This window comes from Plectropomus leopardus, chromosome 20 (assembly GCF_008729295.1).
Source record: "Plectropomus leopardus isolate mb chromosome 20, YSFRI_Pleo_2.0, whole genome shotgun sequence".
Taxonomy (NCBI): domain Eukaryota; kingdom Metazoa; phylum Chordata; class Actinopteri; order Perciformes; family Serranidae; genus Plectropomus; species Plectropomus leopardus.
In genome coordinates this window covers 8,557,629-8,679,524 of record NC_056482.1, presented here as the reverse complement: position 1 = coordinate 8,679,524, position 121,896 = coordinate 8,557,629, and the positions used below count along the sequence as shown (strand labels likewise).

The following is a 121,896-nucleotide window of genomic DNA, read 5'->3' as shown; positions in this document are numbered from 1 at the left end:
AAAGAAGGCCCTCACATACATCTCTGCAGTACAAAGATGCAAAAAAACTTTTGAAATGGGTGACACATGACCAGAAAAAAAATTGAGAGGGTGTTTTTTTGTGTTTTTCCTACTATGCAGGAAGCAGTGAGGCACCCACTTCCTGTTCACAAACTGCCATTACAGCGAATGGGGCATTGAAATACATTTATGAAAACATTTTAGGAAAGAAATAGGCAGTGCACTAAGTACAGCCTGTAGTACAGCCCCAAGAGCCAGCAAAACTCCACCAAATTACATAACTTTAAATCAAGGGGGGGGGTATCTAGGCACTGGCTATATGGAGGAAAGTCTACCACAGTTTATGTACACATACTACCCACATTGTTTTGATACAAAGCTGGTTAAATATCAGCTAAATATCCCTTTATTACAAAAGTACTTGAACAGTTTTAAAATAAAGTTCTGCAGTTATGGATGTTGTTTGAACAAACCCACCAGTGAATCAAACAGGTGGAAAGCTGCACTGAGCATTGCAAAAGAGTTTAATGTTTTATAAAACCTTAATTATAACAAAACTGAACAGACCATCCCTGATATATGAAACTTAAAAAGAATGGCACATATAGTTTCCTGACCTAAGTAGATATTGTCACAGTATTTCATTGCAGGCTATATTCCCAGGTAGTGTTAAATATCACACAATAATATAATAATAAAAAAACTGTGAATGTAAAAATCTGTCTCGCTTCCTGAGATACAAAACTTACCAGAGCAGAATCTCTTTGGTCATTATTTTAAACACGAGGGAAGATCTCTCTGCAATAAGAGTTTGTATAAATAAACAGTTTATCTAGTATTTCGGGTAAAGGACCCTGGCGATCTGCCCATCAGCCCTCTTAGTGTCCAGCCACTTCCCACAGAGGAAGATGGTGGTGACACCGTTGGCTGTGTTAGTGACTTCCACACGATCCAGCAGCCAGCCGGGGCTCAGACCGGAGTTGTCGTGCTCCACCCGAACTTTCTGCAGCTCTCCCATGTCCAGCATTTCCAGCAGGAAACGGTCCGTCTGCTCGCGTTCGAAAAGGTTCCGAAACTTCTGCCGCAGCTGCCGGCGGCCTGAATCTCCATTGGAGCCGTAGATAGTGATGAAAACATTGGCATCTGTGCCTGCTCCCTTCTCATCGCCCGTGATGACGATGATTTCGTACTTGACGGGCACCAGGCTTCGAGCTTTACTGGCGAAGCTCTCAATGGATTTCGCACACTCGAAGGTCATGAAATCATCCCTCTTTGGAGAGAGCGGGACGTGGGCATTGCAGCTAAATACATACCTGAGAAGAAGGATAAATATGATTTGTTACCAAAAAATGGCGTCCACATGAACGTAGATGTGGGTCACTGAGCAGTAATTTATGTCTTACTTGTTTCCTAGTTCCCTTTCTGTGATGACGACCTCCTCCACATGCCACAAAACCTCCCCCTTTACTTTCTTTCCATCCTTGGGTGTGTGGCCGAGGCAGATACCAGCGATGTCTCCCAAGTTCTTTGATGAAAAGTCAAACCTGTCAACATTTCCCCTAAAAAAGAGAGAAAAATTAAGCATGTTAGTGTCAGTAGCTGTTCCCTTAAATTGGCCCACATACTTTAAATTCATGTCAGTGCTAATTTGTTCTGGATGGTGTAATGTCATCATGGTGGAATTGCAGCACTGGTCGTAGCTCAAGTGCTTGGTGCTGGTGGGATTATCATAATAAGAGTAAAAGTAGAATTAGAGGGAGAGAAAGCACATTTCTTTGAGCTTTTTCATGTAAACAAGTTGCAGCTCATTAAGTTAATCTTGCGCCAAGTACCTACCGCAAGAACCTCTTCTTCTTTGAGGAGTTCTCCATTACGAATTCTTTTGATCGGCCCTTCTTCCCCTCAAGAACTATCCAGGCATTTTCTTTGGTTTCAGTGTCTCCAGTTGTAATACAAATTTCGTATTCTTTTGGAGAGAAAACAGACAGTTAAAGAAAATGGTCTCAGTTGTTCACAAACAGACATGTGCACCAACAGAACATATAACCTACATAAAGATGCCTTAGCATAGAAATATATGCAGTAATTTAAAGTTATAATCTCTAAGATTTCCATGAAATCAGTCCCCATTTTTCATACTATTTATGGTCTTTACAGTCTTTTGTTAAAATTATTTATCAGGAACATTAAGTAATTATCTTTCTATATAGTACTAATCATTGTGTGGCTGCACTGTAAACTGAAACACACACTGTATTACTGACAAAGTAGCTCCTAAATGAGTATTCGCTGGACTCCAAAATTCTGGGACCTATAGTATCACACTACAATCCACCGTGATCAGAACTTGGAAAAAAAAAGTAAAAGTGCAATGGAACAGATTTCAAGTTGGAGCTGCTGCACAGAAACCTTTGGCAAATTCCATATAGTCCAAATTTGCAGAGATAAACACACCTGACGTCACATCAACACGGCAGCGCATACAGTAAACTGAGCAGAATTGATTATTTTACGTTATGTGGTGTTTCGTGCTTTAACAACATTGTAGCTGCCATTTCTATTTCCATTCAGATGATCTGTGCTTGATAGAAGTATTTGCCAGCATGCTCATCTCCGTCTCCATCCACACACACACACAAAAAGAGGTCACAGCAACTTCATGCTTTTGGCTGTGGTGATTCACACTAATATGCTCGGCACTCGCTTACACATTTTTGAGCTGCTGTATGTTATTTTAATGAGCAAAGACGAGCCAAACTGTTGACTTTTTTAGACTCCCTTTCTCAGTGCTAAAGGTGCTGGGATCATTGAACTGGGACACATTTAGATCGGAAATAGGGAATATTGACTCGGAACAATCTACTTAAATTAAACTGCACTTGCTGTTACCATGGTGACCACAGGTGTCGCCAAGTAATACAGAACTGAAATCTAAAGGATTACAACTTTGGACACAAGATATGTCTTATGTGACGGCCTTACTCGTCTTCTCGTTGAGGTCCAAGTAGTCGTTGTTAGCGCACGCCAGTTCTCTCATTATCTGTCCATCATCGTCATTCTTGGCAAGCCAGCGATCGCAGGGGAAACGAAATGTTTTGTCCATGATCTCATCCTTCACATCAATGTACTCCAAGTGCCATCCTGGAGCAGGACCTGAGTGGAATGGGATCGGGAAACAAAAAAAAATTAGATACATAATAAATGTTGTCAAGAATAATGTGACAAGATGGATGCAGGAATCTTTTAAACCAATAAGTAAAAAGCTGCGTCACTGCTTCAGGCTTCCTATGAGCCAGACAGCAATGTGTCAGTTGTTAATCTTTGACAGCAGATCCATTTAGTCATCAACTGTTTCATCAAAATAGAAGTGGGGACTCAGATATCTTCCGTTATGTCAGACTAATGTATCTGTGGCCAGATTTATTTTGGGTTGAATGGCTGTAACTTAATTTGTTACTTAAAATTCATTCATAAATTCATTTACAAAGCACATTTCACAATGCCAGTTACAAAGCCCCCTATGCAGGGTGACTGTTCATCCGAGGGCTGACCTGAGTTGTCGTGCCAGACTCGCACTTTGGAGAGTTCTCCCATGCTGAGGATATCCGAGAAGCGAAATGTGTCCACCTGCTTGCGCTCAAACTTGTTGGACTTGTTGCACTCTTTCAATGCCAGCGTGCCCGTGTCTCCGTTCTCTCCGAAAATGATGATCCACACGTTGGCATCAGTGCCTGCCCCTGAGAAGGACAGGAGAGAGTTAGAAAAAAACAATATGAATTTCGACTTCCCTTGAACGCCTGTCCGGTTAAACAAAGAGCAATGCAACAATTGTTAGCTGGGCAATATACTGTATACATTATGTTTAGATTTATCTCTAAAATCAGAATTCTTAATTTTTACAGTAAAGCCCAAAAGTCTTTTTAGCAAAGTTGTGATGAGGATATTTCTCATTCCCTTCATTAAGATACAAGCAAAGAACACATAGAAAATGTACAATGCATAAAAACATCAACAAGACAGAACAAAATGGACTCTTCAGACTGAATTCAATATTTAGCTTGAAACATGGAATTGTACAACCAAGCTTTAGACATGTCTTTAATGCAACCTGGTGTATACACCATAACATTAGTATTGTAAATCTCATATTGTCTGCCCAAGAGAGTTCAAGGTACTTTGCTGAAGTTGTTTTATTTTGAAAAAATTGCATTTAATAGTGTATAAATATCTCCTGTATATTCTGGTTGTATTTTAGTAAGGAGACTTCTGAAAAATAAATATGAATGATCATTATAACCTTGCTAAAATAACAAAGTTTAAAGAGGCCTAACACTTTTGCACAGTAATGTATATTATTCTGACTAGACTGCATGAAACTCATAAAATTGTTAACTACAAAAAAAATGCACTTGACCTCATTTGTGCCGATTATAAATTCAAAAGTGCTTGCACTTTGTTGTAGCTCTTTTAAACTGCAATGCAGCTTAACTAGTGCAGGGATTTCCTGAATTGCCAATAAATACCAAGTTTTCAAAGCCCCGAGGAAAGTGATCAGCTAACAAGCGGACACACTATGCATGGAGGAAAATGAGCAGCAGAGAGAGCTGCACTCTGTGACTCAGACAGCACATCTGTAATCCCTCTGTGTTTTATTATTTCATTACAGTGTGTCAGACACTTAGTGAATGTGTATTAGGTGATGGTGAGCACAAACCTTGCGCAGTCTGCAGCATGTCTTCAATGATGTGTGTACACTAAATTAGAAATCTGATGTTATAATCAACAGCCCTGTCATTTAAATGAAATTAAGAGTTGCACTTTATGTTGCTGTTAAATGATGACTGTATTGTTATGTGCCTCCCTGTATGTACGTGCTTAACATTCAATGCCTCGTCACATTGTACATGCAGATCATCTCATAATGATCCTAAAGGAGAGCATCACTTCATGTGCAGCACGTTATTGGCTACATGCGTGTGTGTGTGTGTGTGTGTGTGTGTGTGTGTGTGTGTGTGTGTGTGTGTGTGTGTGTGTCTATCAGCCTGGCTCATTATTCCTCCCGTAGCCTCAGTGGTGGCGCAGGGCTACATCTTAGCTCCCAGTAACAGCCAAGGGCAGAGAGCGGTCCTTTGAAGTCGGCTCAGACTTCTCGCCATGCTATCGTATTGATCAGCAGCCCTACTGAGCTACAGAAAATACCGCATGAAGAAAAGAGGGAGCAGAGCCATGTGGAGGGTTTCTGAAGAGGATTTCTTTCACTACCACATTTGAGTTAGACATGAATTATTCTAGCTTTGCTCCTCCTGGAAAACATAAACGTCGGCACAAGGACAGGTCAAATGATCCACTTTTAAAAACATTTTTTTCCTCCACTGCAATGAGAAAACTTCTCTTTAATCCCAACAGATGAACTGCACTTAACACTTTGTGTGAATCTCGTAGATATTATTTGTGAACTTCCTCTTGTTGTAACGTGCATAATGTTTGTTGAAGTAGTCGTGTTTCTAATGTGATGTTAGCATCTGTCTATGCTTGATGTTGCTGACTTGCCCACCTGCTGTACATGAAGCAAGTTTCGCCAACCTTGGCCGTACAGTCATCAATAAATGATTGATGACTGATGAGGAGCTGTGTAACATAGCCATGAACTCCACCTTAAGCTTTGGATAGTGGTTGGAAGAATGTGATTACAGACATAAATCACCTCTACAAGGTCATAGCGCTAATTTGGTACAATAGGGGAGCTCACTCATCTGAGAAATATCAAGCCACCATCTAGTTTGAACTCATTTAAGCACCTGTAGGTTGCCCTCAAGTGCCTTATCTTGAAAGAGTTCAGGAAACAATCAACAGAGACGTGATTGCAAGGTGGACCCAGGACACACTTGACAGATGAAATGTCTCATCTGACATTTGAGTCCTTCAGGATCCCCCAGGGAGAGCTGGAGGATGTTACTGATGAGAGAGGACGTCTAAGCTGCTCTGCTCACGATGAGCATCATTGGATTTGACCTGACGCTGACCCTGAGATGAAAGGATGGATGGATGATGTCAGTATTCCGAATAGATGGACTTGAAATGGCCTCATCTGTTGAATGTGTTCGAACCTGGGCAAAAATTATAATATATGTTGTGGGGACACTCCCCCTAATATTCAAAAATTCTCAAAACATTCTCCATAATGTATTTATAGAAAATATCAAGAGTATGAATTTGTTATGCTATGACAGAAAACCATGCCCCAGTGTCTGAAATAATTATTAATGTAATAATTAATGTATTTAATGTAATCATAATCAATAAAAAGATTACTAAACTGCCATTACTATTACCACTAGTTCTAGTATTACAGGGTATTGCAGTTTTATGTGTGGTATGTCCATGAAGCTGCTCCACGACTGCTGTGGGTACAATCAATGTCAGAAAAGTCATTTTTTTGTTAGTCTCTTAATGCTTTGGGTGTTTTTTTGGAAATAAATCACAGTTGCTGTTTATGGACTTCGTGTGATTGTCTTTTTCCTTTACCCTTCAATTATTTGTCACTACCCTCATCCTCTGAGCCTAGTCAGGGAACATAACACTCTGTTTTATTACTTATTTAAATGTATTAAAAAGCAGAAAAACAGGCTAAATATTAGTGTTACATAAGCAATATCAATGACGACTGTTATAGTTTTTGTAAAATTTTTGTTATTCAAAGTACAATTCATCATAAAAAAGACATTTAAAATGTATAGTAATGTCATAAAAAGTAAAAACATGTCGATTGAAAATGGTCTCCTATCCCAGTGTTAAATGTTGATTATATTTACATTCAAATAAAACTACATGAAAACACTACCAAAAAACACAGTCAACCTGTGACAATGAGTCAGAAATATAAAAAGCTTTGTTTTAAGCTAAAGAGGCTTAGAACTACTGCTTTACAGTATGGCTGATAATGTAAGTACAGAAAAATACACGAAGCATATCTAAATTTTCACATAAATGTTTGCAATGACCGGCATGTACTAATTTTCACAGGGAAAGAAAAAGAAAAGGTCCTTCTCTGACTGTAACAGGTAGCTACACATTCACTGTTATTTGTTGGGATTACCTGATGAACTTAATGAAACATTTTTTAAGAGTCAGCTGACAGCCAGCATGTGTTGAGGACTTACCTGCACTATCACTGGTCTTGACTTGGACTATATAGGTGGTGAGCTCCACCATCACCTCCTCGTCCACGACAGCAGCCATCTCACAGATCATCGTTCTCTTGGGTCCACGTGTCTTGGACAGCCACTCCTCATAGGTGAACACAGACACCTCCTCTGTTGTCAGGTTACGCATGATCACCTGGATACATGGAGATAGCTCTTTAAACGTTATATCGCACTTAACTCTTAATGTCATTCAAAGTCCTGACATTGATTATTTTTATGATCCACTGTCACAGTGAAAGAAAAAAAAAATCACTGGAGAACTAATGCTGCTTTTTGACAATCATGAGCCGGCTTAAGTTTGCCCTGTCAGCCTATCTCTGCAGGGATTTGCATTTCCATTACAACAGGGCTACCCGCTTGAAGGTGTGTCTTTATAACTGATGAGGGCTTATCTTAAAAGCAGCGAGCGTAGTCCCCTGTGTGTGTTTTTTTTATGTGTGTATGTTTTTCCAGCAGGCAGGTAAAAGAAGTTTACCTGTTTGAGGTGAGCTGTTTGCAGAGGTGCAGTAAGAGCCTGGTGTCTGCAGCCCGTAAACATCTCACTGTGGCTGTTTCTGCTTTCACTCTCCTCCCTACTTGCTTTTGAAAATACTGAAGTATTCAAAATACTACTAAAATACAAAAAAATCTCAACGCAAGTACTTTTAACAGTGCACGACAACTTTCTGGACAAATCCATTAATAGTACTTTGTCCAAACATAGCACAAAAATTGCAACTATTACAAGTGCAGACAATTTTGTTTAAAATACTCAAATGGAATTAAGCAAATGTTCCCATACCTCGACATGCTGTGAGGCAGTTTGTGTGTAGTAAAGCAAACATTTAAAACTATAGGAATCATTCCTCATTTTAAAAACTTCAAACATGAACCTGAGATATGGTCATGGGTGTTCTGGTGGGGAATCTTCATCTGCATCTGCTGCAGTAGCCATAACTCACAGTGCATAACCAAAACAGGAACACTGGAAAATCTGCACCAGACTGCATGGCAGTCTAATAGGTGTCAACCTCATGAATGCATGGGATCACCAAAATTAGGGTTTATCCTTTTGGCACCATGAATGTTCAAAAATTTAATGTCAATCCATCAAACAGTTATTTCAGTCTGGACCAAGGTGGTAAATAAATAATAAATAAATAAAGGTTCTGTCCCACATTGTCATATTATGGACACTTATGTGTATGAAGACAAACCCTGCCTCTGATCATTCGTCCTGGGAAACATTTTGTTGCTAGACAAAGACTGAGCTCAGGCAGCCACACTTGTATTACCTCTCCACTCTGCATATTTATTTGGCCCGATTACTATGCTGGCAGTCCGCCCGGTGCACTGTTGTGTCCATTTCAATACATAGACCCAGCAATCCATAAAGGCAGCACATCTGCTTGTGATGCTGAACACACAAGGCTCTGTGCAGGGTCAAGTCAAGGAGATGTTCGCAGTCGCTGAGTCCCAGGCACGGACGGACAGGGCTCGGTATTGTTCCTGACTGCTCTGCTGCTCTGCAGGCATGGTGCCTTTACCAGAGAGGACATTTGCATAGGAAATGTGTTCTGTTTCATTTGGCCTCAAACATCAGACTGAATTTGGAGGTGAGCAGTGATGCTGTCCTCACAGGGTCAGCCAGAGAGCGAAAATACTGAACCATTTGGGGACACTATGTTTATTAATGCAGTCCATTATATTGCTGGACTATGTATTAAAAATTGTGACATTTAAACTACCATAAACCAAGTTACACTAAAAGGAAATTTGGGATGATTTTTTTTTCTATCTTTCTCTACTGAGTACACAAACACACACTGCTCATTACTGCGTGTGTGTGTGTGTGCCAGAAACAACAGCATGGTGAATAAAATGGGTCAATATGCTCACTCCAGGAACTCTGGGCCCTGGTGTGTGTGTATGAGTCTGTGTCTTTGTGGGTGGGTGAATCATTGACCATTCTCCTGCAGGCAGGGATAGATGTGTGTGTGTATTTGTCTGTGTGCTGTGTGATATAATAGATTGAATGATCCTGTGACCTACAGCACACAGAGCCAGCATAAAAACACAAACCTGTGACTGCTTTGTACTATTGATTTTTGGAGAAGCTAACAGTTACGGTTCTGTGTTTTTTATGCCCCTGGTTTTATGGACAAGAGCTGCAATTTCTTCTTCATAACCAAATACTATTAATATCATTGTAAATATCCTGAACAGACATCTCCTGATATATACAGGTTAGACAACAATATTACAATTGATGCAGCAGAACCAGAGATGTTATACATGTTATTTCATGTATTGTTCTCCCCAGTTAATACCTGTTGTCTACATTATCCTCACTGCAATTTAACAGTTCAGTAAAGTATACTAGTAATGATTAATGCAGCCTCGAGCTGCTAGCCTCAAGCAGAGATGAGGAGCAGGTCTAGTTTACTGCTTTCTTATGCTGCACCTCCATATTTGTTTTATGAGCCACAAACGGCTTTATAACATATTTTCCATATGTGCAGTAATAGCCCTCAAGACCTCTAAACATACATTGACGTGTAATATCAGCTGAGTTCTCCTTAAAAGTGAGCTGACCTGATCCAGGAACCAGTCAGGCCGACTGCCCGTGCCATCAATACGAAGCCTCATTTTCCTCAGTGGAGCGATGTCATCAATTTCCATGTTAAAAGTGTCCTCCTGACCGCGCTCAAACCTGTAATTCACCACACAAACAAAACAGAATTTACATTCTACAGCATAATGAAATTCTGTCTTTATTTTACGTTGTTTTCCGCTGGCCATATTTGGCTACCTGTCTTCATTCTTCTGCAGCAGCATCTCCTCTGTGCTGCCATTGGCTCCAAAAACAGACATGTAGATCAGGGTGTCTGTTCCCGCGTTCTGCACGTCTCCTGTTACCACGGTCACCTCGTAAATAATCTGATGTGAAAATAGAATATAAGATAAGATATTTTACTTGATAGATTTTTTTTTTTTATTTATATACTCACATAAGTACTACACTGGTAGTATCTCTAAAACTCCACTAGTCGAGGATTTGAATTTATCCTCCATCCATTACATCCATTAGTCAATATCAAATGATAAACAGACATCTTGTTTTTACAATAATACAGTTCAAACAGCGGCAAGTCATGGAGGGGTATGATTAAAAATAAGTTGTAAAATTGTGAGATTGTAATGTAGAAACATTTTCTATTTCTAATGCTAAAAGAAACTCTGACAATCATTGATGATAAAAGTTATTTTAAGGAGGCTACTCATCATTTCTAATCTTATTTGTAATGTGACTGTGCATAACTTTAACTCACATTATTGAAGGGCCAAAAATTTTAAAAGGGCTCATAAACATAGTGGTGTCAAAGACATTCCCCAAATCAGCCAAGATAAGCCCTCATAAATATCACAAACCTTTTAGACACATCTAATACCAATAAATCTACCTTCAATAAAACCTTTTTTTTATATCAATAGTGTAGTGAATCATATTTTTAATTCTGAGATTTGAGTGTCATAGCACAACAATATCCAGCATCTCCAGTAAACTGTATACATACAGGAGAAACGTCACATGTTCTCTGAGGCATTTGGGAAATTTTGGAAACCTGAACTGTTCATAGCTACCCTGTAGTGACTAGCTCCTTATCCTCTGCTAGTAAATACCCCAAAATGGCTGTTTTGTTTGGAATGGTGGTTGCAAAGAAGTTAATTTTACGAGTGTTGAAGATAGATTCTGTTCCTGCATGTGATTTATGGTTAAATGAAATGGCAAAACACATAACATCTGGAGAGTCTGAAATTCACAACACATTGTACTAATGAAGCAGCCTTTGCCCACTTGTTACATATGATATGCAATGCCTATTGGCTTTCTGTTTTTCTTTGTTTTTTATGCTGTAAAAAACATAAAAAACAATGTTCGGCATTTTTTCAACAAATCAAATGTTTATGTCTTGTGGTAAAAGACAAGGGGTAAGAAATGTCCCCTCTCAAATGTATCTGCATATTTGTAACAGGCTGGATGGTGATCTTTCAGATACTCTTGTCTTGAAGTTAATTTAAAATCCCAAATAAAACAAGAGATTTACCACATTTAAATGTATTTATTTAAAATGACAGTTCTGATGTAGACTTTCCACACAGTTCCATTGGTTTCATTAGTGACAGTCTGAAACTGACTCGTTATCATTATATTGTTAATTTGATTTAGCTGTGATGTTTGCGCTCTGATCACTTTGCTGTCACCAATGTTCTCCCATTTACATACCTGCTGGGAGATGGAAATGGCCTCTGCATCCAGCACGTTGAATACTCTAGCAGTCAAACCATCTCCTCGATCTTTGGCCAGCCAGCACTTGCAGGCAAAGACATATTTGACCCCTTTGGTTGGCACAGCAACAGACAGCTCATCAACCAGCCAGCAGCTTTCAGGAGTGGCCCCATCGTGACCGAGCTGCAGAGAGGGCGAGAAACAATCACTTCAGGCAATGTGGGCGTATTTTTCTGCATTTTCATGTGTGTGTGGATGCGCTAGAGTACACAGTCATCACTGAAACTCTAAAAGCTCAACCCCCTCCCTCACCTCGACCTTTTTGATCTCCCCCACGTCTGAACCGTGGGACTGAAAGCTCTCCAGAGAGCCGGCCTCATAGCCCTTCTTCCCATCCGGCAGGTCCAGCCATAACCTCTCTGTCTGGCTGTGATTGGCCCCGACGATGATCACGTAAGCCCTGCTGGTGGTGCTTGCATCCCGCTCCAGTCCAGTACAGATGGTGATGTGGTATGGTATGACTGCACAGGAAGGGCACAACACTTATTCATTCATGAGAGCAAGGGATTATGTAAAGATGTCTGTGTTAGAATATTAATGACCAGCATTCACAGAGGAAAGATTTTTCTTACTCGGGAGCTTGATTTCTTCTTCGTTCTTCTTTTTACTCTTTTTGTTCATGTTACTGTCAACACTCTTCACTGTCAAGGCTGAGTTCTTCTTTTTGCTATTTAGACTCTCTCTTACTCCTTCATAACCCTGAAAGAACACAATGCCTGTAGTGTAAAGCACTTTGAGTGGTCGCTAAGACTAGAGATACGCATCAAAAAAGCACTCCATTTATCCATTTGCAGTCCATTTACCTTAACATAGAAGACTCTCTCAATACGTCGGTCTTCCCTTTTCCTGGAGAGCCAGCGTTCACATAAGAAGAGAAACACCTCTTCAGTATCTACGTCAACCACCTCTACCTGGTCCAAGTACCAGTCGGCACTCATCATACTGTTATCATGGCGGATTTTTATCTTGAAAACCTGTCCGAGGTCAATTGCTTCTATAGTGAACTTATCCACCTGCGGATATAAAAATGTGACAATAGGTGAAATAAAAACACTTGTATAATTATATAGTTTGTACTTTTTTTATGTGATATATTTCCTGTCATTCTGTTTTTTATTATAAAGCTGCTCATTGGAATATTTGTCTATCCTTACTTCAGTGGATAATACACAAAATACTTTCTTACAGATCCTCGCTCAAACTTGTTGCTGTTTGTCTCCGACTTGCTGAGCTTCCTCTCCCCAGTGTCCCCCAGGTCCCCGTAAATCGTGAGGAAGACATTGGCATCGGTGCCGCCTCCGTACACATCACCTGTCATCACTGATACTGTGTATGTGTGAGCTGTAGTGGGGATGATGATCACAGACAAGCACACGGGGGAATCGGTTAGAGGCAATTGGCGGAAAACGGAGTGAAAAGAAAGCAATTTTCCATCGCTGCTTGATGCCACTGTCACAACAGAGACTCACTCAGGGATTAAAAAGGACCTTAAGGGAAAAGTGTCTAGTTTCCAAACTAATGCTCAGAAAGGTGGGGAGAAGACAGTACCGCAGCAGTGAGACAACATATTTCTGTATGTGTGTGTGTATAAACACTGGTGAATGTGATGCTTGTCTGTGTATGTTAACATACTCTCCAGGGCATCTTCCACCTCCACTTCTGTGATTTTCAGGCTTCCGTCTCGTGAAAGTTTCTCAGTGATGATGTCAGAGGGCACCAGCTCTCTCACGCATTCTCCATCATCCTCAGACTTGGCAAGCCAGCGTTCACACGGGAAGATGACAGTCTCTGAACCCTTAAGACGCAGAAAGAGAGAAGGAGAGAAAAACAGAGAAAAAGAGGGAGAAAGAGAGAGAGAGAGAGAGAGAGAAAAGCAAAAGAAAAGAAAACAAACAAAGCTACAATTTCATTTGTGCGTTTGAGAGGAGAATGGACACAGTGTTGGCCTTTGAGCATCAGTTCAGTATGAGAAATATAAAATATAAATGAAATTACAGCAGTGGACTACCCTCATCTGTCTGTGAGGAGAACACCTCCACCTACTGACCAAACATAGTGCTTGTGTGTGAGCAGAAGCTGCAGTGGTGGATGAGGTATCTGAAAGCCATACTTGAGTAAAAGTACAGATATCTTACCAGAAAATGACTTTGATAGAGGTGACAGTCACCTGTTAGAATATTACTTGAGTGAATATCTTAAAGTATTTAATGTTTACTGTACTTAAGTATCAAAAGTAACTTTAGAATATCAAATGTACTTAAGTATTGAAAGTACAAGTACAAGTAAATGCTGGTAAGGATTATGAAGCTGATGTCTTTGTAAAATACATCACCATAAAAAATGAGGCCTACATTACAGTTGAGGAAAACCAAGATCTTTTTCTTTTTACAACTTAGAGGATTTATAAAACAAATTTCAGTTTTTCCTTCTCTCTCATTCCTTAATTCGTCTATCTGGCCCTTCCTCTCTTCCCTCCCTATTTTGTGTTAAGTATCTAAAATGCATAGGGAAAATGTAGTAGAGAAAAAGTATTTTACTCCACAGCAGGGAGTACCTTTCCCTTCCTGAGCAGTCGTCTGATCTCCACTCTGTCCAGATGCCAGCCTGGGTTGATCCCACGGTTGTCATGGCCGATCCGGATCTTTTCAATCACATCCCCCACATCTTCTAGCTGCACGGAAAGCAGAACATATCACCAATTTAACCCTTTGAAACCTGAGCAGATTGGATTTATTTCTTTCAAAAATATGGGAAAAAGTTACAAGGTAAGAGTTACGACAAAAAATTACCTGGTATTTAGCAAAAAAAAATTAACAATAAAACAGTTAACAAACAAAAACTACTACTACTATCCCTACTTTTTAAATTATTATCAATTTCTAATAATGTCTCCCTCTCTTTCTCCTTTTAGAAACTATTTTCAGATCATTTTCATGTCTCCTAATTTCTTGTAATTTGTGGGACATCTCTTGCCAAATTGCTCAGTGCATTTTCAGCTGTGTTTTGAAAAGAAATCAAACCAGTTTGCTCGGTATCAATTATTTACATGCATGTGAAAGGCGTATGAACGCAGCATGAGAAAATTGATTTTTTAAAGGGTTAACACTGGATTCAGTGCTGGATTCACTGCAGTAAATACATTGATGGCCTTGCTATTCTTCACTGGCCTGGTCAGCCGAGTTTGATGAACGCACCAGTTCTACCTATTTATCTTTCATGACTAATACACTGTCACTGTACCTCAACAATAAACATGTCCTCGGCTCCTCTCTCAAAGTACATCCTCCTCTCCCTCTTGTTCACACACAGAGACTTCTGCTGGGTGCACACTGCATCTCGTCCATAGAGGACAATGAAGACATCTGCATCCGTGCCGGCTCCAAACACATCACTCGTGAAGATTTTAATTTCATAAGGAACAACTACAAAATGAAACAAAAAATATTACAGATGATTTGCATCAAATGACAAATATACATTCATTTTGATGTAAACTGTCATGCGGTGATCATTTACATGGTGTGTAAAGCTCTGTCTGAAGAGAATTAGGGAAAAGGTCCCTGACGATGGCCCCGTCATCCTCCCCTTTATCCAACCAACGACCGCAGGGGAAACGCAGTTTCTGTCCAAGAGACGGGGCATCAATCTCCACCCAGTCAAGAAACCAGCCTGCTGATCCTCCTCCTTAAATATTAACACACATTGTTGTGATAACATATGCAGACCTATCTTGCATTATTTACTGCACAGGCAGGAAGTCTGTCCTACTGTACCACAGTTGTCATGTCCGACACGCAGCTTCTTCAGCAGTGCAATATCCACAGCTTCCACAATGAACTCATCAATCATCCCCCGCTCAAACTTATTCCTATGAGTCTTTGAGGCCTTCAGGTTAATTATCCCTGTAGATGCACACATCACATAACAATTTCATCATTTAAATACAAATGCACACAGATAAAAATAGAGTGTGATCGTCTGGAGCTTCACCTGTGTCATCTTTGGTGCCGTACAGGATCATAAACACATTAGCATCGGTTCCTGCATACTTTTTGTCACCGGTTTTTATCCTTACTGTGTAGGTTGTTGACATGGCTGTGATAACAGGAAACCAGAATAAATTACACATGGTAATCCTGTGATTATCATTCCAATTTATTAATTTAAAAATGATTCTTCAGCACCTCGCTTCTCTTTTAAGGCAGCCATAATGTTGCTCTCACCTTTCTGTTCCAGGCCGAGTGTGGCTTCGGAGTCCTCCTCATCATCATCATCCCCTTTCTTCATAAAGGCCTCATCCACAGGAACGAGCTCCCTGGCAAGCTGTCCATCATCCTCATCAACAGCCAGCCAGCGTTTACAAGGAAAAAAGTACCTTAAGACAACGGATAACAAAAATATGTTATGTGCAGTTTGCAGTCGGCATAGTTACAATATCAAGATCTCTGTTTAGTTTCTACTGTTCGATGTTGAGTACCATTTTTCACCACACAGTGGAGCTCTACAGATATTTTATGTGCAAAGGCTCTGTCTGCTATCTAGGATGATGTTGTTCTGTGAAACCTGTTGCAGTGAGTTGGTGTCTAGAATGACACAGTAAGGGGTTTATAATTTCTTATCTATGAAATAAATGATTAAATTTTCATTAACTGGTTTCTAAAGGGCTTTGTGAGAAGCACAGTTACACGTCTGAAATTAAAGTGCTGATGGATCTCTGCTCTCTAATAGGGCTTCAACAACTTATCATTATATTATTTTCTCAAATAACTGATGACCTGTTTGGTCTATAAAATGTCAGAAAAAGGTGAAAAATGTCAATCAGTGTTTTCCAAAAGATTCATTCCCAAGAAATGTGTTTTGTTGTTCACAACCCAAAGATATTCAGTTTATGGTCATAGAGGAGTAAAGAATCCAGAAAAAATATTCACATTTAAGAAACAGGAATCAGAGAATTTAGGCTTTTTTTCTTAAAAGGAATTACACAAAACTATTAATCAATTAACCCAATAAGTTGCTGATTAATTTTAAAGCTGATAACTAATTAATGAATTGTTGCTATTCTGTTTTCTAATGTCATCATGACTTACGTGGTGTCATCTTTGTTGTCTACAATTTCCACTCTGTCCAAAAACCAGCCAGCACTGGCCTGACTGTTGTCATGTCGGATCCTCAGCTTCTTTAGGACCCCCAAGTCAACAGCTGTGATGTTGAAAATATCCTCCTGGGTCACATGTGAACAAAACAGTCACAAAAGGTTAAGAAATGTCAAAGGTCTTAGTTTATCAGTCCAGGAGAGCCTCATTACTTGTATATTTGATCTGTATTTTACCTACAAGGAGCCTTAGATCATTATTTTGTTAATAGAGGGGATTATAGTATCAGTGATGACAATCATGACCATGTAGAACAAATACAAATAATCAGGTGAAAAAGATAAATCTACAATACATTCTAAACAGTGGAAGAATAAAGTGTCTGTTTTCACCCTGATCTCTTTATGCTAAATTAAACTAAACTAAGCTGAGCTAAGCATCTCCTGGCTCTAACCTCATAATTAGCCACTAACTCTCTGCAAGAAATTGACTAAGCATATTTCCCAAAATGTTAGTCTATTCCTTTCATACATAAAGTTTATATTAACACTTAGATTATCACATTAAATGAGCACATCTAGAAATGACAGAAACAAAGTTTACCTTGCCTTTCTCAAATTTGTTCAGGTTGTTTCCCTTTCTGAGCTGCCGCTCCCCCGTGTCGCCAATCTCTCCATAGATGTTGACGTAAACATTGGCATCCGTCCCAGCTCCCCACATAGTCCCAGTAAATACATGAACCTCATAAGAGTTCACTGAGAGAGAAAACACAGTTAGACACAGTTAGAAAGTGCACATCATTGCACCTGATGTACCTAATTTGCTATTAATTATTAATTTCACACGCAGAGCAATACTTAACCCACAAGATGACCATCTCTAAATCAATAAGTCATACCTTGTTTGCCTGGATTCATAAAGATTTTTTTTCTCTCAGGCCTCCACAGAAAACAGCAAACATATGAATTTATGAATTGATCGGGATCTTTTTTCAAACTCGTGGGATAAGTCTCATTTATCCTGCTGTCTGTTCAATACCTCCCAAAAACATGCATTTTTGCTAAAACCTTAGGCTTACTATTTAAACTGAAACTGAAAGTGAAACTTATCCATACTCTCCTCAAAGCCAAATCCCAATACTAAAGTTGTGTTTTTTCAACGCAAAAATGTTTGGAAGGTACTGAGCATACAACTGGATAAATTAGCCTTGGATTACACTACACAAGTTGGTTTTCTGCCCCTCCCTGCACTGTACATTATTTGTTATTTGTGTATTTTAAAAAAGGGGGTAACACATCATTACTAACCGATTTACAAATGGTCATTTTGTGGGTAAAATATTCCTTTAAGGCCTCTTCTGTAATAACACAGGCATTTTTGTAAACAGAATTTCCCATCCTTTATTGCCTCACACACTGTGGCATTTGTAAAATGATGGTTTTGTTCTGAATGTCTAATTGGTTGTTTTTGTTGTGACACCATCAGCAGAAATGCCTACTGTTATAACTACTGTATTTCCTCGATTAAAAGCACATACTGCACTCATTTATGAAGCCATGCAAGCTACTGCATTGTCAACAACATGGTCCTGCAAATGCTTCACAGTGAAATGCCTTGTGTCAATGACTGAAGGGATACTGTCGACAGAAACAATATCAGAGGGCGTTTTCAAAGTCGTAGGGGCGCAGGGGGGTTGTTAGTGCTGCACACTGATACCGTCATACACTGTATAAACCGGTGATATTCCAAAATGGTATGAAGGTATAAAGATACCGCTAGCGAGGTTAGAGCCAAAAACATGTCTGTCATTACATGAAATGTCACCTCATTGGTGACACCTCATAAAGAAAATGTGATGCACACTCTCAAACCAAAAAGTTAAGTTTCCCTTTTACAACAGAGTTTCTGAAAATCTTCACCCTGGACAAATATTTTGCAAAAGATCCATTTTTAGTGACGTCAAACAGTTTGCCTCTGGACAAAAGGCCAATAGAAAAAGAAAAGCTACGTTTTCAAATGTATGTGCGTACATGCAGATAAGGACAAACCATCTAGCCTCTGGAAGCAAATAACAGTGCGTCAACACACATTACCTTAATGCTCTACTTACCCTCCAGGTCTTCATTGTCCTCAGTCAGCAGCTCAACCACAATCTCCCCATCCTCCTCATCCCTGGCCAGCCAGCGGTTACAGGGGAAGGTAAATGTCTCCACCACTTCCTGCAGCTCCTCAACAAACTCCACCTCCTCCTCCTCTTTCTTCTTCTTTTTCTTGTCCTTCTTCTTGTCTTTCTTGGTGTCCTCCTTCTTCACCTCAACCTGCACCATAGCCATCGTCAGCCTCTTGATGTCCACTGTTTCCAGGAACCAGCCGTCTCCAATTCCCTTTCCATCATGGTAGATACGCAATTTGTAGATCTTTCCGACATCCAGAGCTTCAATCTGGGTAGTAGATGTAAAAATTTGGTCAAACCAGAGACCGAAATCTGCTGCTTACATTGACAAAACACGACTTTTTACAGACCCTGAAGATCTCAGTGGTGCCACGTTCAAAATTGTTGGAGCGACTCTTGAGAGCGAGGACTTCGGTTTTTCCCTCATCTCCGTAGATCTGACAGAAGACATTGGCGTTGGTGCCACCTGCACGCACGTTCCCTGTGACCACTGTTACTTCATAGTTGATCACTGTTGTGACAGGAGAAAAGATAATGTAGAGCAGAGAAGTATACTGCATGTGTGTGTGTGTGTGTGTGTGTGTGTGTGTGTGTGTAAATTCACAGGAATGTATATATAAAGGTATATGTACATATGGATGTGTGTGTGTGTGCTTATATGTACGTGAGTGTGAGAGTGTAATTATGTAAGTGTATGTATGTTTGAGCTGAAGATCATGAATGAATTGAGGAGTAACTCATAAGGTTATACTTCTCCTCCTCCTTTACAATTATGTAGGATCTATTTTTTTACTAGAATCTATTGTGTGCAGATTATCATCCATTTCAATTATTGTCATTTGCTTAATTTTTTTGTTTATTTGTTTTTCATGTTCGAAATTAAAAAAATATGAAACCAAACTCCAACTCATGATCACTGTTACTGTGTCTAAATTCTGACTTAAAAGTACTTTTAAAGTTGTTTTTATTTACATTGCTCTATTTCCAAGATCTCACTGGGATAGATCTCAACCTCCACTTTCCCATCAGCCTCATCTTTACAGAGCCAGCGGTGGCTCGGGAACATGTACTGCGTCCCGTGAACTGGTACAGAGATCTGCACACTGTCCAGAAACCACCCAGCCCGCAAGCCCTCATTAGTGTGACCAATAAGGAGACGGTTGATCTGTAAGAACAGAGGACATCGGAGGATAAAACAGATTAACGAAAGACAGATAAATATCTGAACCATAAACTCTGTTGACTATTAAGTGTACTCATGTGTGAAGCACTTGCCTGTCCAATGTCAAAAGTGTCAATGGTAAAGATGTCAGTCTGTCCCGTTTCAAAGTAGTTCCTGAGGTCATTGTCGGAAACTGCCAGTATCATCTTGTTAGTATCACCCTTCTCCCCATACAGCTTTACAAACACCCTGGAGTCTGAGCTGGCTCCATTCACACTGCCCGTCTTGATCGCTATGTGGTAGCTGACATCTTGTGGGGATGAACAGGAGAAAATAATGTAGTTTATAAGAGCATTAAAGATGTGTTGCATTTTTTTAGTAAACTTAATCTTTTTAATGTTAATTATGCACTTACTGAAGAGAAGCAGGCCATCTCCAGCTGGGACTAACTCACGAACAATCTGCCCATCATCTTCATTACGATCCAGCCACCTGAAGGAAAACATTAATTGAATTTTATAGTTGTAAACGTAGGTTGAGATCAACCCTCCTACCACGTTGCTTATAAATGTATAACTTATGGTTTATCTAAACAGATTTAGTTTACACAAGGTAAAGGTGAGAAAAATTAAGACCCAAACATTAAAATACAGTGGCTGGATGCTTAGCATTTTAACAATTCAATTTAAGTTTTTGCTTAATGCATGAGCTTTAATTTAAAATCCATCAACATTTCAAATAGCCAGAGAGTGAGTCCTACACAAGTCTGATTTTTCAAGACCTGCTCCCAAACTGGTTCAACAACAAAATCTATAACCTGTCAGATTGTGCATCAAAGCATCAGTCTCCCTTAAAAAAATATTGACTTCTGTCAGTTGTTCAAAGGCTAGGTTTGGGGTTTCGGGGCTGGATTATGGATGCTAGTGGATCACAGAATTCTGTGTAATGGCACCAGGAGGTGCAATACCGCACCCACCCCGCCACCAACACGTATGACCAATTAGTTTCGCAAAACCGACCCAACAACAAGATCTGCAGCCCAACCCGAAATTGCAAATCCTATAATAACTGTATAAAAAATTTTATTTGGCAGCATGTTTAAAGTGATTATTTTAGGAAATTTTTATACATGTGAAACATACACAAAATATATTTTAAAACAAAGGTAAATTCAGAAAATAAAAGTAATTAATTTTAATTAAGTAATGTTCTCATAATCTACAATTAGCGTCTGTTAGTAATGCATCTAATTGAAGCAGCTTTTATATTCCAGATGGTGCAGAAGAAAGAGCTCAAAAGGAAATTAACATTAAAATAATGAATTAAATTATTATTTTCATTTTATTTTAATATATAGTTTTTATCTAACATCCACTGTCTGACCCTCATGTTCTTTGTTTAACCCAGACCTGATTAAGTCAAGAAATTAAGCCAAAATACCATCTGCGAATCATCTTTTTCCCCATCTGATGCAGGACTCTGTCCTAAGATAATTTAACATCATAGGGAAAATAGATCTCCTCAAACTGAATAAGATTTACCGGAAAATGATTAACATAACCAATACAAATAAAACAGAACATGCAAAACAACAGTTTCACATTGTCTAATGAGGGATGCTACCAAGCCTTTCCTTTCAACAGCACAGACGGACTGACAGACAGACAGGAAGAGCCTCATTCCAGATGAAACACTGCACCTCAGCCTTGCGGTTTGGATCCAGTTACAGAAGGAGAGAGTTGGCTGACTAATGTGCATTTAGTGCCGATTTGTAGCGGCAAACTCATCCATCAGTTGCCTAACTACTTAAACACATGCCACTGGAGAACTAGCGAATGTGTGGCCGATTTGAGTCTTTTAGGGCTGTTTGGACATTTTTGTCCAGCTGTTTGGTGTTTTGGTAGGTTATTGAGTAAGGAATTGTGAAGAAAACTTAGCATACAATTCTTCGTTGCTGAAAATTAGATGACAGGGTAAAAACCAAACTCATAACTGTACAACAAGTAAGTTGACCACTAAAGACTAAAAACCTGAAGCACTTTCTGCACAACCAAAACTTGCATTTTTTCTCTTCATTGTTTTACAGATTAAACAAACAAGATCTAGCATGTTGATTAGCCCTTTAAAACAAAGGGTGGCATCACTTTTCTTGTGCTGCTTTCAGTTGCCTTTCACAAGTATTTCACCTTTGAGCCCAGATTGGTTAAATTTCTTTCCAAAACATGGGAAAAAAGGCAATGAGCAGCTTTGCAAGAAATGATCTAAATATGTCCAGAAATTAGAAGATTTAGAAAATTATTATTTTTTAAAGAAGCTAGAGACAAGTGTCTAAGGAAAAAGAGAAAAAAAGTTCGGGATAATTGTATTTAGAATGAACGTAATTAGATATTCAAAATTATGTTCCAAAGTTCTTATAACTTTTAAGCACTGTTTCCCGGTCATTTACTTGTTTGTTTTATTTTCTTTTTCGTTTTTTGTTTGTTTGTTTGATTTGGTTTTTTCTTGTACTTTTTACTATTTTCTTGCTAATCTGGGGGTCATTTTTTTCTTTCTCATCGCTTTCTTTCCATGTTTTTGACAGAAACCAGGCCAGTTTGTTCAGGTTTTGATGGGTGAATGAGCTTCAGAGGTGCTGGAAGGTGTATTTTTTTTTTTTATCTGGGAGCCATACTTGCTGTTTCTCTCTATTTCAAGCTAAGCTAACTGTCAGTTGCATTGTGTGTACCATACAGAAATATGAGCGTTATTGATCGTCCTTTGAGTTAAGTGTAAAGTATTAGTGCCTTGCCTGAAACAGGGGAACTCAATGGCCACACTCTCCGGCTGGCCTTCCTCCCTGACCATCACTTTATCAAGGAACCAACCGCAGCCTCCACCACGGCCATCATGACCCACACGTACTCTGCGCACCTGGCCCAAGGACACGGACTCGATGAGAAACTCATCGTGCTGAATGGAGACAGAGAAAACTGGTTAAAGATCTTTCCCAGATTATTTATTTATTTTGTGTGTATTATTGTTGCACTCACATTGCCCTTTTCAAATTTGTTGACATTGTTTTTGCTCATAAACATGAGTCTCTCCCCTGTGTCACCCAGGTCACCAATAATATTGAGGAAGACGCTGGCATCGGTGCCACTGCCACTGACATTGCCAGTGCAGATAGTGACACGATACTTAATCACTGAAAGAAAAAAAAAAAAAAAAAAACAGGCAACCCATAGAATTCAAATATCTGCACAGACTCTTGGTCAAACAGCTCAAATGTATTTAGGATCAAATGAGCATATGTGTGTTTCCTTGGTGTGTTTCTTACAGGGCAGCGGCTCATCAATGAGCTCTCCGGTAGCTGGAAGCTCTCTGACAATCTCATTGTCGTCTTCATTGATGTCCAGCCAACGGCCACATTCAAATGAATATTTCTCCATCGTAAGAGTCTTGAGCAAAGTGACCTGCAGAAAGTCACAACCCACATGTCATCACACACTTTTTCATGTCTGGTTCATGATCTGGCCGAGGCACTGACATAGAACACATCTTCCAAACAATTCCATATTTCTGAGATCACATGCAGACTCCAATTCAGTGTCTAATTTAGTGCTAAGAAGGGGCACCATACAACAGACTGTACAGCTTACACCGACAGATCTGACAGACAGCACAATGGATCTCACCTTCGCTAAATGCCAGCCAGCAAATGGGTGTCTCTTCTCATGCCAGATGCGCACTTTAAGCAATCTTCCTATGTCTGGCATTTCAATCTACAGTGATCAGATACATATGACAGATACTTGAAAGCAAAATTTGTAAGAGTGGAGATCAGTGTGAGAACTTAACAGTTGAAGAAGGCTTACCATGAATTTATCAAGCTGGCCCTGTTCAAAACTGTCTGAGTTGTTTTCCAGTTTGATCTCATCAGACTTGCCCTTCTCTCCATAGATCTGCAGAAACACCTGGGCGTCTGTCCCCGCCCCCTTCACATCTGATGTCAAAATCCACAGGGACCATGGGTACTCTGGAGTAGCAGAGGAGAAGATTCGATAGTAAAGTGGGTTTGTAAAGTTTTCATCAAAAGCGAATGTGTTTTCAGAATCAGACATTATTTAATAAAACACCACTTGAATTCTTTTTTTGGTAAAGATAATCTGAGTGATTTCTCTTTCTTTCAGTGAGTAGAGATCTCTGTTGAATGATGACACCTACTCTTCTGTTTTTTCTGCCTGAGTGAGACCATCTCATATAGCTCCCTTTCAATCAGTCCGTCCCCCTCATCCTCATCCAGCCACTTCCCACATGGAAATGTCTGCTCGATGCCCGTGAACGGACAGTAGATAACCACCTAGAGGGGAAATTTGTGCCTGGTGGGTGAATTACACTTTGAGAATCATTCAGTTACCAAAAACAGGGGTGTAGTACCTTTTCACAGTACCAGCCAGCACCAACGGCCCCATTGTCGTGCCCGATGGTGACCCTGCTGAGCGGGCTGATAAGTTCACAAATCTCTACGTTGAAAATGTCGATGAGACCACGCTCGAAAGCACCGCCCTCCAGGAAGACTTTGCCGCTGTTCTTTAAGCCCTTGGAGCCATGCATGACCATGTGAATCTTAGAGTTGGTGCCTGCACCCCTCACATCTCCAGTCATCACTTGTACATTGTATACAATTCCTAAGTAGTTGCATAAACACAAAATATTATTATTTAATCAATGAATTGTAAAAAGGTGACAGGATATTAGCCAGAAAGGGTAAAGCTTCCTCACCCATTGGCTGCACGGATCCAACCAACACATCTCTCTGTATTTTGCCGTCACATTCATCCATGGCAAACCAGCGGTTCACTGGAAACTCATACACTTCTTTATTCCCCATGTCATCAATCACTACCTGGAGAAGAATATTGTGAGTGTTTTAAGCACATGTGCACATCTATGAGGATCATCTGTGCATATGTAGATTGTACATGCCTTATCTAGAAACCATCCAGCTGATGAACCTCTGTTGTTGTGTCCAATGGTGATTTTCCTCAGCCTTCCCAGGTTTGGCGCCTCTATCGTAAACTTGTCCTCTGACCCACGTTCAAAGTTGTCTTTGTCACTGTCTAGGCGTCTCTCTCCTTTAATAATAAAACAAAGCATTTTTTTGTACAGCTATTATAGTAACACTTAACATAGAACAGCATTTGTCATTGTTATTGGTTAATGAGACTCACCTGTGTGTTATGTTTAAATATACAGTCAATTAAAGGATATTACTATCAACAGAACTTTTATCGTCTATGATTATGATACTTATTTGATTGTTTAAAAGTTCTGTATACAACATTCAAAATGTTAATATAGCAGCAAACCACTGTTTGCTTTGTAAAGATATGGTGGAGTAATGGTTTCCTGAGCAGAGAATAAAGTCACTATCCCTCTGTGTGAGTTGCATGGAAGCTTCTCTGTCCAGTGTTGTGGTAGACAATGCAGCCATGCTTGCATGTTCATGCATGTCTGTGGATGTGAGTCCCTGTGCGTGACTTTGCTAATACGCTCATTACTGCTGATTTTGGGACGACACATCGCAGAAGCGCAGCGCCCACCCTCTGCTTCCACCCAGGTAACAGTGTTAGCTGTCAGCACTGTTACTATTGCTAGCACTGTTAAATTAAAATAGAACAGCTGACTCCTAGCCACCTCCATGTTGAGAATCATTTGCAGACTGTCTATCATAGATATGCTCTGAATGTTGCATACAACTCCTTTAAGTTATTTATCAAGTGAATTAGCTTAAAATTTCTGGTTCCAGCTTCACAAATGTAAGGAAGTAGCACTTTTTTGTTTGTTTATATCAATGTAAGTTTAATATCTTTTTGATCTATTAATCAGACAAATGTCTCCTTGGGCTCTGAGATTTTTCAATATGTTCCAACATTTTATACAATATGTGTTTAATTACTTATCAGAAAAATGATCTACAGAAAGGAGAGTAATGAAAAAAATAAACATTTCTTGCAGCCCCACCTGTGTCACCATTCTCTCCAAAGATGTTCAGAAAGACATCAGCATCAGTTCCACTTCCCTTCATGTCAGCAGTGAACACACTCACTATGTATTTATTTGCTGCAAAACACAAAACAGAAAATCCAGTGATGAATAAAAACAATTCACTGGAACGACAAGCAGTGAGGTAAATGTTGACTATCAGTGTCTTTCATAAACAATTTTCTACCCAGTGGCACTATTTAATCATAATCAGCGGGACTTTTCTATTGTCCGTAGGCAGCTGCTTTGCTAATCCACCCTCGGATGGTTTCCAGGTTAAATATTCATAACACTGAGTGTGTGTGTGTGTGTGTGTGTGTGTGTGTGTGTGTGTGTGTATGTGTGTATGTGTGTGTAAAACAGCCATATCACTCTGACCACTCCCTACTAGCACAGTGTCCTCATGTGTTTATCTGAGCCTTGGTCTCACAATGCTTTGCCTGACTGACTGCAGGTACTAAGATGTTATATCACATTGCAACAGAGCACACATGGGCTGGTTTACCTGAGGATTATACTCTGATGGAATTCAATTACAAAATGAAACAGGAGGAAGATCTGCACGCTACCAGGCATATTTGTGTCCAACTGGCTGGACACATTGCATTAACATTGTGAAGTTTCCAAATAAAAGTTTTTGTTTCTGTTTGAAAGAAATACAATCTAACATTACTATAAAATTTATTCTCATGGATACAATGAAATTAGCTTAAGTATTAGATCTCTTTAACCACAGTCTTTCTGATGAAATTTTCAAACCCAGCTGTTTCTCTCAATGTGTTGGACGTAACGGAATTTTAATTAACTGTTATTCCATGTGAACCTTTGTGAACCTTTGTTTCTGCTTTGTGTGATGTGTTTGTCCCAGAGTGACCTACATTTGGGGACGTCCATGGGGTTCAGGCTGCCCAGCAGGTCCCTGACATACAGGTTGTCCGCCTCCTCGCGACTCAGCCAGTTGTTGCAGGCGAAATAGAAGCGCAGATGTGGCCGGTTCATGTCGGTCACCACCACCCTGTCCAAGAACCAGCTGGCGTTCATCCCTGTGTTGTCGTGCTCGATCCTGGGGAGTCAACCGTCATAGTGTGACATGAAATCACCCTGCAGGTAATCCCAAATTAGTTTTCCACATTACATTGACTATTTTCTTCTTTTGTTTGAATTTCTGCAGTGGTAAACGCCACACAATTCAGTGAATACAGTGGGGTAAAATAACATAAGGAAATATAGCCACATTCAGCATGTAAGAACAGTGTTTTTACTGTAAATTGATTCACTTTTATAACACAAGAGTTACTGTTTCACAACAGACAGCAGGGACAAACATGAGGAATCACACACAAAGTTTCCTGAGCTGGATTCAAACCAGATTTTATATTCATTAGAATTTTTCTTGCACAAATCATTTGGGAGTAGTTTGATGCCAAAGTCTACTTCTGCCAGCACTCACACAATAAAGACAAAAAAAACAGCCAAACAAGAGAGTGCAAGCTCTTACAAAACCTTGGACCCTTAATAATGCACTCAATTCATGAGCATTACATGAATAGTATGTGAGATAAGCAGTGGACAGACAGTTACACAGACTCAATCACCCACACACAATCAAATGCATGATTCCCTCCAGGTTTATGACTGGTGGATTTCAAAATCTGGTAAGCAGACCCTGAGTTGGGATTGTTTTGACAAAAAAAAGCTGGGGTTAAGTAACACTCCCATAGTTCATAATTTGAGCCATAGTGCAGCTCTACTTTTTGTAATCTCTGTCTTATGTGTTTGCTGCCTTGTTTCACTGCTCATGTGTGGAGATTGTGATGTAACTCAGCCTCCTCTGGCGTAAGACCCTAACTCCCAACAACAGATGGGGCTTAACCTTCTGTCACTGGATGAGATCCTATGATGGCCAGCAGCACAGCTGTAAAATTAGTGAGAAATGTTTCTGTGATCCACTTTGTAAGCCGCTCTTATCCTGTGTGAGGTATACTTAAACTGTGATGTTGTCATTGACCTCTAGCCATGCACTCTGTCTGCTGAAACCATGCAAACAACAAAAGGAGCTTTATAGAATATATTATTAACACAAATCACAGTCAGCAGCACCATGGGTATTTTTCTCTCTGCTGTACAGTACCTCAGTTTCTTTAGAGGACCCACGTTGTGTGTTTTGATGCGGAAAACATCAGTCTTATTCTTCTCAAATGCAGTACGGCTTCTGTAAATGTAGGACACATGGAAATTGTCAGAATTTAGGAGAAAGATAAAGAGTGTGTGTGTGTGTGTGTGTGTGTGTGTGTGTGTATGTGAGAGAGAGAGAGAGAGAGAGAGAGAGAGAGAGAGAGAGAGAGAGAGAGAGAAAGATAAAGAGAGTTATGTTCAATTTGATTGAGAGAGATTACATGGGTGGAAGAAACACAGTCCAGACAGATAACTGAAGTGAACTCTGGAACACTAAATTACATCTCCTGACTGATCCGGCTTAGGGTACCCTGGTGGTCTCATGGCAGTTGTATAATCTGAAACCTCCTGAGGCTCGGCCACTTCGATGCTCCCTCCTCCTCCTCACTAACTGATACCCCTCACAGAGCCCGGCTGAGCCTGCGTGTGCAGTGGACCCCCTCTGCCAACCACAGCGAATCAGACACCCTCTTTTCCATTAACAGAGAACACATGCCTTTGTCTCTGACCCACATTTCCATCTGTTCTCATCTCCCTGCAATATACAGTCGCCAGACAATGCCAAGACTCGCATAATCAAAGTGCACGGTGTCATATACTGTAAAAAGAAAACTGCCAAGAATGAAATACTGTCCAGCACACATGAATACATGCCCTCGTTCTTTATTTTGTGTAAAATCACCTGCAAGACAATAATGGGGAAAGATTTATAATATGAAAAAGCAAACCCAATGCAAACTTTGGAATTCATGCAATTTAAATTTGTTATCATCACACTGAATTTCCAAAGAGTTGCATTTTTAATCTGCCTTGATTGTTCAATCAGGCAAATATGCTTGGAGACATAGCAACCGTCCCTTACCTGTATCATGTTATAACGTTTTAATTGATAATTACACAATACAGGCAGGACCTAATATATATCGGAGTAAGGTGAAACTCCTTACTATGTAGTACGTTCAATATATGGCAAAAGTGACTCATCAACGTCGATGTATGGTATTTCATCAGCTGTGCAACAGTACAGCCACACAGCATGGAGATACTGAATACATAGCATGTTGATGCTTTCTGAGGTGGATGAATGGGACCACCACAAGGTGTGGGTGACATGGTTCAGTGTGGCTTACAATACGTTGGTATATCCTATACGCTGCACAGGTAACCCTATCTGTCAATCAATGCGTGCAGAGATAAAGGGAGCCTACTGCTGATAAGATCCCCTGAGAGTCATTTGATCATCCACAGAAATGACATCGTGGTCTTCTTTCATTTGCCTCTGAATGGAAAAGAAGACCGGCCATGTCACATAGTTCCTCCTTACTCCAGATATTCTGTGTCCAACATTTTAAATGACTGTATAGAGGAGAGATTCCTGCACCACAGCCAAACCTTTAAGTACTTGCGCTGCTTCTCTGACATCAAATGATTTTTTTGAAGTTTCAGTCTGAAAGAGTTTTAAAAAGTAGGTTAAAAAAATCCTCCATATGCAAATTTATTTTTGTCTTGATTCATGGCCTCCGCAGGCAGCAGGTTAATGTTGAGCAGGAATGGTACTCCATACAGTGTTATGCACAATATAACTCAACACAAGGACAGAATCATAGCCATCCTTTAGCAGACTGTTTAGAAAATACCTCTTTTCTGTGCTGAAGGATCAGAGAGGAATAGAAAAGGTTAAACATTAACAGCTGATAATGACAAAATAGTAAACTAGCTAAGCTTACTAGTTATATAAAGTGAAATCTAATTTACTTAAAGCAAGACATAAACAGTGGCGCCCTGGTTAGTTAATTAGTCACTCATTTTTCAAGCTGGCAAGGTACCACTTATGTTGGCATAGCTTCCCGGGAAGGGGGCTTAATAACGCTCCAAAGAAGCGTTATTTATTTGAGGTAAGTCTCAGGTACCTGACATTTGTATTAACCTGCTGGAGTGTCCCAATTTTGGTGAGGGAACAACTGACAGCTATTTTCAAACGAGCACCTTGAACTCTCACTTTAAGATATCTGAATGAAAATGGGTTTGAGTCTCCCCTAAACCTGAGAGGGCTTGTTCCCAGTAAATGTTTTGTTCCTTACAATCAATGTATTCCATCAAATCAAAGCTGTATATTTGTCTTAGATAACACATTAAAATGAGATTGCTGTGGAATTGAAAAATGTTGTACTGGTGTTAGTCTATGCACATCAGATAATTAGTAATGTTAGCTTTAAAATTAGAAACCAAAGTATGTCAGTATGCAATTCCTTAACCCTCCACACTGACATAGTTTTCAACTAACATACACAACAGCATAATGAGAACTCTGAAATTCAGTTGTTTCTTTATTTTTGCCATCCTGAGATTTTGAGTGACCCTATCTGGCTACCCCTATGAAAAACTTCTGAGAGCGCCACTGCACATCAAACCTCAGAGCAAAGTGAGTCATTGAGACCTGATTTAAAGTCTTTAAGACAATAAAACCATCAAAGTACACTATAATTTAATGATATCAATATAAACCATTAAAACTTACTTGCTTGCCAGATGAACTTTAGGCGTGACGCCAAAGTCTCCAAAAAGGGTGACAAACACATTAGCATCTGTCCCAGCTCCCTTTACATCACCAGTGATAGTGACCACCTCATAAACTGAAAGAGAGAAAAAGGTGGAGATTAGACAGAAATGTGTGCCCTGGCGTTCATATTGGATGAATTACGATTTTGAGATAATGAGAGCACATGTCCGGAGTACATTCTGTGAAGTCTAACAAGGACTTAATAATTTAAAAAGTTAAAGGTTGAATAAGAGGACAAACAAAAAGACACATCCTCAGGCAGTGTCCAATAATCTATAAACATTAGGGAGCGTTATGTTTCCTTCCATGTACAGTTGCCAGGGAATTCAATGCGGCGAATCTGCAGCGAATCCATGTCTGGTGTGATAACGCCAGCCAAGCCTCTCTCACATTTCACAAATGTGTCTCTTTGTCTAACCGAGCCACTGAGTTGATGGGAGGGTAAACAGGATGACATCTCAGCAGTCTGTAAAATCTGCCTCAGTTGGTGTCATTTAAGGTGGCTGTACGGAGGAGGGGAAGAGAGAGCAGACATACACTGAGCTCACTGTATGTTTACGTTTGTGGGGCAGCAATGTTGCTCTAATGGTCCACACTGAAACGTCTCAAGATCTATTGGATGGATTGCCATGAAATTTAGCACAGACTTTAATGTGCCTCTCTAAATAAACTGACTAATTAAACACTTAAATGATATCCAAAATATTCAACCAGTGCCATATTCAGGGTCAAATGTATTTATTTTATAGATACAATCCTTTGGTTTATGACTACATACCTGCAAAACTACTGACCTTTCCATTTGTCTGAGCTATACTTTGTGTTTAGTGCTAATTAGCTTATGTCAGCATGATAATTTAAATAAAATGGGGAAACATGTCAAAACATCATACCTACATCGAGCATGTTAATGCTCCCGAGTTAGCGTTTAGCTCAAAACACCACCATGCCAACGTGTAGCCTTAGAGCTGTCAGCATGGCTGTACACTGTCAGTCTTGTAGCACAGGCTTGTGGCTATTTTTTTACTCACAAACATGCATCATGGCCTGTATAATCACATCTACTTTTATCGAGTAAGCCACTTTTCACTCAACTTTTGTCACCATGAATCCAGTGAGCTGATAATTACTCATCACAAAGTCATAGCCGTGAAGTATTCTCTGTTTGAGTGACAGTAACAACATTAACTCTTCAGTAGGAGCTTATTCTGTGTTTGCCGGTTGCCTGTGACTCAATAGTTGGGCCTGTACAGAGGTAATTCTATAGTGCTGTTGCATTACTGAACGTAAACGTAAACTCCTCTGTCCTGTGGTTACATAAGATAGACTGGAAGGTATAGGACACTGTCTGGGACTTTGGGTCCAACTTCATCGGAGAGAAACGATGGAGGATTAAGTGTCCAGTCTGATCAGAAGTAGACTGTGGTTTTAAGGGCTGTTAGGGTTGGTTCTCTCTTAGGCATGCTGAGTACATATGTACTCACATGTGTACAAACACATGTCAATGAATGCACAACGGAACTGGAAGTGAAGGATAAACTGAGTGAGGGAGACATGCAAAAGCAGCAGAGGCTGAAGACAGATTACCCACAAACATCCAGAAGAGGAGGAAAGTCGAGGCCGTGACTTGATAAAGAGCAATTTGACCAAAGTCCAACAGGGACATGGATATCTAATTAACAGTGAGCAGAGCTATTAAAGTCGGATTCAAGAGAAAGAGAGACACCTGATAAAATCAGATAGACAGTGGCCTGGTAAAACTGAGCCCTGATAAACTCCTTGGAGTGTCAGAGGCCTGAGTAAGCCAGTGAGCTAAGAACGGCATGTACACCGGCATGTATCACTGCTACTGATGCTACATAATGATAGTGGCTAATTCTTTCCTAATCAGCACAAAGATCAGGAGCTGAAAGCACGTCCACTTAAAGCAGCCACTTGTGGTAGCAATTATCTTGCAGTGAAAATACTGGAAAATATACTAAAATGTCGCATTTTCAACACTCTGTTGGGGGAAAAAAATCAAAAGCTTTTGTGTTCAGATTTTTTGATGTATTAATATGCAATTTTCTTATTAAAGACACCTTTGAATATAACTGAGTGCTACACTTTCCTAATGCTCCTTTATGGAAACCCAGTCTCCCAGAAGTTGCTTTAAATACTAATTTCTTTGCCAAGAAAACACTTGTCAGTTGTGGGAGACCGGGGTTCGCTTCTTAAGTCCAGTGTGTGATTGGGTTTAGTCAACAAAAGCACTTAGTTAGGATTAAGGAAAGAATGTGGTGTCAGTTCAATGTTAATACAAGAAACACTCTCTATCTTGTGCTTCAGCTTGCTCTCAGCTGCTTCAATATTACACCAGAATCTTTGACTGACCGTAAACAAACCATAAAAATATCAGTAGATACTGTTTTAAAAGAGCAAATATAATCATAAAACAATTAGGATAAGTTTGCAGTTGATTTTTTTTTCAGATATGTTAAGTATAAACAGATGCCTGCAGACTACTGCAGGCCATTGTTCCAACAAACAATATAATGGTTGTGTTTCAATGAGTCATTGCTGTGTGTCCATTATCTTGTTACCCTCCAATCGTGGGCGTTTTGTAGCCAGTAAAAGCAATTGTATTTTTACCGCTGAAAGCCACTAAAAGCAACTGCTTTTTTACCATGACATCGCTGCTTCAAACAACTGTATAGAGGAGGGTATTTTTGATCTTTACCAAACCATAAACTTTAAAGCCTTTTATGTGCCTAAACCTAACCATACATTAACCACTGTGTTGTTTGAAACATGTATTAATGGTTTACATAAACATTTAATGCCAACAATTTTTCTGACGATAGGTCTGCCATTTGAGCCTGGGCATTAATTGTAGACCTTGGAACTGAACTGCAACAGTAAATGCCCACTGACTGGCTTTCACAGAGGCTTTCAACTTCAAAAAGCTTTTGATAGGATCGGGATCTAACTCAGCTCTTATATAACTGAATTGCTCAGATACAAAGTTACATTACGGTAATTTTAGTACACACATACTAGTAATTACTACTATGTCTTTTCTGATCTACTCAGAGCTGTCATAAAGACAAATTGTTTTCAATATTTGTATTGTTTAGGTTGCTCTTTTTTTCCTGATCCCATTAATTACCCTACAGCCCTCTTCCTCTTAACCAAACTACAAAGATTTTTAAAATTATACATTTTTGCAGCCTCCTGGTGGATCTGGTTCCCCCATTTTAAAAGCCCTGTGCTTTAAGAAAGCTCCTCTGGCTCCCGGCCCTGACTCTGGCCCCGGTGGTTCTCCCAGCCCCAGAGACTGGGACAGCACCCAGCGTCTGTCTGCCCCCGAGCTTCTGTTTGGCTCCATTCATGTGTAACATAACTGAGCTTTCACCCAAGAACAATCACAGAGGGATTCCCCGGGGTGCTCCTGCTCGGAGCTGAAGGGAACTGGAGGAAACACCTTGTCAAGATTTGACCAGTTGGGACACTCCAACAGGTAAATACAAATGTCAGGTAACTGGGACTTACCTGAAATAAAGCATGTGTGGCTTCAGTCTGCTCTTTAGTGTCACATTCTTACCTTTCTTTTTGTAGTACTCATCCTCATATCCATCTGATGAGTCTGTGTGATAGTTCAGCAGCTCGTTCTGGTAGATCACACCATAGTCCACCTGTTTGTTTTTGGATTTTTTCCCTTTTTTCTTTTTGTCTTCATCACTGTCCGCTGATCCCTTCTTTGGCTTCTTCTTTTTCTTTTTCTTTGAACCCTCCTCCTCCTCATGCTCCTCAATCAAGGGGTCCTCATCACCATCATTGTGAGACTTCTTCTTCTTCTTCTTTCCATCTTTGGACTTCTTGTCCTTGGATCCCATCTCTTCCTCTCCCTCTGGGTTCTCTATGGAGGATTTCTTCTTCTTTTTCTTCTTCTCCTCCTTCCCTCCCTCAGTCACTTCCTCTTTGAGTTTCTCTGATTTCTCCTTTTTGGAATTGGGCGTGGGGTCATTATTGTTCTGCTCGCCTTCCTCAGCTTCATTTTCAATCACAACACCAGCTTCAGCATCCTCATCTGACTTCTTTCTCTTCTTTTTCTCTTTTACTTTGTCCGCCTCTTTTTTCTTCTTCTCTTTTTCTGGGGCCTCCTGATTTTCAGAGTTCTCTGCACTCTTGTTTTTCTTCCGACTTGTCTCTCCTTTTGTGGTGTCCCCACGGGTCACACCATTGCTACTCTGCTTTAAATTTGGCTCTGTTTCCTCCACTTCGTCATCGACCTCTTCGGTTTCTTCTGAAGCTGTGGATTTTTTCTGTTTCGACGGCATCTTTTATTCATCCACTTCCCTGGACTTTAGTTTCGTAAGTGCTGCCTTGAGTTTCTAATGGTGTAAGACAATTCATTTGACCCTTGGCTGCAGAGAGGTTCTGAGATCGTGGGGTTCACAGCAGCATGGGTATGTGTGGCTGCAGGTACACAGACTCAGGACACGCAGAGGGTGCAATGGCTACATGGACGTCTCCTACCTGGGCAGTATATGGCCATATGACTGACACACACTACTCATGAAAAATTACCATCACGTCAACACTCACGTGACCTATGGGAGAAAGCCCTGTGAAAAAGGAGCCTTGCACAGAGAACTTATCCTCTCTGCCACGGCATTCTCCATTATTCATAGTGTTAGGATCGCTTTACGGGCCGGGGGCGTCTCGCTTTTACCTGCAGTCACACATACACAGACAGATAGACAGACAGACACACACATTAATACACACACCCACACACTCTCTCTCTTTCTCTTCCTTACCACTCCTCTTTGTTTATTCTGATAGAACAAAGTGTAGCAATGTGCATAAATCACATTTAAGTAAAAGAAAAGCAAGAGTTTCATGAAGAAATTGACATTTCTCTCATATAGGTGTGCTCAAAATGAAGCCAGCTGGTTGTTAGCTCAGCTTAGCCTAGTTTAGGACATTAATTAGAAAGGGGTAAACAGTGCTGATTCTGGTGAATGCAGCTATTCCTTAAAAACATATCAACTCTCCTTAAAGGGATAGCAAGAAGTTGCACGTTACAGATTTTAAGTATTTAGTAGCAATTTCTGTCTGAGCTGCGCTGTCCTTCCTTATCTACACAATGACAATTAATATTAATATTTTGTCTTCTAAAATATAATTTAACCATGTGTTAACCATTATTAACTAGTTTATTCTTAAGTCATAGTTCAGTAAATTGCTTACTGTGACTAAGTGAGTGATCACAACTTCAGTATTTTGGAAATCTCATCTCCAATGTAGATTTTTAAGACAACTCAAATGTAAGACTATTCAAGGTGCTAAACAAAATATACACCAAATTTTCCTCCCATCATTTGTCCAGGAAAAATTGCCTTAAAATTATGGATTGATTATGGAATAATTTGCAACTGCAAAAAAGCATTGCAGTGCTTGCAAATCCTAAAATCATAAAAATAATGTTGACTAGTTTACCTACTTAGTTATTATGTGGACTAACAGACCTTATTCACCGCAGACACTTTGACTTGACACAGTAGAAAAAGCCAGGCAAAACTAAAAACCTTATCGATTAGCTATTCCAGTGAGCCAGCTTCCACAATACCAGGGCCTGCCCCAAGTGGAATGCAGCTACATTTAATATTATTAAAAACACCCATGCTTTTCTTGTTATTATATGTAAAAATGACTGCTATGAAAAAATGTCAACTGTAACAAAAACAACTGAACATTTTTCCCATGACTTCAGTCTTCAGCCAGACACATCTGCACCTATGAGCCAAATCATCCCATTAGCATTATTGCTGCCACCTGACACCTAGTAATGTAGGCATCAAGGGGAAGGGCAGAGTTTGGTCATATTGATCTTTCAACATCAGATTACCCAACCCGCAGATGACAGCACAGAGTCAAACCTCATTTGACCCAGTGCACTGAGGAATCATTCCAGTAACATAAAAGATAAAATCCTACATCATTCCCAGTTAATCTAATTCATAACATAAGAATTTGCAGATTTGCACACCACCATCCAAGGTATGTTTTTTCCTTCTTACTTACCTTGTGTTTACATAAAGGGGAACTGCATGTACATAATTTCATGAGACTAAACTTACCTGAATTTGCCCGTGGTATCGTGTTTATTTGAGAGCCAGGTCAAAGCTTTTTTCGATGAAAACGTGTGGTGGTGACTGCATTTTTGACACGCTCTGTCCATCAAAGTATGCCGTTCCTGTTCTGTCACTGGAGCTCAAGTACCCCTTCATCTGCAACCTGATGTTAAAGAGGATTAATTTTTTGCTCGATTATAAGGCTAATTACATTAGAGTTTGTGGATTAGTTGAAAAAAAAACATCAGACTTCTAGCTATTTCACTGGAGATTCATTACTTTTCACTACTGACTAACAATGCAATTGTTCTGTTATCTATTTGAACTGTCCAAATATTACTTTTAGTTGAAGTGTTTATTTACTACTTCTACTTAAGCTATTTCTCCATAAATTTTAACAAACAAGCCATTTCTACCATTTATTTATCAACTACTTTTATCTACTTCAATATTTTATCCATTGTTTTCAGTTAGATATTTAAACTGTTAAACCACTAGCATGCCTACTTTAGGCAAACTGCCTAAACCATTTCATTACTTTTAACTATTAATCACCACACACCAGCCAGCCCTTTATCCACTACTTTTAGCTAACAACTTCAATAGTTGAGCATTATTTTTAGCTAACTGTTTCAACCTTTATGCTCTTATTTTTTAGTTCACTATTTCAATCCTTTATCCATTTTTTAACGAAAAATGGAACCATTAGCCCTTATTTTTAGCAACTATTTTAACCATTTATCCAATATTTTTAGCTAAGTATTTCAATGATTTAGCCGTTATTTTTAGCTAACTGTTTCAACCACTAAGCTCTTATTCTTAGCAGTTTAAGCTAATGTTAATTACTTAAACCATTTAGCTCTTATGTTTAGCTAACTATTGCAACTATTCACGGCTCATTTTTGGTCAGCTTTTTTATACCAGTTACCACAACAGTTTAGCCGTTATTTCTAGCTAGCTATATAAACCGTTTAGTCATTTTTTTAGGTGTTTATGACAACGTTTTAGACCTTACTTTTTTCTAAATACTTTAACCACTTAGTCCTTTCTACTTCTACGTTTAGCTACTGTTATCGGCTAACTATTTCAACCATTTAGCCATATTTAGGTTTTTTCAACCGTTACGCCACCGCTTTTATCTAACCACTTCAAACATTTGTTGACTAAAGTTAAGTTACTTACTTTTGGCCGTTTCAACTTCTTTCATTAACTGTATGAAACAAAACGCATATGCTGGCTTGCTTTATAACTTTATATTGCCTGTTTTGAGTGTCATTATTACCTGCCGAAAGACTGTTTTCACCGCGGACATTTTGACAGGCGGCAGTGAGGACCCACGGGTGTGTTCAGTAACATTAATGATGGCTGCATTCCATTTAGGGGAAATCCTGGTGTTTTGCATACTGACTCACTGGGGAAAGCTTACTGGGACACTTAATGGAACTTAACCATTGTTCAAGTTAACAGTGAAGAGTTTTTTTTTCTATTTGTGGGGGAGAAAGAGAGGGGAATAAGAGGGGAAAACAATAGCTACAACACAGCTAAAATATGATCTGCCATACTCCCAGCCATCCTCTGCTGAGTCAGTCAGTGAGAGGACACTGACACCAGCCGCTGCTTAATAATTGAAGTGTTGACAGCTTTGCTCAAAGAGCTAATTGGAGAAAACAAACCAGAGGCTAACTGGTCTAAAATGAGACAGTTAAATTAGCATCTCTGTGGCCCATTTTTAATACCTAATGCTATCTGTGGCAAATGTACTTATTACTTAAATTAGTATTTATATAAATCAATATGATCAGGTACTGCAGGTACACATTAACAGACAAACACAATAATAATTCATACAAGTGAGAAAATCCAAACAAGTTTATTTACAAACACAATACCAGTATAAAGAATGATCTAGAGTCAGTTAAGAAGCACTGTGTTATATATATTTATATTGCCTCCATTAAGTACACAGACCAGTTCCCTTTCCTTTCCCCATTCTTGATTCACTTGTGTCTGTGCAAAAATTTAGTGGTCAAGCCGAAACATTTTTGGTGTTCATATTTGCTAAACTCATATCTCTTGCGCATAAACACACAAAGAGTCTGTATAAATGATGAAAGAAACAATCTTATAAGCAATGACTTTTAAATACAAAGGAAATAATGAACGTGAACAGAGGAGTGCCAAAATATGCATTTACAGTCTCTTAAAACCTTTTGCAGCGTACAACAAAACTTACAGTAAAAACACAGCTTTCAACGGTTTCTAGAGTGAAAACTGAACGCTCACAATTCAAAGGGGACGGTGGAAGAATACAGTGGTGATAAAAGGGTCGTAGCACTTCACAAAAAGGGCATCAACCGTCTTCATTTGTGCATCTTCAATCAATGACTCAACTGCATCCACTATTATACAATTCAACGAATCCATTCATCTCTCTGTGAAAAGGTTCGTGTATATATCTCCAAAAGCACTGTGAGCTCCAGTGGAGGCTTAAGTGTAAACATATTTCAGTGATCATTGAAGCAGGCACACACAAAGCCAAGTATAGAGTAAAGTCATGCAGAGCATTACATGATTATGAATGGAGTTTACAGGGAGTAAGACTTTGCTAATTCCAATAAAATACGAGCTGAGAACCGCACATGAACTCCTACACCATAGAGTCTTACATGTCCTTTGATTCAAGAGACAAACTAAGATTTAGTTTGATTTTAATGTATTTTTTGATAAGCAAAACACATGGGTGCATTGCATATCATATAGAGGGGTTTGATATTTCATAAGGCAGCATGGCTTAAGACATGAATGACAACGAGAGGCTGGGTCGCTCGACAGTGCCGTAAGTACTGCCACTTTACAAATTGGACGGCCTTAAAAGTCAAAGTTTTGCTCAGTTGGTGTCATTTTAAAATATTTATCTGGCTTTTGTCCAAAATCATGACAAAGAAAATATCCTTGCCTTTTCTCATACCTTTTTTTTCACCAGATATATCAGAGGGGATTTTTAAGATAGAAGTAGGCCACTAAAAACAGGCCGTTTCAATAGTGTTTTTAAAATATTCACCCAGTGAATCTGGAGAATAGGAAACAGATTACAAAAGTAGACAATTGGATGTTACAATTTTTTTTTCTTAATATCAAGGTTCAGGTTTTGTTTTACACAAACATTAAAAGCTGCCACACCCACAGAGTGTCAGAGATAAAGAGAGAAAGAGAGTGGGAATGAGGGGGCACAAAGACACCCACTGCGGCCCGTTTCAGCGTAAATATCTGTGCAACGTTGAGTAGAAAACAACACCTCTGTACAGCAGAGCCACTAGAAAACTTCACAGAAACAACATCACTATGATGACCACTTTTCACATTTAAAAACAAGCATCCTATGGTTAAAGAGTCGGAGATAACCATAGCGATCTGATCGGCTAAGTAAACAACTTAAGGTACACATAAGTATGTTGGCAATCAAAGCAAGCTACCTTCACTGTATCGTGGAATAAGTGAGAGCAAAGAAGTGGACGCTCTGAAGGCCAACTCACTTTTTAAATAGGGAGGACATAAGTGTCTCTTGGACTAAAATGAAACACATTTTAAAATAAACCAACTAAACGGTAAACCACGTTAACGCACACGAGTGAGACATCACGTGCACTGACCCGTGTGTACGTTGATGATCCCACGGGTATGCATGTGAATAAAGTTGAAAATTTCATGTGGCATTGCGTGGAAGCCCGGCCGTGGCTTGACGTTGTCATAGTAATGGTGAGTAATGAAGATGCCAGAAGGGTTCATGGGAAACGCCCAGAAACCGTAGAGGTGGACTTCCTCGCACATCTCCAGGGCAGCGGTGACGAGCATCAGGCCACTGCTGACCCGTTTTGCCCGGACGCCCTGCACCGCCCAGAAACGCTGAACGTTGAGGAGGTACTGCGGGTGGAAGAAGAACACGCCCCTCTGGGAGTCAAAGTCATCCAGCATGTATTTGACTCTGAAAGATACATCTGTGTTGCGGGTGTTGTAGAAGGCGGGAAGCACCACTGAGGAGTTCTCGTAATTCTGGAGAACTTCGTAAAACGGTCGGCGCCATTTCTCCAGTTTCTGAAATCTGCAGAGGAAGCAAAACATGAGACGCCAAACGCCAAAAGGAGATAGATTGAGAAAGAGATAGGCCTGATTTCTTACTCAGACCCATATTTCCAGTACCTCTCTGTAATAATGCTCGGATTTATTGTCACCAGATCTGTTTTAGTGCCAACATCAGCAGAGTACTTCTCATTGATGGGTGGTATGTTGCACCTGCAAAAATAAAACGTACAATTCTAATGATAAAGGAGCTCAAATATATCAAATGTATCAAATGTGATTTGACACAAACTGGGCATGCTGGTCTGTTGCACAATAAATCATGTAATATTTGTGATCAGGAGTTGGGCTTCCACAATGAATCAAGCTTAAGTAGCTGTTAGCTAATTGTCCAATCAGGGTGCAATACTTGGCTGCCTTGGTGCCAATCAGGTGCTCCCTATTTACAGCCCAATCACAGTAAAGTGTATTTTAACTACACTGGCAACAGTTCAAGTGTCATGATACAGACATTGTAGGTATACAATCAAAACTCAGGAATTAATGTTGGCATTGTACATCTCTGCAAACCATGGATATGTGACATGTGTAGCGGTTATGTTCAAACTCAATGTTTCTATATCGCTGTGGATAATGTGGTTATGATTAGACACAAAAAGTTATTGGTTATGGTTAGGAAACCCCTTGAAACCTGAGCAAACTGGCTCAATCTCTCTCAAAAACATGGGAGGAAGGCAATGAGAAAGAAATTACCCAAAATAAGCATTTAGGAAAGAGTTGCTGGAAAATTACCTGAAAATAACCACACAAAAAATGAAAGAAAATGGTTTCAAAATATGGTGATGGCTTGAAAAAAGTGTTAAAAATGTAACTGTTGATAACAAATAATTATGATGATATAATTATTTTCCTAATAATTATTTTCTTATTTTTTTCCTTTCTCTGTCTCTCTCTCTTTTTTTAAAACTAATTTCCACATCATTTTCTTGTCAGCTTTTCCTAATTTCTTGCAATTTGTGAGATATCTCTTGCCAAGTTGTTTGTTGCCTTTTTAGCCAAGTTTTTAAAAGAAATCAAAGCAATCTGCTGTTTTTTTCTGTCATGTTTGACATTACAAACAGACCACTAAACAGGCAATAAATAGTAGAAAGCAGCATGGAGGCCAATGGAAATGTTACAGCAGTACTTCTTTTTTTATATCTCTTACTTATTCTGTCTGTCTGACAAACTCAGTGCCAATTAAACTTTGAACAATGTTAAAGTGCTGCTTGGATACAGTCCAGTATTTTGTAGCAGAGCATCATTGCCCTGTCCTGGCAAAGTGGTTAAAATTAGTGCATCCACCTATTTCCAGGGTGACTGCCAATGTGCTCTTCCCATTAAATACAAAAGCCTAATGTTATATGGTGTTAATGGTTTTTTTTTTGTCCTGTGCGAAAGTCCGCTCATATAAATATAAATTGAGCTATGCCACTGTAGAAACATTAACGATAGATATAAAAAGTCCAAATGTAACATATTCATGTTTTGCAGAAATGTACAATGCCAACATTTTCTTCTGGATAGTCTTTTTATGTGCTCAAAAAGTTGTTAGCATTGTTGCTACGTTTTATTCATAGACAATAATAACACATATTGAAGGACTACATCCTGTATACCTAAACACAAAATCTGCTGAGTCAATTTCCTTTCCACATTTGGTGTTCTTGATGATGCCGCCATTTCCAATAACAGCACATTTCTTGTACTGTGATTTGGAATACGGCATATCCTGGATGACACAGACACGTTTTGTTAGATTCAGACAGCATTGTGGGCTCTTGAAATCAGATAGATCTTATCACCAGGTTTAGCAGCATGAGGCCAATGGTAGAATAATACAATTTAATATAAGGGAATGCTCATAAAAAGGTGATGAACTCACATCTGGGAACATCTTGAAGACTTCAGTGGTGATGGGAAGAATACCACTGGTGTCCACCTCGTACCTCAGCTTGGTCCCTGCAGGAGTGTTCCTCTTGGTGGTGAACAGAAAGGACGGAGCATTACAGCAGCGAGACAGAGACATCCTTCACGAAGACAAAGAAAGAAGGAAGTTAGTGTCTAAAAGACTTCATGGCACAATCAAGTCAAAAAGTAGCTTAACCCTTGCGTTGTGTTGATATTGGCTTCACCTCCTCAGTGTTTCGGGTCCCACAGACCCTGCCTCTGTATGTGTAAAAAAAGGATTTGCAAAATCAACCTTTTTTTTTCTTTTTTTTCTTTGAATATGACCATAAAGCACTGCTATTACACCAAGTAAAGAACATATGTCTTCTTTAATATGCTAGAAAGCTATAAATGAACAAGTATAGATTATTTTGTTTTGCAAAAAGTAATTTACAGATGAAGAAATGTACAGTATGTTATTAAATAAGGACAAAACTTATGTTAAGAGTGACGGGGGATCTAACTCCCCTTTCAGCCCATTTGCCAGAATAAAATGCTGACGTCGTATGTTTCTGCAAAACACGCATGTGTTACTTGTACGTGTCATACGCATCATATCGAAATTAAAGTGACGTGGTTAGACATATAGGATGTGATGGGGCAGTCTTACATAAAACTTTCTGTCAACACTAATCACAGATATATAAAGAATATGACAATCCACAGAGTCTAAGAGGTTATGCTGCAAACCTCTGAAACTTCTTGTTAGTGAAAAATAAAGTTTCTGAGCAGTTCTTTATAAAATTACAAAGTAAAATGTGATAAATTAATGTCAACTACATTTTTTGAGATGTTATGTATACAAATGAGAGCACGGGTTTAAAGGACCAAAAAACAAAGGCAGTGAAAAAAAGAGAAGTATGCAGTGTGCAAACTGAGAGGTAATGAGGTTATGTACATTTTTTTTCTAGTCATTCATATGTACATTTCCTCTGCTGAGACTGGCTGATGCTTACTTGAAGTTGCTGGTCTCCTCCTTGTTCTGCTCCCACCTACACACCTGCAGGTTTCGCCATCTCTCAAACAGCTCTGAGGTTTTCACCCTGGCAGACAGGCAGAGAGACTTGTGGAATGAGGAAGGATACCCATGGCCATGTATTTTCCGACTGATGTCTCTACCAGGGTAATAAATTGAAGAAACATCTTAAAATCGACTCAAAAAGACAAACACGGGGGGGGGGGGCAGAAAATTGCAGTGGTTACTCTGTGTTGGCTGTACTGACGCCACTGGATCTAGACTTCTTAACACAGAGACGGCAGCCTCATCAAGGATGTCTGTGAATAGCTGCCCTTGAACTGACATTTCCTTTGAGATGTGATTTGCTCTGGGAGGCAGGGTGGCACCGTTACTTTCACTGTTTGGCAGAGTGACAGTAGCTCAGTAGCTGCTCTCTGCCTCATGGCCCCTCATCAAGCACCCAGAATGTGTTTGATATTTAAGTTTGGCAGCCTGAAGGACACGCACAAAAGGTCACTGGACAATGTTCACATTCATACAACGGAAAATGTGCTGCTCGTATTGCAGTGAGGATTGGAGTCTAATGAATCTCTGAATTGATTTACTCCATAATGTTTTATATATAGCGTGCTGCAGTTAGATTGACAAAAAAAGCACTTGCAGCTGTTATGCTAATGATGATTGTTGTTCAAAGATACTCACAGAGTCACTGCAAATTAATCACTCATTAATCACTCTGATTATGAAAAAAAAAACAGCCAAGAGATAATGCTCAAGAGTCATCAAATCTATTTATGTTCATGACATCATTTCAGATGAAATTCCACTATCAGAGTCAAGGAAAATGTTTATATCACAGGTAAGACTCTAGACTCTAGGAATTATATATTACAAATTATGATTATGATAAAAATATGTATAGGCAGAATGCTGTCTCTGTTATCTGAATTAATACCAAATTGCACTGGAGACCAACTTGCAATGGGATTTTTCCAGGTGCAATACAGGGATCTGCAGCATAAAATGAATGTGGGTCAAATGTTGCAGTATTTTTGATCTCAACTACACATCTGTAGAGTTTTGTGAATGTGTCTTGCACGGCTTGGATAGTTTTGCCTTGTAGACCAGGGGCGTAAACAGGGTGGTCAAACACCCCTTCCCTTCTTCTTACCCCCTACTTTCAGCCCCTTTTCTCAGGCCACACCCATCTTCGCACTTGACCGTCATTCTGACCCTAACTACACACCTGTAAAGTTTCAGGAGCTAGGGGCTTTAAGTTTGGGACCAAGGGCCCTCTCCAAGCTTCCTGCCCCTCTACTTCCGGCACCCTTAGCTTAGACCACTCCCACTGTGGAACTCGGACTTCATTTTGATCTTAACTACGCACCTGTAAAGTTTTGTTGCGATGCTGTCACCCTAACAAAATCTGTCTACAGACAGACAGATATACAAATACCTGGCGAAGTAGATTATTCAAAACAGCTTCTGTAATAGTTCCTGCTACAATCGGTGTCACCAATACCGCATTTCACCATGATCTCTCACACACACACACACACACACACACACACACACACACACAGAAACACACACACGTGTGGACGTCTGACGAAAATCCTCCAACCTCATTAATAAAAAATTTCAACACGCTAAAATGTAAAAGAGTATTTTTCACAGGTCCCTCTAAGCACAGACAGTTCTTTGTCTCCTCAAAGCAGGTGGGGGATTTCTCCGTATACCTACTTGACAGGTACTTAAAGATCTCCTTGGGGGAAAAAAAGATGTTAATGTAAATAAGGTTGTCCACAGCATGTGTGGACTACATCACAATGAACACTCACATTGTCAAGACTTTGACGTCCATAATCTCCTGTCTGAGCTCCCTGCAAGCAGTGGAGTTGTATTCATATGAGCCATCGTAGTTTTCCAGATACCTGGAGGGATAGACACAGTCATCCTCGGCCTAAACTTCTCCACACACACAAGAGAATCAACAGAATTAACAAGAAAACTGTGGAAATAAAATACAATATATAAAACAGTGTGTTGAAAGAACACCATAAAGGAAAGTAGCTTACATTTACTACAAAATGTCTTTATGAAATACTAGTTTATCAGTGTAGCAGTGTTGTGAGATGACAAATGAGAGAAGTGATGCAACTGAATTTAGGCGTCACAAAGGAGATAGTAACATACAGTTTCCTGGACACTTGCACCAGATTCTATTACATCTTAGTCTAAACCAATGTGATACACTAAATGAAGAAAATAATGCCTCTCATATTTTCACTTATTTAATTGGTTATGATGAGAACTTGCATGGTTTAACTCCAGTTTATAACTGGCATCGTGTGATTAAAATGTGTTAATATACTGTTTATTAATTTAGATGAGAAAAAGAAAATAACCAGAATGATAAAATGTGTTTCCAGTGAATAGTTTGTTAAAATTGTGGATTAGATAGCAGTGTGTGGTAAATGTGAGTATGAGAGTGTCTGTGTTTTGGTATGAGGCAGTACAATATATTTAAACACATATAATTAACTGCATAAAAATAATACTGTAACAATATGTTGATACATTGTGCACATCAACACATACACAGATGTTCATGCAAACTGGTAATCAGAACATGGAAGCAATAACAAATAAGATTTTTTTTAAATGTAGTATTTTCAACTAGAGTTTTAGAATCTGATAAATCTATTTTACACGTATAAAACAATCATTACATTGAAATGACAACATTAACCAAGAAAAAAAATAATGTCTTCGGCGTGGTGTGACTGTGTTTTTAGTGGATTTGACAAAATGCCTCTGCAGAGAAAGTTAAAAGGATTCATTCATTCATTGTTAAATTCATATCCATGTTTCGTTAAGTTGCCATTTATCTGTGCACTGACGCATCATTTCTTGCAGCACATTGTATTTATGTCTGGATTCTAGATGAAATGTGCGTGTTTGTGTTTTGGGAAAGGATGGGGGTTGGTTAGGATGGAAGCTGAAAGGAGGGAAGAAGGAGATCATCAGTGTAACGTTATTTGTCTCTATGATTACAAGAAGCGATAACCATGGTGGGCATATGACATTTAGGATTTTTGTCAGGCTACAAAAATGAACCAAAAAGAAAAAACAAACCTCTTTCCATAACTACACTTTGCTGAAACGGCCATATATGAGACGTAAGTAGCTTGTACACACATTCAAGTGTATAAGTTTTTTGCTGATGGAGTGGTTTTGAAATATGGAGTTGCTTCCAGCTTTACAGAGGACTGTATGTTAAAGCGAGACTATGTGACTACTGATATGAGAAAGAAGACATTTAATTCCTCTTACAAACAAAAAGCTGAATTCATGACATCACATTGACTTCACATGCTCCGGTATGACTAGCTTACGTTAAATTGGCTAATGTTAGAAAACCTTTGATAAATGCTATCCAACAAACATTAAGTGTGACTGACTTTTCTTATTGCGCTCCTGTAACATAGTATTTTAGCATGCCAGGATGTATTTCAACAAGCTGTAAATGATATTTAGAGCATTAATATAGCAGCAAACAACTTTTTACTACGTAAAGATATAGTTCTGGAGCCCGGAGCTGAGAATAAAATCATGCTACCTCTGTGTGGTACTGACAGCTTCTTGTTTCGTTGTCCTGGGAGAAGGTCCAGCTGCATGTGCATGTGAGTCCTTGTGTGTATCCCATTGGCAAGCTAATTGCAGAAGCTAGCATCGCCCTCCAGTTGCCCCCTAACTTGGCTCTGACAGCACTGGTGCCCATATAATGGTTAGCACTGTTAGCACCGTTAGCACCGTTAGCTGCTATCCACCGGCTAAGCAACCTCCATATTGAGAGGTGTGTGTAAACAACCGTAGTTGCTTTAAGGGTGCCTTCCTCCAGCCTTAACATTAAAGGTTAATTTAGCTGAGGGTTGTGGGTAAGAAAAGCACGGAGAACTCCTCTCAGTTTATCCGTCTCTTTCTAATGTCCGTTGTGTCAAAACAACAACCGATCTCATCACAGGAGCGCATCTCTCATATCACTCCGCGAGCTTAACAACCCTTGCCCTAAAGGGGAAGGTGCACCACACTAAGTAGTTCCTCATTTTCACTTAAAGCAGGGGCAATATAAAACAATGTAATGTATGAATTTAGCCTTAATAAAATTGTCTTATCTATCTAAATAAATCAAGAAAGAGAATAAGGTTACTTATCAAAAAAATATAACTTCACAAAAGTAAATCTCATCTTACAATCAATCAATAAATCTGTTTGTGGTGCTGAAATAGCAGACAGATTTGTAATTTGAGTCCCAAAAGTCACATCATCTGGCTTTGTCTTTGATCTATAATATTCTTTAATATACTATGGTAGGGTATATAGCTGAAAATCAATATTCACCTAGTGTACTATTTTCCTGTAATTACCACTTTTGGCCACAGTGGCCGCTGTTTAGCAAAAGTCACATGGTCTCGCTTTTTCTTAATAAGTTTGAATTCAATTTTTTTTTGGTGTGGGGGCACAAATCAAAAGGTCATTTGATTTTGTCTCAATTTTGAACACAGACCACACTGGTGCATTTATTTTCACAATTTTGTATCACCAATTTGTTTAGCCCTTTGAAACCTTATTAATATAGTCTTATAGACAAATTCTTGGTTTTGTTTAAAAAAAAAAACACTTATTTTAAAGTTTTTTTCTTGTCACTTTTTACTAATTTCTTGCAATTTGTGGGTCACTTCTTACCGAGCTGCTTACTGCCTTTTCCCCAGGATTTAAAAAAGAAATCAAACCAATTTGCTCAGATTTCAAAGGATTTAACAGCTTGTAAAAGGTGTCTGAATCCAGCACAAGAAAAATAATGTTGATCCAGGTTTGAAAGGGTTAAACCAAGTGTTGACTTGGAAGGAAATTATACAGATTTACCACATAAAGTTGCTAGGTCAAATTAAAACATAACACTCGGTGGAAGATGAAACATTACTCTGACTAAAATAAGTGCTTCAAAATATACTTTGCCTTGAAAGTCTCGGAAAAAAATCTCCTTGAAATGTTTTCAACTTGCATGCAAATGCAACAATGTTCCAACTGTTTATCTCAGCTACACAGGCATGAGAAATGAGCAGGCAGTAAAATGTGAGAAAGGTACATTATGTTATCACATCAGCCAAATGATTTTGTCTAACGTGTCTATAGTCTCACGCCCAGGGGGGTTTCTCTCTTTAGCTCTGATCTATAATTTTCCTTTTAGGTTTGGGCAGACAGCCACAGGCTGCATTTAAATTTGTTAAACTTGTTTGATATAAATATAGAAATTGATCCATAGAGCTAATTTTATTTTCACTGTATACAAATATACCCCCTCTGAGGTATATCTGAATCTTGGTTGTAAATGTCGCAATATATTTTTCAAATTTATAATGGAAAATCCTTGACAGAAAGGGACAGGCTTTAATGCCAAAATGGGAACGATTGCGGTGTGTATTTGTTAGAATGAATTTTCAGTCACATCAGATAGGTAAGATGGAGTGTGGTGTTTTTGAAGATGGATAATATTGCAGAATATTACCTGTGGAGGCAAATGAGGCGAGTTTATAAAGAAATAATAGGAATTAAAGAACACAACGAGCAAATACAATGGAGGGATGCATTAAAAGGAACAAGATGCTGGGATGAAATCGCACAAATAAGGAACAATGAAACTGGTTGTCTACATCCACCTGATGATGCAGTGTATTTCTGAGGTTTAACTAGGAGGAGCATCTGCTGTACAGAATCTGTTTGACACTTCAAATAGGGCTTTTCATGCTTGTTTTAGCTAAGATGATGAAACCTTTGCAAGTGTTCTCGGTTCAGATCTAAAAGCAAATGATTCACTGAATGAGATGAATTTCATCTCATGTGGCATTTTAAGGGTTGATCGGACAATGCTGGTCCAAAAACCAATCCAGAATGAGAAAGACTAGCCAGCATTTAACCACTAACATCTATTGCTCAATGAAGATTTGGAGTTTAGGGGGCTAAATCTGGCACATTCCTGTCGTATTGTAACAAGGAAAGTAAAGTGGAGAAGGGGGTAAGTCCAGGTCGCAGAGAGAGACAATGCAGATGTGAGAAGGGGCGATAGGGGGGGGAGCAGAAAGAAGTGTCCACACTATGTACATGGCATACACACAGAGCTGTGCAGAACACATGAGACACAGATTGAGGAGGACAAGGCATTCGGAAATGGGTGCTGGATGGGACACAGACGTACGAGGAGAAGCCAGTACATCAACAGGAGACCGTGGTTCAACCAGCTTCTGAAGGGGGGAGATGGGGATCTGGGGTCGAGGTGGACAGGATCAGACAACATGCAAGAGCAAATCTGAAGTGCAACCACCACTGAAAAAATATGAGAGTTTATACCTTTCAGAGTAATGAAAAAGAAAGAGGCATTCTTGGGTTTCTGTGAAAGTACTAAAAAAAATGCCTTCAAACTGGCCTACCTTTTTTTTTTCTTCTTAATATCGGCTAGGCAGGGTGTGACTATTACGGAGATCTGTGAATCTGGCTGAAAATTCTGACGGAAACATCTGTCAACATGCAGACAGGTTAAGTTAGAGTTAAATATGTGTCCTCCACCCCCCGCTAACTTCCCTAACCCTGCAGATTACAAAAACAAGTAGAGCATAAAAAAAATGTACATGTGCTGCAGCTTTGTGTTCTCTCTAAAGCATCTGAGGAGACTGCTGTGCTGTATCAGCGGCCCAGTCCATGCATGCAGGGCTGGGTCGTCACTAGGATGGATTTTTGTGTTCTCTTTCACTCTGTCTCTCTCTCGCTCTCTCGCTCTCTCATCTCTCACACTCTCTTTTCTCAGAGGTGTTGTGCAGTCAGTCACGCTGGAAAAGTACCTTTTCCTTCCATTTCTGGCCGGCTTCAGAGATCCATCATCCGAGAAATTAACGGGACCGGTCCAATTTCCTGTCTCGTCCCCTTTGAGTCGGCTAAACTGTTGCGCACTAGTAAGAAAATGAATCAGTTTATTTCGGGATTTATTCTGCTTTCTGTGCAAAATGTCAAACACATACAACCAAGCCCATGTGTTCACTTGCAAAACTTAACACATTCTCACACGCACACACACACACATACACACACACAAATACATTTAAGGGGGACCAGCTTTTTGCCTCAAGGAAAAATACGTCAAAGTATGACACCAAACATGGTTAGAATGCATTTTCAGTTAATGACATCATGATTTGAACGGTTTATTTCGGCCCTGCTCGGCAGTTGCCGCTGTTCTGAGTGTGATCCAAACTTTCACACAATATTTGGCCTGAAAGAGTGTTAGACTTTTAATTGGATGTATTAAAGTCGCAGTGATTTAAGGGAGGAACAATAATTGCTGCCAACGTTGCTGTGAATGTCAAGTTACTTCTGAGGGAAAGACGCCAACAGACTTGCCAAGAGCAGATTTTCACAATGTAGACCATATTTTCAGCCAGATATTATTTTTAAATCTCTTCAGGGATTATCTAAACTTGAACTTCAAGTCTACAAATTTGTAACACAAACATATCTTTGTCTAATGAAACACGCTATTGGCTTTCATTTCTGGAAATTTTCACCATAACCATGACAGTGATTTTATGAGAGGAGGCCATTTGGTGCAGGTGGTTCATAGCACTCGCATAATGAGGATGTTAAGAAACCAACTAATTTTAGGGAGATGGGGCATTTTAGGCCTAGACATAATATTTTCCAAACCATAACAAGGTGTTTTTTTGTGACAACACCTTCACCACAGCATTGCTGAAGTGTTAAGTTTCAATATATCCGCTCTAAAGGATAGTCGATGGGGTTGTTTGTTGGGACCATTTTCAGGTAAAGATTTTGTGCATTGGCGAGCACCAAGACAATATATGTGGGGATCGGCACATAATCAACATCATCAACATCGTCATCTTGTGCAACTTGTGTATTTTTTGGACAACAATGGACGTCTACTGAACAGATGCGATCCATTCATTTTTGGTTTTGGGCTTTTCATAGGATTTGTTGGCAATAAGTTTCCTTTAAAAGTCTGCTGTTCTTCAATTAAGAACAGATTATTCACATTCCATACATCCAAACATCAGTGGGCGTACAACTTCTCTTATTACCAGCTGATAATTATGCAAGTATATGGAGTGCTCCGTGGGTGTTGTGCTAAATTCAGCAGGGTATACTGAACCCGAAGAGCCTCTTTGGGTGCATTATGTGATCAAGTGTTCATCATCGGAGGCTCATGTCAGTACTGATCTGCAGACGCATTCTACTAGTGCCACTTCAACTCCTCAATAACACTCTGTAACCAGCTGCAGAAAAACGAACGCATGAAAATCCGAGAGATGTTTGTGCCTGCAATAGGACAGCTGTTATACAGAGAAGCTAATCAAACCAGCACAATTTAGGCACAGATCATCACAAAAACACTGCACCTGTTTGTGATATTAATATTTTCTAATAGCGTTGTCACCAAAAAAATCCTCATCAATCCTATGTGCCAAAATCTAATTCACAGGTCGATCCTGTGCCTTCAGTCAAACATTTAGAGTCCATTTATCTTCAGTTGACTCAATTATGAGCGCAGACAGTAATCTAAGCATTACATCGGACAAACAACAAGTACAAGTTGTTCTGCAGCACTAATGTGCTCTGAATCTGCCCTTGAGCATTGTTAATGGGACTTGAAAGCAGAAGGGACTTTTATACTATTAGATTTTGTGACTTGGCTGGCCTGGCACGGTGACTCAGATGACCATTTATTATGTCCTGAGGCACTTCCTGCGACAACTAATGGCTCCTAAAGATGGTTACTTTACTTTCTTTATCAGAACAGGAACCTTACAATAATGCTGTTATTCATTAAAACAGATACGATCTCCTCTCAGTCTCTCCCTTGTTTCCTCTCTACAGTAATTCACAACAGGGAACCACTGGTGTAAATGTGGCGAGCGCTGTGTCTTTTAAATTATGAATTAGCGTTCCATGTGCTGCTATGTGCTAGAATCAATATCTCCTCGTACGGCTCTGAAAAAGCACAGAAAGCTGCTCAGAATCAGGGGGATACAACGCAAACACATAATGCATCAAGAAAATCTCATAAACAGAGTCAGTATTTACTGCAAACAGGGGCATACACAAAATTCTGGATCCTGTACATATTCATTCTCAAAGGGCCCCTTCGTGAATCCACAGCTATTCATTCTAGTATCTTTGCCGGGCCCTCCTCACATGAGGGCCCTGTATAGACCCCTTTTCCCTCCCAATCCTATGCCCCTGACTGTAAAGGTAATAAGTTTCACTAAATTTTTCACTAAATAATCGCTCCTTGACTATCAAATGCCAAATATTTGCTGGTTTCAGCTCCTAAAAAACTTCTGCTTCTCTTTGCTCTGTAGGAAACTCCAATTTAAACCAAGAGACAAAGCCATTTTAGAACATTACGGGAAAAAGATGCAGGCTTGATGGCGTCCCCTGTGACTCAGCTTATTAAGTTACCAGTGGCTAGTTTTAGAACATAAGACACATCAACTGTTTCACCAGCCAATTAGCTTGTAGCAAAGTTTTTTGGTTAAGTCAGTTACAAACTGTCGGTTGTTCGGTTGCCATGGCATTCCGTCCCCAAGCCTGAGTCCGTCTCATTGACATCCCTGAGGCTGTGTCGGTGTCATGCGGTGGGTTGCTGCAACTGTTTGGCTCATGTCGTACCCAAGTAAACAAAGTACTCTTACAGTTTGTCACTTGTGCCTGAAAAGCTGGAAATTAGAACGTAAGTATAGAGACTTCAGACTGAACTGGGCTTAATATTTTAAATTGAACGTCTTTTTGTTTTTAGAGTGTTTGTGAGACAAAGTAGCAATACATATATGTCACCTTGACCTTTGGGAAAACTGTTACAGGCATTTAAACCTTTTCTTTCTGGCGTTTTACAAATATAAAATTAAGACAATCTAGGTACTCATTAGTTGCAGTTTGCAAGGTCACTAATCTTTGGATGGTTATGAACCAGCCTGGGACCTTTTGTGCTACTCTTTTTAGCTGGGAGTATTTTTAGAGATCGCCCTCTTCAAGTCAAATAGAGTTGAAAGTTAATACGTCTTCCTTTACAGAAGTGTGTCACTCACTGCGATCATTTAATGAGCTTCCCTCCCGAGTCTGCGCTGCCATTTTACAATCCTGTATTCACCACTGCTTCATTTCAACGTGAGTAAAGCAGGGCAGCAAGCTGATTTATGTGACTCAATGGCCACAGTTATAAAGTACAAGAATGTTCCTGAAATAGTCTGACATAAAAGGACGTCTTCATGCATTTAGAGAGAGAGCCCTTTGATCATGAGTTGGCGTAGGATAGATGAAGCGGTTCCTCCCTCTGCTTTCTGACAATCTAAGCACCCAAATGTCTCCTCTTCTGACATTCTATAGCCTAGACGTCTCTGGAAATTTGCAAAGATCATTTTTCCGCGGTGCCCTCAAAACGCAAGCGTGTGACAAACACCTTGCCAGCATGCTGTCACACTTGGGTTTAGCAGGAAAAGAGGTTGGGTGTGGTCGAACCCATGTGGACAACAACTTCTGGTTATTTACGCTCGGAGAGATGTCATAGGATGACGTCTTCTCCCTCTTTCTCTCTGCATCACTCCCCCACACACATGCATACAAACACAGTCATTTCATCACTCCCTCTCAGTCTCTCACTCTCGTTGTCTCCTTCCCCCCCACACTTGCACTGAGGTGTGTGTGCAGACAGACTGTAGCAAAATGGCTGCCGCTGCATGAGCCCACTGGTTTCTGTTATGTGGCTTGTTCCCCTCTTGCTCCTAAGAGGGGGGCAGGTGAAGAAAGGGTGTGTATGTGTGTGTATGTGTGTGTCTGGTCTGAATTCATGCATCTCACACCGCAGAGGTTCGGGATGCCATGAATCCACATTGAGCATCATCAGACCAGCCCAGCAGGGTGGCGGGGAAGGGGGGTTAGCTGTGGAGGAGGAGGGTGGGGGGCTTTCAGATTGCAGCACATGCTGTATGTGTTTAACATACATGTGCTGCCTGTAAAATATCTGGAGGTGGGTTGTTTTTTTTTCAGATTGTTCCTTTTATTTGGAGTGAGGTTTTCCTTTTAACCACCTAAAGATAATACATCCCGGCTTCTCAGCATCTGCTCGTCTCACACTGAAATTTGTCTGAATGTAAAGAAGAGGGGCCTGCCATTTTAGTGGATAAACTGGTCTTTAAATGGGGGTGCAGAAGTGGACTTCAAACCTGCTCAAGGACCACATCAGTGAGACAAATACTGTTGCAGAGGTATTATAAAACATGGCTCTGCAGTGGCTGTGTGTGCACTGAGTGCAGCCTGGTAAAAAAAATGATTTATTTGTTAACAGGGACCAATAAGAAATACACATCATCTTTATCATGTTGATATCTATAATCATCATCAGCTCCAATAGTTTTCATTCTGATAATCTGATGCCTCTGTAAGATGTAGGCTATGACCAGTCAAGAAGGCTGAAAATCAAATAAAGATCTTTGGAAGAAAAAAAAAACAAAAAAGAAAGGGAAAACATTACCATACACAGCTGGAGCACTGTGTATGGTATGAATGTGATGCTTCAGTCTCAGAAAATATATAAAAAAATAAATCCAATGGAAATTGTTTCTATGCCACTGGGAAAAAAGATGGATGGTTAATTGCTATTGTTCTTTTCAGCCATGAAAGCTTGTTTCCCACCACCCCCACCCCCCCATGCGTCCTGACATCCAAGCTACTCCCATTTACACTGAACAGCTTATCATTTTAATCAGTCATTATTTACGTTTCACCATTCAGTCATTGACTAGATAATAGCACAAATGAAGGCATGCTTTTTAAAGCTGGATGTTATCCTCAAATTGTCACAGGCCTGCGCTCTAATTGCCTTTTGTTAACTGCGACTAAACAGAGAAAATCGACACTTACCTCTTGATATAGTTTTTTCCATAGAGAATCTGTTGCAATAGTGTGACGAGTCCAAATGCGCAAATAAATATAAAGCAAAGAGATCTATTGCCGAGTATATCTTTACCCGACGATGGGTCGGCGTATCCCATTCTTCGGCGCAGCATCCAGGGCTGACGGTGACACCCGGTTAGGTGTCTCTCTCCGCTGCATTCAGGACCAGGAGCTCAGGGGTCTTGTACCCGCTGGATAGGACATTGTCCATCGCCTAATTTTTAGTCTATTTTACTGCTCTCGTGCCGCAGCATCATTGCTGTTGGATGATAAGCATCGCAATGTATCACCTTCTGACAAAATATTTCCGCTGTGTTTAAATATTGCGCAAACTGTGTGTAAAAACATGAAACGCCCCGCAGGTATTTCTTGATTTGTCTCGGGTATCGTGTGCAGGTGCAGCCGCTCGGTTGGATGCAAGCAAGGCAGATTATGCAACAACACACACCAAAAAAAAACCGCGCTCAGAAGGTTATTTCTTGAGAATGAAGCCCGAAATAATCAAACAAAAAACGCAAAGGCGTCGATGCCGAGCGCGACTTCTTCTTGCTTTAGCTTACTGATGCGAGCAGGGAAAAAAACATCCTCCATGCTTCATCTCAAATCTGAGCGTGACTGAAATGTTAAAGGAGGAGGATGCGCCTTTTCTCAGCCTGGCAGCCGGGGGCGCGCCGCGTTTCATTCACATGCTCCTCGCACTAAACCCAAGGTCATGGTCTCCTTTACAAGGATGCACCTGTGCTCTTAGAATATATAAATATACCTGATTCAGCTGACCTACTCTGACTGGAAAAATTCCCAAAACCAGCCACTGAGCTGTAGATTAAGCATCACAATCTAACATTACATTTCATTAGGATGTCTTAAGAGCTGATGCTGTTGCAGCATCACTGTAGGGGAGAGTGGGGTCAGTTGGGACAGGGGGATAGTTGGGGACAATGCCTTTTAGCAAGTTAGAAAGCAGCTGTGCCAATGCTGTCCACCAGCCTTCTTAAGTATCATGAGCCCTTTTTATGCAGAGATTGTGTTGCAGGACTGCTATGTCCCTTTTTTATGTGTCTGTTGCATTTTTACACAATGACCGCACATAAGTACATTTTTTGGCTCTTTTGTTATTTTCATCTACCAAACTGTTTTTAGTAATACAACACACACACACACACACAAACATATAGCTGGAATACTGATTTCCTGGCTGTTGATGCTAGTATTAGCTGACTGAATTTTTGTTTGTAGAGAGCAGGGGAGTCCAGATATCCCGACCATCTCAGGGAATTGGAATTTTAGAAAAAATACACTCTTTGAAGTTTTTAACAATCCTTTCACATGAGTCAGGCTCTAAAGAAGTGATAAGGTGTTTGTAGAAACCATTAAGGGATCTGTTTTTATTACAGTTAAAGTAGTCTGAGAGTAATGGCAGGTAATTTCGTGACGATACAAAAGTGTCCCAACAGACCCCACTCTCCCCTATATTTACCTCTGTTCTTTATGCCTTTTATTTATTGCAGCTCATGTTAAAGTAATAGGCTAAACAAACAATTTTTCTGCCAGTACAATGGCTATATTTAACCTTCACACTCTCCCTCTTCACTGTTTTAGGGCTTTAAAACCTGGCCGGCAACCCTGTGGCAGTGCTAAACCTTGGCACCACGACAGCAGCACCTCCTCAGAGCCAGAGTCCTGACAGAAGTCAGAGGATCTTTACAGCACTACTGCTGATAATTGTATTGATGCCATTGATTTCTGCCAGTGTCCGCCTTGACAGCTGTTTAAAACTGTCATCAAAATCCATCTGGTGCAGTCTGGACCACTTGAGCAGTGTGTATTGTGTGTGTATCATGATGCACAGAACCAAACATTATAAAATTGTTGTTTTGTCTTGTTTTTTTTAGTTTTCAGTCTTCTTATTTTGTGTTTTATTTTTATTGTCTATGCATCTGTATTTCAGTAAATTAATTTGTTCACAACAAAGTGGAAAAATATGCATATATGCAGTTCCCATCTTCACAACTAGAGGGCAATATGAGTTTGGCATATGACACAGTAGTACTGAAACTGTGTATTATAGTATTTCTAGTATTACTACTACACCCACTGCTGGCAGGCTCCGAATTGCCAAGGGGAACACTGCAACTTCATAATTACACTACAGTATGTATTTTCCACAAGGGGCACCATGATATCATTAATACAATTATAGGTTCACTCTGCCTGTTATTAATACCAATATCTACATATTTAAAAAATCATCTGACACACTTGTAAGACCAAATCTTGTCAAAAAGTGTCTTGTGGACTTGTGTGTATTTTCTGGTTGATCCCTTACACAACTAATTTACCTAAAGGTTAAAACACAGGTAACTCTGCTTTGATTTTATCTGATTTTAAACTTGCTGTGCATCCTGCCTTTTTTTTATGTACAACCTGTTATTGGGCAAAGCCTTTCTCATGTTTCCTTCAGTATTCAGTTTCAAGCCAAAAGTAACAGGATTTACAAGAAGCGGTGGGTGAAGGGTGGGAGTAGGAATGCAGAGGTACAGAACAATGGAAAGTTAAAACAAAAATATTTATCACTGCTAGTTTGAATGAATGGACAATAATCCACTTTGTGTCTATTGTTTTATTCCAATTAATGGTTATATAGCGTTGCAATTTTCTTTTTTCAAAATAAACCTACAGACAGTACATACTTGGTTTTTACTGGACAGTGGGAACATGATGGTTTTTCAGTCCTCAGGCACAAAGCATTGAAAAAAAAAAGACTAATGTCCTCACGGATGTGTTTGTTCGTGTGTTAGACAGAGTGAGCAAGTTAAGGAAGAGGTGAGTTTTCATATTGAGCCCTGAGTCCTGTATGATTCTTCAGTGCTGTTCAAACAAACGTGACTGTATGTTCTCCGCACAGACATCTTCAACATGTGTTTGTTTTCTTAGCAGCAGCCTCTTTAACCTTCATATAGGCTTCTCAAATCCTAACCCTCAGGTGTCTGCAAAGAGTCAAAGCTCATCAGTCCTTACTTCACTGTCATCCTTCCCTCTGTGTGACTGCTCCTCTGTTGGTACTCTAAACGCCACATAAGGACACGTCCTGGTGTTCAGACAGACCAGCTTCTTCAGAGTGGCAGAGTTCACTATGTCAAATCCAACTTTGCCCCCAAAGGTGCTGGGCTTCCAGTAATCTGGAGAACATATCGGGTTTCCCAGAAGGCCTTTAAGGGAGAAGGGGGCGCCCATCTCCACCATGCTCTCTCCAAATATGGTCCCTTGTCGTGTCTTCTCCAACAGCAGACCAGGATAAAATTCAAGAGCGTCAATGTCGCCATAGAGTTCCTCAAGCTTGCGCGCTATCTCCTCGTTATCTGCAAAACGGTAACCACGAGTGTTGCACAATTAACCAAAATTCCTACAATACAATGCATCAAAGAGTAATCTGGCACATCACTAAGGATTCACCCTTCAGAGGATAACAGTGAAAGACATTGTGATAGCAATGGTGAATAGGTTTTAAGGAAATGCCTTTAAAGGGAGTGGATGGCATTTATTTCAGGAATGTGTGCTCAGCTGCTCTCATGGACTTGTAAAAATTGAAAAAAACATGCTTTGAGGGTTGCACTTTGTGTAGTGTGGTCTGTAACAGAACAGAAGTGTTTTTTCCTCACCAGTGAATTGTCTGAAGGATGTGTACGGCTTGAGGTTAAAATACTTCCTGTACTCGTTAAAGGGCTGTATGCGGAGTTGGCGGGACTCCTTTATGGCCCCCACAGCCACTTTGGTCACAACAGCGTTGATGTTGTGGCCACCACCGATCTGTTGGACAAAAATTTGACAATCAAGTATTCAAAATACAAAATGCCAGTATTCAAAATACAATATTAGGGTATTTTTCAAGTTTGTGAGAAGCTGGTTTTTTTTCTTATACTAATTTAAATGGCAGATGATAATTAAAATATATAGAGCTGTAGTTGGTTACTTTTCATACTTTCATACTCAAACTGTCACTTCATTTACACTGCGCTAAATGAAGCATAAACTGTGAAAAGCATCATACTCCTCTGCATACTCTATTGCCCTCTAATGGCCTTAATGCATCTGACAGAAGACAACCAATCAGAGCAGAGGAGTCTCTAACGCAGCTGTCAATCACTGTTTGTGAACTGCAGTCAAACTGTCAAACTAGGCAGAGCTGATCAAACAAGAATCAAGATTCTGTTACTGCATTGCCTATTTCTCACGTGAAATGTGTTGAGGGACATATTTTAGTGTACTGTTTAGCTGTAAGAGGAGAAAGTTGGTCCAGCTGGTGGGCAGTACTAGGTACTTCAGTGTACTGTAATCAACATGTCAGACAGGTAACAAACTTTCTCCTTTTACAAATAAACAGTACACTAAAGTAGCTCTCTGGAAACATTTAAGGAGATAGATGGAAAATGCAGTAAAAGATACTTGACTCTTGATTTATTTTGTTCGGCAGTTTGACTGCGTCCACGATCATTCATTTACATGACTGACAGCTGCATTAGAGACTCCTGGGCTCTGACTGATTGGTCGTTTCTGGTGCGCTTCATCTTTTCAAGTGAATGCTATTAGAGGCAGAAGGAAGACAAGGAGGGAAATTATTATTTTTAGATTATCTATCCCATTTGCTTCTTACAGAATATGACAGTTTCAGCAAATATGATGAAATTTTATTGCTATAAAAGTTACGACTGTAGCTTTCAATGTTCAAAATGAAACATGCTTAAAAATATGTCAAAATGACATAATCCCCTTTCACACATGCACTTTTAATCTGCAGTTTTTTATAGTTCTAATTTTTTTTATAGATTTTATTTGTTATTCATTGATGCAGCATGCACAAAATTGGCAACATTGTCAAATATGACCTGAAGTAATCTTAATATATAGGATTCTGCTTCATACACAAATTAAATGCTAAGCCACTTATGCAACTGCAATTTGATTTTTCTGGAGGCTGTTTAACTTTTGATTATGTTTTACAAGTGCACGGACAAACCATAATTCTGTTTCCAGCCAGTACATAACTTTTATCATATGTCAGGGAATATGTACTTCTGTTCACATCTTTGCAGCTACGTCCTCCCTCTTTTTAAAGGCTCTACTTTGGGTTCAGCCAAAGATAACCCATAAGTGCAAATATAGCAATTCCCACCAACCTCAGTGAGTCAAACAACTGTACCTAAAATTTAGCTAAATCACCCTCAGTGATTGACTTTGAATCACTTACAGGATACAAATCCAGCAAAGCCGGGAAAACAGGAAGCATGAATGCCAAAAACCACAGTAGTGTAAATTATATGACCCATAATTATAACTAATTAAGACTTAGCTGTAGTTATGGAAACTTCCACACAACTTCACTAAAAAGAAAAAAAAGTATTGATCTCTGCATGTCTATGACGTAAGATCGTCTGTATTTTTTTTACCTGTCCTGCAGCTTGTCGAGAGAAAGCATCCACAAGCTTCTCAATACCGTAATGTGTGAGAACAGACGTGTTGAAGAGGAACTGCGTGTACGTCAGTTCATCTCCGTTTATAACGAAGGTGTCGGGCATCAAGGGGTGCCAGTGGTAGAGCTGGCTGAACTCCAGAGCGATACGGTTCCCGTACTGGAAGTTGGAGTTAAACAGCAGAGTGGGATCAAACTTGAGCTGCAGCAGGTATCCGCTGAGCTGCTGCACGTACTCCTCGATCACTATTTTTATTGTCTCACCTGAGGGCAGACAGACGAACATTAAATCACCTACATGATACTGAGTCACGACAGAACAGGTTTAAGTTGACTCTGACAAAATGATCATGAGTTTAAGTGGGGCTATGGTGATGGACAATTCATTGACATTAAACATGAGGCGCACAAGAAAAAATAAAGAACTTTTTTTTTTTTTTAAAGGAAATACATTAAAAGAAGTTCAACATTTTGGGTAAGAAGTTTTTTAATTTCTTGATGAGAGTTTGATGAGTAGATTGATACCATTCTCATAACCTGTAAGTTAAATATTTGTCTGGCTCACAGGATGTAAAAAAAATGACAGGAGGGGCCACAGGTTAGGTATATGCAGGAGCATTTCTAGGATTTGAAATCATTCAGGGTTTAATCCAGATCTATTTGGTGGGGTCTGTGGGATCCCCTGGCACTGTCTTTTTCCCTCCTAAAAACCTTTTTAAACAAGCTCTTAATGTGTGATTGTTCAGGTGTTTATTATCGATTTGCTTACTGTTTATTCTGCGTGTGCTTATGTAATTTTGTTTACTGCTTTTTACTTCGGTACAGCATCTTTCAGTTCCTTTTAATAGCTTTTCATAAATAAAATGTATTATTATTATTATTAAATGGGAAAAAATGTGAATGTGAATCACTTTCATTTCATTAGACATTTACATTAGAAAACGTTTGTGCTGGACGAGAGATGATGCAGGTAGCTGACCAGGTCACACGTCAGGTTCTCTGTCAGGTGACCCGGTCCAGTAGGTACTTGAAGGTTTGTCTCTGCATTGAATTTTGTCTGATGAAGAGTGTGAAGCTCAAAAGCTCACTTTGGTGGTAATTGAATTAAATATTTATGGGAGCATAGTATATTCTGCAGACTTTTTATCGTAAATTGAATATTAATACCCTCCGCTACGTTAAACTGGTCTCATAAAGCCAGACTGATTTGCAAACTTTATTTTAGCGCCATGTGTGACACAACAACCTCAGATCAATCTACATGCTCACACGTCATGTTTTATGGGGGGTTTTCTTTTGCAGGGATTTAGACATTTTAATGCCAGCATTCCCCTCTCCACTCGGGGTGTGCCATATCGTTCATGTGTAGAGATGTGTTCATGTTCATGAGTGTACCGGTACAATTTTCTAATATGATAAGAAAAATTCATGTTGGGATAATGGCAATGTATTGAATATATAACATCATACCATAAGACAACAACAACTAATGCTTAAAGCAACTTGCTACCAGCTTCACAGTGGAAAGGTTCAGCCTGGCATCCAATATTTTAGTAAACCCAGTCAGCAGTGGAGTGCCACACTTTATATATATATTATTACAGATTCAAGGGTACTTTTTTTGTATTTAGCAACTGTTTGGATGTGTAACTTGTGGTTGATTTTTTGGATTTTGTACAGTTATATTTTATAAAGAATCTCACTCTGAGTCACTGTTGTTACAAACTCAAGAACTGAGAAATAACTTTAGTTTGGTTATTACTAAAAGGTAAAAGTAACTTCACAGTTATATTCATGCTGCCACATAAAGTTATTTTGTAACAACTGTATGCTCTTGAAATGAACAATATAACTTTTTCTTTTATTCCCCCATATCATCAAGAATATCTTTATCACAAAAAAATACCCAGAAAGATTGTTATATTTTTTTAGAGCCATATCACCCACCCCTAGTCTCCACTGAAACAAATTATTCTGACACTATTTTGCAAGGGCTCTGTCGCTGCGTCCTGGCCTAGTGCCGCCCAAGACTAATGTGATTGGTTTAAAGAAATACAAGCAACCCACAGCATTATTTTCCCCTTATAGTGTGTAACTATGATGAGTTCAGCCAGACTTTTTTATGTGAGACAAGTTAAACGAAAAACTATAGTTTTAGCTTAGCATAAAAATTTAGAAAATAGCACATCTTCTTCTGGCCAAAGGTAAGAAAAATCTGCCTATAAAGCTCACCTATGAACATGTTATATCTTAATTGTTCAATTTGTTTTTGCGGTTTTACAGAGGTAAAATTCTGGACTTTTTCTTGGCCGAGTAGAGTGACTTTCTGGAGTTAAATTGTCTTTAGAAAATGGATTTTCTTAACTTTGGACGGAGCCGGGCTAGCTGTTTCCAGTCTTTGTGCTAAGTTCAGCTAACCAGCTGTTTGTGATAGCTTCAAAAAAATGGTCTCATCTACCCATTGTTTAAAATTCTGTCCTGCTCACCAATGATGATGAAGCGTGTGGTCTGGAAAAGCTGCTCATCATCCCAGGTGGGATGCTCTGCCTTCAGGATGTCACATACGCGGTTATGCTCCCTCAGCCACAGCGTGGCGTACATCCCCAAACCAGGAAGGAGTCCAAACACTTCCTGACCAATGGCCATCTGACCCTCGGGAGGGATCCCAGGGGGGTAGCTCATCCTAACGGGTGCATCCACTACAGAGGGAGGGTACATGTCGCCGTCAACTATCTAATGGGAAAAACAATACTCTATGAATACATAAATCACAACCCAACTCCATCTGACAGTCAGGTATATGCCACATTCCTGCAGCGACATGTTGTGTTTAAAAGCCCTACAGCAGATTAAGTGAGAGGATAGAATATCAAGAGCGCTCTTAGTGAGTGACAGATTTGCCTGAAAATTTACACGTTATCACACTTGCACTCACACTTGGAAATAGAAAGTAAATAATCCAGTCTTGATCTACATGCCGCGCACAATATTTCCTCTATTCCCAGTTTTGGTTCTTTCACCTGATACTTGAGTTTTCCATCTTTGTGAAGCCTGAGCTGGAGCTGACGTTCCAGGTTGTCTCCATAAATGTGCCCGGCATCCACCTGCATGTGTCAAAGGATGAGACAAAAAATAAAAATGAGAGAATAAGAGGAAATAAATAAAGGTATTCATTTATTCAAAGCATGAATGCAAAGTGGTTAAGCTGCAAAGACAAAATGTCATTGCAGCCAAATTGTTTGAAGCTTTTTCTACTGCGATAATCACCACATCTCTGTCCTTTTCGCCTCACGTAAAAAATATAAATTCCCCCCAAAGCATCCAAAACCCTAAAAACCTGCTCAGGAAAGAAAAGCAAAAAGAAGTGCTATTCAAATAAAGTCTATCATTATTAAATGGACTAACCCCGTGTGCTAAAGCCTTAGTGAAGCCCACACCCATGCGGTTGTAGGTCTTAAAGAATTGGTGTGTGAAGTGCTGCGCGAAGAAGGCAAACATGAGGTTGGAGCCCTGAGGGTCGGGCCTGAACGTCCTCCTCTTCAGCAGCCTCTCAACCAGCAGCTCAGGGTCAGGCAGCCCAGCCATGCCTGAACAGAAACACCATGGCGTCAAACACAGCACAGGGTAAAACACAGATACACCCCGCCTCTAGTCAAAATACCAAAACAGTGCGTCTGCGAACGCAGCACTGATACGGTTAACACATCACACTGCACTTCTGAACCGTCCAAGGTCAGGAATCTGCACACGTGTGGCTGCAGTGAACTATTTAACATCAGCTGAAACAGTACTGAGCAGATTACATGTTCTGCATTATATTATTGATTCCGTCACACTTTTGTGCCTCATAATAAAATATGATATCAAAACCACTTAGTGATGGAAATTGGGCTACTTCATAATAATTTAAAGTGACTTCTAGAGTATTTCTGTTTTGTGCTACTTTATAATTCTACAATTTAGATGTTAGTATTGCACGTTTCATTTCACTACTGTCTACACATATCTTACTTCTTATTATTTTTAAAGATATTTCTTTTTTTTTTCCAAAACAAAAGATCATTTGATCTTTGATCTTAGATATTGGTTTTTCAGGGTGAATACCAGTAACCAATATCTGGAACCAATATGGATTTACAATAAAAATGTAAATATTTCTGTTGAAATTTAGAATTTGAAATATAACAAACTCCAACATAAAACTTTGTTTAAACACCATCCATGCAGTACAAAGTTAAAAATTGGCACCCCCTTCGTACAGTTATCAAATTACCACAACAATACCGACAGATATTGAAACTTTTATTGATATCCAAATAAAATGATGAGTCACTGACCTTTGACCCCCATTGGTGTAGGGCAGTCCTCTGGCACAGGAGGGAGAATCCGAGTGTAGTAGCTCAGATTATAGTAGGACTCCCAGCTGAGGTAGCCATATTTTGAGTTGTAGGTCGGCGGACTGGGTATTAAGTTGGACCTCACTGTTCATAAAAACAAACGAATAAGAAAATATAGATTTCAGATACACTGAATATGTGACAGCTATTAACTGTTTTTTTTTTTAAATAAATGAACAGCTGCCTCTGGACCTGTTAGAACCAGCCGCATGAGGACGTCCCGTAGGAAGGTGTAGTTGATGATGTCCCACAGCAAGCGAAAGTGGGTGAGAATGTAATGCACCACATCTGGGCCAGGCTTCAAGAACTGCCGCACTCTGGTCCAAAACTCGGCTATGGTGGGAGGAAACATGAACAAAAACAATCTTGTTCTTACTGGAAGACGGGCAGCTGGGAACTCCGACTGGAAATTCGCACATGAATAACAAAGTCATTATGTCACAGTCCACAAGGATACTAAGCAATTTTGACCTGAGTGTTAAAGCCTCATTCCAGACCTCTGAATAGCCACCCACATGTATTGCTTAACGATTAACTCAGTGAAGTAAAACAATTATTTGGCTACAGGTTTTAATGCCAAAGCACAGTATCAACTTACATGATAAAGGCTCTTAAAAGCTCCTGATTTTTTACTATATTGTTGGGCTCCTCTGTCCATATCTAGTTTTAACACATTTATTTTTCACTTTTGTCCTCATATGTTGAATTCCACAATTTATTTGTGTTTGACACAATTAGCTTTCAGTTGGAGGTCGGGTTTAAGACCACCTGGCAAATATGCAGTACTCACTCCTTCATGTGTGGCTTTTCTGCCATAAATAAAAAAACAAAGTCTTATTTTATGTAAATGCTTTCACTCGATCCAATTTCGCTCTTTCCTGTTGGTCTTTATTGTTTGCCTTTGCTTGTCTTTCCATCACTTTCCTCCCACTCTCTCCTTCCTTTTTCCCCTCTGCATAATCAAAGCAAAAGCTAATTGGTGTTTCGCCCGATGAGCGTGATGTAACTGCATAACTGTCAGCTAAAAACTTCACATCCGATTAAGTGCCGCGGTGTGTGAGCTTTCCTTGTTAACGAGAAGCAGAGCGGCAGAGCTAGTTTGTGGTTCAGCAGAGATCAGCAGAAGCAGCTTTGACACAGCTGCTCTCTCTGGCATTTGCTTCTGTTCCTCCGATTTTTCCAAATATTTGGGTCTAGACAAGAAGTCTCGACTCTGTGAGCCAGGAGTTGTGTTGCACTATTTCCTGACTTAACAACAACAAAATGAAATAGCCTTTTCATGAGCTCAGCATCTAATCCTTTTTGTCTTGTGTACAATGGAGTGATGGAATATTTGACATTCTTAAAACGAGCAATAATCAGGGAGGATATGAGAACTGATCTCATGAGGATAACTGGACTCACGGACGGTGCAGTTTTCTCCGCTGTAGCCGGTCCGAGTGCAGTCACACTCGTACTTGTTCTCGCCATACGTCACACACACACCTCGGTGCTGACAGGGTAAATAACAGCATGGGTTCACTGTGGAAAACAAGGAGAACTACATGAGTAATGCTTACATTAACTTATATATGACACTTTGACAATGTGAAATCAAATATTGACTTAACATTGTTACTTCCTGCACAGTGATTTAGTTCCAACCCAAAAACATCTGTCTTAGCAGAGATTGGATCACCATTGTGTCTGGCTGAGATAGAGTCCAGGGAACAAAACAGCTTTTATCCTGTTTTCAGGCTTTAAGCTAACCAGCTGATATATCATATCATATTTTTAAGAGGCACATATTACAATGATATCAGTTTTCTTATCCAACTCTCAGCCAGATAGCAAATTAGCCTATTTCTGCTACTCTTAATGGGACACCTTACTGTGAAAATCAAAATGACTATTTTTGCTCTAACCTGTAGTGCTTTTTATGGATCTAGATTGTTTTGGTGTGAGTTGCCGAGTGTTGGAGATTTTGGCTGAAGAGATGTCTTCCATCGTTCCAATATAAAGGAACTAAATGGTACTCGGCTTGTGGTGCAAAGTCTTTTTTTCAGAAATCATTGCCCGTTTTCTCAAGATAATCCACAGTCCTCGTTGTGAGTGTGTATTGTTTTTAGGCGCTTTGAGCACCGCAGGCCGAGTGCATACTCTACTGTATTTCCAACACTGCTAAAACACCAAAAAAAAATCTAAATTGTTAAAAGAGCTCTAAAAGTAAGAAGAAAATATGTGTTTTTGATTTTGGGGTAAACCGTCCCTTTAAGATTGATCTAAAGCCCATATTTAAAACTACACAGATGAAACAAGGATGAAAAATGACTCCCAAGTCAGCTCCATGAAACTGCTTTTGTCCGTAAAGAAACAAAGGGTGGGGGGTTCAAACAGAGGCATTGACAACATGAAACATGCACACATGCTAGTTTTCACATCAACATTGAATCTCTTGAATTACAGCGTGATGGCAGATAAGGCTGTTTGCATCACACATTCTTTAGTCCTGAGATTTATGCATGAATTACTACGAGTTCATAATATTATAGCAGCACAGATAAGCATGATATGTGAAGCATGCAGTGAATTACAAAACACCCAGGTAAAGGCCAAGCCTCTCTGACAGTATATACACTTCCCCGCACATGTAATAACATGCCTCTCCCTGCCCACGCAGCCCCCATCCTTTTCTCCTCGCAGCACACCCAACATATCAGCCACCTCATCCTACTGCTATGTAAACTACATGTGCCTGATCTGATTTCAGGGATTACAGTGAGGTCAAATCTCACGTCACGGAGAAATTCAATTCATTGCACCATAAATTTAAGTGAATCACTCAGCGAACAGTTCACACACAGAAGGTTTTTGTCTCCTATGACTCAACTCATCTCAACACCCTCAAGTGCAAGTCTTACTGTGTGGGCCTTGACTGCAGTTATGACACAGCATTTCATTCAGAGATTGTATGACTTGGCAGCATATTTAAAAAAAAAAAAAAAGGTGAAACTTTTTGTTGAGAGCTGATAAGAGCAGGGTGGTATATTGTGGACAGGTTCCTGTCTGACCTGTGGGGGCTACATGTTTGGCCACATGCCAACAGGTTAGGCAGGAAAAGTCTGTCTGGGGAGAAATACATCCACCGAGTGTCACTGATCTGTCAGCGCTCTGTCCTAAAATTCTGTCTTTTAGGGAACTAAAAGATCGGATACTCCTTTTGATGAATAAATAAACAGATGTTCAGAAAACAAGTTTGTTTGGAGCTTTTGAAGTGGAATTATGCATGAGGAATTTATCTATAGATAGTGTTTTACATGCAGTAGATGGCAGTCGGGGCACTCCTAGTTTGGAGAAGCACACTGGAGTCCGACACAAAAGCTAAGCAATGTACTGCGGTGGAGGGGTCAGCCACCAAAAAATGTCCCACCAAAAGGGAATCAATATCAGATTCAGTGTTTGCTATACTGAGAGCATTTTCACTACTTTTCCTTGCCTTTAAACAGTGATTTATAACAGAAAAATTAAGCCGTTATATCACTGTCCGTTAAGAAAAACAGTGATTTCATATTGCTGAAAACTGGAGCTGCTTATCTATCAGCTATTTCCTTTGTGTAACTGTGTGACTTTGGCATTAAAAGTGTTAACTCAGATTCACCAAAGTCACACATTAACACAAACTAACTAACTAACTAACTAACTAACTAACTAACCGAAGCAGCTCCCGTGTTTAGCGAGCAAAAATGACTTTAAAACAAATTTCTCAGCGAAGTCTGGAGGCTTTGAAGAGAGAGTATGGTATACTGAGGCTGTTTCCTCTTCGAAAGGTAAAGCAGTGAAAAAACTCCTAATATAGCACTTACACTGATACAGATTTTTTTAGGCAGCTAAAAAACATTTTGTGGCGGACCCCACCACAGCAGTGCATTGCTTCACTTCTGTGCCAGCCTGCTTCTCCAAACTTGGGATGTGTTGTAAAAAAATCTACTGAATGTAACACACTAACTAGGGGTCGACAGACTATTGGCGGGGCCTATTATCAGAGCCAATATTTGGCGTTGTGTATCAGTGTTTTATTCTAATGATTGCCAAGAAAAATGAATCAAAAAGTGCAAAGAAAGTCTCAACACTGAAGGAACTTTTACTTTGTAAAACCTCAGGGTGCATTATTTATTATTCATTTTTTAAGTTTAAGTTTTATTTAAGTTTTATTTTTTAAAAAAAAGTTGCTGGGAACTTGCTGTATATGATGTTCAACGTTTCAGTTTTGATTAAGCATTTGCTTAAGACATTTGAACAAAGTTTTTTGTTGGAGTTTGTTATATTCCAAATTCAACATTTTGACAGAAAGATTTTCAATTTTAATGTTAATGCATATCAGTTCCAAATATATATACATATCGGTATCGGTATTGCCTAAGTACCTCATTCAACCACCCCTTTAATCTGCATTGGAAAAATCAATAAATAGACCTCAAAATCCTACCTTAAACACATTTATATTAACTCGAGAAGAAAAAGGGCCTTTTTTTTTTTTTTTTTTTTACAATTCCTCTTATTTGATTGCTTTTTTCCGGGCTGATGAATCATGTTACTGTACCAGGAGCAGGCGAGCCCGGACCTGTCTTTCTTTGTTATCAGGGTTACCGCAGCGTCTAGGCAGGTTAACCCGGGGTTCACTGGAAGACCCGGTAAAACCTCAGAAAAACACTCTCGGGCGTGCACACTGCTTCACACCCTATTGAACATATACTTCCCGTATCCGACCGGTGGCAGCTATTAAAACATTTGACACTCAGACTAACATATATCTCAGTGCTGCTGGCAGGAGGGGCTGTCCAAACCCGCTGACCTCTCACTTACCTGTGCTGGAGGTAACCTCATCACCGCGGCATGCAGGCTCCCGCAACAGCAAGAGCAGAGCGCAAACTGATCCTAGGACAGAGGCTGGAAAAGCAGTTTGGAGTCAAATTGAGTTTACAGGAAGGTAAAGCAGCCAAACAAGCAGCAGCCACTCATACTTACATCTCATTACAGCAGCCTCAGTTCAGGAGAATTTCATTCCAACTCATAAAAACTGTAAAAAGAAGAGTGCGCAAACACATCCAGGTGGTTGAGAGAGTTGTGAGGAGGAGGGCCAGTTGTTTGTGGACGCGCAGAGGGAGTCTTGGAGCAGCAGTCCAACAGGTTGAGTCCGGCGTGTGAGTGCTGCAGCCCCGCCGCACTGCGCCTCTACCTGCCGTCACACGGACAAAAAGGGAAAGTGGGACGGAGACTTCAGAGAGCGGGTTTACGACTTCTTTATCGGCCCCTGCTGGTGCGGAAAGCGCCACTGCAACTGCGTGATTTTCCATGTTTATTCCACTTGACTAATAGTTTGGATTAGAAATGCATGGTGGGTGGAATCATATTATGGGATAGGATTAAAGCATACGATATTTTCCTGTTGCTTTTGGTTCACAGCCAGTGTACAAAATACTATCCCTTTGTCCCTGGAGACATGAAACTGTCCAACTCCACCTTTAAAAGGAAGGAAAGGGGACAAAGGAGGACTGAGAAGGATGACTGTGTGGCCTGATCATGCAAAGGCAAACAGACTATTTATTTATTTATTTAGATAGTAGGGGGGCTCTGTTTGCACTTTAATTTGGTGACTCCTTGAAACCTGCGCAATTTGGCTTGATGTCTTTCAAATACTTGGGGAGAGGGCAACTAGCAGCTTAACAAGACAAGGCCCAGAAATGAGCAAATCATTTGAAAAAAAAAAGAAAAAGTTACAAAAACATTACTGAATATTATAATAAAAAGTCACAAACCTAAAAAATGACCCAAAAAGTGCTGAGAATGAAAAAAAATTATATATATTTTTTTAAATCTATATCTTTCTGTTGCATAATTTTAAATATAGAATTGTTATAACTATATATTTTTTTGACATTTTTCTATTTTTTGGATAATTTTCTAGTAATCCTCCCTTCTTTTTTTAAACTAATTTTTAGGAAATTAATTTTCGCTTTCTTACTAATGTCTTGCAATTTGTGGGACATTTCTTGCCAAGTTAAGCAAGCTCTTGAAAGAAGGTTATCAGACTTTACTTACAACATGACAGATTGTCAGGCATTTTTTCCATTAGTTTTAAACTGAGTGAAACTAATACACTCTAATATGTGTACGGAGAGCATTCCACCGTTCAGTTGATATAATCGAAAAGGCAGTTTGGCAGGCAAATTTTGTTGAGCAATCTTTAATACAGCACACAAACACTGACTATAAACAAAATAATTCAAAGCTTAAATTGTATTTTTTCTGGCTGAATTCCATTAAGCTGCTTCAGTTTCTGGGTCCTGGTATTGTTCGTGCTGGCTCAAATGTCTGACTTGAATATTTCAGTGGAACAAAGCCATCAAAATGTCACCAGTAACACCTGTGCTTTTTGTACTGTGACAAGTTAAAAACTGCCGAGATGTAAGATCTGCTTCTGGAACCACTCCGCAATGTTTTCAATGTGGCTTAATTTTGAACGGTCATAATATTAATAACAATAAGAAGAAGAAATCTTTATCGGCATATCCCATTCCATGCAAAAAGATGTAATTCAATGGGCTTCACACAACATTAAAATATGCCTAAAAACAGATGTAAAAAGTGAGAATATTAAAAACAAAGCAGCAGACTTTTTTTGAGAGTCAGTGTTTCCCTGCAACAAGAATTATCTCTCTCTTAAGTTGTTTCTGGCTCACTGGCTCTTTATCTCAGAGCTGCACATCCTGGCTCTAATGCTTATGTGACGTGTTTCACTCGCACATAAGACGCTGAGTTTACAGAGCAGGAAAACAGCACCAGCGCAGGTCACAAGGCCAAAGTAGAGGAGGTCTGTTAGGACTGAATCTGGAGTTCAGCAAGCCCAGAAGAAGTGGCGTTGCTTTGGGAATACCTGTCTAATTCTGCATTATTTAACCCTTTCAAACCTGATCAAATTGGCTTTAAAACATGGGGAGCTGGAAATGAGTAACTAAAGACGAAATATTTGTGATAAATGAATAAAAAGTAACAGAAAATACTTTTTTTAAGTTAAAAAGAAAGAAAGAAAAAAGAAAATCAACCAGAATTTAAAAAAAAAAGAAAAAAGAAAAAAGCTCAAAACAGCTCTTTAACATGATTTTAAATACTCAATTACAATAATTATAGTTTAACCTATTTCTTTATTTTTACTGTACACAGTTTTCCCAAGCTTTTTAAAAATAATTTTGTAAATCTACATATTTCTTGCAATTTGTAGCATGATTTTTTGCTCAGGGTTCAAAAGGTTTAAATATTTGAAAAAGGCGTCTGAAAGCAGCACAAGAAAAGAGATGTCGCTCCTGACAACAAAATATACATTTAAAGCTGGCAATAATTTAACATTATTTTTCTCCATAGCAACCTTATCAACAATACAGAAAGTAAACAAGTGAAAACTGGCAAGAGTACGCCCTCGAAAGATGAAAACAACAAAAACAACAGTATTTCACATAGAGTATGGTGTCAGAGCAGAGAGCAGAAACCCCGCAGCAGTCTTCATGTTGAGAAATACTGCAGCTGAGAAATCCTCGCAGGCTTATCTGTGATTGACGCCACTCTCTCCCTCTGCAGCGGGAAGTTGCAGATCATGTTTGACTTGCCAGATCCACCAACAGACAAAGCGATTACATTTGTTGACAGAGTCGGGGCAGGTGCTCAAATCAGGGAAATGAGAAAAACAGCTCTGAAATCTTTGAACACTCAATGTACTCTTTCACTGCAGAGACAGAGGCTCTGCTGTTGCCTGCTGTGTATAAGAAGAAAACTTTTTTTTAAAAGTCTTGGGACAGATCTTTCAAAGAGCCTGGAATTGGCTTGATTTCTTTTAAAAAAAAAAAAGATGGAAGGCAGGCAATGAGCATTTAAAAAAAAAAAGAAGAAAAGACAAAAAAGAGTACAGAAAATTAGCCAAACAAAAAGAAAAGAAAAGTAACAGAACATAATAATTTCTGATAATTATCATATTATAATTATATTTTTTTGGTATTTGTCCTTAGTTACTTTTTTAGTTAATTTTAAAGGTAATTTTCCTGTCACATCTTATAATTTTTTTTTTTGCAACTTGTGAGACATTTCATGTGAATCTTCCTGTTACCTTTTTATCCCATGTTTTTGAAAGAAATCACACAAATTTGCTCAATGTTTCAAAAGTTTAAATGATTGGGAAAGACACAAAAAAAACTAAAAACGATGCAGGTCCCAAAGGGTTAATGCATGTTTAAATGTCTCCATCCTGCTGAGAGTTAATCTTCTGCTTCACCAGGATCACTTTGACTCTCGAGGAAGGCCTCTACAGGACAAAACTTCACTTCTCTTTGGTCAGTGTGGAGCTGATCCTCATAAATTCCCATCCACAAACATTTCCACAACCCCTGACTGCTGGTTTTCTTCACTCTGGCTGTTTGACTCAGATGTAAACTGACTTCCCTCCAGTCATCAGTGGAAAAATCCAAGTATCCAGTTTGGCTCCTGTTAAATATTTAGCTGTTTGCCATTAAAACTGCACTTTGCAGTTCATCTTCCAGCTGCACTGTTTTGTTTTGTTTTGTTTTTTAGTGAAAGAGGATGCTACAAGTTCTAGGCAGCCTGGAGACAGTTCACCTGAGGCCATGTGAAAGTATCTGAACGTTGCAGGGCCCCTGCGTGGCTCTGGGCCCCCTGATTGAGACCTGTTTCCTTTCATTCTGCAGCCACAGCAGGACAGTGTCCTCTGTGTGTTTTGATGTTGTTTTGTCTACAAGCTGGATTGAGGCTTTTAATCAACAAAATGTCAAATTTTTTCCATGTTTCAAGGATCCATAATGCCTTTTTTTCAGCCTGACTTGCACAGTTTTGTTTTTTTTTTTCTTTGTTTTTTAAATTCAGATTCAAACTCTCCAAACTAATAATTCCAGCTGGCATACATGAAGATTGAGCGATAGTGCCAGGAGAAAACAAAGAAACGCACGATTGTAAAAAATAAAAAAATAAATGAAAAAATACTGTTATATAACTTAACATGGGATGTTTTACGTGCAAGATTACTGTGACAATTTCATTATAAACGAGATTCCAAAACTTTCAATGATTTTGATTTTTCAAGCCCTGAAAAATGTAATTGTGAAATCCCATGACTTTTCCCGGTTTTTCATGATCGTGGGAACCTTGTTCATTGATTTTGTCTTCAACTAGGCTGCTAAAATACCTTTAAGGATACTATTTTCCCAGCAGCAGAAGGTCAGCATATAGAATCTGCTGTAAAAAAAAATAATTTAAAAAAATCACAATAAATCCAGTTTTGTCACTGTAATTTCAGTCAAGTCTTGCCAAATCATGTATAAAATTTGACTTATTGGAATTGCTTCATGCCATTTAAAGTTAGAAAAACAGTCCAGCATTGATTATATATATATATGATAAATATATTCAACCACTAGGATCAAAAAATGTTTTTGATAAATGAACATTGGACTTAACTCTACCCTGAGAAGAGTTTGTGCCATTTGTTGGATCATAACTTTAAATTAAATCCAAATAATTATCAGTCTTGATTCAGTATCAAAAGGCAAACGGTTGCCATTTCACACCTGAAGCTTCTATGTTTGTGCTCTGATGCCGATTTTTTCAGAATGATTGAAAACAGCTTATTTGATTTGCTAATAGAAAAGTTGTATGTTTTTAAGACAGACATAGGACGTCAAAGGTGGGTGACTATGTGAAAACTTTCCCAGACAGTTTCACAACATTGTGGGAGTAGCTTTTAGTGTGATTGTTTCCACATTTTACTCAATTACCTTTGCAGATTTGTTTAAATCAATTCCAGATGTAGAAGCTTGTATTTTTTTTTTTTAACTCAAAACAGCCCAGAAGCTACAAATCTTCAACATTGAAACAATTGATGTCTCCAAAAACATTTATTTCAGGTTTGTGTTTGACAAAAAGTTCAACTTTTACTAGAGATTTGTACAAATGTACCAAGTGGGAATAAAGTTTTAACCCCCTGTGTATATAAACTCTGTTGATCACATCAATTATGAACTGCCGTTAGCCAGGACTGGCCAAACAATAAGGCTCAAAGACTGAAACTCCTGTTTAACATCACATTTATTTAACCAAAAATGTGTCTTTTAGGATGAGCTGGAGGCGGCCACTGCAGCACGTCTGGGTTTGGGGGTGGTGCCTTCCCTGAAACCATTCCTGAAAAATAGAAACAAAAAAACAGAAAATGACGTTGATGCAGCAAATGCCAAATAATTAGAGTAGTATGACACTGAAATTCCTGGTGAAAAAGTCATGCCTCTGTATTATCTGCTGTGGGACTAGTAAAGGATTATCTGTTCTTAATCTGCTCAGAGGTTTCCTTGATGACAGTTTCCTGTCTGCCAGTAGTTATCGGCTGGTCACCTAACCAGCGAGCTAACTGGCTGAAATAACCACAGCTGTTGGGAGCTGGTGATTAATTCCCCAACTATAAATGTTCTCCGTGTTTAACACGGTAGAATAAACAAAGTGTCACAAATGATGCTGTCATTTTTTTTAGCACACAAACAGTGGAATTTTAGAGAAATAGTCATCTAAAAAGAAATGCGTCATCACTACGACGTTTACTAAAATTTGGCATCCAATCTCAGAATTTTTTTGAGAGCGCACATTTTGTTCTCTCGGGGGACGCTGGGGTGTAGCCGATAACAACGATGGCTCAGTTCCACTAAAGCGTCCCAGTTGAACATGGAGCCAGCATAAACAACACCAGAATCTGATCCAATCTCAATGAAACCAGGTCTGCTTTTGTACAATGGAATACAAGTTATCAAATTAAAACCTGCAACATGGCAGCCAACTTAAATATGCTGATAAAAGCGATTAAAATAAATTAGAATCAAACTGGTTGTTATTTTTGTTTGAGACACTTGGAAGTGTCTCAGCGCTCCACTTTTGAGAAACACCACTAAGGCTATTTAATGTCCCACATCTTGTATTTCCTATGATGCTTACCTCAGAGAAAACATTGATATCACGCTGAATTCATTTGTTCAGACATTTTTTTTTTCACCATCATCGGTAAGCAGCATTGACAAATCTTATAACAAGACCATTGACGGTTTGCTAAAAAATAATCTCGCAGTATTTGGCGAAGCACCACGTGTCTCTGCCAAATCTGACGCGACAACACAGACAGCAAATAACATGTTGTCAAAAAACCAGCGCTGTTCACAATAAAGTACACCAGAGTGCCGTCCACTGGAGACACATTACAGATACAAAGTGAGAACAGGCCTGTGGGAGACTAACTCTTACACCTGGTGGTGAAAATATTCTCTGGTCAGTTCCCCACGGCAAAAATGAGCGAGACAGAAAAAAGAAAAAAAAAAAAAAAACACTGTCTAGTTGTGGGACATTAATATTGTTGGCAGATCATGTTACCAAAGATATTTGGTTTACAGCTTCATGTTTACAGTCTCGGTGTAAAAATCTGATAGGAACATTCAGTCCAACCATCACAGCTGCTCAGCATTGACATTTGTAAACGCTTGCCTAAAATTGTTTACACAAATGTTTGTTTGCCAGTACAACATGTTTGTCATGATGCTATGTCAAAAACACCAATCATCTAATGGTAATATGAATTGCCATTTTTTAATAAACATGCCTGATCAAGGTTTCTTTTTTTTTTTACAGTTTTACATCACAGCCTTAAAATCAATTTTGGAAAACATGCAGGTATGAGCTTCCTCTTGAAAAGTAAGATGCAGGAGTCTTGCTAAGACTTTGACAGATTTAATTAAGCCAAAGACCACAGTGAAGATATGTTTGCATGAAACCACTCCAAAAACTGTTAAACACCGTTAACACCCTAAACAAACCACATCATGGTCAACGATGTTGATTTATCAACTTGAATTACAAACACGGGCTCTGCTATTGAGTTGTGTTGACATGTTTCCAGAAGGGAATTTAAGCATCAAGCATCTTTTTACAACATTAAAAGCCCAATAACTGTGGACTGCAGCAAAGACAGCAAACACATGTTCACAGTGGAATCAGCACATAACCATCCGCAGCGCCTCTGGACACACTGAAATTCTGCTCTTGTGTTATACAACATCTAAAAATCGTACCTGAATCTGCGGTAGACAACCTTCAGGTGTCTCAGACGGCCAGTTCCAGTGGTGTTCCTCCTCTTGGCCTTAGCGCTCCAGTTGTCTACAAAAACAAACATCAGTAGTCAGCTTGGCCGTTCACATCTGTGCAGCTGAATAATTTACCAACACAGTAGAACTGGGCGGTATAGGCTGAAAATTACATAGTGAAATTACAAGTTTTTTTTATATCTCAACACAAGATATCTCCTCAAAAGAAGTTCATTAGTGGGAGACAGAATTGAACATTACTTCTTTAAAAAAAATAACAAATTCCTTATTTGATGTTGCAATAATGTAGGAATGACTATTGGCACTTTGAAAAAATATTAACACGATTCCATTTTTGGGCAATAATCATGAGTAATGTAGATATAATGACTAAATAGGTAAAGGCAAGTATTAAAACAAGTAGAACTGTCTGATAAATTAAGATGAGTACATCATATTACTGTAACGCAACCTTTAAAATCAAGAAAAAGTACCATTTATATCATATCACAATATCCAACATCAAAGACGACATATAGTCCTTACAAGATCTTTATATTTCTTTATACAGTATAATATCTTTATATTGCCCAGACCTACAACACAGTTTCTTGTCACAATTATCTTAATGAATCAATGACTGTTCCCATCTGGATATTATATTTGAGAGGGAGGATAGTTTCTGTATCACCTGCAGATAGTACATGTCCAGCAAAGCTCCAGCTGCAAAACATCAGATTTTTGGGGGGCACAAGTGTTCAGTAAGATAACAGCTCAGCATGTTATTGAATGACTTACACTTTCTCTTGCGCTTCTCGGGGTAGCCACACTTGCCACAGGAGGACTTCTGCAGGTGGTAGGCTTTGGACCCACAACGACGGCACAGGGTGTGCGTCTTGTTCCGGCGCTTTCCGAAAGATGATGTTCCCTTCGTCTGAGAGGTGAGAATATGAAGAAATCAGCGACAATTCCCAAAAATGTCACTGCACGTTAACAGCTATGACAGTCTCGTCTCAGCACAGAAGAGTGAATCACAGAAAGTCATATGTTCAGACATTTGTGTTTGAAAACATCACTGACAAGACTCGTGAAGCAGTAATCTGCGCTCACTGTTGAATGTAAAGAGAGCAGAAATATTAAATCACCGCCTCCTTCTTGGCATAACAACGGATGTAGAAGTTAGTACAGGTAACAAGTCGTCCAAGTCCTCATCCTCAGCAACCGAAATGATTTTTGTCACCGTCTCGCGCAGACAGTGTGTACATTATGGGGAAGCACATTCATTGCTGCATGAAGCGACTAGCCGGTTATGCTAACCGCTATGGAAGAGCTAGTAGGCTACATAGTTAGCTGCCATTACCTTTATAAGACGAATAATTACACTAATTCGTCCTTGGTACGCTACTAGGTATAAACGACTGTATTGGGAGTGATTTTGACGTTTTTTGGTGTTCTCCCGGTTAAATTGGGCCCATTCTGACCGCTGAAGCTCAATGCTATGAGCTGAAAATAAATGCTAGGATTGATGTGACAGGAACAACTTTTATTTTACTCAAATGAAGCTTCATCTTAAAAAAATACTACACCCAAAAAGTTATTGGGTTTATCCGACATGGAAACACCAAGATTCCATGTCGGATAAACCGCACATTACACAGATGTTAACAGATCTTTGTCTGCCAGCGTTTCTGCTTACCATTTTCGTCCGGTGGCTAAGGGAAAAGAGACCGGAAGAGGAGCTCGCGCACCATCAAATTACATCCGCGCTGCTTCCTGTGTAACACAGAAATGTGACCCCATGTAGCATTTTGCTAATATGCTAACATCCCAATTTATTAGAAGTTAACCTAAAGTTAGCTCCTGCAATGAACATTATACTTAAGTAAAAGTAATTACACATATTCGGGAAAAACACTTAGACTGTTAAAAGTGCCAACTCTAGATCTAAAAAAAAAGAAAAAGCATCCCCATAACTCAATTTTATATTGAATAAAATATGCTATATAACACCCCAAAACCTCAAAATTATTTGAAAGCAAATAAAAAAAACCCAAAACAACTAAAAAAGGAAAAATGGGAAACTCCCCCAAAAGTCAAAATTATATTTTGAAAAAACTCTTTTCAAAATATTTGCCATTTTTTTGTCAACTGGCCAATTGATTAAGTAATCATTGCAGCTGTACTTGTACAAACTGTTTGGTAGTTTAATTTCTGATGCATCTTATTCTATGAGCTCTTTTTATGTGTTTTATGCAATAGTCTTAATCTGTAAAGTAACTGAAACGTTCAAATAAATGTAATAAAGTAAAAAGTACAACATTTCCCTCTAAAATGTAGTTTGGTCAAAGTATAACATGACATGAAAAGAAAATACTCAAGTTTAAGTACAAGTACCTCTGATCTGTGCTTACAACATCAATCCAAAACATTTTGTTGTAAATACTGTGAAAAAGTAGAAATTCTGTCTTTTCCACTTTACAGATATACTTTTTTAAAATTATTCATAAAATTTTATATTACAGACATATTTGCACACCACAGCACACCACCACAACCAAAATGTGCTGTGAGGAAAAAAAAGAAAACAAAAAAGACACCAGCCTATATACAGCTATGTACATGTATACATATACACATAGGGGTATCTAATAAAAGTACAAAGTTCATAGTTTCCAAGATGTTCAGTGTTCTCTCAGCTTTTTTGTCCTTCAGTCCATGTAATAATTGTGAGTTGTGCTTTAAATTTTATTTTGGATTGTTGTATTTTTGGGAGTTTTTCATTCCATTTACATTTGTGAGTGAAATATTTTCCCAACAAAATAAAAAAGTTCAAGATGAGCACTTTTTATAGTCTGTTCCTTCCCTCTTATAGAAAAATATTATATCTTTTTTTGTTAATTGGATCATCAAACTAGTTGATGTGCTGAAAAAGTGCTCAACATCCACAGATATATTCATGGATGTATTATATTCATGGATATATTATATCCTGCACTACCAGCATCACCCTCTTTATACGTCAGTGGGAGGAACCCGGATGAACGGTGTGTACTGTCATGTTGCCTTTAAGTGCTCTCAGTAAAACCCAGGTTTACAATTCGGCCATTTCAGAATATCACTACAATTCTTTGAAATACAACTTTGGATGGCAATAACAGTAGAAAAATGCTTTGCAGCTCGATTTCCTGTCGTGTGTAGAGTAATTGTGATATTAAAATGAAGTGTAAATGATTGTGTTTACAAAGTTGTACAAACATAACAGATTTAGCGACACCGTTTTGCGCCTGCGCTTTTTATTTACGACATTTTCCTGAACCATGAAGGCATCATACTCCGGGAGAGTCGCTGACTGCTAAACTCGCGGATTAGCTGGAGTTAGCTGGATATTTTACTAACGTGAGTTGGTCAAATAATCAAGGTAAGATTTTAAAAAAGCCCATTAATAAGTTATTTATATTTTAATGCTTTTCAGTGGTGTATAATGTAGGTGAATTTAATCTACACTCGGTTAACGGCTGGCTAATGTTTACTGGTTGACACCATAGAGGGAGTCAGTGTAAGGGAAGCTAGCTCAGCTGGCTAACGCTAACCTAGCTCACTCTCTTAAACATCGGCTGTGCCCACCGGTTTGGCCTGTGTCCTACGTAATAAATAAGATAATTGGATTGTCTCTAAACTCCTTCAAGTGGCGCCCAGGTAATGGAGGAAATAGCAGTAATATTTAAGAGCATGCTAACGGTAGCTAGCTTGTTTAGCTATGGTAGCTGTCACATCTCCAGGGATCAGACTATTTAGTTCGCAAGGTGTTTGTAGGATTTCGCTCCTGCTGTTTACATGTGTTGAAGGCATTTTTTCAAAGGAAATAAAGATTTTGCAGAGCCACCCAATGGCAACAATTTTAGACAAAAAAAGCTGTAGTTATACATTATATTGTTTCCCATATTGCAGCCTTACGACTGTCAAAAGTGAGGGGGGTTAATATGTGGGGTCTGCCTCATTGTGTCTCCATCTGTGCACACAAGTTGGCTTTACGGCTCAGTGCATAATTAAAGGCCTCTCAGGCAGCTCAAGTGTTGTTGGCACACTTAGTGTAAGCTATGTATAGTGCCGATGTCCCATTTTTGAAATAAGCCCTTTCTGAAAAACCTATGACAGCTAGGATGGCTGTCAATCTGGATTATTCTGCTCCATTTATTTATTGTAATCTGTCTCACTATTGTGTGATTAGGCTGCTTTTAATCTGTATTTTTTAAAATTAATGAGGCTGTAAAGATAACATAATGGCTGTGTTGTCTCATTGTCAGCTGCTGCTCATGCAAATTATAAGTCAAGTTGCGCAACAATTGAGATTGGCATGCTTATTTAAAAAAAGAAATCTGTTCATTCAAGTGTATTAGATTGGTTCATACTGATGTGCCTTAAAAATGTTTCTCTTCATGCAATACAAAGATGAAGGATGAGCTCGTCCATGTTGATAAAACAGACAATTGCAATGGTGCCCTGTCTCAAGGAGAATACAACAGAAGGAAAGGTCATGACGTCAGTGACGCATGTTCAAATTTTGCATTGGAGCCAGACTTTGGTGCCAGTTGTAGTGCAGTTACTGTGGCAGAAATGGCAAATCACACTATAACCCATCATATCTTTGTTGTTTCAATTTGTCTGTAAAAATCCTTCCATCAGATTAAAAAAAACATACATTACCTGATGTGGACTGATGTTTATTATGTAATTGTGTGCATTCATTTTCCTAAGTTTTGGTTTCTAAACAGATCATGTTCTGTGCGTCAGCTGCACTAATAAACTCTGGCTCCAATGCAAACGCTGTCATAAATGTCATGTCTTTTCCTCCTGTTATGGTTTCTTGCCCTGTCTAAGACATTGATTACTGCTCCCTCAGGTGAGCTGTTGTCATGACGACTCTAGATGACAAGATTCTGGGAGAGAAGCTGCAATACTACTACAGCAGCAGCGAGGACGAAGGCAGTGACAACGAGGACGAGGATGGGGAGAACAAGACCATCCGGAACGCTGACGTCAATGAGCCGGAGATAGACTATAGCGCCGATGGAAGTGCTGTCAACACAGGTGATAATACAAGCACACACACACACACACACACACACATACACACACACAGAAAAGTAATGTTCCAATAAGGCCACTGTGCATACTTGGAACAAGACATTACAGTGACACTAACCATTCTCTCTCAGGACCAAAGGGTGTCATCAATGACTGGAGGAAGTACAAGCAGCTTGAGGTGGAGCAGAAACAAGAGCAGAAGAAAGAGATGGAAAGGCTGATCAAGAAGCTGTCAATGACCTGCCGCTCTGACCTCGACCTGCAAAAAGACAAGGAGAAACAGAAAGAGATGAAGGACAAAATCAAAGGCAAAGTAAGCAGGATGAGGACAAAATATATACATGTAAAGGAAATGCTGTATAAAAAAAAAAAAGCTGCCTTAGTCCTCATTGCAAGCAGCACATGGGTGACTCTCTCTTGAAACTACGCCACAACAGTTGCTGTTGAAAGTTTTAATACAAAAAAGATATTATTTAAGGACGATACTCGTTCTTTGTGCTAAGCTAGGCTAACCGTCTGCAGGTTGTAGAGTTATTTCCTGCATCGACATGACAGCAGCTTTTTTTCTTCTTATGTAATTCTCTGCAAGAAAGCTTATTTCCCAAAATATCAAACCACTCCTTTTACTAACTGTACATCTTTTCCTCTTTGTCCACCCCACAGATGACCATGCAAGAGTACAACATGCTCCAGGAGGAAGAGGATGACGAAGACTTCCTCCAGCATTACCGCATGCAGCGCATTGAAGAGATGCGGCGCCAGCTCTGCCGTGGCAAACGCTTTGCGCAGGTCTACGAGCTCAACAGCGGAGAGGACTTCCTGGAGGCTTTGGACAAGGAGGACAAATGCACATTGGTCATGATCCACATCTATGAGCCGGACGTCCCGGGCTGTGAGGCCATGAGCGGCAGCCTCATGTGTCTGGCTCAGGAATACCCGCTGGTCAAGTTCTGCAGCGTACGCAGCTCGGCCATCAGCACCAGCGCACTGTTCAGAGACAGCGCACTGCCCGCACTGCTTGTTTACAAAGGAGGAGACCTGATCGGTAACTTCGTGCGAGTCACAGACCAACTCGGGGAAGACTTCTTTGCTGTAGACGTGGAGGCCCTGCTGCAGGAGTACGGCATGCTGCCCGACAAGGCACCGATCATCCCGAAGACGATTCGCAATGGAGCCATCATACAGAGCACTGTGAGCGATGATGACTCTGACCTTGATATAGACTAGAGCCATAATATCTTAACATGCATTATATGCTTGGGAAACACTCGCACACAGTCTGCATGGACGATAAATCATTTTTATGTAAGTGGACCCCCGTAGTGATGACGGACTGAGTCAGGCTTGCCATGTTAACACTCACACAGCAACATGCAACCAGCATTGAAGCAGAACCAAAACTAAATGCACACATAACATCAGTGAGTTTCATCACGACAATGATAATACATGGTAAGCATAAGTTATAATTAATTAAATTCTAGCCATTATTAACATAGAGGACCTGTTATACACAGCGAGAATGCTGTAGAGGATAGATTATAAGTGTTTTGTTTGAGCTGTGACGGTTGACTATTTATTTGTTGTGTTTCAACACATTCCCTGTTTTTGTTCCGCGTACATCTTCATCGTCTTAAACATGTTTCACTCTGTAGAAAACTAATCCTGCAGCCCAAACTGACTTTTAGTTAATTTTATAACTTTTATATGTGCTGTACCATTTCAGATAGTAGGAAAAATAAAGAAATGTTTGAACTCACCATCTGTTGTATCTTTATTTATCCGAGTGGTCTAAAGTAAGGATGATGGACAATAAAACGAAAAGGAGTTTAGGAATGTTAAAGCTGCGCTTTTCAAATATTTTATACTAACTGTGGATTGATTGATTTAGGGTAACATTAAAGACTTGAAGAAATAAATCCACAGATCTGCTCTGCATTTTCCTTCAGTGTCACAGAGCGTTTTTGGTTTTCCAACTCATATCTGTGCTAACCACCCTCATTTCTAGCTAAGATTTCAGCAAAAAGCTCAGATAGATGAACTGCACACTACCTACACATAAGCACCAAACAAAAAAAACTAGCTGGTGAACATAGTGGAATATTTAGCAGCGAAAGGGGACAATTTTTTCTTTAGGACTTGGTGGACCCCAAAATTTGGGGCCTGGCCAGAAACCAAACTCCAAATGAACTCTAATGTTGTTCTGCATTTGTCAGATATTTAAATAAAAACTTCTTGCCAACACATTCATTCAGCTGATCTAAATCAGTGATTAAATGGTTAACAGATTCGGCTGCATGACATTAGTAGCCATGTGTTGTACTCACAGATCATCAGATCAGAGATGAATACCAGTATTTACAGATGTGGGCTTCAGACAGCTGGAGTTGTCAGCCACAGATGGAGTTTATGTGGGTAATTGCCGGAGCAGAGCCCTCGCTAACGTTATTAGCTCCACCTGTGCTTCTGCTGCTACCAGCCAAACTGTCTGCTGTGAAAAAAGGTCTAAACCCATGATCATTTCGAAATGAATCCAAACTACTTGTTGTCTTAGTGTTTATAGCTGAAAAGTGTAAAATAAGTAGTCCTAATCACATGAAAAATAATAGTGAAAGACACTTTTATTTGTTAACATTTGAAAACTTAGACATATATTACATTTATTTGGCTCACTGAGCAGCCGAAAGTTGAAAATCTTACAAATATCGATTTATCATCACTATCTTATTAAGAAAAAACATGACAGAGTTGCCCATATAACCACGATGCTGTAACTCAGCTTCCTCTGCGATGACACAACAGCATCAACGGGCTCCTTTCCATTTCAGTAAATTCTGCAGAGGTGATTGGTCCAACACAGACTGTGTTTAGGGCAACTCATCCAATCCTTTACTCTCATCGTTGCAACCATATCAAAACTCATCCCTCAATTCTTTCAGAGCTACACACCACAGTTTGCATTTATCCCTACTGGCCACAGGATAATAACTTTGTATTAAAAACTGAGCGACATGCACAACAGTTGAAGTTCAGCGGACACCAGGCTAATGTAGCCTAGAGAAATCTCATCAGCAGCAGAGTGAGGCAGGGGAACGCCAGCAGCAGGAGGGTCTTTTCTTCATAGAGGGGAGCAGCTGAGTCGTGCAGGTCATGTCCACAAAAGGCATTCTCCAACAAAAGATGGGTTTCAGCGCTGATACCTGCAGGGAAGGAGAAATATTGTCACACTATCTCATATAGTTAGCTAATTAAAGGGACAGTACAGTTCAATCTAAACTGTTACCTGTAGTGCTATTTATCAGTGTAGATTGTTTTGTTGTGAGGTGCCAAGTTTTGGAGTTATCAGTAAAGATGTCTGACTTCTCTCCAGTGTAACTGAGTGAAATGGCACTCAGAGAAGAGAGAAAATAGTTCCTACATGAAACTGCACACAATAAAGTCTGGATTATTTTAAGTAACCAGGTCATGATTTCTGTAAAGAGACATCATTGTTGAGTTTTTCAAGCATTATATAGCTGCATTTTATTTGAGAGAATGACTGATGATTGATTTAGGAGTGAACTTTTACTTTAATCTATCATTACTGTGCTGCTTGCAGGCTCATTTGTGGCGGAGTTGATTAACATTTCATTATCCCTCTGGTGCTGCATGACCTGTGAGCCTCACTGCAGCCTGCAGATCAATGCCAACTAATGGTATGGGCTCACACAAGTTGCACGCTCAATACAGTAAATCAGTGGAAGCTTTGAAATGCTTCAGTTAGCTGAGGAGACCAGCACACTGTTGATGATACACACCATGTTGCGACCATTCGTCCCACAGACGCTGGACATCCTCATTGTGATGTCCGTGGTGTTCATGATGATCTGGGTCTGTATTAATCACAAAAGCCGGATGAGGTCTAACAACTAAAAAGAAAACTACATGAGAATATGGATAAATGAATACAGCATGGAAAGGATTAAGAGAGAACAGACAGGACACAAACAGGAAATGAAGGGGAAGGAGCAGGCAGCTGTTTTGACCTTGGGGACCGAAAAAACACATTTCATAAAATTATTATGCATCCCAATAGTTGTCCCGCAATGCACTAGAGGGCTTATGGCATACATGCCGTATTTTAAGATTAAATCTTGTGGAATTATAGAATAATGTTTAATAATGTGGGGGTTTTTTTTAGTTCAGTTTAACGGTTGTATTGGCACAAAAAATGCAATATGTGCACTAAAGTGCAGCAAATAATCAATCAGAATAAGAGTAAAAATAAGAACCAAGAAAAATTCATATAAAGGATAAAAAGTCTAAATAAAGATGGTAAATTGGTACCATTTGAGTGATGCCAGAGCATCCGTTTGAGTTCCCTGAGGGCCTGGGTGAGGTTCTCCAGCCGGTCATGAAGGTGGATATTCTCCTCTATCAGCGCATGAATTGTATCCTGCAGTTCAAAGCTCCAACCTTGCAGGACCAGCAGGACCAAGGGCATCAGCAAAAGCACTGGCCTTAGTCCCCTCATAGCGAGCACAGCACGCAGCCTGTATCACATCTTCACTGTCATCCCTGTCGTAGGCACGTCCCAGTCTCGTGCAAAAGAGATGCGCTTCGCTTCAGAAATGATTGGTGCAGTATACGTTACCAGCTTAAACTCACGGGGAGGTGACATCAGTTTGTTCTGTCTTTCCAAAGCCATGAGTGGAAAGCTGCCAGTGGGGCTGCTTTTAAAATCTATCCAATGTTTCCACATCAGTGGTCGCTGTGACTAAATGCAACAGAGGAGTCCCAGTTTGCTTTGGTATAGTCTGTTTTAAATGTATGCTGTGTAAATAAACTTAAGTACTTAAGTTCTGATGAATTCGTGTGAAATACAGTCCAAAAACGTGGGTAAAAAAGAGATGCCACGTGCCAATCGGGTGCATCGATAATCAATGTAGACAGACAGACAACCTCCTGGTGTTTGATTAGCTGCAGCTCATTTCTGTCACATGTACGACACACACATGGACACCAGGACAAAATCAAAACTGTGAGCCCAAGAATAAAAGCACTGCTGAAAGTATATCCTTGAGTGATTATGTGAATGTCAACTGAATTTCCACAGCCTTTAGAGGTTTGTCTGGAGCTCACATCTCTTTAGAGAGTGAAACAAACAGACGTCAGTAAGACTAAGTGCACACTTACTGACCTACTTCAGGCCCCGAGAGCTACATTACTTCTTGTTTTGGTACACAGGAAATAAGTCATGTCTCTAAAGCGGCACAGTTATTAGTGACACTTAAAATATTATAGAAACACAAGGTTGTGCTGCTTACAATGTATTTCCTGTTTGTTCCATTGTTTTATGGTCAAAAAGCTGCACAATTACGCTGCCATGTGTCAGAGAACAAACTGGGAGGAAAGACGATCCTTCAGATGCATTTGACTGTATTTTTTTCTTACTTGAAGCACAAAATGTACCAAATCACCATCTAATCCAATTTTTAAAACCTGATTTGATCCTTCATTGATCAAATTGCAGCTCATTTTGCCAGAGTTGCTGCTCAATTACACTCTCCCAATATGAATATCTCTATTAAATAACACCATATACTTAACTCGATTCATTCCCACACCGAATGACTGTCGTCAGATACCTGCTTTAGGATCGCGAATGCAAGTTAAGACTCATGACAATTATGTGTTTTTTTTCCAAAGAAGAAGCTTTTATTTAATTATCATGTGTATCAGTTTATGCTGTCTTGGCAGCCCTGGTGCGCTTCTTCTTGACCACAACAGGCTTCTGGCTCTTCAGGATGGCACTGGCACGACGCAGGGCAGCCTGGAAAAACAAGTCAGACTCAAATTACGTTCCTGAAAGCTTTAAAATACAAAGTCCACCATATAAACCGATGTGGTAACTCAATTTGAAATGCTGCTGTCGGATTAAGCTCACCATGCGCAGGTCCTTCCTGTACTTGTTCTTGCTGATGATGTGCCTCAGGCTGTTGAGGGTGGCGCGGGAGTTCTTGTTAATGGTGATCTTTTCGTAAGAGCTGGCAGGTTTGTGCTGGCCTGTTAAACAAATAAACATTCCACGGTTACCATAATAGCTGTTACAATCCCAATAATAAAAAAACAATAACCTGCGACCGCAAAAAGTCTCAGGTTACATAAACTTGCTGCATCTTTCTTTAAGTGTCATGCTCATCTATACCGCGTTTCTTGTTATTACAGCTCAGTGCATTTCTGCCAATTCCAGGAATCCACCGTGGCTACATATTCATCTACTGAACCGCAACCTGCTAAAACTGCCTATTTAACATCTTGACTTTCTGTAAGTCAGAGCGTGAGCAATGAAAATACAACAACTGTGTATGGAAAAGAGCAATGTTACAAAAAAGGAGCAGCCGTCTCATAAAAATGTCACTCGTATGAAAAATTATTTTGGCAAATACAGCTCTATGACATTCATTTTGAACAGCTATCAGGCTGTAAAATATACATATAGATAATGTTTTCATTCAATCCATTTCAACACCTCCTGTGATCAGCAGGTAAAGCCTGTATACATTCATCCCCGTAAATCACTTGTTTTAAAGACAAAGGAAGTAGATGAGAACAATCTCAAGTGTTTACCTGCACGCTTCTTCAGCACGACCACGACTCCCTTGCCATCGGCAGCTGGCTGCACACCTACAGTCTTCTTGTGAACCAAACCGTTGAAGCGGAAAGAGTTCCTGGACTTCAGGTTGTTGGGCTCCTGTCACATAAATGGATTGATTCATATTAACCCACTGCACAGCTTCTGTTGTTGTCACAGTTGACAGTACATACAAAAATGGACAACTATTTTATCTGTACACCCGTTTCATTAGTATTTTTTTATATCTTTTATCATTAAAATAATAATAATAAATTACTTTTGCCCTTGATGGTGCTACATCTTTGGAGTTGAAGGATAAGTTGATTAAAATCAGCAGCTACTATGAAAATTATTAGTTATTGTTATTATTTTTTCATTATCTTTTATTATGTACTGACTGTCTTATCTGATTTAGTTAAGTGTCCTTGGATGACTTGAAAGGCCCTTATAAGCAAAATGTATTATTATCATTATCATTGTTATCAATTCGTCATTATTATTATTATTGTTTTTAGCATTGTTACTTTAGCCCTATTTTGAGGGCTTGTGCCTTCACTTTAGTGGACAGCTTAGAGAATGAAATGGGGAAAGACAGAGGACGACATGCAGCAAAGGGCCAGGATTGGAAGTGAACCCACAACTGCTGCAGCAAGGACACAAACTTTGTAACTGTCGTCATTATTTAAGACAGGCAACGACAAATTAATTTTACCACCAAGACCAGTCCCATTATATCCTGTTTGTTTGCTTCAACACAGTCAACTTACAATTTACTGGCAGTATTACAGTAGCATGTAAGTTCAATGGTTGAGCACCTCCTCATTTAGTTTTATATAATGCCATATTAAAAATGGCAAACTCAAAAACATATTTTGGAGAAGCATTATAGCGTCTTTCCACCAGACTAAGCACTTTACAATTTGCCCCTTATTAATCCATTCAAGCACACATTCACGCTCAGATGGTAGCAGAGCTGTCTTGCCTGGAGAAACGTGTTGGTAAAGGACACTTCGACATGCACACAGATGTAAATGGGGATAAAACAGCCATTTTCATGATGTATGACCAACCTGCTCTACCTCCTGATCCACAGTTTTTTTTTTGTCTTCGATCCAATATGAACACACCACTTATTCAAACCTCTTGTGATGCTCATATTTGATACTAGACTGGGACACAGATGTGTGAGTCAGGTGTGTGGGACAGGTGTGTGGGTCAGGTGTGTGTGAGCAGAGAGGCAGGCGGTGTACTCACAGTGCTGTAGGTCTGTCCGTTCCTCTTGATGAGGAAGCTGGAGCAGTTCCTGATGACCATCCACTGCAAATGGGACGACATGATGAACCTGGACAAAACATACCACTTCAATTTTAGCGAAGTAATTCCCAAGCCCAGCTAAAAGCAACATCAACAAGCAGCTACACATACAGACTCAATCTGCAACTGACAAGCGTCATGTCTGTATCCTACCATCTTTTTAGCTACTAATGTGACGTTAGCTCAACGTGTTCACTTGGTTTCGCGACATTTGGATCACTTAAAATTGAGTTGGGGTATTATTCGCCAATGATAAAGTTCTATAACACACTATACAAAGTGCTTTTTACGTTATCACTCACACGAATAAAACAGCGCTGTTGTTGAGCTGAAACACAGTTTGCTAAAGTTAGCCACATAGCTCAGCTCAATGGACTAAAGGAGCACGACGAGGCCTAACCCGGGCGACGTGCTCACACATATATCTGTCTATTTGTACTATGTACATTGACATTTATTGTCGCATAAGGTGTACAACAGACACCAGAGCATTTTTATCTTACTTTTCGACGCTGAATACAAATAAAGAGACAGAAAAAAGACACTTTTGTGAGCGGCTATTAGCTGCCGAGGCGACCACGTTACCTTTTAGCGGAGGAAGAGGACCGGAGAGGCCGGAAACCGCTTTACGGTGCCTCTGTCAGAGATCATTGCGCACATACGGCTTCTTTTTAATAAAATAAATAATATATAACAAACAAATTGACAAATTTAAATTATATATTGAATCATATACGTCGTTACAGTTGTGGTGTCATTAGTGCTTAAACATTATATAATACTTTTTAATGTGATATTATTGAGTACTAGTTAACCGAAAACTCAGCGGAGGGACACGTCCTCACCGCGCACTGTAAAACCTCAACGTCATTAATGCGCGCCCCGTGTTTACAGACAGCCGTAAAAAAAAAAAAATAAATTTCCAAATGTCAGCTGCTTCAACCACAAACGTGTGAGGTATTTTTAGATTAAAATATGAGTTCGTGTAGGGAGCACGTACAGAGTAAACCAGACGAATCTTTTAGTAAAAATCATTCGTTTTGGACGCAGATTTTGTGAAGTATTCTGTGGATGTTGTTGTGATTGGATGAAACTGAGGACCAAAAAGTTGTCATCGGGTCATATCTGGTGTAAAACGGCTCATTACACAGTCACAGTGTGGTGTGACATGGCATCTGCAAGCAGTGTCGTAATGTGACAAGTCAAACATGGACGAAGAAGAAGATCTGGAGACACTTGGTGAGAAACTATACAGTCTGATTTACCCCAAACACAAAGAAACTGCTGGAAAACTCACAGGTGAGCTGTTGTTACGTGACATTATAAAACAAATTTGCGCCATAGTAACGAGTAAACACGTGACATATAGTAAACATGCAATCAAAGTTGTAAATCTGCTTGTGTCTACCAGGTATGTTGCTGGAGCTGCCGGCTGCTGTCCTGAGTCAGATGTTGCAGGATGAAGCTACACTTACTGCTGCTGTGGAAAAAGCCCTCAGAGCTCTGCAGCTGTCACAGGATCCCAGGTACAGCGACGGGCGAGGGGGTGCTGACTTGATCTCCTCCCTCTACCATCCTAAGTCCTAATTTTTTTGGGGAGGATCAAAATTTTATTAGCAGTTTTCCTTTTTTTTTGCAATAAAACACAGAAATTCAACGAACATACATGACAAGAAAAAACAAAAAGCCACACTCACGTCAATATATTTATATATTTATATTTTTTTTGCTCCAGTGAGACCAACCAGTAACCAACATCACTGTTTCATGGTCAAGTTCAACCCAGAAAAATCATTTAAAAACAAACTAAGTTCTCATATCTAATACTGGATCAATTCCCAGTAGAGAAGTGAGGTAATGTTTAGATGCAGAAGGGTATATTTAATATAAAAAGACTGTTATACGATTAAACAGGATGTCTTGTTTTGCCTATGAAGGCAGCATCTGCTGTTTTAGTTTAGATCAGTGTATTATTTAGGGAACAAGGAATATATGTGCATGTCAGATTCTTCGAAATGGCACATCAAAGTGCCAAAAAGTGGCATTCTGACATCACTGCAACTTTTTTGCAGCAAGGGAACATGTAAGGACGAGGATGACGTGTCTGTGTCCTCTGACTCTCTGGGGGAGCAGCTGTTTGAGCTGGTGGATGTTTACAACACGGGTCACTCACAGAAAATCACAGGTAAGCAACCAGTCCTGTGATTCAGCAAACACCTGATGTAATGCAGAAAAATACCAGCAACATCAGCAGAGCTGCTAGCATGGCTGTGCACTTAGTCTTAATATCATTTGCATGCAAATAAATCTATGAGCGACTAGTGTGTAATGCATTGAGGTATGATTTGCTGTTCTTCAACAGGAATGCTTCTGGAGCAGCACAAAGAGGTCGTGTTAAACCTTCTTTCAGATCCAAAACTGTTGGAAGAGCAGGTGAACTTTGCCCTGAAAACGCTCAAGCAGTAAGCGACTTATGACTTTCAATGTAAATCTACAAAATAAAACATTAAAGGTCCAGTGTGTATGTATTTATTGGCAGAAATGACATATAATATGAATAAATATGATTTTATTAGTGTATAATCAGCCAAAAATAAGAATTAAAATTAAAATTACAGTTAAATCATATGTTTGCTGTAATTTTCTTGTTGCCTCCCTTCAGGCAGGACATGGAGGAAACAGACGTAAGTGACACGTCGGACGCTGACGACACAGAGAGGATAGGAGAGAAAATCTTCTCACTGGTGGAGGAGCTGGATCCACTTCATGCAAACGATATTACAGGTGACCTGATACTCTCTGTTGTGGCATTCACTCGAGAAAAAAAAATTGATCTTCCTTGATGTCATATCATTTAAAGCTTATCATTTTCCCCATGGTAGAGGTCTTGTACGGTGTGGATAAAGTCTGAATTATGTTTTGGTTGTTTTCTTCTGCATGTGTGTGTGCAGGTATGCTGCTGGAGATGGAGCCGGCTGCTCTCCAACAGCTGCTCAGTGACCACGGCATGCTGGAGCTCGCTGTTCAGAAAGCACAAGCAGCACTGGACGCTCAGAATCGAACTCTGTCGACATGAAACGAGGAGGACAACATCATTTTACACAGAAATAAGACATTGTACGACTGATGAACTTGAATGATACAATGCTGGGAAGAGCTGGCACATCTCTCCGGGAGATCATAATAATACAAGTTACCTATAGAAGCAGCTGTCTTCGTTTTTATGAATTGTTGAGCGGACTTTGGAGAGTCGACGCTTGCTTGGACTTACTGTCAATAATTGAAACGTCTAGTGAGTCGCCTCTTAGTTAAAATGAGGTCGATATTGCCCCTTTTTAATATCGTGCTGACTTTGCTAGTACGTCTTTGTCAGATATATGGGCTGAACACAAGTGCCAGTATCATATGAAACATCAGTATTGCATAGCTGTAAACAAAGTGTTTATCTAATATAAGTGTTGCCAACAGTCGAGCTATGACAATTTATTAATTTTGATTTTGTACTGTACATAATGATGTAACTGTGAGTCGTCTTTGCTAACAGAAATACAGCAGATTATTTAAAAACTCAGGAAGCTCCATCTTTTTAGCAATATGTGTGACATGGCTCTATGGATGTCAGTATTGCTCTAATGGTCCACCACTTTGTGTTTTTTTTTAAATGCCACATGAAATGAAAATTAGGACAAATTATACAATAACCCAAATTGAGGCAAAAAATGCTCAAAAAATTGCATCAGTTACTTAAGCTTAGGGACAATAGTTGTCCCTAAGCTTATGCTCAAATATTTACTGTAACATAAAACATTACTTTTTTTGTCAAGTTAAAACTGAACATATCTTATCATGAAAGTATCTGTATGGTTTGCCTTGTAAAAAACTTTGATTTGACTGGATATGGTTAATGGATATGAGTGTTGTTGGTTCTTCTATCCTGATTTGCATTCTTTTGTCAAAATGAGTCAAGTTCTGTGTGAAAGTCGAAGTTTTTGATGTAACAAATTTTTAAACCTACAACTGACCTACTACACATATTATACTTACACTTAACTGTTAACGTGGATCAACTCACTGAAATAACGACATTTCCACTTTAAACCTACTTTATCTCTGTGATTACCTGCAATGCTTGAATAAGAAAAAGATGATTTGGTAAAAAATAAGTTTAAATTTGGTTTATGATGATCCCGTAAAGGTCTTGAAAAGGACCCTGTTCTAATATTTAATTCAACTTCACTTTAAAGACACAAAATCTTGTAATGAATCAAACCAATAGACATTTCTTTCAAAGTGCTACAGAGCGCAAAAAATAACTTTATTACCATTTTGTTTTCACCTTCTGTATTTACTGTCTTATGTAAAGACTTTTACACGAGGAATCCTAAAACATTCAGGGAAAAACAATTCCTCCTATGAAACAAAAGGGGGACCTTTTAAAATCATAACCTGATGTCTACAAAAACTACTGAATCAAACATTCGGGATGACAAATGATTGAATTAAAAATCACATCAGCGAATTAAAATGACAAGGAAGTATTTAGAGTACAATTAACTCTCGTTTCACAATTTAGATAAAGATTTATTTGTCTGCAGAAGCGGCCAATACAAACGATCAGAATATGAATCCACGTCATCTCTGGTGAATCATAAATGCATTTTTTCAAAGCTAATCAGAAAAAATTAGTTGCTCTCCACGCACACGCACACACACACACGCACACACACACGCGCCTTTATGCCTACAGCTCATAAATACAATCAATCTGATATACAAATATTTGGATAGATTTATTTGTAGCGACATTTAAAATGCAATTTTTAATCCCAATTCCTGCTGTTCTGGTGACCGCCCCTCGTTTCAGTGATTCTGTCAAATTTCTCAAGCGGAGAAACTCAAGCCTAACTTGGACGAAAGACTCTGACACAAATCAAGAGCTGTTGATGGGCAGGAGGACCTTTAAATAAATATCTGAAACGGGCAGCACCCTAACACTGCAGACTCTTTTCAAACTCTCTGGTGTCCCTGCTGTTTTATCCAACCTCTGTCTTTTTCTTGAGGGCGACTTGGGAAAAAGCAAACAACACAGCAGACAATTCATTATTGACACAATTCATTCTCACACGAAATGCCGTCTCCGGTTGACAGGAGAACACTGAAGAGCTGCGAATGCACATACGAGTCCACAATATGAAATTAAAAGGTGCCACTTTCTTTCTATCCATCACGCATTCAGTCAAACATGGACATGTGGACTTGCGACACAAACCTAAAACAGGATCAGGGATGATGATTCTGTTAAGTGTTAGATTTGAGGGGACAGCTTACAGGAGCGACGCTTTTACTGTACATGACAGTTTTTGTATGAAACCTTTATGTGTGTGTGTTAAAACTCATTACACAACTGTCTGTTTTCTGTATGGATGCAGGAAAAAAGCCCTTCAAGAAATCACAGTCCCTGTTCAAAAAACTAAACAAAACACCAGTGACCATTACTGAACCAAAGAAAAAATTAATGAGTGGTTAAAGATCGACATGATGGAGACTGTGATTATGCTCTTCTTAGGTGCGGGCAAAAATGAAGGAACTTTTAGGCAGAGATCAGTAAGTCCGTGTGCTTGATTTCCTTCCTGGTCGGATATCGCTCTGTTCAACAAGTCTGTTTACACAATCTCTCTGCAAGATGTTTTTTATTTCAACACAGGGTACTGGCGCTGACCGCCCAAACGTCCAGCGCGGTGTCCACCTCCCGATGGTGCACTTGTCTGGGGAAAGGAAAGAGTGTTATTATTCTCAAATGAAAAGAGTCCCTTTTACAATTGCAAAACTAATACAACTTTTTTTTTTTTTTTATCCTCACCTGTGCAAACTGTGCAGGATTATAAAAGGTAACGCCTCCGGTGGGAGCAGTTCCCTGGGCAGGATGACTCTGCAAACAACAAACATATTAATTACAGTGTGTGCAGTGTTCCCATCCCATCACTTCAGTGGGCAGAGGCAGAGAGGGGGATGCACTCCCAATGCCACTCAGTGGAAAGGTAATGTCAGACAGGACTGGGGTCCACAGTGAGGCAACATTACAAACCACTGTTTCACTGATGTTAGTAACCATGCAAGCTTTATGATGGGTTATTGAAGCTGTGTGTTCCCATGACAACAAGCAGTCTCCAGCATGCCTCAGTCTGATCTGCAGCTTAAAGTTAACCAGCGACTTAGGGGTCCCTGTTTGACAGCAATATTTGATCAAAACATCTATTTACAAACTCTCACACAACAGACGCAGTATAATCCAAGTCTCATTCATCCAATCGTATGCACAGAACGTCCCAAACAGACAGGCTTACCTCGCCAGTAATTTTACCTCACTGAACACGGTAGCTGCTGATCTACCGCTGCCTCGATCAGTTAGTTTGTTTGTGTTATTGTGGGACTCTGGTAAATCCAAACTAACCCTTTAAAACACCAAAGTCACAATAACACAAAATAACAGTTTAAGGCAGCGGTAGATCATCAGCTAAAAGTGTTCAGCGAGATAAAAATACTGTTTTTGTCAGTGCGGTCTCTCTGAAAGGGCTGTCTGACTGCACGAGTTGAGTGAGAGTTTGTAAATGGACGTTCTGATATAGTTTTGCTGTTGTTCAACGCGGACCCCTATGACTTCAATTCATCGGTATTGTTTTCCATTTTGGAAATCTTTGTTTACCGGAGGCGTGCAAAAAAAAAGCTATGCTTTCTACATGTATTCAAAGTAACACAGGCTGAGTAATTGATAAACAAATGATCATTTGGGGTTGAATTGTTCCCTCAAGAATCTACAGCCATGCTAGCAGCTCTGTGATGCTGTACTTGGGTACGGGGAGCTTTGAGCTAAATGCCAACATCAGCATGTTAATATGGTCACAGTGACAAGAAGGGGTTGTTTACTTAATTAACATGTCAGCATGCTAACATTTGCTAATTATCACCAAATACGTAGTACAGCTGAGGCTGATGGAAATATCTGTTAATGAACCAAAGCATTTGACAAATAACATTTTGATGATGGAGGTATATGGAAAATTCATCAAGGGGGGGGTTAATGTCTAAACAAAATTTTAAGGCAATCCAATTAACAAGATGTCAAGACATTTCATTCAAAACCAAACATGTCAACCTCAAGGTGGCGCTATAGAAAAACTAGGGGAATCACCAAAGTAAGAATGATTAATCCTCCAAGGACCATGAACGTCTGTATAAAATGTTATGGTAATTCCTCTGATAGTAGTGAGCTATTTCTGTCTGGTGCAAAGTGGAGGAGCAACAGACTGACTGAGCCATCCATAAAGTCACGCTGCTAGCATGGCTAAAAAAAAAGGAACTTCACTGTGGTAACGGCTGACTAGTTTTTTTGAGGATTTGCCAGGTTTATTCGTCCATAACAGATGCAGAGTGAATTCAGACATGCTGGAGACAGCCGGCAGGTGAGCAGACGGACATCCTGGGTTAGATAGGTGCTGAAGCTTCAGGTGCAAATGGTGAAGCGTGCTACTAGTGATGTGGTGAGCTTGGTGGGTGGCAGGCAGGGGTGAGAGTGGACCATTTGAGGCCCTGCTAGAGGTACCTGGTTTAAATGCTGACTCACTTCGCGTGATAAAGAACTCATTGAGCTAGAACGTGAGAGCTAAAGACAGCAGGAGGGAAATAAACAAGTAGACAACAAAAACACAGACCCATATTAATAATCTCCCATGCACTGGATTAGATCTGTTTCCACTATCCACCAGTTCAGAATGAAAATAAAATTAAAATCAGCGTTAGGAAATTATGGTTCTTGAAAAAACTGACATGGAGAGAAATAGATTAAAAACAGCAAATGGAACACAGATTTGACATTTTACCAAGGCTGTGCATTTAGCATGATTATGTGGAAAGAGTTTAATTTGACATGCATGCATTCCCATATTCTTCCACCCTCTTTCATAAACGTAGGTTCATACAGATAAGCACACCGCACGCACTGGCTGTTAGGCTGTCGAGCTTCATGATTCAGTGGTAGCATGATGGTACTATGGTGGCTACAAGAGCAGGAGACAGGAGAGGTTTTTTCTTACCTCTCCGGACTGTGAGCCATCAGGCACGGGAGGACCCTCTGGGGCAGGTGGTAGCAACACTGGGTTGAACATCTAAACAGATTAAAGATCAGAACAGAGGAGAATCTGAATGAGTAGAGCTTTGTCTTTCATGTTGACTGGTTAAATAAACTGTAATCTGCTATCAAATATGATGCTACAGTCAGCAGCCCGCTAACTTGGCTTAATATAAAGACTGGAAAAAGCTCTGTCCAAAGGTAACAAAATCTACCTATCAGCACATCGAGAGCTCACCAATCAATTCACCAACATACAGGATAATGTAATGATCTTATTCTGGGATTTCACATTCCAACAATAGTAATACACTATTTAAGAGGTATGGGAAATATTAAGTCAAAATGCTGATATAAAGTTAAATTAACAATGTATATTTTATCATTAGACCAACAAAGAATACACGTTTTTATTTGCAAAAAGACGCTAGTAGAGAGTAAAACATACCTGTGGAGCAGCGCTGGTGTTTGGTGAATTCTGCTCCTGGTTTCCTCCTTCACTGCCCTCCAGAGGTTGTTGATCGTCAGGAGCTTCACATGGGATTCAGAGAAAAATTTAATTACTTCAATCCTTAAAGGGACAGTTCACTGCAAAAACACTATTTTTCCTCTTACCTGTAGTGCTATTTATCAATCTAGATAGTTTTGGTGTGAGCTGGAGAGTGTTGGAGATATTGGCCACAGAAATGTCTGTCTTTGCACCGATATACTAGAACTAGATGGCGCTCGGCTTGTGGTGCTCAAAGCACCAAAAAAATACATTTGAAGAACTCAACAAAAATGTGTCTTTCCAAAAATCATGACCCGGTTACTCAAAATAATCCACAGATGTCATTGTGAGCAGTTTTATGTAGGAACTATTTTTTTCCCCTACTTAACTACTCTCACCATGTATATCCGTGCAGAAGGTAGCATGCATATATTTGAATTATTCATTTAGCGGAATTGAAACACGCACCTGAACTAGGCACAAATAGGTTAGCGGGCATCGGCATTGGTGCCAAAGGAGCGAAGATGTCTGCAGGAGCAGGTGCTAATCCGCCCGGTTTAGCAGCTCTGCTGGGGTTCAGAACATCCACATATCTGCTCTTTGTGCCTGAGGAGAAAGTACATGTCAGAGGTAAAAAAACAGGGCAAACAGGTGCAAATGCTGATTGACTAGTTTGTGTGACAATTACAATATCTCATGTGCCCTTGATTTATTGTAACAACTTGAAATTCAACTGTTAATAGTATTATGCAAGATCAAGCATGCTGTTTGAAGAGAAAATTCACAGTGAGTAATCCTCGTCTCACCTGCTCTCCTGGAGAACATGTTGACAGGAGGACCGCTGCTCAGCGGTGCAGCAGGCCCTCCAGGGCCAGGCATCTGAGGCATCTTGGGAAAGCCAGCGGGAGGTGGTGGAGGGGGCTTACTCTACAAGAAAACCATAAAAAACCTTTTAACAAAGCCAGCGAGCGTAAAAAATATCAATCTGTCTTGAAGGCCAGTTTTTCAACAATACAGACCTCCTCTTCAGGCTCATTCAAGTCAACCCATCTTTGCTTCTGTTCATCCCAAACAATCTGTAAATAAACAAAACAACATTACTCATTAGTACTGGTCAAATGTAGAAGTACATAACACAATCAGTGCAAACGTGAAAACTGAATACAGAGGAATGCTATAACACCAGCACATATAACAGCTTTAACCCACAGATTTATTCTTGTCATCTGGCAGGTGAGCTTCATTCTTCCACCTCCAGGGCCACTTTATCCAGCCGCCACCTCCACCTCCACCACCACCCTGTGTGAAAAACAGAAAGCAGCACTGATTACTAATGAACGCTGCAGGAGCACTGTCTGAAAGTCTAAGTGTTTATGTGTGAGTATGAACCTTTTTCGGAGAGTCTTTCTTGGCTTTCTTGGCCTCTTCTTTGATAGGCTGCTCGGGAATTGAAGGCGGAGGTGGAGAGGCCTGCTTGACGGCCGAGTTGCTCCGCTCTCTTCCACCAGAGTGAGTGGAAGATTCGGAGGTGGTGCGAGAGCGACGTCCTGAAGCCTGTAGAAGAGAAAATACTGGTCAGAATTATATATACACCTTTCTTTTGAGACGTGTGTAGAAAGAGACAGTTTTGGATGGTGCCTTTGCTTTTTGACTGTCTGTTCGGAGTCTGACAATGTTTTTTAAAAAGTAGAATGCTAAATCGATACTTCTGAGTACTCTTTTTACAATAAAATTGTAGGAGATTCAATTAATTTTCTGAAAACTAAAGCCAAGTTAAAATAGGGTGTAACATTAGCTGTGCAACCACATATACTTTTGTTGACACCTGAGATAAAACAACCTACTCTATTTTGTCTCTGTGAACAAGTGCAAATACAAAAAAACCCTGGAGAGAATGAACTGAAGAATCCTCAGGCATCAAATATTTTAGCTATTTATACATATATATAACATGACACACAGACGCACCATATGCATTGAAGATTGTGAAGTAGTCCTCGATCTCCTGCCAGCACCCTGCAGCACCAAAAAAGACAAAGTATTGACTATTTTCTGTAAAAAATGCACAACATTAAAGCAAGTACATGTCTATGAACAGGAATTTGCCATTTTGCTGAGAGAATGAAGGCTAAAGGATGATTTTTTTTCAGAATTCAGACAGCCAGATACTGACCAACTGGGCCATGTGGTCATAGAGGTCTGGTGTGAAGGAGCTGGTGGGTGGGGAGGATGATATTGGTTGGGTGGGGTGCATCTCTGGTGGGGCGTGGGACATCTGCTCTGCAGGTGGCATGTGCCCGGGAGAAGGGGGCATATGCTGAGGCATGTGTTGAGGCATCTGGAGTGGCGGGGGGTTGATTCGTATAGGTGAATGTGGCCCCTGAGGGGGTGGCATGTGTGGTGACATTTGGCCCACTTGATGAGGTGGGGGACACTGCTGTTGATGAGCTCCTGGGAACATCTCTATCTGCTCATTTTGAGGCTGGAAGGGAGGCGGGGCGAAACCAGGATCCTGTGGAGGGTAGCCTGGGACGGGAATCTGGCCTGGCGGTCCGCTGGGGGGTACTGGGTAGAACTGGGGAACATCACCGGCGGGTAAAGGCTGAGCCATCCCATCTTGGAGGATAGAGGTGGGAGCTGAGAGAAAGTAAATAAGATGAGATATGATGAATTTTGAATCTGGCTCACAGTTAAGAGAGGTTAAAAAGAAGACCACCAAAATCAAAATACAAATACATTCATACACACACACCTGGAGGCATCAGCTGTACTCCCTGCTGTGGAGGCCCGGGGAGTAATGTGCTCATCAGTGGGTTGTCAGGGGCGGGGCCATCCAACTCCACAGGCATGTTGTAAGGTTCAGGTGGACTGGCCTCCTCTGAGTCACAGCTGGGGCTGCTGCAGTGAAACTGTGCAGGTGTTGCTCTGTCTTCATTGTATGTAATTGCCCCCGTCTAAACAAACAGACAAAAAAAGGACAAGAATCAAACATTTGTTACATGGGAACAAATTACAGTTCAAATACCAGAAATGTGAAAACTCTACATTAAATAAAATGTCTGAATTTTTAAAAAGAGATTCATTCTTTTCTCATGAATTTGGCTATTACACAAGTCCAAGTAACACACTGGAAATATACTAAACTAAAACTACCGCCTCACTGTTGTTCTCGAGATATCACATTCACAAGTATGAAACAGATGCAAGGTCATCGTGACCTCGACTTTTGACCACCGAAATCGAATAAGTTCATCAGTGAGTCCTTTGAGAATTTACAAGAATGAGATAAATGAGGTCACATTGACTTTGACCCCTGACCTATGATCACCAAAATCTTATCAGTTCATGATGGAGCCCAAGTGGAAATAAAAGTTACTACCAAAACAAAATGCTTTACTCTGAAAATCCTTTGTATAAATAAAAAATAGTCTGATTAAGCCCTTTTTTCCCTCCTCACCCTTATTTGTCCATCCAGCTGTCTGAGGTGGATCAGCCATTCTGGCTCGTTGAACAACTCCTGCTCCGGCTTCTCCTTCAGTTGTGGATCAAAGAATCGCAGCTTTTCCGACATCTGTCAAACAACAGCATAGATGTACATTTAGAACAATAAAACTGGTATCTGAACAGAAGAGGTATGAAGGGAGAGACGGGAGGGAGAGTGAGTGCATACTTGTATAATCTGGCTGATGAAAACAGGAGAGTAGTAGGACGGCTGCATGAGGACAGTCCTAGAAATAACTTCACAGTAGTGGAAGGCCTGAGCGCTCAGGCCAGCTTCAGCCAAGCGGCATGCATAGATCAACTTGAACACCTGGTAAGAGAATATAATAAGCAGCAGAGTTAGTCCACAGAATCACAAAATCATGATTTGGAAACACTTATTTAGTAGTCTGCACAGACATTTGTCAATTATTTGGTTTTTGGAGCAATACCACAAGAGACAAACTGTGTGTTTGTTGGTTTATTCATTTATAAGTAAGGTTGTGTAACTGCATTCAATACCTTTAAAGGTATTGACCTCAATAACCCAGTGCCAAGAATCAATAAAACGTCTTCAGTAAAATAATACCTGCGTTAGATCATTTTAGTGCCATGATCTATTAAAAAAATGACTATTTGCATGGTTTTGTATGGTTTTGCATGTATAGCCAATACAGTCTGTGGTGTGGTAAAGCTGAGCGCAGTGTTTTTAGAGGAGTTAGCAAGAGCTGGAAAGATTAATCAGTTCGCTGTCAACTACTGAAAGAATTGCCAATTAATTTGATAATCAATTAATCGGTTTGAGTAAAGAAATGAAGTCAAATTCTTCTATTATGGCTTCCTAAATGTGAATATTTTCTGATTGCTTTATTCCTCTATGACAGGAAACTGAACATCTTTTGGTTGTGGGCAAATTGAGACATTTGAGGATGTCATCTCAGGCTTCAAGTAACACTGTTTGAGTTTTTTTTTTTTTTACCACTTCCTGACATTTTACTGACCAAAATAACTGTTTTATTCATCAGGGAAATAACTGACAGATTAATTGATAATGAGTTGCAGCACTAGATTTGGCATTTCAGCATGTCGCCAAAATGTTCTAAAGTAAAATTATACTACATGCCTGCAGTAGAAAAAAAAAGTTTCGAATAAAGTTCTCTATTGGCATCGGCATCACCTTTAGGGTACTGGATTTGCTACTGGTATCGTATTTTTTTCAAACAGTAAATACCAAAAAATGTACCTGGAAATTAGGTAGTGAGCACGGCTGGGAGCCCAGAGATTGAGCATATTCATAGGCTTCAGTCCTCTGGATTGCTTCATTGGTTGCAAATTGGTAAAACGGCAAACTGATGTAAAAACACAAAGATACGGTTATATGTGTGGCATGTTACATGTAACGTGTATTCTAGTCTATAAAACTAATAGACGACACGACATGTGTGCCTGCCTCTGTCTCTAACCTGTGGTTGGAGCCAATCAGAACCATCTTGGTGCTCTTCTTTGTGAAAACTCCCAAACCGACTTGGGCCATTAGGTAGCAGAAGTGTGCGGCATCAATCAGCCCCTTGGAAGCTGCAATAACACAAAATGAGTCCAGACAGAATGTGAGGTGTAATGTGTTTGTTGTAATGAAGAATGCAAACACTTTTTTTGACTGCCTTTTTGATTATATCCTACCGAGGGTGTCACCCATGGTGGTGATTGTGCGAGTATCCAAGTCCAGGGTGTGTGTGAGGTTAGACAACACCATGGCCAGGTGAGGGCGCCAATCACCCCACTTCTCCTCTCCGCAGCACTGTTTAAATAAAATAAGTATCTCAGCTGAAATGGCACTAAAAACACAGAGGAGCACATACTTGAAAAATACTGCCTGAGCAACCTCTTCAGAAATATAGTAAAAAATAGCAAGGGTTAACCCTTTGAAAACTGAGTAAATTGGCTTGACTTCTTTCAGTTAATATAGAAATGAGCCTAACATTTGCAAGATTGCTAAAAAAAAAAAAAAAAAAGAGAGAAAATTCCCTGGTTATTAGTAAAAAAAAAAAAAAAAAAAAAAAAAGACTTGGATAACGTTCCTGAAAATTATAATAACTGTGTAACATATAAATATAAAGCTAAATATATAAATAGTTTTCTTAGCTTTTTTTCTTCTTCTTTCCCTTGACATTTTTTCCCTAGCTTTTTTTAATCTAAATCTACTAATTTTTTAATGTGTGGAACTTTTCTTACTCAGTTTCTCATTGCCTTTTCCCATGTTTTTGAGAGAAAGTGATGTCTCTCCAAGTTTCCAAAGGATTAAAGAGAGAGAGAGGGCTGATGCAATACTCACAGTGGCTGATGCAGGCATCCTCCCTGACATCAGCTGGTACACTGTCTGCAGAGGGTCATTGATGGGCAAACTGTTGGCAAACCTAAAAAACAGACAAATTCAATATCCCATCTATAAATCTTTCAAAACATTCACAGAATAAAGGTGTAGCCAGGGTTAGGAGTCACAGCTTTACCTTGTCATGACACGCGCATGTGTCCTGTTGTCCATCTTACTGGCCAACAGCAGTGCATGTCCCCAGAGACCTCCCTTCATGGCAGCTTCAAGTGCATCCTATTTCATAGAAAAAATAGAACGCAATTCAGATATCACAAGATACTACATAAACAACTATAATGCAGTTAAAGAGGGTGTCTCTTTACCTTCTTGCGGCCAAACAGTAGCAGCTCCCTGAAGCGTTCTGTTTCCTTGCCAAGGTTCTCTGGGACGGTCATGAAGGTATCAGATAGCAGGGACAGTGGTCCAGCTCCCGGCTCCTCCTCAGCTCGTGCCAGCGGCTCGTTGTTAAAATCAATCAAGTTGGCTTCATTAGGACTCTTGCCCGGTAGCCAGACAGAGCGGTGCTCCTTCAGCAAGAGGTCAGCTATGTCCGTGCCAACCACGGTCTTTATAAACAGAGTATGGCAGTGAGAAGGTAGTTTCCAGCAAATGTACAATGTTGCATTCTTACTATAACAGATGCCTGGTGATGTTCGCTGAGTCTTACCCCGTTCTGTCTACAGAGAAGCATGATGAATTCCCAGAGCAGGCGGGCCGAATCTCTGTCCAGGATGTTGTTGTCACGAGCAGATTCAAGCGCTTTGTTTTGGGAGAACTTTATCACGTCCACTTTATGAGTCTCCTCCCTAATGGACAGGACCCAAGATGTAAGACGGGTTGGAGGCGACTTGTGAAACTAGTGCTACCTTTTATACATACTGATATCAAGATGGAAGAACACAACAAAAAAGCTATGACACATGATATGGACAAACAAATTGTTTCATCGTTAAAAGGTTGCTGTAAATAGGTAGTTTGGAGCAAAATATGCACAGTGCTGGGAAAGTCTTAAGGATAAGTATGTTGATTTTTTTTTTTTTATTGTCAAAAAAACCCCAACAATGACCTAATCCTATTGTCTGTTGAGACAAAGTCTCAACCAAATACACAATTTCACTCGTGATTGCTAGCAATTAGAAAAGAAGAAAAAGAAACTACATATTCTAAACCTGTTTTGTAATATTTACACTTTCAGTGGGAACCAGTGGGCTTTGGGCTGAAACACAGACAGGCGAGGGAAGCCAGAAGGTACAAACTAATGCATTGTTGGTTTTGGGCATTGCATGACTTGTTAAAAATATCAAAAACAGAATGGAACAGAATTGTGATGGACAAAAAGGGAAGAATGCACTTACTTGACAAGAGGTCCAGGGAAAGTTCGTAGCTCTGCCTGATCTGGGGTATCCTGCAGCATCGTCTGCAAATACAGATATGCTTCAAAATACTACTTTATGAGACCTTATCATTGTGTAACTGTCGTATGCATGTTCTCTAACAAAAAAAATGCACAATCCCCATATTCTGTCTTTTTTCGCGTTGGGTTGAGCAACATTCTCTGACACTCTCAAGGGACTGAAGGAGCAGTTAGGGGGCTAAATTTTAGTGATAGGTAAGGGGTTACAGGTTTTCAGTACCTTGCTCCCTTTAAAAAAAGCACTAGGTTGCATGTGTGAGGGAATGGTCAAGATAGTGCAAAAGCAATACGCCTTATACTTGAATCTTTTTCTGATGTCCCTAGCGTTTCATGAAATCAACGCAATAGATCAAAATTTCACACAGTACGGGGAATGAATGCGATCTGTTTAAGAAGTACCTCCATGCTGTGGATATCAACAAGAGCAGGCTGTCCAGCTGAGGGGAGATTGGGCAGAACTTGGACCAAATGACCACCAGGTCCAAAGCGGGCACAGCGGTGGGGTATGGTGAACTTCTCTGGGGTTGCAGGACGAGGAGGAGCTGGAGGGAAAAACATCGGTCAGACTTTGAGCCAGTGGACAAAAGAAGGAAAAAGTATAATGTCCCAAATCTAGCGGTTTAGTTAGTATTTGATTGAACTTTGGTTCATTCTCTTAGTGACTTTAAAGCACTACCAATCACAAAAACGTTTTGACACTAAGGGTTGTGTGCTTACGTTGCTCGGGGGCGATCCAGGTGCTCTCTGTGGGGTACTCAGAGGGATAGAGGTACTGGCTGTAGTTTTGGGTCGGATCAGTCTGGTTCGGGTACTGTCCATAGGAGTAGTCCACAGCCAAAGTGGATGATGTGGTATCATAGACTGCTGACACTAAGTCGGGCTGGCTTCTGTATACCTGGCTCTGCAGGGTGGGAAGACAAACAGAGTTAATTATCAAATAGAAAGAAAAATAACACACAAAAGCAAACACCCACAGGCTGTAAGTTGAACACATTTTCAAGATCAACAACAAACAGTTAATTAGCTTAAAAACTAACTTCAAGAAAGCAGTGTTGGCTATTTGTTAAGCATGATACTGAATTCCATTTGGATTTAAGATGAGCTGCCAGGTTGGTATCTACATCTTAAGACTTTGCTGCTGATAGTTATTAGGATGATGCTGAGAACTTAATTCTGGTCATAATAGTGTAAGTGCGGAGTAAATAGTGCAGTAAGCATTTAGAGTGAGAGGGGTAGATTAGTCTGAAATGTCAGCACATACTTCTCACTCGAGGTGTCAGGAGACTTACACAACTAGAATTACTGCCTCGCGGTTGTGTGCCTCTGCCAGTCAAGTTGGAGTTTATATCCATGTCTTTTCAGACTCACATGTAGCCATGACAGCAGACAATGCTTCGAATATGGATGTTGCTGCAAAGAAGCTACATATTCTAAAACGTGCTCCACACAGATCTTCAACCTGGCAGCATAGAGGATCTACACAAACAGCACAGTTTTAAGGTGGGCAACCAAAATTAGTGTCACCAATTCAGTATCTGACCAAATGTCTCCCCTTCTGTTCCTGAGATATGGTGTTTAACAATGGCCTGCAAAGTTTTTTTGCAGAAAATTATGATGTTACAGTGAAGATGATCTTTAACCTTTTACATATTAAATGTTATCAGTTAACTATTGTAGTCTGTTAGACATTTGTGTGAAATTTTGTCATAATTAGATCAGGAATTCTTGAGTTATGGCCAAAAATGTATTTTGTGAGGTCACAGTGACCTTTGACCACTAAGTTCTAATCACTTCCTTGCATCTAAGTGGACATTTGTCTACATTGGTGCCCATCCTAAAATTGTCAAGGAACTGTTAAATGAAGCAGCTGAGAAGCAGGAATAATCACAAAACGACTTCAAAGCGTAGCTAACAGAACAAAAAAGATGCTACAGGGGATATCACGAGAAACCAACCACTGGCTGAATGTTGGCTTCACTCTTAAGAGGCCATAAAACACAACAGAAGAACATCTCTCTAAATCAATAGTTCCACATTTTGGAAAATAAACTTAATTGCTCATGAATTCAGGAACTCCCTGCTAATCACATTCCAACTTTCTCTCCAGCCAAGTTTTGATATTAAGAAATGCGAGTACTTCTCACAGATCTCGACACAACTGGCTCAGCCTTTGAGCCAAGGTAGTGTATAACAGAAACAGGTAATTACATCAATGCATACAAAAAAACAAAAACATGTACCTGTTGTGATCGTGAGCTGAAGCTGCTGCGTCTGCTGTGGTGGCTGTGGGAGCTGTGCACGCTGTGTGCCGACTGCTCGCTGTGGACGCTGCGTCTGTCAAAATCGTCGCCATACACATCTCCACGCCGACGGTAATCATCATCGAAACTGGCATCATAACCAGGATAGTAGCGCCACTGATCATCATAGCCTTCTTTCCTGTGAATAGAGTGTACAATGCTTTAATAATAATTTTTTTATTACTGCAACAGTATCTGCAATAATAAAGTATGCATGTAGTCCTTGAAAAGTCTTAAATGTAACAAATAAACCAGAAGCAAACATTTTAACAAGGCTTTAAGTACCTATCATATAACAGATTGCACGTCGATAACCTTAAACTTCTCTTTTAAATCTATTTTCCATCAGTCACATATAAATCAACAGAAACTAAACACCTTTCTTACACAGCTCCATCAATTCCAAACATACATTAATATATAATCAAACAACTTCATTTACATGTACACAAATGTTTTTTTTTCTGCATACCTGGCAGGGTACGCCTGTTGATTATAGTAGTTGTCTCTCCCTCTGTAGCCGTCATCATAATTAGCCCAGTAGGACTGATCATAGTATCCTCTGTAGCGCGGGTCATACTGTCCATAGTTGTATCCTTCCCACAGAAAATATGGAGAGGAAGAAAAGTGCGAGATTCATATCAAAAATAAAATTTATATGCACATAAAAAAGATTAATGTATTTTCTGAACTACTTATTTTACACACATTCTGTGAACAAACAGGGGACAATGAATTAATATTCATACTAATAAACAACGACAGCTTTCAACTCTGTGGCTCATACCTCCATAATCATAGTGCTTGGCGTAATCTGCATAATATTCATTATAGGCACTTCGGTTTGCTCTGTGGTAATCGTCAGGATAGCCTTGCCTGTGGGAGAAAGCGAGAAGAGGGTGAGATCAAAATATACTTGTTTTAAATCAAAGTCACCATGAGGGATTCTTTACCTTGCCCTCAATATTTTCTTAACTAAGCCAGACACTGGCATAGACCAGATGCATAACAGATTATTTAAATAAAAAAGTGCTGACTTGACATAAAGTATGTGCCATATCAGACTGAGAAACAATTTCACAGACCTGGATGAAGGCCTGTCAGAGTACTGACTGGCTCTGGAGCTGGGTCGTTCTGCCTGAGGCTCTCTGTACTGGTAATTTGGATCACGATACGCTGCGGCCTGTCCTTCATATCTGCCATACCAAGGATCTCCTCTGCCCCTGTATGGCCCATCCTGAAAGATAAAAGCAATAGGGGATTTTCTGGTTGCATTTTCACATTTCACAGCAGCTGTTGCTCACGCATGATCTTGTTGTGCATCTTTACAAAAAGTGGCAGATAAATACGTTCTGAAGTTAGCAAACAGAAAAAAGACTTTCCACATACTTGATAATATTGCTGTGCTCTAGGATCCCCAGGTGGCGGCGGGTACTGGCCAGGAGGATAAGCTGCTCTGCTATCTGGGTATTCCCCATAATTACCATAATAACCACCATACGTCTGCCCCGGCCCAGGAGGAGGCGGCCCGTAGCTTTGCTGGCTGCCTGCAGAGGAGGGTGGTCGAGGTGGCTCTACAGGAGCTGGCTGGGAAGCACCTGAAGGTACTGGTCCTCGAGGCCCTGGAGGGTATGCACCAGCAGGAGGAGGAGGAGGAGCACTCCCGGCGGCTGGCCCCTGTGCTGGAGGTGGATACTGGTCATGGGGAGGTTGTGCTGCACTCATTGGAACAGGAGGAGCATCATTTTGTCCCTGCTGTGCAGCCTGAGAATCTGATGTCTTAGGAGGTTCTGCCGGTGGCGGCTGGATGTTTGCAGCTGCTTGGGAGGCTGCTGGTGGAACCTGTGGGGTAGAAGAAGAAGCCGGGGTCTGGACAGGAGCGTTCCCTATCACTCTTCCCCCCTGCTGAGCATCTTTGGTGACCTGTAGGTAAAATCCATTACTAGACTGTGGAGACTCGTGTTGAGAAGAAGGATGGCCAGATGCTTGATTTTGGGCTTGTGATTGGTGCATAGAAAAATCAAGCAGTTCATAATTTGATGGCTGATTGTGATTAGAGACAGCAGCAGTCGAGAGAGAAGCTTGTGGATTAACTTGGAGAGAAGAGTGGCTGTCTCCACCCAATGATTGTCCCCTGGAAAGAGGAGGGCGGACTGGCTGAGACTGCGGCGGGGCTGTGATGTCTGATGGGGCTGCTTCTGTGTTGTCTCGGGTTAGGTTGAGAGGGCCCTGGTTAGAGGCTGAAGAATTGAAGCTTATAGGTCCGGGGGTAAACAATGGATTCTGATTAGAGGTTACTGAAGGTGGCTGGGAGGTACTGGCACCCTGTCCCTGTGAAAGAGGTCGCACAGGGGGGGTAGTTTCCCTAAGGCTACTTTGACTGGGTGCTTGAGCAGGGCTGCTGGGAATTACATTGTAATTAGACACCGGCGGGGCAATCAAGACAGGCTGGTGGAGCGAGTCGGACACAAGGAGAGACGCATAGCCCAGGTTGCCTTGAGGATCAGTTGGCTCTGCCTCACTCACCTTTGGTGGGTTCTCAAGGTTCTCTGAGTGCTGCTGCGTAGCTGGTTGGACACTCTGGGGGGGCTGCAGATCCAGAGGTCCATCCTCTGGAGGTTGGATGACATCAGCACTGGGCTCTCTTAAAGGAGCGAGAACTGTTGGAGCAGCAGGTGCAAGGAGGATGTTAGCGCCCAAGCTAGGAGGATCATGCTGAGCCCAGAGAGTAGTGGCAGGGCTCTCACAGGGCCGACTGGACCCAAAAGCACGGGATGAAGGTCGAGAGTGAGAATGAACCACTGGGTGCGTCAGATGGGGAACACCACCTCCAGCCCCAGCAGGCAGGGGATGTCCTGGGCCATAAATATTTTCCATATTATCTGGTGGCTGCTCCAGGTTGCCAGGTGTAGAATCCGCACCCCCTTCCGCTACCATTTTAGCCCTATCAACCTCGGCAGGACGCACTCCAACCCCATGTGAGCGCACAGGTTCAAAAGAGCTGTTAGCACTGGCCTGAAAGATACCAGTGGGTTTGGGGGGGCTTGGTGTGGGAGGCCATGTTTGCTCCATGGAGCTCTGTTGCGCACCCATATCTCCAGCTGGAGAAGTGTCAATCTGCTCAAAGTAGCCTCCAGTGGCAGCAGGCAGGTTAGCATCATCAGTGAGACGCGGACTTTCCTGCTGAATAAAGGTACCTACTACTCCGTGATGCCGACGAGTGCCACTACCACTTCCATGGCTCATATTGCTATAGTTGGATGACACGCTGGCAGATCTAATCGGTCTTGGAATAGAATCTGGAGTCTCCAGGTTAGGCCCAGTTTCAAACTGGTCTACTCCATGGGCTGCAGTAGCAGCAGGGCTGCTATGGGTTTCACTTGGTAATACTTCCTGGTTCGGAACACACTCCAAATTCTCCACATGGTCGTACTGGGAGTCAGGGGGCTTTTGGGTAGTCCCTTGTGGTGCATGGTTGCCGTCATTCATGTATGGAAGGTGTGAATGATCTTGCAGAGGAGGCCCTTGGTAATCTAAAGGAGCATCTGCGTGGCCACTGTGGGCCTGCGGGTTGTTGTGATGCTGAAAGGATCCAGGAATACCATTCACTGCCTTATTTCTCTCTCCAGCCAGTGTTTCTTCATTTTCCACATCATTGTCTTTGAAGAACATTGACAGTGTACCAGACTCCTGAGAGTATGGGACTGGGGCAGGGGCAGGAGCAGAAATAGACCCAGGCCCAGTGTTAGGCGCATGTTGAGATGCAGCAGAGTCAGGCCGGGGCTGAGGATGGGCTAGGCCAGTCCCCATTTGGTGGTAGCCTGAGTCCTGTGGAGGCTGGTTGAACCATGAGTCCTGGGGGGCAGAGCTCTGACTGAAGTAGCTCTGGAAGTGGGAATTATGCTGCTGAGAAGCATTTGGGTCAGGCCATTGAGAACTAGGGGCATTTACAGGGTTCAGGGGGGGATGAGGACCCTGAATCTGGGGATGTCCAGGTTGTGTTGGAGGGGTGGGGGCGTTGTGATGGGGTGATGGGGTGTGAGGGGCGTACATCTGGGTCTGCGGAGGTAAATTAAAAGGTTGAGATGGAGGGTCGCTAGTAGGCTGAAAATAGTTCTGAACTGATGGAGGGCGACTTCCTTGATCAGGGGCCCACTGGGAATAAGAGGTGGTGGGAGGCACAGGCTGGAAGGGCACAGGCTGAGGAGGAGGCTGTCCTTGAAATTCCTGGTTAAAAGGTGTCAGACACGGTGCTGGGGCTGAGGCTGCAGATGGTGGCTCTGTGGCTGTAGATGGTGTCTGTTCAGTTGAGTTAAAATAGCCCTGTTCATTATGTGAGGATGCATATCCTGCGGGACTGGGTGCTGGGTAAGCACCAGGGGAGGCTGTACTGTGAGGGTTGAACAGTGTCACCCCTGGCAGAGAGGATGGTGGGGGACCAGGGGGAGCAGCTGGGACATCCTCCAGTGTCTGTGGCTGTGGAGGCAGCCCTGAGCCAGCTTGAGAGTACATGGTGTTAGGTGGGGCTTGCATTGGTGGAGGGTTGCTGTTGGGTATTGTTGGGAGACCACCTGCAGCCATAGGGGGAGGAGCTCGAACGAAAGCAAAAGGGTCCGTCATGGGTTGAGTAGCAGGTGGCATTGCAGCAGTAGCCGCAGCTGTATGCTTGTGAGGCCTGGTCCTGCGGAACATATTGGGCCCAGAAGGAGGTGGGCCAGAGGCCCCTGGAGGTCCAGTCCGAGGAGGGGGCTGCATGGCTGCAGAGCTAACAGGTCCGAGGACCAGGTCACTCTAGTAGATGTTCACTGAGGAGACTGAAGTCAGGCAAAGCTGGGTAAAGAGAAGGAAAGAGGGAGGGGTCAACAAAAAGCCACACATGCCTTTTTGATGGGCTTTACCACACCTCTATTTGTGTAATGGTCTGTGATCCTATTTAAACGAACGAACAACGTGGCAGTTTCTACATCAGCTCTAGGATGTTATGACCAACAATGCAGTATTATGTTGAGTAAAACACAACTGCCCAATTGTAATGAATGCCAACTCTGATTGCATCACAACACAAGTATAATGGTTTTACTTTTAGAGCCTCGTGCTTATCTTACTAAAAGAATTAGAAGAAACATGATCATACAAACGGATGAAAACATGTATTTTATCATGTAAGGGGAAATGTTTAAAACTGCAATGAAACATGTCACATATGAGAAAAAAAATATTTAAATCAAATTGTTTTTTGGGGAAAAAAACCAAGACCACATTCTGAAGGTAATAACACTGAAAAGGTAAAACTATTAAGAAATGTCATTTTTAACAAGAAGAGGAAAATCAGAAATTGTTGATTTAAAAAAAGCACCTGCTTTTAGATCACAGAAGATTTTTGCCAGAAGGTCATTTTCAATCTGGTGGCTTCTGGAAAACATTGACAAATCCCATACTCCAATTACAATTACAGTTATTTATTTGTTGGAAAGAATGAAAACAGCTAATCTAGTAAAACAAAAGGAAAACTGATTTTGGATTGAACTTTCCAAACAGGAACTTGATGATGAAGCTACCGGCTAACGAGCAAGTGTCAAATAAGTCCTGCTGCTAACTTGTAGTTACTGCATTATTATTTCTTTTGTTTGAGACCTTATTTGCAGGTGAGAGATTTTAATAAAGATGCCACAAATACAAAACAGAAGATAATAAGGCCGGTGCCCTTATGATATTATTTTATCGATAAGATGCATAACGTTACACAGTGCATCTGTCAGTAGGAAGTTCAGGGGAGCTAGCCCAGAGTGACATTGAGCAACTGAAATGACAGAAAATGAGATCAACAAAGAGAGGCAATACATGATTAAGAAAGTACTCTTGACCGGATGAGCTCTACAAACGGGATCCCGGATCTTTCAAGCGCCTCGAGTTCTTCATCGGTTCTTCACTGAGAACTGTTGAAATCCCATAAAGCTAACGTTAGCGCCGCAGACGAGCCGACAGTCCACACGAAACAAAACAAAGTTAGATATTGAAATATACGCCATTGACACCTGTTCATTATCCAGACTCGTTGAACTCTAACCAATAGCTAACACACTTTGTTCTGACACGGTATTTAATTAACGTTACACATTAAGCTGCCTACGAGGAAAGGTCCAGAGTGCTTGGCTCAACGGCTAACGGTAAGGCTACAAAACGTTACATGTCCTAAACGCCATGCCCAGCCAAACACTGCTAACTAAAGTCACCTGTAGTTGAAAGAATCTCCCAAAACGACCGACTTACTCTTTTTGTACATATTTAACACTGACAGGGACAAACGCCAAGCAGTTACAGGACGCTGACCACTCGTCGAGCATAATTTAACAGGTTCACTGCCTGGTCAGCTAGCATTAGCATCGGTGCTTAGTTAGCATTAGCTGCTAACTAGCCTATGCTAACTACAGGGGTAACAGTTTCATGCCTGCATTAGAGACTATCTCAAAACGTTCAGAGCAAAGCATTGTAAATAATGGTATGTATTTACTCTTACCCGATGTCGGAAATGTGTACAAAAATAAATATATTGTTATAAATGTGCAGGACAGTGAGTCTGACACACCGCCACCATCTTCAATGAACACATCCTACTAGGCTACGTGTACAAGCAGCGTCACGGGCCAAACAACGGCTGCGTCACCGCGGGGCAGTGCTTGTTAAAGGTAGGCTAAATTCTGTGTATTTCTTTATCTAAATCCATTTATGTGCTTGTACATTGATTTTATGTTATTGTCATTCTAGTACACGTGTTATTTCAAATGGTTATCTCCCAGTCCCAGTCAGTTAATCACACCAGGGTCCATAAGGAAACCAGAGTCGGAATTCTAATACAGATTTGACTAAGGGGGCTGCTAATTAGCTTATATTGACAACAGGTGTTGACACTAGGTTGGTCTCTTAGTACAGTAAAATTAATCTCTTTTAAGTGGTGTTCTGGGCACTGAGAGCCACAGATCAGTTAAAAAGGGGATAATATCAATATCCTTGACCCATGTGGGGTCATGTCAAAAGTGTTATCACTGAAATTCTGCGGCAGCTTTAATATGTCAAAGGCACTTTTTATTCCAGGATTTTTCTGATCACACTGGGCTAAACTCAAGTGTTGAAATGCCTTAAAACATAGATTAATAACAAATAAATCAAATCAAAAAGCTAAATAATGTACCTACATTTCCCCACATCAGTGTGTGTCAATGGAACATACATAAAAAAACCAATGGAGCAGTTTCCTTACATTCCAAATGAAGATTATATAGCACATATAGTACATTTGCAATATATGTATATTATGAAGTTACATCTATGCATAACACCTATATTTAAGAATTTTGTGTTCATATAAAACAATATGATATGAAAAAATCATTGCACATATAATGTTATATGTTATATATACAGAATATAAGAAAAAAAAATCGAAATTATATATAACAGTGCACAAATCACATCACTATGCATGTAAGATTTATATGTATTTTGAACCACAGATTATAGTATGCTATTATGCAATGCCCAAAAGATAAGAGCCAAAGAAAAGATAACAAACAGCAACATTTAAGACAATGTAGGTATGATATGTATCCACTAGGGGGCGCTATATTGTCACGTACATACCCACCAAGTTACTGATGGCAAGCCATGTTAACCAAGGAAACCAAAACAAAAAACATCAATAAAAAAATCAATTAAATTATTGTGCAACTAGACACTGGAAAGTAATATGCTGTCTAACAATGGTCAAGAAAAGTACTGCCTATCACCCTTTCCATCAAAATGTCATGTTTTCATAAATTCAGAGTTACAAAACATGCATTTTTCTTGAATGTTTCAGTAAATATATTTTTTTTAAAAATGAAGGCAGGTTGACCAATACACATGTTTGATATTTGTGATTGCTTTGCTAAACATTTTGAGTAAACTGATATATATATTTTTCTATTTTGTAATATATACTTAGAATATATCATATATGCATTATAATACCATTGAGTTTATTAGATATTACAAAATATGGCCTCCTTATTAACAGTGATGCATTAAGTAATAATCTTTATGAAACATGAGATACTGTAGTCTCAATTTAAAGTTCATAATAGTCACCCCCTGTTTCAAAGCAAATGGAAAGTCCACACAGAAGATTCAAACAGCAGAAAATGAGAGAAATTACACACTCTGGATGCAGAGTACAAACATCCTGTACACACAGGTTTATGTCATGTTCACACGCCTCCTTTTTTCTCTACTTTCGCTCAGACTTGTCAACCGAAACCTACCCTCCCACTAGACTGTGTCTGAAGACTACGGGCCACGGGGCAGGTTGGAACAGACGTTTACACTCACGTTTACACCTAAAAAACCCCCAGTTGGTCTTCTCTGTGCCGGGTGAGTGCGTTGAGTAATCCTGAGCTCTATGAAGCCTCATAGCTGCTGATTATGTAATAACTTGGCAGAATTAGCTATGGTGTCTCTAATAGGAATTTTAACACAGGATTCATTGATTATGATAATGTAGGTCTCAGTTAAACACTGTAATGAAGCATCTAGAAGGTCTTTTTAGTACTTAACTAAGACAGCTATAACTCCTCCTATAGCCACCCAAAAGTGGAGGCTGCTGTACCACAGATAACGAATGACAATAGTAAAACAGAGTTGTAAAAACATGAAATAATATAAAATAAGCACACATGAGATACACATATTCAGTTTTTAGATCTTTATTTCAAACATGCAAAATCATAACGGAAAATAAAAATGAAAATATAAGTAAGAAAACAACTCCAGAATACCCATTAGGCATATTCAGAAAACAACATAAGTGTTTTGTTTCCAAAAAAGGAGTAGGAGAAAGCGATTAGTTATCAAATCCTACCAGAGGCGTAAGGTAGTTACAACGGGCCCCAGTGCGCACTATTATGATCGGCCCTATAGCGCACGCTATCATACATACATATATCATTCCTTCACATTTGACAACATCAACGTGCATATTACCCAGCAATCGTTGCATATGTGTATGACAAAAGTACCATAGAAAATAAGACATTATAACTTTAATTCCATTGTTTGTTTGTTTTGTGTGTGTGTATATAGAATAAGCTTCATATTTTGTTATAGATTTCTACTGACTATTTTAGAAAAAACAAAAAGAAAGCCATGACAGAGATGGGTTTCCCTTTTTTGAGGGCATACATAGTAAATGGCTTCAATTTATGAAAATGATTTTAAGTCATGTATATTACCAAGCTGGTATTTTCTCATAAAAGACTCATTTTTCCTCTAACATACTGTTAGAGGGGCCCTCCACCTAATGGGCCCCAGTGTATCCGGCCTGCCTGCATTGTCTATATTTTCACACCTGAATCCTACCCCCTTTTTCTTAAATTAAAAAAAAATAATAATCATATCTGTAAATCTGTATAGATATTAAATACACATACAGTGTTTGTAAAATACTAAAGGGCAGATAAGGTGAAGTAAAGAGTAACCACAGTTGCCCTTTGGGTTTTTTATGCAGACACAGTATATACACACTGTTTCTCATGCTCACCCGCCAAAGTAAACCCCTCACCTACTGTAAAGATACACACCACAATCACACACCTCACTCGTCTCATTTCATGTTTCCTCTTCCCCTGACTCAGTTTGCAACAGGCACGTCTCTCTGTTGCTTCAACACAGCAGCCAGTGTTTGACCTCAGAGACTCTGCGTACCCTGTCATTAGGGTCGTGTTTATGGGAAGGCCAGGAGAGTTTGGTTAACCGCTGTCTAAATTCCTGATAAGCCCCCGAATATCAAGCTGAGCCCTGCGGTTTGTTAATAGCACAGGGTCTCTCCTGAACAGTATCCCTGGAGTGAGTCCATCTTTGCTGAGGCACGTATACACTCGTAATCAGCTGTCATGTTTGGCAGGTGTGTGATGACTGAGATACGAACTCAGCAGAGAGATCATTTTTTTGAATAGTCAGAGAAGATAATAACAAATATTTAGGTCTAGAGTCTCATCCTATTTGTCTTTCTCACACACAGTTGTGGTTAATAGAGTGATAGCAAAGATTGTATGGGCAGGTGTGGGCCTGGTTTTACACTGCGTGATGCAAAGATTAGGACAATGAAAGAACACCTCCTTTCAGAGAAGCTCTAGCATCCCTGCATGATAAACCCTGTGCTGCCATGCTGCTGCTTCATTGTTTGCACAGATGAAGTCTTTTTGAGGGAGACCAAATATTACAATTACTAGATTAAAAAATATTGCAAGTGTTACTTAACACATTTTGAATATTCATTGTGGTAATTTTATACTTACCCTCCTGAAAATTGTGGTGGAAAAAGTATTATTTCATAATTTCTTTTTGCAATAAAATGCTACAAAAGCACTTGATTGCAAATAAAAGTTCCTGCATGTAAATTTGCAGTAGTATTAGTCAAAAATGTACTCAATGTAGTCAAAAAAGTACTCCTTGTGCAGAGCAAGGTTATTTCTTTTTTTTTTTTTTAGTGTGATTAAAAAAAGAAAAAGATTTTAGTTACTGTAAACATGCAGGAAAAGTCTTTAGCTTTAGCCGTCATCAATTTGGTCAAATTTGTCAACATGACAGCATGAGGAGGCATTGGTGCATATGTTTGAGACTGATGTCTTCATGCTTAGCTTCACAAAGTATGTTTGTCTTGTAATACACATGTATGCTGAACTTATACTAAATCTCGCCCCTGACAAATACCATAATATTAGAAAAACTGAAACAAATAATGAAACTGAATACCAAATACTAAAGTAAAACTAGACCCTTTCAAACAGTAAAATCTAAAGTGAAACTAGCAAAGCCTCTCTGGAAACTAAATGAAACTAAACTGAATCAAAAACACAAATAAATAAAAAAAGAAATAAAAATAAAAAATACTATAATAACTCAGGGGCAGAATGGTCCCTGTTGGTATTATATTATTACATGATTGAATCGTTATTATGATGCATAAGGTGTAAGCACTGTTTAAAATCTGTAGCCAGTCAAGATGAAGCTAAATAGTAACTGTGCATCAGATTTTATAAACTATAGCTGTAAGATGTGGTGAAGTAAAAAATAACTTATGTAATAGTCCCTCTGAATTGTCGTGCAGTAGTGGTGTAAAGTAGCCTTAAAAATAATAGAAAATTCATAAAAACAATGGTAATTTTATGGTAAGCAATGGCAATTAATTTTCAGGCGAAAATAAATGGTAGTGTTTAAAGAACACTGGCCTTTTTTTCTTTGACATTTTGACTTGTAGCATCAAGAAACGCACAGCAGTCACTGATAATGCTTAACGAAGCGAGTGAGCTAGCATGCGCAATATCAGAGCTGTGACTGACAGTCAAGGTGATTGAACACACCTGTGTTTTTGCTGGTCCACAGAAAGGGTGCTAAAATGTGAGTGAACTGAGAGAAACTGTCAGCCAGCAATGAACACGCTATGCTACCTTCAGGCTCTTAAAAACGCAACCAGATGGGGGCGTTGTTGCTCAGGTGATTTATCAGACACAGATGAGAAGTACTGGAATAAAATGTCTCATTTAAAGCGCGCTGAGTCAGAATTAGTTTTGTTTTCAGGATGAATTGTTTAATCCTTTAAAATCTGAGTGAACTGGCTCAATTTCTTTCAAAAACATGGTAATATGGCAAAGAGCAACTTCAAAAAAAATGACCCAGACATTAGCAAGAAATCAGTAAAAAGTACAATAAAATAAGCTGAAAATTAGCAAAACAAACACAAACAAGCAAACACAGCCCTAACAAACAACAACAATACAGTGGCAAAGTGGAAAACATATACATAAATAAATACATATATAAGTAAAATACTAATTCATTGCAGTTTACATTTCTTGCCAACTTGATTGCTTTTCCCATGTTTTTGATATCAGTCAAGCCTATTTGTTTAGGGTTCAAAGTTTTAAATACTTCGTTAATACTGCGTCTGAATGTACCACAAGAAAAGTGATGTTGGTTCAGTGTTTAAAGGGTTAAATTAAGATTTTAATAGAAAACGGTTAAATGTTAGTAAGAAGTTTGCATTTTAAATCAATTGTTAATTTGTTGATCCAGGGAGTTCCTGGGGTTTGTGTTTGTGTTTGCAATATTGAGTGGGCATGTTCGGAAGAAAAAAGCAGTGAGAGCGAAATGAAATGACAGATTGAAGGACACTTATTAGATCACTCTAACGGTCCTGTATCACATTTAACCATCAATTAGGGCTGGATGCAATTATCGCGTTACTAAATTAGGGATAATTTTGTTTCCATGTTGATTAGAGGAAGAGTTATGGGCTAGGACGATAGAGGTGGAAAGTAATGTTTTTACAAGTGGAGGATGGATTGTTTTACAAGCAAGGGTGCGCAGACGTCACATCTGTTCCTGCCACTCCCCTGCGGGCCCGAGAGCATGGGAACCTTCAGCAGCTCCAATGGCTGCAACAGGTTTTGCAGAGTGGACTTCATTTATCAATTCAAATGGTACAAGTAGCCCTATGTGGGTCTGAATGCATTGTATGTGAGGCGAGGGAAAATATGGATACTTAACAAGAGTTCCACCCATCATCCAGTTGTGAGATAAAATAAACTCTGCATGATTGGTCTTTGGGTACGGCAATGAAAATAAAAGCATCTGTCGTCAGTATGTCATGCACGCAGCGCGCTCTGTGTATGTTAATACATGTAATAAAAGTATCTCCTGAATCCAGGGGCTTCCTGTCTGCGGCTTGTGGCGTGGACAGTGCTCAGTTTGCCAAAGAGGGTTTTGA

The 121,896-nt window shown here is 39.9% G+C and overlaps 8 protein-coding genes, 1 long non-coding RNA gene and 2 other non-coding genes across 17 annotated transcripts; 2 read left to right on the top strand and 9 right to left on the bottom strand.

Moving 5' to 3' along the window:
* Positions 1–832: 832 nt before the first annotated feature.
* On the bottom strand, positions 833–35,154 carry loxhd1a (lipoxygenase homology PLAT domains 1a). The gene is made up of 41 exons (XM_042509651.1): positions 34,306–35,154; positions 30,681–30,795; positions 28,119–28,199; positions 26,866–27,050; positions 25,967–26,065; positions 24,929–25,077; positions 24,725–24,848; positions 24,380–24,630; positions 24,167–24,302; positions 23,818–23,978; positions 23,638–23,724; positions 23,280–23,415; positions 22,993–23,147; positions 22,752–22,912; positions 20,379–20,455; positions 20,077–20,273; positions 19,774–19,966; positions 19,152–19,312; positions 18,739–19,069; positions 17,232–17,383; positions 16,623–16,756; positions 15,759–15,910; positions 15,526–15,630; positions 15,309–15,437; positions 15,052–15,219; positions 14,776–14,957; positions 14,090–14,206; positions 13,168–13,330; positions 12,722–12,876; positions 12,339–12,548; positions 12,108–12,234; positions 11,788–11,996; positions 11,473–11,658; positions 9,997–10,124; positions 9,780–9,897; positions 7,161–7,338; positions 3,552–3,737; positions 2,983–3,153; positions 1,837–1,966; positions 1,404–1,559; positions 833–1,313 (listed from the first exon to the last, which is right to left on the bottom strand). Exons 1-41 carry the CDS (start codon positions 35,039–35,041, stop codon positions 833–835), a joined length of 7,272 nt encoding a protein of 2,423 aa, XP_042365585.1. The 5' UTR covers positions 35,042–35,154.
* A 263-nt stretch (positions 35,155–35,417) lies between these two features.
* Positions 35,418–38,148, bottom strand: LOC121959559. Its single transcript, XR_006106928.1, has 3 exons — positions 38,124–38,148; positions 36,848–37,004; positions 35,418–35,436 (listed from the first exon to the last, which is right to left on the bottom strand). It is a non-coding gene; the product is annotated as an uncharacterized LOC121959559 (long non-coding RNA).
* A 609-nt stretch (positions 38,149–38,757) lies between these two features.
* Positions 38,758–56,483, bottom strand: st8sia5 (ST8 alpha-N-acetyl-neuraminide alpha-2,8-sialyltransferase 5). Of its 4 annotated transcripts, none has more exons than XM_042509182.1 (9): positions 55,857–56,483; positions 50,765–50,872; positions 50,357–50,443; positions 45,707–45,799; positions 43,864–44,022; positions 42,843–42,987; positions 42,577–42,689; positions 41,039–41,131; positions 38,758–40,940 (listed from the first exon to the last, which is right to left on the bottom strand). In XM_042509182.1, exons 1-9 carry the CDS (start codon positions 56,000–56,002, stop codon positions 40,478–40,480), a joined length of 1,407 nt encoding a protein of 468 aa, XP_042365116.1. In that variant the 5' UTR covers positions 56,003–56,483; the 3' UTR covers positions 38,758–40,477. The 4 variants fall into 4 exon arrangements, with proteins under 4 accessions (XP_042365116.1, XP_042365117.1, XP_042365118.1 ...); XM_042509183.1 differs by having other exon boundaries at positions 43,864–43,950; XM_042509184.1 differs by lacking the exon at positions 50,357–50,443.
* A 2,011-nt stretch (positions 56,484–58,494) lies between these two features.
* On the bottom strand, positions 58,495–71,022 carry LOC121959668 (prostaglandin G/H synthase 1-like). The gene is made up of 11 exons (XM_042509114.1): positions 70,758–71,022; positions 70,596–70,679; positions 67,158–67,274; positions 65,946–66,086; positions 65,694–65,837; positions 64,762–64,943; positions 64,377–64,460; positions 63,843–64,089; positions 61,334–61,620; positions 59,549–59,696; positions 58,495–59,248 (listed from the first exon to the last, which is right to left on the bottom strand). The coding sequence occupies exons 1-11, from the start codon at positions 70,762–70,764 to the stop codon at positions 58,887–58,889; spliced, it is 1,803 nt and encodes a 600-aa protein (XP_042365048.1). The 5' UTR covers positions 70,765–71,022; the 3' UTR covers positions 58,495–58,886.
* Positions 71,023–75,666: 4,644 nt separating this feature from the next.
* Positions 75,667–79,677, bottom strand: rpl37 (ribosomal protein L37). Its single transcript, XM_042508684.1, has 4 exons — positions 79,599–79,677; positions 78,701–78,836; positions 77,891–77,975; positions 75,667–75,968 (listed from the first exon to the last, which is right to left on the bottom strand). Exons 1-4 carry the CDS (start codon positions 79,599–79,601, stop codon positions 75,899–75,901), a joined length of 294 nt encoding a protein of 97 aa, XP_042364618.1. The 5' UTR covers positions 79,602–79,677; the 3' UTR covers positions 75,667–75,898.
* LOC121960334 lies at positions 76,760–76,839 on the bottom strand. Its single transcript, XR_006106965.1, has one exon. It is a non-coding gene; the product is annotated as a small nucleolar RNA SNORD72 (small nucleolar RNA).
* Positions 78,908–78,987, bottom strand: LOC121960335. Its single transcript, XR_006106966.1, has one exon. It is a non-coding gene; the product is annotated as a small nucleolar RNA SNORD72 (small nucleolar RNA).
* Positions 79,678–81,224: 1,547 nt separating the features above from the next.
* Positions 81,225–84,746, top strand: pdcl (phosducin-like). Of its 2 annotated transcripts, none has more exons than XM_042509296.1 (4): positions 81,225–81,298; positions 82,803–82,990; positions 83,119–83,300; positions 83,651–84,746. In XM_042509296.1, the coding sequence occupies exons 2-4, from the start codon at positions 82,816–82,818 to the stop codon at positions 84,212–84,214; spliced, it is 921 nt and encodes a 306-aa protein (XP_042365230.1). In that variant the 5' UTR covers positions 81,225–81,298; positions 82,803–82,815; the 3' UTR covers positions 84,215–84,746. The 2 variants fall into 2 exon arrangements, with proteins under 2 accessions (XP_042365230.1, XP_042365229.1); XM_042509295.1 differs by having other exon boundaries at positions 81,231–81,320.
* Positions 84,747–88,661: 3,915 nt separating this feature from the next.
* On the bottom strand, positions 88,662–91,526 carry rpl28 (ribosomal protein L28). Its single transcript, XM_042509370.1, has 5 exons — positions 91,503–91,526; positions 90,858–90,945; positions 89,597–89,720; positions 88,914–89,032; positions 88,662–88,799 (listed from the first exon to the last, which is right to left on the bottom strand). The coding sequence occupies exons 2-5, from the start codon at positions 90,936–90,938 to the stop codon at positions 88,710–88,712; spliced, it is 414 nt and encodes a 137-aa protein (XP_042365304.1). The 5' UTR covers positions 90,939–90,945; positions 91,503–91,526; the 3' UTR covers positions 88,662–88,709.
* Positions 91,527–91,805: 279 nt separating this feature from the next.
* Positions 91,806–94,616, top strand: LOC121960173. The gene is made up of 6 exons (XM_042509785.1): positions 91,806–92,216; positions 92,329–92,443; positions 92,990–93,102; positions 93,280–93,379; positions 93,580–93,701; positions 93,869–94,616. The coding sequence occupies exons 1-6, from the start codon at positions 92,126–92,128 to the stop codon at positions 93,991–93,993; spliced, it is 666 nt and encodes a 221-aa protein (XP_042365719.1). The 5' UTR covers positions 91,806–92,125; the 3' UTR covers positions 93,994–94,616.
* Positions 94,617–95,211: 595 nt separating this feature from the next.
* Positions 95,212–115,705, bottom strand: sec16a (SEC16 homolog A, endoplasmic reticulum export factor). Of its 3 annotated transcripts, XM_042509886.1 has the most exons (32): positions 115,615–115,697; positions 114,454–114,509; positions 110,487–113,927; positions 110,183–110,334; positions 109,885–109,973; positions 109,570–109,693; positions 109,038–109,236; positions 107,515–107,698; positions 107,197–107,339; positions 106,739–106,800; positions 106,051–106,189; positions 105,707–105,949; positions 105,520–105,617; positions 105,345–105,426; positions 104,693–104,810; positions 104,476–104,587; positions 104,256–104,361; positions 103,203–103,343; positions 102,990–103,103; positions 102,285–102,486; positions 101,706–102,169; positions 101,501–101,548; positions 100,922–101,086; positions 100,742–100,831; positions 100,552–100,608; positions 100,339–100,459; positions 100,001–100,138; positions 99,491–99,573; positions 99,008–99,079; positions 98,518–98,577; positions 96,778–96,846; positions 95,212–96,682 (listed from the first exon to the last, which is right to left on the bottom strand). In XM_042509886.1, the coding sequence occupies exons 3-32, from the start codon at positions 113,850–113,852 to the stop codon at positions 96,608–96,610; spliced, it is 7,116 nt and encodes a 2,371-aa protein (XP_042365820.1). In that variant the 5' UTR covers positions 113,853–113,927; positions 114,454–114,509; positions 115,615–115,697; the 3' UTR covers positions 95,212–96,607. The 3 variants fall into 3 exon arrangements, with proteins under 3 accessions (XP_042365820.1, XP_042365819.1, XP_042365821.1); XM_042509885.1 differs by lacking the exon at positions 114,454–114,509 and having other exon boundaries at positions 115,615–115,705; XM_042509887.1 differs by lacking the exons at positions 98,518–98,577; positions 114,454–114,509 and having other exon boundaries at positions 115,615–115,705.
* Positions 115,706–121,896: the final 6,191 nt, after the last annotated feature.

Bases quoted from the DNA above. Each gene is read 5' to 3' on its own strand.
- loxhd1a (XM_042509651.1), bottom strand. From the start codon at position 35,041: ATGCCGTCGAAACAGAAAAAATCCACAGCTTCAGAAGAAACCGAAGAG. The intron at 26,066-26,865 runs GTAGGTCACTCT...TGTGTTTTGCAG, and splicing joins CCCCATGGACGTCCCCAAAT to CAAATAAATACATAGTGAGT. The intron at 11,997-12,107 runs GTAAGAAAAATC...CTTCCTGTGCAG, and splicing joins AGAAGAAATCAAGCTCCCGA to TCATACCATACCACATCACC.
- st8sia5 (XM_042509182.1), bottom strand. From the start codon at position 56,002: ATGCTGCGCCGAAGAATGGGATACGCCGACCCATCGTCGGGTAAAGAT. The intron at 45,800-50,356 runs GTAGGCCAGTTT...CTATCCCTCCAG, and splicing joins ATTAAGAAGAAAAAAAAAAG to GTATCTGGAAAACTACGATG. The intron at 40,941-41,038 runs GTACTGGAAATA...CTTCCTCTGCAG, and splicing joins CCGAGCATTATTACAGAGAG to ATTTCAGAAACTGGAGAAAT.
- LOC121959668 (XM_042509114.1), bottom strand. The intron at 64,944-65,693 runs GTCAGTGACTCA...GTTTCTGTTCAG, and splicing joins TACACCAATGGGGGTCAAAG to GCATGGCTGGGCTGCCTGAC. The intron at 59,697-61,333 runs GTAAAAAAAATA...TTTGTCCAACAG, and splicing joins CTCGACAAGCTGCAGGACAG to ATCGGTGGTGGCCACAACAT.
- rpl37 (XM_042508684.1), bottom strand. The intron at 77,976-78,700 runs GTAAGTCATTCA...TTGTTTTTGTAG, and splicing joins CGAGAAGCGCAAGAGAAAGT to ACAACTGGAGCGCTAAGGCC. The intron at 75,969-77,890 runs GTACGATTTTTA...TCTATTTTTCAG, and splicing joins GTTGTCTACCGCAGATTCAG to GAATGGTTTCAGGGAAGGCA.
- pdcl (XM_042509296.1), top strand. From the start codon at position 82,816: ATGACGACTCTAGATGACAAGATTCTGGGAGAGAAGCTGCAATACTAC. The intron at 82,991-83,118 runs GTGATAATACAA...ATTCTCTCTCAG, and splicing joins TGGAAGTGCTGTCAACACAG to GACCAAAGGGTGTCATCAAT. The intron at 83,301-83,650 runs GTAAGCAGGATG...TCCACCCCACAG, and splicing joins AGGACAAAATCAAAGGCAAA to ATGACCATGCAAGAGTACAA.
- rpl28 (XM_042509370.1), bottom strand. From the start codon at position 90,938: ATGTCGTCCCATTTGCAGTGGATGGTCATCAGGAACTGCTCCAGCTTC. The intron at 89,033-89,596 runs GTAAACACTTGA...TTTGTTTAACAG, and splicing joins CGTGCTGAAGAAGCGTGCAG to GCCAGCACAAACCTGCCAGC. The intron at 88,800-88,913 runs GTGAGCTTAATC...TTGTTTTTCCAG, and splicing joins ACAGGAAGGACCTGCGCATG to GCTGCCCTGCGTCGTGCCAG.
- LOC121960173 (XM_042509785.1), top strand. From the start codon at position 92,126: ATGGACGAAGAAGAAGATCTGGAGACACTTGGTGAGAAACTATACAGT. The intron at 92,217-92,328 runs GTGAGCTGTTGT...TGTGTCTACCAG, and splicing joins AACTGCTGGAAAACTCACAG to GTATGTTGCTGGAGCTGCCG. The intron at 93,380-93,579 runs GTAAGCGACTTA...GCCTCCCTTCAG, and splicing joins GCCCTGAAAACGCTCAAGCA to GCAGGACATGGAGGAAACAG.
- sec16a (XM_042509885.1), bottom strand. From the start codon at position 113,852: ATGCAGCCCCCTCCTCGGACTGGACCTCCAGGGGCCTCTGGCCCACCT. The intron at 105,618-105,706 runs GTAAAGAGACAC...TCTATGAAATAG, and splicing joins TACTGTTTGGCCGCAAGAAG to GATGCACTTGAAGCTGCCAT. The intron at 99,574-100,000 runs GTGCGTGTTTCA...TCCCATGTGAAG, and splicing joins CCTATTTGTGCCTAGTTCAG to CTCCTGACGATCAACAACCT.